This window comes from Scomber japonicus, chromosome 9 (genome assembly GCF_027409825.1).
Source record: "Scomber japonicus isolate fScoJap1 chromosome 9, fScoJap1.pri, whole genome shotgun sequence".
NCBI lineage: Eukaryota > Metazoa > Chordata > Actinopteri > Scombriformes > Scombridae > Scomber > Scomber japonicus.
In genome coordinates this window covers 29921421-30036726 of record NC_070586.1, presented here as the reverse complement: position 1 = coordinate 30036726, position 115306 = coordinate 29921421, and the positions used below count along the sequence as shown (strand labels likewise).

Here is a 115306-nt window from a genome sequence, read left to right as displayed (position 1 = left end):
TTCTTTTCTTTTTCTGATAAACAATTATGCATATCCTCAATAACTCATTGCAATAAGGGTCACTTATTCAGCCGCCTCAGTGTTTTGGTTTTGAACACTTCTTTCATTCCATTGTTGATTGTAATCAAAATGCTGTACACTCACTTCTTCCTTGTTTGTTCTTTATGTGCAAATAAAATTTTAATAAAGCATCTGAGTGAGAATGATGAGTGATTTATTTGCATGGGCGACGGTATATTGTGAAAACTCTCCACACACTGTCACTCTCATAATAAGTATTTAGGGACTCATTTCCACTCAGTGTGCCTTATCTGATGGTAAGCAATCAAACATGAGAAATATTTCAAACAGCAGTCTAAAATACCATATAAAGTATACCTACCATGACATGAGAGAACTATTTTTAATTGTTTCTTCCCCCCTTATGACATTATTTAATGGGATTATTTAAGCACTGAACCACCATTCAATGGTTTGGTACTCCAAAACAACACCTTAAAGTTTGTTATTCTTCGGTTGCTGAATGGTAAAAGTTTTGTATATTAATGTTAACCATCCATCTCAAAACAAAGGCCAGTGACTTTTATCAAGGGCTTACCTCCCAGCGTAGACATTTCAAACATGAAAGGCCACTTCGAGAATATAAGCATGGATGATGATCAGCTGCAAACAACAGTGATTTCAGTTGGGTGGTATGCATACACAGGTTTTTTTAAATCTGCATTTTTGAGGAAACAGGGCTCACTGAGAGGAGTAAAAGGTCAGTGAAGATGACTGAGTGATTGAATAAAACTGTCGATCCATATGTCTGTTGCCCTAAACTAGTGAACATGCATTTATTCAAAATTCAACTTTTCTAGGAACATCTACATAAGGGTGGATTCACCTCCTTGTCTCTCTGGGTTGGTTTGAAACACATTAATTGTGCTACCTATCAAAAAATATATGTTATCCATTTCTTTGCTCTCTGTGTCCTAATCATTGACATTTATAGATAGTAGTTGTCAACTGTCTGAAGGTGATCTCATTGTCAAATCCCAAGATGTTGCTGGTGTGCACATAGTTCATTTTTGATGGTTTCAGAGAAAAGACAAGATAAGGCTGATAAACAGATCATGGAGCTGACACATTGTCACTGGCAGTCAATGTAGCACATCCTCCCTCACTAAATACAGTTTAATACTGACAAAATGTTCCTCTGCCCAAACGTCTGCAAAGCAACCTCTTCTTACACCGTCAACATCAAGCAGCACATTTCCATTTCCCCACACTTCTTTAGCTGCACAATTCTTAACTGACATGTGAATCCCACCGATGGCACGTGTGAGGCGGCATCCCCTTTGAGGAGCAGCTTATGTTTGACATTCACTTGCAAAAATGTGCTACTATAAGTCTGGAAGGTATTATCTTAGCAGAATGGCTCGTTTTCACACCTCTCAGAGTCACCCCTGCTGTGGTGTTGATGGAGCAGATTTCATAAATGTACTTCTTCCTAATACAATCCACAGGCATCAGAGGAAATCTTGTTTGACCAAGAATATTACCTCACTCCTAGCCAAATATTAATAGGAATTCACTGGTTCAGTTCCCCTGACTAAAAGTGATTTGGATGCTGATTTCTCCTGATGTCATGTAATTATAGATCACTGTCAATAGCTCTTCATGCAGGACATTTCTCTCTGTGTGCACAAGGGGTTGCTGTTACCACGCATTACAACTCAGACACTGCTGTGCACTCAAAATAGTGTTTTCCAGACTGTTGAATTCAATATGATGAATGTCTGTTCAGAGCAGAAACAGCAAGTATATGAAAAACAAGATATTACAGGTTTCCTTAGCTCCTGGTGATTCAAACATGCTTTTAATCTTCTTCCTCTGCAGTCAGTTGACTGCCCACTTCATAAGGTCCATTAATTTGAATAGCAATAATCTGAGTGTTGCTACCTCCTCAATAGCATCTCCAGATACTGAGAGGTGTTAAATGTTTATCTGCATAAACTCCCCCCACTGTCTGGCAGTGTGGATGTGATGCTGCATTTCAACATCACACTTAAGCTGTTGCTATAATTATCTTTTCAATGAGCGAGTGAGATGAGGAACACAGTCCTGGTTACCCAGTTCCAGGTCATTCCCTGTCCATTTTAAATTAATGATTGAAGAATCATATAATTAACAACCTCCTGAGTATGATCTTGCTCTCTCTTAAATATTCTGAACAAGAAAATTATATTTTAGTTGGCATGACTCTCTATCATCATCATGGTCAGCACTGTGTGTCACTTAGTTGTTAATAACCACCTGATCCTCACATTCCTTTCAGCAAATTCTGGATGGAAAGTAAATAAGTTAAAATATGATGAAAGTCTCATTTTAAGTGAGAGCCTACACCTCATCTCAGAATATATCAAACTTTATGAATTTCTGTCACTAAAATAAATTAATTTTTAGACAGGAGGAAGCCTCCTGTTGAGCAAGATAAACATACCTGAACTTACATTTTATCACAATTGTACAGGCCTGTATAATTAATTCACATAAAACATGACATAACTTATTAACAATTAATACATTAAAACCTTGGGCGAATGCAATTAATTAATTAAATAATAGCTGAATTTACAGCTTATCGGGGCTATGTGAGTGCTTAAAGACGCCCACGCGCCCCTGAGAAAGAGAGAGATGAGGAGAGAGAGAGATGAGGAGAGAGCGAGAGGGGGAGAGAGAGAGGGAGGGAGAGAGAGAGAGAGAGAGAGAGAGAGAGAGAGAGAGATATGTAGAAAGAGGAGTGGGGTGGGTGGGGGGACTGCATGGAGTGGAGGATTGGGCATCAGTCTACTGGCGCTCAAATGGGTTATTGCGCACACAGCAGGCTGAACCAGCAGCGGCTCCAACTATGAACCAAGTGTGAAGGCGTCCTAATTCTGAGCGTCGGACGGAGATCAGGGGTCTGGACCGCTGCGGAAACTTGCCTCTATTTGATTTTCTCCACCAGCCTAAGTGATGCTCAGTATGCGGATCGACTCTGAGGCTGCATGAACTGCGAATTTTCACATCTAGGGCAGTTTAATGTGCTCTTCATCCATTCATTTCAGAAGATTACTCCTTCTCTCACTGGCGATGGGTAAGTCATTATGTTCCTCAAAATATAGTGACACGGTTTCTCTCCCTTTTCAGGCTATTGAGTTGAGAATACAGCTCTCATCAGTTTTTACAGACATATGCTCATTAAACTGGATTTTATTCTTGCACATAACAAAGAGGGCTGCTTTAAAAAAATATATAATAACCATAACAATAACAACTTTACTTGTATAGCACTTTTCAAAACAATATAAAGTGCATTGGAGCAGAATAAAAGCAAAGCAAACAAACAAAACCACTCAAAATCCACCCATAATGACTATAAAATAGGCTTACAGCAGAGTATATATTGAGAACAGGAAAAAGCCTGTCTGTAAGGATGCTGTTAAGGAAGGACGTGAAGGTTGAAACTGATGTAGTGAGTCTAAGTTCCTCTGGTGAGGCGTTCCTTGACTGCAAATGCTCTGTCACCTATAACCTTGATCTAGGAACAGCCAATAGATCCCTGCCAGAGGAGCTCAAACTGCAATTTGGTTCATAAGGGGTGAGGAGTTCAGAGATGTGTTTTTGGAGCAAGACCCCATTTAGCATTGAGAGTAATTTAAATGTAAAAAAAATGAACAGGTTGCCAGAAAAGAGAGGCCAACAGAGGGTCGATGTGATCACATTTAAATGAATTAGTTAAAATCCTCACTGCTGCATTCTGGACCAGCTGCAGAGAGGGAAAAGAACTTTGGCTCCAGCAGAATTACAGTAGTCAAACCCAGACAAGATAAAAGCATGGATAATATTCATATGTTTTAATTAGTGTGTAATCACCTGATAATAAGAATCATTGTGTTTTTGTCACTTAAATTTAACGCTAAAATTAGCCCTTTATAGGGAGCAGATTGTCTTCTATCGAGCCCACCATGTTGCACTGCCATATACAGTACAGTAGCCCAAAATGGACAAACCAAACACTGCATCTAGAGAGGTATTTTCATGTTTTTCGTGAGTTTTGCAGCCGCTACACACTTAAAAGGTGGTGGCACTGCTGGATGCCACTAAATCCTTCAAGATCCTTTAAAATGTAGCATCAGACTCCTATAATAAATTCTTCATGAGACAGGTCTGGTGTTTCACTCATCAGACAATAAGTTGCTCCTCATTACATGACTGAGTGTTTGAAGACAGAAGTTCTCACCTTTACTTATTTAAACTATGTTTGAGCACACATTCTTCTACAACCAGCCATCCTTTTGATTGCCTCTGCCCCACTCTACCCCCAACAGGTTCTGTGATGTTGGACTGGAGGTTATCATGTCTTCTTCTGCATGCAGCTGTTTTGCTGCTGCTCAGCAAGGGGGAGAGGATGTGCCCTGCAAGTTGTCGCTGTGAAGGAAAGATTGTTTATTGCGAATCTGGCATCTTCCAAGACATCCCAGAAAACATCACCACAGGATGCCAAGGTCTGTCCCTGCGTTATAACAACCTGCTGGTTCTGTTGCCATACCAGTTTGCTCATCTAAATCAGCTCATCTGGCTTTACTTGGACCACAATTCAATCAATTCTATAGATGCTCTAGCCTTCCATGGTGTTCGCAGGCTTAAAGAACTGATTCTCAGTTCCAACAAAATAACCTATCTGCACAATAACACATTCAGTGCCATACCAAACCTGCGAAATCTGGACTTATCCTATAATCAGCTGCAATCTCTGCAGCCTGGACATTTTTATGGCCTACGTAAGCTACAAAATCTCCATCTTCGATCTAATGGACTAAAACAGATCCTAGTTCGCACATTTCTGGAATGCCGTAGCCTGGAGTTTCTAGACTTGGGTTATAATCGCCTGCGGAGCCTCACACGCACAACATTTTTAGGGCTGTTCAAGTTGAAAGAGCTTCATTTAGAGCACAATCAATTTTCTAGGATTAATTTCTTCATTTTCCCACGCCTTACCAATCTGCAGGCTCTTTATTTGCAGTGGAACCGCATACGATCCATCAATCAAGGCATGCCCTGGACCTGGCACAAACTACAGAGATTGGACCTTTCGGGGAATGAAATCCAAATGTTGGACCCAGCTGTTTTTCAGTGTATGCCAAACTTACAAATTCTCAACCTTGAATCAAACAAACTCAGTAGTGTGCCTGTGGAAGCTGTGGCAGCCTGGACTTCACTGACAATTATCAGCCTGGCTGGTAATGCCTGGGACTGCAGCCCTAGCATCTGTCCACTCATGGGATGGCTCCAAACCATCAGAGACTCCAAAGACATCAGCATGATATGCAGCAGTCCCAAGTCTGTGCAGGGTGAAAGGGTCGTGGATATAGTGAGGAACCAGTCAACATGTGTGGATGTGGGAAATCCATTCTCAACCACTGCTTTCATTATTCTGACTAAAACCCCAGTTGTGAACATCACAACTCACCCCTCTCCACGTGGCGTTACGGAGCTGGCTCGTACTGAGTCACCTGTACAGAGATTAACGCCCTCACCTGTCCGCCCTAGCTGGAAAGAGAGAAAGACAACAGAGTCCACTACCCTGAGCACCACATCACCCATCTCCCCAGAAGCCCCTACATCGTTTATCCCAGAGATACCGTTTGAACATATGGCTTTCCATAAAATCATTGCAGGCAGCGTAGCCCTGTTTCTGTCAGTGTCATTGATCCTCTTGGTTATTTATGTCTCATGGAGACGCTACCCCAACACCATGAGGCAGCTGCAGCAGCACTCAGTCAACCATAAGCGCAGGAAAAAGGCTCGGAAGCAGGAGCAGGACCTGAACTCTCAGTTGCAAGAATACTATCTGAGCTACCACTCAAACTCAGAGACAATGGACTCCCTGGTGAATGAGACAAGGCCGTGCACGTGCACCATATCAGGGTCGATAGAATGTGAGGTCTGAGTTGCTCACCCCACCTTAAGAGAATAAAAGTGCAGTCACTGAGCAGAAGTAAATGTTTTTTCCCCCCCATGAGATTAAGAGGTTGTATCTCTAATTTGAGATGATAGATTCTGCAGCACTAAAGAAAATACTTGGGGGCATATTACAATATAATTATGTGCACAGAAGAGAAGACTGGAATGGAGAGATATATTTGGAGAGAGCTAATTATCGCCCTGACTGACAGGAGAACGGTGGCAGGGTCAGACAGGTTAGCTGTATATGATCTAACAAAACCAGTGGACCTCTGCTACAGTAGAAACTCTGCAGAGAGAGAGTGACCTTATTCTTAGTCAGACTATATCGCCATAAGACATATGAACCAACCAAGCCACTTTCTACTTGCTAGTTTGGATTTTTTTTTATTATGTAGCTTGTAAAGCATTTAGGGTGTATGTGAGCATCTTTTTGTGTATGCTTGTGTCTGAGTGTGTATGTGTGTGTGTGTGTGTGTGTGTGTGTGTGAATTGATAGTCCAATTTCCTGGCTTCTGGTTGGAAGAGTTACAGTGTTGCACCTTATTCTCACAGATGCTATTTGTGCAGTTAATACTATTTTGCATTTGGCATACTAGTGCAACAATTAGAGGTAGCATTTCCACATAAAATGGGGGAACAATCATACAGAGAGCATCCTGATATTTTTGCATGATTTCATTGTCCTTACTTGCGATGCTTCTCTCTCTAATCAAATCATCAGTTCTTTGTGATGATTAAGTTGCATTTCAGTTCACTGCAGGCTCAAGCTGTACAAGCTGATGATATTTAAAACTCACAGTTCCAATCTCAGGACTGATATTTTTGAGCTGTAAAAAAAAAAAAACAGTCAGGTCTGATGGAGGCCTTGATGTGTCAAAGTAACCATGTTGATTTTCATAACAAATTTTGTATTGACTATTCCTATCATTATGATCATGCATTGTTTGTGTAAAGACGTAACAATATGGGTACTAGGCATTCTATGTGATAATTACTATAATTAAAAGAAACACTGACAATTGATGAAAAATTGTGTGCCGATGAGAGTATTGATGAGTTATCTGGCACAACGTGGAGAAAAAAAAAATCTTCTCTCAAAAATCCATTCATTCATTGTGCGGTCTCATACATTTGAGTCGATCTGCTGCTGCACGCAAGAGGAGCTGACATACTTTCCATCATGTGTCTTATTTTCTTTCTTCTATCATCTCCTGACACTACAGTATTGACATCTGTATTGATTGTATCTGGGTTACACTTCTCAAACTCAGGGTCTCAGAGACCATGTCAGTCCCTGGCACATTACTGAGCCAGTGTAGAAATAAGCTGTTCTAGACTCTCAGTTTCTCTCATAAACAGGTTTGCTTTTAGTCTAAGTGGAGCCCAAATAGGCAATGGCATTGTTGGCTCGTCTGTGAGACAAAAAGACATTCCAGTCCCTGAAACCAAAAACAGATTAAGGATCTCTGGTTTATATAACCACCTTTGTCAGTTTGGAAATATTGCTATTGCTGTGTGCTGTGAAAGGAAAGCGAGAATAGAGGCAGGCTTCTGAGGGACAGTGGGTGTTACGGGTCAAGGCAGTTATGCTTTTAAGACGATATCACCCACCTTGATCTGTCTTCTTCACATCTCCACTCCTTCCTCTCCTTCCTCCCCTCCCTCCCTCCATCGTTTTTCTTTTTTTTCCTTTTTTTCCATCTGCTTGCTCACTCTGAGAAGAGAAAATTAACCTGCACCGCGGGGATATACAGTATGTGTGTGTGTTAAGCCAGACAGGATTAGGTAGCGATGGTGCTAACATGTAAGAGGTGTCTTTTCCTGTGTGAGACTCAACTGAAAAACAATAATCCGCTATTTAATTCAATACAGTCCCTCCCCCACCCCCCCAGACATTTATACCACAGCTGTTAATCGTCTTATCAGGCCTCTTGTAAATAGACGTTTGATTCCTTCTCCAGTTAACAGTCATTAGCATGTTCACACATCTTCATGTTAAGTGTGTATAAAGTTTCTGGTCGGTCAAAGGTTGTTTTGATAAGGATTTATGATCCTCCATAATTCACTTTCTAAACATGACTCAGGGTTTCTTTACCCTCCATGCAGGCAAGGAGGCACGCTGCCATCAGAATTTATATCCATGTATTTAGTTTCCAGCACTTGCATACATGATGAATTTCTTTTCGAGGGCCAATGGGAAAATCAGCAAGGCCATACAAAAAATGTAATATGAACAGTAGAAATGATTTGTTGATCCAATTCTGGCAGATATTGTAATTAGTGTTTGATTTGTCATATTTTGACTGATGAAAAACTATTCCCCCGCATTTTCAAATCTTTTGGTTGTGTGTAGCTAATAAAAGAATGCTGATTAGAGAGCTGTGGTCTGCATCTTGCAGATCATTATTGGGGATATTTGTTTGGATGAAAAATTGTGGGAGTGCAAAGTATTGACTGAGTACAACAATGCACACACAAATAGAAGCGCTCTCTACTGGAAAAAATATAGCCTGTACGCTCAACGATTCCAGAAATGAAAAAAAAAAAAAAATCTCTTTGAGTTTCATTGAGGCACCTTTTGCCAGAACGTTCTCCAGGTAGATGAGTGAGGTCAGAAACTGTTCAAAACATGCCTGTAAACATCCATAAATATGGTATGTTTTCTCTGTGCTTTCTGTAAACACTCAGTGTGAGGGGTAACTTGCTCAGCCCTCACTGGCAGGCATGAAATTGTGATTTACATCTCACATTGGGGATCTTTTCAAAGTTAACATGTGTGCAATGTTGTGTTCATCCTTGCCAAAGGTTATAAAGCAATGATTTTAAAATGTGGGCACATTAAATCCAAAGCAGCACTCTTCATATTTAATAACTACTGCTTTGGATTTTATTGTCAATACCTCAAATGCATGTTTTCTTATCCGACGGCCTGATTTCTATTTATGAGCTAAAAAAAAACTAGTTTGACATTTGGGGAAGAACCCTTGTTTTCTTTTTTGCTGTGCGTTGCTATGGGAAGATAAATCCCACTTCAGTGTTTGTATGGTAAATATAAGGCCATATAGCTAGCAGCTGGTTAGCTTAGCTTAGCATAAAGACTGTAAAAAACAATGCAAACAGGTAGCCTGACTCTGTCCTAAGGTAACACCCACCAACACCTCTAAAGCTCACTAATTAAAACATTATATGATTTGTTTAATCTGCACAGAAATATGTACAAAACTGTAAAAAAAGAAAAAAAAAAAGAAAAAAAAAAGATAATTTTGCCGGAGGTTATGTGTCAAACTATTTCTCAGTAAAATGCTCACTGCTTTCTTGAGCATACTGAATTATTGCACCCACTACTGCTCCAACCTACCATCCACTGGAAGGGATTTCTTCAAGGATGATTGAGCCAGAGAAGTCCTAAATTGGACAAAATGAGCTCACTAGACAGACGAGTGTGCCTATTTCTTCTTTCTTTCTTTCCTTCCTTTTTTCTGTCTTTCTGTCTTTCTTTCTTTCTTTCTTTCTTTCTTTCTTTCTTCTAGTGGCACCACATCCACTCATATGAATTAAAAGAGTCAAACATGTACTACCTTTAAGCTACCTAGTCAAAATAATGAGTTCCAGGCTGTTAAATTCAAATGATTAATGTCAGCTGAAAATAGAATCAGCGAAGTATGAAAGTATTCAAAGACAGTGTTGTCACAATTTGGGAGAAAAACTTTCCCTGTCTCCTGCACTCCAAAACAGTTTTTCTTTTGTTACTTCATCTTTTGTGAACTGCATGTCACCTGTAAAATTCATTTGAATACTAATGCTTTGCAGCTTTTGTTGCATGTCCCAGTTGACCCCCAGAGGAGGAAAGGTTTTTGCTAATTTCCTCTTTATTGTTCATGTCAAAGTGGTGTCAGTTAGAAAGACTTCTAGGCAAATGCCATTGTTCTAACAGGATGACATTAGAGTGTCACCACAAAGAATGCTGAAAGGAGATGAGTTTGTGACATAAAATATTCTCTCACTTTCATCTCCCTAATTCATAACTCACTTCAATTTTTTAACTGTGTGCTTAATGAGAAAGCAAGAATTTACATTGTCTCCGCAAAAGGTGGGAGGTAGACATTTCTGTCAATATACTCATTGTGTCTGGTCAGTCTGTGTATCATCTTTACGTCAGTGATTTGAGTTCCTGTAAAGAATCCTTATTCAAGTTTGTCACAATAAAATATCTTTCTGTTAAGATCCTTTCTGCAGTGCTGTTTGATATTCCAGGAGCCAGAACTGGAAGGCTGCTCCAAAACGTCTAGTATAATATACTGTATTACAATTTATGAGTTACTGTCTCATCCATAATAAGTGATCCCAGAGCAGCATGGGTTTACTTAATATCAGGAAATCATTTGCAGCAGAAACCCAGTTAACAGCTTGACCTTTTCAGCTGAAATTGTGTTTTCTTGTGACAAAGTGTCTCTTGCATATTTAGAGCTGAAAGCAACATTTCATATCTTGTAATTATCGAGTCTCAAACACATGCTGGACATGCAGACTACATGATGTAACCATAACACAGTACTTTCTTTTGAGATGTTACCTCATAGTTTCATAGTTTCTTTGATTTATTTCCCCCGATTCCTCAACAGCTCCGCTTTCCACACCTGGGAAATCAACCAAAAGCCAACAACAATTAAATGTATAAGATTCATATTGTTGCTCCCAAGTAATAAAACATCACTATGGTACCTATAATAAAGACACTGTGACAATGTCCACGGAGAATCCACTTTAGAGGTAGGAAAGGAAAATGATTCAGTCGTGCGAAAGAAAGAAACTTCATCTCCGTGGTAACTTCGCACACATACACCGCACCCACAACCCAAACTCTGCTTCAAAAGACAATCTTCAGAGCTGACAGCTGCCTGTGTGACCGGCAGATAAGCTGACTTGACAAAACTAGAGCAAAAAAAAGGAGAAAAAAACAATCTTAAATAAAATATGTCAAAAAAGGTACACATCCTGTCCATCTTTCCATTGTCATCTCTGTTATTTTAAATCAAAGTGAATTTAAACAAACTGCATTCTAATTAATTGCTAATTATTGATTAGGGATTGCATATTCAGATTATGGTAAAAACACAATAATCTTACTTCCAAATATTTTTTATTTAAATTTACTGCAACCAACAACAGAACCATAAACACTGCCATTGTAAATTACTGTAAAATATTGCTACTATTAAGTTTTCTCTGCATTGGGACTCCTTTTGACAGAAGTCCCTCAGGCTCATTGCTGTGAGCGTCTCTGCTACCGCATGAATGATGGCAGCATTAGAGCAGCAGAGGCAAACAGGGCCGCAGTGCTCTGAAACATCCTAATAAAGATAAAAAGTGCCAAACCCATGTTTATTACCACTGAGACTCTGCAGTGAAGGTTGTTAAAGGGCAGAAAAAACAAGTTTCATAGAATGAACGGTGTGGGGGATCACTGCTGGATTACAGAGGTTTGACTGCCTTTAACAAATTGAACCTTATGGCAGTTTGGATTTCCTCAGGCCTCCCTCTGACTCCTGTGCAGCAAATTCTTCTTCAGTTTGTAAAGCGGTATAAAAGAATCTATCGAAGTCTGCTGGCAACCACGAGACTGTGACAACAGCAGCATCATCTGGCACAGACAGCATTGTGGTATAAGTAATAAAACCACATTAACAGCAGCGCTTCTTTGCTAATTAGAGCAAATGGAAAGTAATGCCATTGTAATGCTGTTTTATCATTTGACATATTTTTGGCTTGAACATTAAAGTATACAAAATTGCATTTAATTTAAGCATAGTATACTCCCATGTCCGTTCATGATTAATGCACTTAAAGTGTGCTAATTTCTACTATGAACCTAATGCTTTAATTATATATAATTAGAAATGATATATTATTAAAATATATTAAAATACACTTCAGTGCACTTGACTGTGTTACTTTGAGACAATTTGTAATGAAGCGTGCTTACATCTTTTTGTTCTGATGCTGTGCGTACTGTGTATAGACTTAAAGTGATGGTTCGGCGTAATTTCGATCTAGTGTCATATGCACCATGAGGTCTATCTAATCACCACCTCAGCCGTTCATTTTCATTTGGTCGGAAAATAGTGGAGTTAGAGCCATCTGCCTGGATTGTTATCAAACTTCTACAGTTGTACAAATAGGGTCTTTACTCCTAAATTGATGCATTGGAAAGTTTATAAGTACACCAGGAGTTTATTAAAATAAACACTTACCTGATGGCTTTTACTCTGCTGTTACTGCTAAAGCTGGAAACATCATCAAAATATCGCACAATCACACACAGATCTTTATATGTGCTGTGCGGGGGTGTCTCGCGAGATCACACGGTATTTCAGTGATGGCGTGATATTTTGACAATGCATTATTAGTGGGGTCATTTACAAGATACACTGGTGGTCCCGTTAGCACCTGTACTAAGCCATTCAGCTGATGGCTCTAACTCCACTATTTTCCGACCAAATGAAAATAAACAGCTGAAGTGCTGATTAGATAGACCTCATGGTGCATATGACACTAGGTCGAAATTACGCCGAACCATCACTTTAAAGTACATTTTCTTTCACTTTGACTAAAAATGTGCAATTAATATATAAGAAATATTTATTATATAATTCAAATCAGAAATGTATCCTGAGAACTTAAGTGTAGTGTAGTATATTCTAAATTGGACTGCTCTTATATCATTAATATAGTAAGTAATAGTCAAAAATAGCACCATGTAAGTACAGTACAGAAATCATACCACATTTTTTGATTACAATCTTTTTTACATACTTTGGATATTTTAATAACACGACTGAAAAAGTGTTTTATGTAGATTTAAGTTTTATTTCCAGTATTTGTAAAGTAAGTACAACAAAGTGCATTTAAAAACACTTAATTACTTCTAATGGTGTCTCAGTTTATCACTGCTAAGTCCACTCTTGTATACCTTAGGTTGTTTTTAATAAATAGCATTAATTAACTAAGTAATGGTATATTTTAAGAATATACCATCACATTCAACATGTATTTTTGTACTAATTCAAAGTATATTTCAAGTGTGTCTAAAGTGTTTTACATACTTTGTTTTAATGATCAGATAATAAAATAAAACACTTTTATCAACATGAATTAACAGTCAAACAATCCTTACCATGCTATGAGCGTAAAGCTTTTCAAAAAAAGAAACCCTACTGATGTCTATGAGAACTTTCCTTTAATTGTATATTCCTTTGAGATAGTCAGTGCAAGCTTTTTACTCCATCTCTAATCTCATGAAGTATAAAGTGCCCCTTCCGTAAAAACCACCAGAAGTGTCCTTGGACACGAAGTACAATTTGTAAGCTAACATCTACTCCATTAAGAGCTTCCTCCTCAACCCAACTTGTGTGCACTATTCATCGAACAGACTCAAATCCCTGATATACTGTTACAATATGCCATTTGTGTGAATAGTTTTTCATATTGGACAATAAAGTATGGACATTTCTCAGAATTTTGAAGCTACAATTGAAGACACTAAATTTTAAAAACAATTGAAAACAATGTGATGTCCGAGGCTGAATTCCAGTACAACTTAATAATGTGCTCTCAGTGTTTCTGTCTTGAATTTGTCTATCACACTAAGCATTCCTATGAAGCTGGATTGATTTAGCAGTCATGACTCCATCCTCCACTGCTGAACAGATGAAATAGGAATCACAGTGTGATGTAGGCTTCAGTGGTACTGATCAAATATATTGCACATTTTGGGCCACGGGACAGTAAAAATCTCATTTGTTGACAAATCATTTGAGTTGACAAACAGTGCAATCTCATATTTATACGACTGAAGTCCTTTAGGTGTGACGGTCCGCAGACTCCCAATCATCATGAATCACAACAATTGTTGTTACAGACCCGCCTCCTCATGGCTGGAATAAATAGCCAGTTCTTGTTGCTTTTAGGCTTTGTCTGTAGGAGCGGGACGTGCTTCAAATATCTATCTTTTTAAAAGCCTCATATGAGGATGGATATTTTATTGAGAGTGTCTGTTGTGGTTTGATAACAGTGATTATTTCCTGTATGTTTCAAAACATCAAGTCACAAAGAGGAATGCTGCTCGTACTTTATGTCATCCACAAAATATTTTCTCCACAATTCAATACTATATTCTCATCCACTTCAGTAACACATTAATCAGCTGGAGTAACGATTGCTCTGTATTTCCACAGCCTAATCTATAACTCACATTCATTTATGAATAAGGGTTTGACTATAAAATGTATTTGGTATTGTGCTTCCCCAAGACAGAAGTAAGCTTCTGCAGATCATCATGAGTGTGGTGATTACTGTGGCTATAAATAGTGAATTAATTAATTAGCAGCTAGCTGATGAGAATTTCTCTTTATCGACTTCACTGCCCTGATTGCTCTTGAAATACCATTCATTACTGTTGGGTATCTGTTGAATCATTTTATTTGGCTACAATTTGCATGATCTCCATTTTAATATCTTATGCAATATGTAAATATTTCTATTAAAATACGCTGTAATATTCATGCACTCCATTCTTACTGTGGTCATCACTGTAATGTTATGATAATTTGTGTAGTCATGTGCAAATTGTTATGCCTGTTTGGACAAAATAAAAAAAGACATTTAAATATTTTAAACAGGTTTTACTTATTTATTGGTGCTTCTCTCTGTTTGTATGTTTAAATCAATGAATGCAAGCATCAAAAATGTAAGCATGCGTGCCAGCCTTAAAAAAAAAAAAAAGCAATGTCAGTTAAAAAAAGTGTATATGGGCCTTGTTGTCCTGGTTGAAATATATATGTTCGACATGTCTGTGCCACTAAAGTCTGTACAACTACTTAGGAGTTGCTGGAAGTTGTAGAAAATGTCACACTAACTTGTTAACATGCTGTTGTCTGCACATGACATCCAGGATGTGCATTTGAATTGCAAAACCAGCATACAAGAAAATAAAACATGCTCATATGACAGATTCATATATTAGCAACTGCACTGATTTACATATTTATATTTATATTTATTATACAGTATAAAGTCCCTGTTGGTTATAAGGCATCAACAAATCCACACAAATACCAAATCCACAAATGCATTAGTCCTTCTCTTAATTTTGTCTGACTTCCCTAGCCAGAAGTAAATCTAATAAAGTAGTCTTTCTTTAAAACAGCACTACAGTTGTCATCAAACATTTCTTAAACTGGAGAAAGAGCATATTTGTTGGGAACTTTTTTCCACAGCAGGTGATCTAGTGACTATTTCTGGCTGCAAGGTGATATTGACTCAAAATAATCAAAGTAAATGAAGGAATGCAGTGCAACAGTGTGACTCATTGATGTGTTTTGGAACTATGAACAATAGACATCAATGACACACAGGTATAATCTATATGACGTTTCGATCACACAGACAGTAGGATGTAGGATGTTGGGAATAAAAAACAGTGAACATCAACACTTTTCCTTTAAACCTTGCATTTATACAAGTCTCAATATGCACAAAAAATAAAGCTTAAAACATAAGTTTTCATACTAAATGATATAAATGACACCCATGTATTATTTCCACAAATTATGAAATTTTGCCTAGCAGACTAATGTTTACTGCACCCTAACAAAACATCCATATTAGAAAACCCTATGCAAAGATTTATCATTAAGATAGCTCGTGTAATACTAGGCACATTCAAACAATTCAACCAGACAACTCTATACGTCTATAACCTTATCAAATCCCCTCTGCTTGTTTGCGCGGTGAGTCATTAAAACACTCATTAAAACGTCTTGATGAGGACTGACCCATTCAACTGCTCAAGCATGCAGTACCTTATCACACTTCCACCCTCTGGATATTGAACTACTAGCAACATTTCAGCTGGAATATAACAAATAAGACCATATGCTCTTCCATTTATCTTAACTCATGACCAAAATCCAAGACACAGAAAGTATTTTAAACTGGCCAGAAAGAGTATTAGCTCTGAATGAAGATTTTTTTTCTATTTTTAGTATTTGAATGTAAAAAGCTGTAAATGTATAAATTCATGCACTGTTTTAAGAAAGATGGTTGTTTTCACTTTTTTTGTGACTGCAATTTATCTTTATACATCATGGTACTATTTTGTTAATGGTATGAGGAGTTTTGAGAATAGAGAAGAAGCACATTTGAGTGTGCACTTGCAAAGTAACACACAGTTAGGTTGTTTGTCTCCTACTCTCAAAGCCTGCATCAGTGTTCCCGACAATTTATCTGGAAAAATGGAGAGAAACTGCACAGACTGTCTGGTACTGCCCACCTAATCCTTATTGAACTGTGTGATTTCCGGGCATTTGTGTGTTTTAAGTGGAGTAAAGGAGGGAGCGTCTGTGGCAAGAGTTCACAGTTCAGTAAAACCACAAATGAGAAGAGTATTAGAGTATTTCTGTCAAAACTCTTTTTTTCTTGCAAGTTCAAATGGGCAGCTCAATTCACAGCGAGCAATCAGCCCACACCACCCATTCATCTCTATAGACGTGTGGGTGTGTGGGGGAGAGAGCTAAAGAGAGAGAGATCGTTTTAGACCTTCACTGTATTATGTGAGGTCATTCTCTAATGTCTTCTGGCCTGTTCTTGCTTCCTAATGGGCTGGTTTATGATTTGTTCTTTGATTTAAAGTTAGGTTTAGTTTAAGGTTTAGGTTAATAACAAGTTAAAGCCGCTGTAATCAAAGTATTAATATCAACAATGGATCAAATGAGTGTGTAATGTGAAAGGTGTTGCTCATAATGAGAACCCCACAGGGAGTTATTATCTGACTCTGCAGCCTTTCTGCTCTCAATGTTTTGCTTTTACAACCAGCAATTTTACAGCTCTGACTACTCACTGCTCTCATCATGCTACACCACCTGCGCGGCACCAAACAGCTTATAGAAGTTATGGGGACTGCCCATTGGTCCGAAGGCCCATTATTTCGAAACCCCGATAGTTTGAAAAATGTCCCATTGGACCGAAAGCCCATTAGTACGACAGCCCGTTATCCCGCCCATTGCTTTGAAGGCCCATTGCTCCGAAAATACACACTCTGGAGTTTTTGGAGTTCAGTGACTGCCAGCCCTGTCCATGTATTATTTATGGTTAGGCATTCTGATTAAGCTACCTCTGTTGTCTTTTGGGTACCCTAACCCAAAAGAGTTGGTATGCACTAAATGCACTAAAAAGCAAGCATTTTGTAAACGGTATTTTCTCGTTTGCGCATCAAAATACACTAAAATATTAAATGTAAAAGAAAACTCCAGGGAGAGTGTGTATTTTCAGAGCAATGGGTGCTCGGAGAAGTGGGGTTTTGTTTTTGGGATAACAGGCGGGCAAACTAATGGGCTCTCGGTCCCACGTTTTTCAAACTATTGTGATATTGGAATAATCAGCCGTCTGACACGAAAGTTAGCAAAGAGTCAGTTGACACAGCGGAGGTTGAGCCACTAGAGTTGATAACCAAAATAGAGCTAGAGGTGCCAGGAAGACACAAACAACTTCAAATTAATGCTAATGTTTTTACAAGCCTATGTTGGAAGGAACAGTTTGGCATTTTTTGAAGTATGATTAAGAGAGTTACATGAAACAGTCACTCTGATGTCTGTTTGCTGCTAGACTAAAGCTAGTGGCCAGTTAACCTAGCTTAGCATAACAACTAGAAACAGCTAGGCTAGCCCTGACTAAAGGAAACTAAATCCACCTGCCAGGAGCTCACTAATTTACACATTATATCTTGTTTGTATAGTCCATACAAAAAACTAAATGTAAAAATGAGAAGTTGTGGTTTTACGAGAATTTGTGTGCCAAAATATTTCTTGGATGGGTACAGTAACTTCCTGGAGATGTTATCATCATGAGATTGCTAGCTGAGACTCCAGGTCAGTGCACCTGGTAAAGAAAAGTCCTGCACATAACCCCCCATAAAACCACAAATGGTTATTGTGAAAGAGAATCTGTGTCTTTCCCAAAATGTTGAGCTCTTCCTTTAAATGCACAATATGTCATTTCTGGTGCTGGGAGTTTCTCAATCGAAACAAAAACAAAAGACAGAGTTTGATGACATTATGAAGTAGCATGGGATCATGGGAGTTGTTGGCATCATTGTTAAACAACCAGCTTCTCCCAGCTAGGATTTCTTCAGCACTCATTGTTCAGGAGGCATTTCCAGGGAGCTGAATTATCCACAGTGGTATCCTCCTCTCCAAACAAACAGACCTGCTGAAACCAGTAAAAGAGTGAATAGTTAAACTAAGTTAAGTTAAGTTAATGTTTCATGTTAAAAATCTGTGTTTCTCCAACAATGTTCAGAGGAAACAAGACGTAAGGAGGGGCTACAGGCAGGCTGCTAATGTATAATCAGCTTGTTTCTTTGATAACTTAAGATCCGGATATTGAGGAGGTTTTAACTGGGAGCTGAATTATCCACAGAGGTCTCCTACTGTCTAAAGAAACAGATCTGCTGATTAAAACCACTACAAATACTGAAGTAGTTTCATGTAAAATAATCAGTGTTTGTCCAAGTCTTCTTCAGTGACGTGTGCTCAGCTTGTTTCTCACATAACTCAAGATCCAGATGTCCAATGACTAATATCCTTCTTTAGTTTAAAACATACACTTGAAAATGACCAAGATCTAAAATGTCTATATTAAAAATGTGGCTTGAACTGAATAAGAGTCTATTCATGACAGTTTCTGGTGGACAATCACAATCCCAACATATTATCTTTGGTAGACGCCATTGTGGCGGACAACCACAACCCCAGGGCATGCTTGGTAGAGGGGGCTTGACAGAGGACCAAATGAAATGGACCATTACCTGATTAAAATGATGGATATCTCTGGGTTTTGAAAATTGCTGGAAACACTTGTAATAATGTAAGTACACAACGCAACAAAATATCTAACATAGGTCTAGTTGTTCTGTGGCCTTTTTAATGCGGAATAGTCATATAGATATTTTAGCTTTGGGGCTCAGGTTCACATTTAAAGTTATGGCCAGGATTACTTTTACTTTAGGGCTACTTTAGGGCTACGTGATAAGAGATGGTTAAGTTGGAAAGCAGCAGTCGGGGAATAACAAAAGTGGATGGAGTGTCCTCTCAAAGTGCTTGTGTAATTGCTTTGTGAGAGTGTTATGCTTTTATTACTGCCCCGCATTGACCAAGTTCACCAATTTGCAGCTCTGACAGAGAACAAGGACAAACAACATCAAAAGTATGCAAATTCTTCTCTACAAACTATTTTTGTTGTTTTGATGAAAATTGCCATTACTCTATGAATTATTATGTGGCTTTCAAGCAGAGCCAAGCATGTGTGTGAATCCATTCAACTGGGCATCAATTCTGCAGAAATAATTTCCTTTCCCAATGAATGTGTGCTCCTTTTTATTGACTGAGGATACAACAGACAATAAAGCATAACATCATGCTCATTTTCATCAGGCAAGAATAGTTCCCTTGATTTGTAATTGTAGTCAGCGTTAAATTACATTATTATATCACAATTCCCCAATGTGTGTGGGAAATATTAGCCATCGTAGTAGAAGAGAGGAGTAGAGAGATCTGAAGTTCTTTATCAGAGAATACAGTTTCCATCCCACTCCTGCAAGCGAGGCTTAGGGGACGGTACTCCATGGACTCTCTCTGTGTGCCAGACTTCACTGGGTTTAGTACAAGAAGCACAACTTATTGGATTATGGGGTCCAGCGTCTATGCTCATATTGCTGGAGGCTGTGTGTGTGCATGTGTGCGTGTATGTGTGTGTGTGTGTGTGTGTGTGTGTGTGTGTGTGTGTGTGTGTGTGTGTGTGTGTGTGTGTGTGTGTGTGTGTGTATGTGTGTGTATGTGTGTGTATGTGTGTGTGTGTGTGTGCAAGAGAGAGGATATGTGTGGGTTTTGTCCTGCTGTGTCCAGCATCATTCAAGCATGCTTTCATGGTAGATGGGCTCTTTCCTTAGTGGGTTACTTACTGAGATAAAGAATCGCAGAAGCTGTTAGGAATCCTTGCATTTGCCTCTTTATTATTTATTCTGCAGCATGGCACATGTACAGTAAAGCATGCGGGCAGGAGCTGCCCAAACTGTGCTCTGCTTGGAGACAAGAAGTAATCCTACCGGTTTCACTGTACAACAAGACAACAGAATTCAATGATGACTGGCAACACTTAGGCCGATGCTACTTCTGCGCTCATTATTGCACGCTCTAACTAACACCACCCAGGCAGTGCAGTACATCATTACCATGGACAGGACATTGGTGAATAATGACTGATTGTTGTAAAGGAGACAAAAAAATCAATTTTACTGTCAGAGTAGACGTTTAATAATTGCAGAGATTCAGGGGTTCATGGATATACTGTGTGGTCTGGAGTGTGTTGGCTGTATTTTGATCACGTTTCTCTTTGAGGGTCTGAGTGACTGCCTCCCTCTGGCAGAAGCGCCATCCTTGTCCCAGTGGCGTTCCACCTTAAAAAGACGAATATATGTGCCTAACTGGCTCACTGACATTGACACACCGTGACTCACGCTGTTGTGCTATTTCAGTAAGGCTGCTGGCAAACCCTACCTTTCTGTAGCCTCTCCCCTCCCTGCTTTGGTCATTTGTTTGCCTCCCCTGCTAGGCTGTTTACTTGTAATTTGGACATCTGTCAAGGTGGTTTGTTTGCTACCCTGTGGTGTGATTAGGCTACCTTTGCCAAATCTGGTAGGATAGATGTTGGATATCACAAGTTTATAGCCAAGACAAGACAAATCTGGATTTTGGCCACCTCTCATCTACCAAGTTTAGTAAGATAATTAGGAAATCATTGGGTGAAATAAAGGGTGTGTGCAACAAGTTCAGCAGATTGAGGTCAGTGATCACAAATGTGTTCATCATGCTTGTTCACACTCTCTTTCCTGCAGAGGTGGTCTTGTGCAGTGTCCCAATACTGTCTTTTTGGACCCGCCTTGTCCTATCACACAGTCTGTTCGGTGCAGCGCTCCGGTGCCAAAACCTCCTCTTACACCACAGGGAGGGAGCCGGGCAATTAACCACCTGCTGGTAAAGCAGCCGTACCACACAACCTCACACGCGCCCTGACATTTGCAGGATCACTCCAGAACACACTCACATACAGATTTATTGATGCGGTGTCACTCATTCACCCTGCATGAAGCGCAGGTATACAGCTTGCACACACACAGCATGCAAAAACAAGAAAAGGGAGTAGTTCTGGTTTCAAATTTGCTCTCTGATCATGTTTCAGACTGAGCGTTACTAATTTGTTCATCTGCTTAATGAACATTAATGGCAGGATCGCATTAACCCAGCACTTAAGTTTCCTAATGGCTAACGTCATGCTCCGCGCTCACATCACATAGCCTACTGTACACACTCACACAATCGATACTGAATAATTTCACCACCCCATCCAACTTCAATGAAAATGTCATTCATTTTTGGATCATCGGCCACAGTGAGCTTTGGTACTTTAAAACAGATTATATAAATTACAACAACCACTCATCTGGAGCTGTTTATCTGCAAATCAAAATTCTCCAGTTTTAGTAAATCATTCATAGCTGATGAGAAGTGGTGCCATTGTTAGCAGGTTCACATAACTCAGACAATTTGTGCTTCCACTGATTAGTTTAATCATCTAATAAAAGCTTTATTTACAACGTGAGCACTGCAGCAGTTGCACTGCAGTTTGCATCTTTGTCACTCTTTGTCACTGAGGCACAAATCAACATACCTTTCATTGAGCACTGCCTGTATGTAACCAACGACAATGACAGGTGTGTCAGGAGGGTGTGACAGGGAAGGGCTGAGATAAATTTAACAAACCACACTTACATCATTGTTTAGTTATTCTGAAGATTACATACTACATACAAAATCTCAGTATTTCAAAAAAAAGAAATCTTACATGTACAACTGCTGTCTAGCAAACAAGAAGCCATTATGTTTTGGCACAATTCCACACAGGAGGTAATGATTAACAAATTATTATCATAGGAAAAAAAATTGGCAGCTGCTAGATATGTTGACCAGCATGTTTACCAGTGCAGCAACATAGTGGTTGAACCTGAAGCGGCAGGTAATCATTAATCTCTGTCAGCAGCCACTGTACATTATTTGACAACAAATACTGACAGAAAGACTGACAAAACTCTTTTTCTGATTTCTGGATCTTATTGTGAACATATTAAACAATTTAACACATTTCCAATTTAAAAAAAAATGTTTCCAAAACTAAAACTTTTCACTTGATATTGAACGTTACCAAATAGGAGTAATAGGAGTGGCCAACGTATGAACAGAGAGGGTGTGGCCACAGTTACTGCTGCTGAGTTTCACCTGAGAACAAAATAAGTTTACCAGTACTGACACACAGCCAGACCTTCAGGACATACTTTTCCTTTGGATTACTTCTTCACTTTCAGGTATGTTAGAGCTATTACTTTTTCCCTTTTATGCCTTTCAACAGCACTTCCTTTCATTTTCTTAGTGGTGTGTACTTAAGAAAGAAACAGTTTTTCTTTCTTGTGGTTGATTTCAATTGATATTCACATTCAGTCTGGCCCTTAACTGTTGTTAAAAGAGGCACATTTTTAAGAGCAGACCAGGCAGTAATTATAATACTTCCAATAAAAGGCGCATGTTACATTTGAGACAGCTGTGTCATTGGTGAGGCAGATGACAGCCTCACCAGTGCAGAGATGTTTTTACTTCCATGAAATTAAATTAGTGAGACAAAATACAAATACTTTCAAATATGCAAGAATGTCAGTGCAAACACATTCTCAGAATAATTTCTTCACTTTGTGCTGCTTTCAGGTTTTTAATGGAGCCTGTATTCATAAGCATGGGGCTAAAGTTGCTTGTGCTGTTTCTGGTAACATTTCAGCTGAAGACAGGTGAGTCTGACTTATTTTCCTTTTTAGACTCCTGAGGGCACTTCAGTTTTCTTTCATACAACGCTTTCAGTTAGGCATGACTATTTAGACAATGAATGGAAACTACAGAACATGTATCCACAAACATAACAGGTGTTGACATCCACCCATATACATTTTGATCATTCCATTTTTTTGACTGTACTGGTCTGATCTGTGATCCATGCATACCAGCCAGCCTCACATACTCTAGATGATCTACCAGTCATACCACTGTGTGGATTGCATTGTAGATGTTCACTGAACCATGTGTATACTGTGTAATGCGGGTGTCAGATAAGTACCCTGCATTCTCCCGGCACCAAGGGTCAAACTGCTATTTACATTTGTAAAGTAAGACTCTAAGAGATTTTATTGTCCCCAGTGGAGAAATTAGTCTCAGGCCTCCAAGTTGTCTTTTTTAATATATGAACAACATAAAAACAGGGGTGAAATTAAAGGCATACGAGCAGCCAAGTGGAAGTAAACAGCATACATACAGAACGTATGCAAAACTCTTATCACGGTTCACAAAAACCTCCCGAGACTTCAGATCTTAATGTTGCACCACCTCATTAGACCAATAGTTTATTGCTCGGTGTTAAGATGTTTGATTCTTTAAGTTCAAGATTCCCAGTGGTAAACTGAGAAGAAAGTGTTATAAGGCCAATGAGTAGGTGCACAGGATTTGAATATTTGCAGCTCTTTGTAACAAGCTTAGTGACTGTGTTCACTGGCAACTTAGCCGCCTCTCCACATGAAAAACACGTCTTCTTTAGATCACAGCATTTTGCCCAAGGGGGTTTTCACAGTGTAAACATTTGACTGACTAATTTGGCCTTTTTTTCCCCCGACTCCCTTTATCCCATCTGCCATTAACACGCTTTTATAAATACATCTGACATACTTCATTTCGTTGTGATAGCATTGAAATCTTTTCAGAGTGTTCAAGTGAATTTAATGGTGAGTGGTATCAAAAGTGAGGCTGATTTGATTTATCAACATGGTCCATTAAGATGCTTAGTTTAGGTTAACCATCTAGATGGGGAAAATAATGAAAAGAAGCTGAGTGACATGACTAAAACAAATAACTTGGACCTGTTGAAATGTGTTGCCACACAATGATGATAAGCACTGAGTTCTCTCTATAAACGTCAAGCTATCAGCAATAATTGAAATCCATGGCCATAAACAGTGAGTCAGCAGGGTGAATGTGTCCGTTTGAACACAACTCAGCTTTTAACTGCACCATGTCAACTTCATTGGTTCATTGCGCATTTAGTTTTGATCGTTTACCAAAAATGTTTTTAACAGTTAATGAGCTGAGAGAGTTTTAAATTAATGTTATTCATTTTCAACAGAAATACTGCGTTTTAATTTTATTACAACTGCCAACCGTCAAATCCTCAGTTAGACTTAAGAGACAGTTAGTTTCACATCAGCACTCTTCCTCTGCTCTGTTTAGGAGCGCAGGCCCAGAGCTTGAATGCCATTAAGTGGAGAAAATATTAATGCATTTGAGAGGGAAATTCTTTTTATTTTTTATTTGTCCTTCGGCAACACTAGATGATTATGAAAACTAGAGGGAGGAGGAGCTGTATATTATGAGACTAACATTTCTTTGACATATCACATGTGACAGAGGCGATGCAGGTGACATCCGCGGGGCCACAGACCATCCAGATGGCCCAGGGCGATACAGTAACGCTAGGATGCACCTATACTCCCAGTCCCCAAGACACCGGAGAACTGGACATTGAATGGTCTAACGTCAGCCCGGACATGACACAGAAAGATAAACTGGTGGGTTAATGTTTGGAGGAGGAAGTTGTAAAAAAAAAAAAAACTCTGGGAGGTTGGAGTAAAGACACGGCACACATTCTGCTGCCTGGATCTTTTACCTATAGGCTATGTCAGTGGAAAAACCTGCTTGAGGTGGTGTCGTCACTCAACACAATGTTTGCATCTCAGATCTTATCATATACAGGGGGCCAGATACACTACTACGGTGACTCCAGCTTATCCAAAAGGCTCAAGTTTGTAGCAGACCCCAAGCTGGGAGACGCTTCCATCTCTCTCTCTGATGTGAAACTCTCAGACACAGCCACCTACCAGTGCAAAGTCAAGAAGGCGCCAGGTGTCGACATGCGAAAAGTGACACTTGTAGTGATGGGTAAGGATGAATTCCCTTCAACTGGTTTTACCTGTTCATTTCCTTCTCTGTCCAGTTCTTCCTTAAAATGTTGCTGTAACTCACTTGGAATTCATCAAGTCCCTTTTCTTGTTTCCCTTCCTCTCAGTCAGCGATGACGCCTTTCTTTGTATTCGTACTTCACACCTTTAACCCTTCTGTGATGAATCAAAGCATTGAAGCATTACTCTGATAACATTTTTCATGCCTGGTGTTTATTTATATTTATATTCATTTATCAGTGCCCCCATCGGTGCCAAAGTGTTGGGTGGAAGGCGCAGAGGAGAGAGGCGGCACCGTCTCACTCCGCTGCAAATCCTCTCAGGGATCCACTCCTCTTAGTTATATGTGGAGAAAAGAAAGCGGAGGTTCAATGCCGTCCACTGCAACCCAAGGTAAAGCAGACAAAAGGGCCTTTCTATATTCAGACATACACAGTGAGCATAGTGTATTTTCACAATATGCACATTCTGAATGTTCTTTTCTTTCTTTAAGACCAACAAACTGGGGAGCTTTTGATCAAGAACCATACAGACAGCTATGTTGGAAGTTACTTGTGTGAGGTAAAAAATGCTGTCGGCAAAGCACAGTGTAAATATGCACTGCATGCATACAACCGTAAGTCTATGATATAATCTTTTCTAAATTTACTCTTAAGCACATAACACTGTGTATCCTAAAGGAACATGTTTATTTTTCTGTTCCACTTTGTAATGCCAAAATCATGTGTAAACCTCTTGTTACAGGTATTTAGTTCTTTAAAGAAGGAGAGCTCTACTTGTTTGATCTATAAGCAGCATGTCCTCTCTTCCAGCTACCAATAAAGTGGGTGTCATAGTTGGGGCGGTGATAGGTGCTCTGCTGCTGCTGCTGCTCCTCCTGCTACTCATTTGGCTCCTGATCTGCTGCTGTCACAAGCGGCGCTATGAGAAGGAGGTTGCAAATGAAATAAGGTACTGTGTCAGAGCTGGGAAGCATTTTAAACATTCATGAAATATTCTAAGGATTAACTGACTGAAACCAGCGTGACCTGTTTCCTCAGGGAGGATGTGCCGGCCCCTGAGAGCCGACCCTCCAGCAGAAACTCCAGCTTCCGCTCAGTGCTAGGCTACCGCACCCACCCCGGGGTGGAATACAGCTCAGTGAAGAAGCATCTGCCCAGCATCAGTGAATCTGGCCACGGAGTCATCTACACAGGCGGGAACAACATAGGAACCACTGCAGGGGACCAACCTCCACTCCAATATGACCACCGATATGGATACCCTGTGTAAATAATACTCAGACTCCTCATAGACTGTTTACTTCAAGTACAAAACTCTAAAGAAGGAACATTTTTATTAACTTTCAGTATAAAACATATTGTAAAGAATACTATCTGCACAGTATCTATGTGACAAACTGTGCACAGGTGCATTGTAATGTATTTAACTGGAGAATAATGGCATGTTAATAGCACATTGCTGGTATAAGACTACTGGAGACTCATAAAATCTTACCTCAGTCCTTCAGCAAACATAAAATGTACAGCTGGCTGACTTTCATGATACACTGTGGCATAATGTATCATTGCTATGGTATGAAAAACAATGGTTCTCATAATCTAAGCCATTAGTGCTAATCAGTATAACTAAAACTGTATGTAAAATGTATATAGCAGATGGCTTGTATTTTTATTTTTGGTGCTTTCTTTTCTATGATGCATAAGTAGCTCAATCAGTTTATCACTTTTTAAAATATGTGCAATAAATCTCTTTTTTTAAAAACTGGAAAATCAATGAGAAGAGTAGCATTGAATCTTATTTATGGTTTATATTTTTGTGTCAGGGTTCCATAATTTACTGCATGATGATATCTGGTTTCACAATAGTAAATAGAATAACATTTGAAACAGAGGATGCAGAGTGTAACAATGCTTATCTGACTGGAAAAGATCTAATTTAGTTTAATTCTGGAACCATCGTAATGGAATCAGACGTTGTGTTTTGACATGCAAAATCAGCTACAATAAAAACCCAGACAGGCAGAGTAAACTACTGTATCTTTACAGACAGATATCCAAATGCAACTCATTTAGAAAAGATGATTTATGTTTAAGGGTTAGGAGTCTGCATTAAAAATGAAGACGATGCAAAACAAGTCACTCTGGTGTAGCTTAATCAAAATCTAAAATTCTGATGGAAGCGCATAAACACTGTCAGACAAGCCGTCTCTGATCCTCTTCTGTGTGTATTCCTTCTGGCCAATTTCATTTGCAAAACAAAGTGGTGCAAAATTGTCTTGTTTTTGTTGTGTGTTTCTCCAGTTTTTTTTGCATAGCAACCAGTAAACTAGTTATTAGTGTAATGGCTAATATTTGAAGCACTAACCCACAGTTGCCACTTTCAGTAGGCAGTCAGCACTCTGCTCCACCTCTCTCCAGGCCCTCTATCAGTCTGATCCCATATTTGAACAGTATTGAATTAATGACAGCTGTAGGAAGTAGTGAGTGTTGGTGGGCCCTAAGCAATAAATTGTACCCAGGACCCCCTAAGGCTTGTAAAAAGGCTTGAAACAGTGTTTCAAATAATCATTAAAAAAAACAAAAACAACCAAAAAACCCAAATTAGACTTTCAGTTTTTTGACATACTTCCCTTTTAGGTTTTCTTGAAAATGTAGCCAGCAGCCCCTCCCTCACTTGTACACACACACACACATGCACGCACACGCGCACACACACACGCACACGCACACACACACACACACACACACACACACACACACACATATATCATAAAAACATGTTTACTCTTTACCACTGCACTGTTTGATTTAGTGACTTTGTGACTCCCACTGCAGGGTGTACTTTCACGTCAAGATTCAACCTCATTTGCATAAAAAGAGCATTTTATTTTACTGTGCAAAATGGCAGAATCTGCTATTTTTCAGGATTGTCTGGTATGTGATTAGCCATTCGGTTATGTAATATATTTAACTAAGGTACTATTCATAAGGAAAAATGTGGATGAGGAGAATAACTGCATATGTAACAGGATCTAGATTCTTCTGACTCAGTGTAAAACAAGCAACAAGAAATCTAAATGAAATATAGACTGAAATATCATTTAACTGAACATCTTGTTGAAAGTCTTTCTACAAAGTCAGTGTCCCCCCTACAGCACAAACTTCAGCGATAAGATATTGCATTAACAAGGCTGCTCCTGAAGGTGACCCAAAGGTTATTTGCTTTTCTTATCAGGTAAATAGGTGTGTGTGTGTGTGTGTGTGTATGTGTGTGTATGCCTATGGTTTGGTGTTTGTAAATATGTGGCTGAACTACATGAATAACCATTTGCATGCAGAGTCCGGTTAAGTGAGGATTTGGCGGATCTGCCATGGTGCACTGATCAACATACAGTAAAGTCCTAGGATATTCATGATGAGCACATATCCTGCCCACCCCATATGTCAATGCAAATACAGCGCGACCACTACCTGTGGTCTTAGCTGATGCAAATCATTTCTAATTCCTATATATAATCCCATACAAGGAACACTTAAATCCAAGGACTTCACCTTGCTGTGTGTGTCCTGCAGACAACTCCTGGCAAGGATTAACACTTGGATAAATAAAACAAAACAAATAATTCTTCAGTTGTAGCTGCAAAAATATTAAACCAGACAACATCTTGTGTCTACCTGCAAGCATGTATGAAGGAATTTAAGGAACCTTGAGGATTCAGACTGATACAAAGTCTCATCATCTCTAAGGAACCTTTATCGGAGGTAAAAAAAAAGAGGATTTTTTTAACCTAATTGCTCTAACACTCTTGTCTCAGCTGCACTTTACTTCTTTATGCATATGACCAGCTAAATTCAGATTTCACATGTATTTTAACCTGTATAGAGGATTTTAATTGAGCTTGTTTGAATTCACTTTATGTATTCCAAAAGCTAAATGTGAGTCTTTTCCCTATAGGCCCAGTGACAAACTGTGACTGATTCCATTCTGTGGAAGAAATGAAGGCTCGTCTGGCTTGGAGTATGTGTGCATAATTCTTGCTGACTTGTCATCTCTTTGAACACAGCAAAAACAAAACACTTAAGAATCCCCACACAGACTGCTGAGTGGTACACAGAGGTATAAGGATTAAGTTATTCTCATAAAGGTTTACACTGCAGATGTGTTTGGGGTAAATATGTTAGGGGCAAATAAAGTGGCCATCTGGGTAATGACAGGTCTGTTGTCTGTCACGTCCGTGTTCTTCAACCTCTACATCTTCTTGATGAGTCTGCGGAACTACAGGGAGAAAAAACAGTGGAGCACCTCTGAAACCATCATCGTGGCTCTGTCGGCGGCGAACATATTTCACCACGTGGTCTGTTATTTCTGGATGACCATGGATGAGATAGACAAAGGGTGTCACATTGCTCATTTGCAGTACACTCTCATGTTACTGGTGGTCTTCAGCCTCAAGTTCACCATCATGTGGGACACCACCTTTCTCACCTTCTACTACAGCACCAAGCTGGTGAGCACATCCAATCATTGCTGCACACAGATCCAAAGTACCATCCTCAAGCATGTGACCTTAGTTGTTTTTGTCATCCCTCTTTGTGGTTTGAGCACCTGTATGCCAATGCTTGCAGTGTTCCACGAAGACACTAACACGAGCTACACCCAAGAGAACCAAGACTGTGGGGTTTTAATACCCGACACTTACTCTGGAATGATTTATGAGGTCATCTATCTGCTCCTCTCTGATGTACTGCCAGGTTTGATCACGACAAAATGCTGCGTCTCCATCTCCATCCACCTTGCCAACCATCTCCGCAACATGAAAGCCAGTACCAACGGTGCCCACTGCCCAAAGCTGGGCAATCAGCTGAGGGTGATCCGGATGGCTCTGTCTCTGGTGGTCATCTTCCTGATCTTCCTCATGGTCGACCTGTACGTTAACTATCAGATATCGGTGAACCACGAGAACGCCATCGTGCTCACGTTCTTGTTCATATCCATCTATACCACTGTAACCGCCATGGTGTTGATCTATGGGAAAAAGACTCTCTGGAAAACTCTGCTCCACGACTATAACGTCTGCATGGATGAATATGCGTGTTTGTCTTTTCTGAAGGTGCCCGAACAAAAGACCAAACACAGCATTGCTCCTGCAAAAGTTAAAAACTGAAAAGCCAATTTACTTTGTGCTGTGGGTATTTGTGCTGAAATCAATTGTCTGAATTTATGAAAAAGAAAAAAGCCTTCAATCTTTTCTTCTGTGCAGTTTTGTGCAGTTTCAGTAATGACTATTATCCCACCGTATCATGATTTCATTATATTTTCTTATATCAATAAAGGTATTTTAACTGTATTAGCCAGTTAAAGCAGGGGAGGTAGAGCTGCACAGATCTGAGCATTGAGGTATCCAACTTACCATCCAAATCACCTTTGAATATGAATAATTCATTAGAACAAATAATAGTTGGGCTTGTAAAATAGATGCACAAGGTTGGTTGCCTGGTCATGATGTAAGTCCATCCCCATCTAAAAATGCTGAAAAATACATGTGACTGTGGTGAGAGTACAGACCTTATTAATAAAACACCAAAGTACGCACAACCTGAACTCCTTTTTTGTGTTCTTTATCACAGAGGTTTTAAGAGTATTTTTCCTCTCTCAGGTTGCAGATGGTATCAGTAACTGGACGACTGCCAGTCTAAACTACCTGCACCATTTGGGAAAAAAAATAAACCCAATGGGGGGAGGGGGGAGGAAGGACAGCGCATCTAATTGCCACCTTTTCTTGTGAAACTGTTGGTTGGTCCTCAGCAGAAACTTGTGCACTCCACTGCTCCCAGGTGTGACTGTTTGTAACTGTGTATGTGGGCGTGAAACTGGGCGTTCCTGGAAAGTGCACTCATGCCCTGCAAACCTACCCTGAGTAAATAGAAGGAAGGAGGAAGAAAAAAAAAAAAAGGTTTAAAAAAAAAAATGTAGCAGACCTCTTTGCAATGCTCCATTAGATCAGACCCTCTGGCACCACCTAGTGAGGTTCAAAGTACAGATACAATAGCTGGCTAATCCCACTCCACACAGACGCCCCAAATCCCTCCAGCAGCTAAAAGGACAAAGTAAGAAGGGGCATATTTGCCTTTGATGCAGGGGAGTTAAGTCGTACCAAGGCCTTGGCTGCCATCCTTCCTGTCTTTCTCACTCTCTCTGTTGGAGGGAGATGAGTTTAGCGTGACAGAGGCAAAAACAGCTCAATATGATCAAATACTGGCCAACATGGAGCCAATACTTAATATGGAAGATTATTCTCTTTTTTTCAAAGGTCTTTGATTAGGATTTAAATTTAAGAGTTTGAGACCATCTGTGTAGTTTTCTTCCAACTGCTTTCCTCTAAGAGCTGTCTCAAGGTAATGTGTGTGTGTGTGTGTGTGTGTGTGTGTGTGTGTGTGTGTGTGTTCCCTCAGACTCTGCTTAACAACTAAAAGTTAGGCAAAGATGTACCATTAGCTCATTGTCGGCTGAAAGGAGACTGGAATGACATCTGCAACATACATAAAAGGAACGAGACTCTTATGATTGATGTCCTCACATTCTTTACAGCGTAATGTTGTAAACATGTCTATAGTATGGAGATTGTTTCCATGGTGACGCTCCTGAGCATCCAGAAAAACCTGGCAGTTGCAACACTGCTCTCCTTGCATGGATGAACATCACTTCAAGTAGTTATTACTCAGGAGACTTGCTGGGAAGAGTGATATCCTGTACCCCTCTATCTGACAGGAAGGAACAGACCATTAGCAATCCAGATTAGCAAGACCAGCACCCATCGCACAACTCCTATAAACATCTCAAAAACTCCTCCCTGCAGACGGCCTCCCCAGATAATGCCTTTAGCTCGTGCTGTTGATATGGCTATGTGATACTAATGTGAGTCAAAGAGGCAACGTTTTCCTACACATACCCTAATTGTATTTGAACTACATAAATCACCAGTTTCATGCCAGTTTGTTAGATGTTTTGAGCTTGAACGGGTAATTTTTCACGCTACTGGCAGCATCCAAATGAATGTGTGTGCCAGCACAGAGTTTCCAGCAGTGAGGGCACAGTATGTCTGTATTCAGTAAATTGAGAGATGGAGAATATGTCAGTGTCACCCAAAAAAAACAAAAACACGGGGAGTTGGTGTTTCAACATGTCTTTATTTTTGTTCAGTCAACAGCTTGTTCATAATAAAAATCATATATCTTTCGAGGCAAAGTATAAAATGTCTTTGATACTTGTTAGGAAATGTGTAAGGTAGAAAAAGTTAATCCCTTGTAAAACAATTTCAATCTAAAAATAAAACTAAAAATACTGACAATTTAATTCAATTTGATCATTTGTAAAAGAGCTAGAGCGCTTGCATGCATAGATTTATCACTCTGAAGGCACACACATTGAAACAGTGCACAGTAATAAGGCACAATGTTGAAATTAGACTCCATTTATGCTGCATAAAAATAAACCATCTCTGTACACACTTGGGTGTGCAAAAAAAGTGGAAATATTAAAAAAATTCGATGAATAGCAATAATTTAATTTTAAATCATGAACTGATAAAAAGAAAGTCTACCAACACCTGAAATATAAAACTTAAATGAACTTCAAAGGCATTTATTCTTGTACCATACAGCGTTTAGAGTTCTTTCAAGGAATAGTTCAACATTTTTTTATCCCACTCCCGTAAGAAAGTGTGTTGTCATTTAACATTTGGCAAGAAGGCAAATAAGCATATGTGGAACTATTCCTTTAAGCAACAACTTCTACTAAACACTAACATCAACATGATGCAGCTTGGAAGCATCATTTACAGTATTCATCATAAAACATCAAAAAAATTGCATAAACTGCACATTCATTAATGCCATCCAGTGTTTTGGAAACATTGTGGTTTCGAGAAATTGGGTTTGATCATAATATTACTGAAGACCACCATCGGACACAAAATAACTACATTAAAATAAAAATAAAAATCAGTTACAGTACATTCTGTACATTATATTCCCTGCTCTTGATCAATGTGAAGTTTGACAAGTATCTAATGCAGCTTTTTCCTGTTCAAATATGGAATGCTGGTGAACAGCTTAGGGGGGAAAAAATCAGTCATCCAGTGTCATTCCAACACATAAAAACTAAATATTACATTGCAGCATTGGTCATTCCTTTTCCCTGCGAGTGATAAAGAAATTTCACTGTACACTATTAGTGACTTTTCTTTAGAAATAAAAGCATCTTATCACTATTTCATTTAAAAAAATACAAGTAGCAACTGAATCAAAGGCTTCTGGTGACCTTATGTACCTAAAATCATATATCCATTTTTGTACCATAATACCCTCTTATGACAACAACACCACACATATCCTTTCTTGAGGCTTCAAAACAAAAACAGCAGCAACTCTACACCGAGGGACTGCTTGGAATTATTAGTGACTTGCATCAGACGGACATTTTGAACTGCTGAAAATCCTGCATACACCCCACGTAGACGGTTCTGCATCTGAGCCCGACTGTGGCACTCCACAATACCACATATGAAGCTGCGTTCTCATCAAAGCCAAATCAGAGAATTAGTGAAACTTTAAAGCCTGTGCGTGGGTGTAGCCTTACTGGGGGCCGTGCTCGTAAGAGGGGAACATCGACTTCCGTGTTTTCGGAGGTGGCGGAGGAGGCTTGCTCTCAATTTTCATCGGTAGCGGGGGAGTGAACTGTGGGGGAAAGAGAGAGGGGAGTCCATGTTAATACTTCAAATGGAAATAAAAACAGAATATTTTACGTTTACATGCCATTAAATATGCATTAGGAAGGGGCGTGCTGTTTTCTCTGAGCAACTGTACCTCTGAAGAGAACCCAAAGTTGTCAATCTCATGCGGGTGTTTCTTTGGAGGCATGGGTGGGGGTGTCCCTGGTGTGTCAATGGTATTGGCATCATTGTCACTGAGAAGCGATGAATAACCTATCACAGAAAAGAGGAAATAAAAGCTTTTTTAGACCACATGGATCTGTGAATATGCTTGTGTTTGTGTGCGTGTGTGTGTGAGAGCGTGTGTGTGACCTGATTTGGGCTTTAAACCAGAATGTGCTTACACAGAGTTAGTAGGCATGATATTCCTCCTGTTCTGTGTGCAGGGCATATTTTTTTAAGAGAAAATAAATTGATGACATGCAGTTTGCTATAATACATACTGAAGCTGCGTGGTGTGTGAGGTGTGTGTGGAGAGGCAGGTGGCAGCTGGGATGAAACACCCTGGAACAGGGAGAGGGGAATCCGCCGATCTCCTATTTGCAAACTCTTGGGCCTCTGCTGCTTCTCCGGAAGAGTCTGAAATGAAGCCGGGAAAAAAACAAAGATATAGGCATCCGTGTAAAAGAAGAGAAGCAAAATGGAGCTGCTCCCAATTCACAACTGAATAACAGAAACTTAATATCAGGATGATATGGTGTCCAAGACTTGTAAACAGCTTTTACAATAACCCGAGACAAAGTATGTTGGGCATGGAAATGAAAATAGCAGACCATATATACAAAAATAGCTCCTGGACATAAGCCTCACCTCATCTGCATCTGACTGCCTCTCCAGTAGGACCTGGGATTTGCTCACGCTCCACTCTTTCCTGTTCTTTCTAGCAATCCTGTTGTCCTCCTCGGAACGGGACAAGACCGAGGTCCTGCGATCGCTGGGACGGGACAACAAGGAACTGCTTTTGAATATCAGAGGATGACAGAGAAAGAGACACACAAAGATGTACAATCAGACCAAAAAAACAAAACAAAAAAACAGTGCTTTTGATTTAAGACAAAATCTGTGTTTGAAGAAAGCAGGGCTTGTAGTGATGCCAATGCAGGAACACAAACTCAAAACCAGACAAAATGGGGGGGTAGACAAAAAAAAGCAGGGAGAGGGTGCAGGGACTGACTCTTGGGAGGAAATGCAGGAGGGTCCATCTGAGGAGGCGGAACCGCTGGAGAGGCCTGAAGAGGCGTTGGAGAGGGTTGAGACAGTAGACATGCGACGCAGGGTGGAGGACATGATGTAGGGCATCACCACGGAGCCCACACGACTCTTCTTCCTCTCAGTTAGAGAGCAGGGCTGGGACACACAAATGGGATTAAGCATCATCGGGGAATCTTGGCAGGGGAGGAGCACAATGACAGGCAAAACACGGGTCGCAATGGACTGGCAAAAGGAAGATTTATGGTCCTGCACTAATATAATGTACACTCTGCTTTGAATGAGAAGCGTTTGATAGGAAGGCAAGAGGGCCAATAGCTTAAGTTGGCACCCTCTTACATTAAATTGAGTTTGTGGTTGGCAACGCACCAAGGTTATGACGCCATAATGCTTCTCCACTTTCTCCCGAAGGTCTTGGAAGCAAGTAACCAGACGGTTGTGTAAGGGCTTCAGCTGCTCTGTCGTCTTCTCCCCGTGAATGCGAATCCCATCTGCTAAGAGAGGGATCTGGAGGGGAAGATAGTCACTTGAGCATTACAACATATATTCTGCTTCAGGCCAGTCTCAATGACAATGACGGCAGAAGGATTTACCTGCAGGGCGATGAGGTGTTTAAGGACCTCGATGCGCTCATGGTCCTCCGGGTGCTCTTGGATATAGGTGTCTGTGAAGAAGGCCTACAGAGGATGAAAACAGGATGAAAAGTGGGCAACATTTGAAAATGTAGCTGCGAGCCAAAAGGAACAGGTTTCCACAGCGTGTCAAAGAGGCCACAGCGACTCCCTTATGAATAAAACCAAGTAGCTCATAACATGCTTGAGGCCAGCCAGAGCTCATGTTAATGAAAAAATCATTTCCAAATGTTTGAAGTTCTGTGATTTCTTAGTAGTGTAGTTAGGCAATTTGTCATAGTAGTAAATTATTTTCCAAATCAATTATTTTAGAGCCAAAAGTGCACAAGCCTTGAGCCTGATTTAGCAAATAGTGAAATCTAACAAACACAGTAAGCTCTGTAAGCAGTGGGCGAGTGACACGAATCCTCATAGTAAAAAAAATAAAAGAGTCAAACCTTTTCATAGTTGGAGAAACCACCCATGACAGCAGGGTCAACAATGCCACTGAGCATCATGGACAGAGGGTTGATGGACAGTGAGCGATCACAAGCTTGCTGCTGCACAAGGTTACTCAGCTTCTCATTGGCCATCTCCATGGTTTCTATGGCGTTCTCCAAAGGACTTATTTCCTCCTGCCCATCAGGAACATCACATGATAAACAATGCGAATTAGAGGAATATTCAAAGTGGAGGAAACTGCAAACTGTCTTTCGAGAGTGCTTCTTACCACTGAGACAGATTTGACTTCAAACCATTTCAGAATCCCTGGGAAGCGATAGGCGGTAATATACGTCGTTCTCTCGATCCACATGGTCTGCAGAGCGGCATTCACAGCGATTAAATATTAAAAGGTGACATTTTTATGTCCTTATTAGTTTTCAGAGTGACTCGTGCAAACACAAGGCTGTTTATACATGTTGGGGGGGATTTATGTACGTGTGATCACACATAAATAGTTGCTGCTTTAAAGTAAAATTAAAAAGTACTCACTGCAAATTCATTGTCTGGGTCCTTTGCACCTTTCCTGAAGGGCCTGGAATACTGGAACTGGTCCACTTCATTTGTTCTGTAGTAGCTGCAAGAGAACAGGAAAGGACAGTGATGAGTTAGTGTTTTGACCAGAGAATTATAAATCCCAGGGCATTCAAGACTAAATAAATCAACCATTAAGTGTTCTGCTACACACTTTAATATCTGTTCAGGAACCCCCTTGTCTTTAAACTGTTTTGGTACAGTGAGGACTGGCTTGACAGTGAAGCATTGGATGTCTGTGAAGTTCAGTTAAGGATAAGGCTAAAAAGTAGAAGAGCAGACAAAGACAAGATGTGATCAAGAAGAAGATCAAAAGTTCCTCTTTTTTTTTTTTTTTTTTAAATCTGCAATCATCATTAAAAAAAAATAATGAAAGGATACACTGTCCAGGGGAGTTGCTGATGTTGTCTCCAGGGGGTGCTGTGCTGGTCATCCGAGCCGCATTTGGGAACTGAGAGAGCAGCTTTAAGCTGAAATCTTCGAGCCACTCGTACTCTTTGCCTCGGTAGATGAACATCTTGTTCTGCGGCAGAAAATTTCAGTGGGTTACACAAACACTAAAACCCAATAATAATAAATAAAAAAAGGCTAACATTTGAATTACAATTAAACTTATTTTCCATAATATATGAAAGGTGTGCCTGTGCAACACCCTGACAGGACTGCGTTCATTCTGACATTCTCTTGTGTCATCAAAAAGCCAGTAACCTTTACAGGCATTATTGCACGTTGCCCCGAGAAATGTCTTAAAAAGCCAGCTCATTGCACAATCACGGATGCATGTGGGTTTCAGTAAGTCTTTATTTATTGAAATAGGTAATCATTTTCTTACCCTGAGGAAAGAAGGGAATCCAAGGCCATAATATCCTACAGCAAAGTATTCTGGCTGCGGCCGCATCGCATGCATTATGTTTTCATAGAACTCTGCTTGTTTTTTCTGAAACGGAGGACAGAGGATGATGGAGACGATGCAGCAGATACTGTACAGTAGAGTGTGTCAGCATTCATAATGAATTAACACCATTAACGTTTTCAAAATGGAGAATGTGCTTACTCTTGCTTTCTTTTATGCAACTATGACAAAAGCTTACTGGAGCACAATCATACTAAACTCATAACTCTATAAATAGAATCTTCATAATACATTCAAACTCCAGGGCATCAGTAGACACTACCTGGATGGAAATGAGAGTTGGGTAAACAGGTTAACACACACTTATTTCTTCTCCACTTCCTCAAGCAGCATCGGTTGCTTTCAGCCGTGGACAAGTGGCAAAATGTGCATCATGCATATTTAAAGAGAATCAATGAGGCACTAACAATTAAATCACCTACATGCATACCTATGTTTCCTTTCTTTCAGAGGTATTTTAAATTTGTTCAAGGAGTGAATGAATTATAATAAACAAGCCTTCTTACCAGCAGCTGGCTGAGCTCCATGAAGTCAAACATGTGGCTCTCGTGCATCTTTGCTAGCTGCTTGCCAAGCTCAATGGCCTTCTCCCACATCTGAGAAGACATGTGCATCAGTCAGTTAAAAAAGGGGACATGAACACATGAAGATAAAAACAAAAGGAGCGTGAGCTAGACTTTGCCATCTGGCTCCCTAACCCTGCCCTCAGCAAAATCCACCACCCCCTCTCCACCCCCCGTGAGACATCTGAACACTGACACAACAAAAGAAACCTGCAGCTAGAGTGAGAGCTTAAGTAACTTCCTCGGTTTCGCAATGCTCGGAGGACAAGTTTCAAACACACTTATGAGTAATTAATGCATGCTGCAAAAACAAAAAAAGGCTATTTGATCTTTTGACATCAGCTCGTATGCATGAGAAGTGCTCACCTTGCCCTTGTCCAAGTAGCATATGATCTCCTGGATGAGCCGCTCTTTCAGCTCCTGTTGGGTCCACACATGCTGCCCATCTCGAGGAATCAGATGAGGTGCACAGGGTTTGTCAGACCACTAGGGGAGCAAATGATCATAAATCAACAGCTCGAACATAATATTTAAAATCTCAATTAAACTGCAAAAAAAAAGGAGACCTCTAGTAATTCAGCATGTAGCAGCAAAGTGTAGGATGCCTCTGTGTAGTTCTCACAGTCAAGGTGCAAATCTCGCAGCTTGTACAAGTACCTGGTTACAAAAACACATCAGTTAAATATTGTAAACACTTTGGTCCACAATTCAGGTGCTTTATGTCTTAATCTGACTCACCGGATGTAAATGTCTTCCCTTTTCTTCTCTTTGTAGAAATTCTAAAAGAAAAAAAAAACTGTCTTTAATGCTGAAAATTTTTATCTCAAGCTATTTTTGTAGAGGTAACTGCTTTATGTACATGCACAAACAGTGTTAAGTCTTTGGTAAACAAAGGCACAGGGCGTACCAGCACATTGACAGTGCAGCTCATGCGGTGTTCGGGACTTTCATCATGTGTGATGGTGCGGTACGCCAAGAGATTCTCCAGCAGGCTGCTCAGCAGCAGGGCCAGCTCCTCTCCAGACTGAGACAGGTATCTGTGCCGTCTGCAGTGCTCCAGTAACCTGCATATACAAGCAATCGTTCACTCTGTAAAGCTCTACTTGTGGTCTCTTTGCCAAAGCCTGCCTTTCCTTCTGACGAGCACATACAAATGAGCATTTGCAACTGTTTCGGATCATACATTACGTCCCTGAGGGGTTTCCAATGATTAGAGGTTCCTTATAATTCTAACAGACCGTGTTGTCCTTCTGGCTCCTTGAGGATTTTTTCAAAAACGCAAACTGAAAGGCCTTTGTTGTATTTTAGAACTAACCCAATGTGAATTCACTGTTATACAGGATTGAAGGATTTCTGATTGGTGTGTACTTCTAAAACAATTTCCAGTATAAAGAAATATTTTGTGTTTGATCTGCTCCTCTGCCTTACGTTTTCTCCAGCAGGACTTTGTACTGCTCATCCCCACGGCCTCCTTCTACCTCTTGATCCAATTTTGTTATCAGTTCGTTCTCAAACTGGAAAGATAAGAAGGAAATTAAAAGACACACCATCATACACATCATAAATGTCATAATTAGCCAGGAGCGCCTTCAGTCACATTTAAACAAAGAACACAAAAGGCGCTGAACTTCTGAGACAGCGTTTTACCGTTTCAAACGTGCGGCCGGGGCTAAAGTTGTGTTCACACTGCATCATATCAAAGAAGATAGGAATAGTAGCTTTCCTCAGCTCGGGCTCTGGCACCAGTGTGACCTCCAGAATGGGCCCCACCATGGCTGGGATGAACTTCATTTTGTGGGGGCCTGAGGGACAACAAAACATTATCACGCAGAAATATCACAGTGATTTGCGAAGGCAATAAGCTGCGTCTTCATTTCTCAACAAACAGAGGACAAATCTAATAATGTGGCAAACAAAACAACAACACATTGTGAAACTGGACAATATAAAATATTGTCTTGTTATTCCCTCTGCATTACTGGCAGGCACTGAATAAACAATTCCACAAAACTCTATGATAATAGCAGCATTATCAGATGGTTACTCACCAAGATTGTACCACATATCCCTGATCTTAAAGCCAATAGTCTTCCTCATATCCCCATACCTGTGGCAGATTGAGATCAAAGGTTATTTAAATGAAGTTTTCTTGATTTAATAATTGTTTTGATAAATGCAAATAATTATTTGTTTCATACTTACTTGTTCAGTATCTTATTTCGTTTCTCTTGAGAGAAGGATTCCAGTTGCAGTGTCTTGTGTGTGAGGAACGCCACGGTCAAATGAAAGTAGTTATTCCACAGCTGCGAGGGGTGCAGGGTTTTCAAATATTAATACCATAATTACCTTCTCATAACACTCGCTTTTGATTTTCTGTTGAATATTAAATGCAGCCTCGACAAAGACGGGGGGAGGACAAAGACGCACCTGTAGTTCAAAATGCGCCTGGTCTAAGAAATACATGTTGAGGACGTCAGAGTACTGGTTGATAGCTCTCAGAAAGACCCGCATCTGTACCAGGTTCATGATCATCCAGTCGGCAGGGAAAACATTGCCCATGAGGTCCTTAAACATGATGAATGTCTCCATGAGGAAATCCTGTGTCGGTTTAGAAAAACACCATAAGTCTCATCCCAAAAGTGACACACACACAATTAAATCAAGCTACACAGCGCCACCGCAGTGCTGCTACATGTCAGGCACACATTAAGCTCTCATGGCTAAATGGAGGCCCACTGTCATCCTCATCATGTCACTCCAATCCATTTAATGAAATGCCTATAATCAATATTCTCTTAAGGAGCAGTAAGTGGCCTGGGTGGTTTAATGCCTGTTATTGATGAGATGTTTCTAGACAAGATGTAGCCAGCAGGGGAGGAATCGAGACACTTACAATGATATCCTGTCTCGTCTTGAAGGTGCTGATGTAGTGGGCGTAATGCATGTCATCCATTTGCTTCAGGATAGCCGTCATGCAGGCTAGATAGTGGCCCTGTCGCAGAGAAGTCCACTATTACTCGCATGATTTCACAGTAAAATATCCCTCCAAAAACCCCCCTCCAAAAAACAGTTTTCACAGCACTTACTGTTTGTTGTATGTTGTTGGCAAATGTAAAGGTAGAGTATGTGTTTTATCTATACTGTTCCCTGGCAGCACTTACAAGATCACTATACTACTATATTTAGCTACTGTTGATGTCAGTCAATGCTAAAGATATAGCTGCCAAGGACATATTTCAGCTTTAATATCATGCTGTGTCTTACAATGAGAGGAGATGATCTGTACATGCTGATGACAGTGCGATTAACCCTTCGAAGCAGCCGTTCCATTATGAGCTGAACGTGCCCTCTGGTTGGACCCTGCAGAGACAGAACAGCCTCAGGTGAATATACCAGCTGAAACACAGACATGCTACAGACTGGAGTGCTGTCAGTATTTAAGGGTCGGTTCACCAAATGGATCTAAACCCTATTTTCTCGCATTTTTGGGATTTGGGATTATTTCTTAGTAGAAAGTACTATAGTTCAAATAACAACTGCTTACAGAGAGTTCCGTGTTTATGTAACTGGGAGACTGTTTCAGGTCATTTTTCTATTAGGTGAGCACAACTAACAAAGTTGCCAGTACATCTCTATTATCTTGGATTGGTGACAGGAATCTCAGATACATACATCTCAAAACCAGGGCAAATAAAACCTTTACCATATGCATGACTAGGTGTTGCATCCATCCATCAATTTAAACTGCTCATCCAGGTTCAGCTTGCTGTGGCTGCACACTCTGGTCCAGATGTTACTGTCCCTAGCTACAACCTACAGCTTCTCCAGGGAGACCTCAACATGCACCAGATGGGTCATCTACAGTAATCCCTCCAGCTCCCTCTGGGTCCGCCCCAGGGCTTCTTCCCAGTTGGATATGGAAAAATAAAGAGAGGTGTCCAGGGTGCATCTTCATCAGATACCCTAAACACCTAAAGCGGCACATTTCAATATGAAGGAGCAGTGATTTTGCTCTGGGCTCTCCTTAGATGTCTGAACTCCTCACCTTATCTCTAAGGGCCACCTTGTAAAGGAAACACATTTTGTCCATTTGCACAATCTAATTCTGACTAGCAGTCTCTTTCAGTAATTCGATATACCAACCCTTTACACTTCTAATCTCAGTTTGTGTGTCTGAAGATGAATTCTGACTCCTCACCACATCCTTGCGATCAAGGTTGTCCAACACAGTGCTGAGTAGTTGGACGCAAGCCTCGTGGTCAGGTTTACTGGAGTGATCGTCCAGCTGCCCACTCAGCTGGTCAGTGACAAGAGGCAGAAGCACATCTCGACAATCTGTGGCAACAGAGCAGAGAAATGTTGTGCTTCATTGTATCACACAATATGTTTCCTGTTAATGGCACTGACCTGACAAAGTTGTACGTAGGTGTAAGGCAAAGCAGAAGTTTTTTTTTTTTTTTCCTTTAATCTTTTGCTTCCTTTCATCAATGTCATTATGTGGTTTTGAACCTCAAGGACTTGTACCTGGCTGTCTGAAAAGGTCACTCTCCACCATTTTACACATGCAGCCGAGCTTCTGACGCACGAGCTGAGAGTCAGGAATGCTCTCAATGAACTTCGTTAGGAGCACGCTAGAAAATGAAAGAAAAAGAGCCAAAGGAGCAGCTGTGACAATTTTAATGCTATTCACATTTCACACCTAGTAATTATTGTCACAGAGGACTAATGAGCAGCCCATATGACGGGTTGATTTTATAGCAGTAAGAATTGAGAATAACGCCTCCTTTACTCAGAAGTAAATATGATAATTTGCACTGAGACAGGCAATCATCATTTCCTGCAGTGCAAACCCTCTGGAGAGTTACCTGAGCTCCACGGGATCAAACACAGTCTGGATGTCATTAATGATGCTGGGTAGGTATTTCAATATTGCCCCCTGAAAAAGAAAAAATAATGAAGTCTCATGAAGCTGAAGGATATTGATAGTAAAACAAGCTTTTTTACCAGAGCTTTTGCTCACCTTGCTGAGACTGCCAACAGGGAACAAACATTATTTTGCAGTTAATCTGCTAAATTTTTCATTTCATTCTTTTTTTCATTTCTTTTTTTAAAGCGACGACTCCAAATGAAAGTAACATCTTTATAGTCTGACTTGCTGCAATATTATTATGGTATTATGAGTCAACTGAATGAAAGCAATTTTCCACACTTTTCAAGAATTTTTATGACTGCAGGAAACTTGTCCAAAGAGAGAAGAAACTCTGCAAGCTGTAGCTCCCTTTTTAGATGCAGTTTTAATGGGACATCCACAAGTGAGGGCTACATGCTACATGCTACATGCTCTTCTTCAGACTAAAATAAAATATACAGTGGCCATCTTAAATAGATCAAGGCTCTGGTCACATGACAGTCACACAATATGTGTCAAACCCAGTGCCAACATATTTGGCCTGATACATTTCTATTGTGCTCTATATATACACATCTCAGAGTATTATATGTGTTTGTTGATTGTCTTCTTTTCGCATTCATGTTGTCACTTGTATGGGTTTGACATATCATATGACTGTCAAGCAAGTAGAGCCTTCATCTATTTAAAATGGTCACCATATATTTAGTTTTAGTCTTAAGAAATGTCACTCACTTGTAGATATCCCATTAAAACTGCATTTAAACAGGGAGCAACTATGCAGACTTTCTTCTCTCTTTTGTACATTGTTTCTTTAGTCCAGCACCTGGTTTAAAGTTTTTTTCTAGGATGTGTGTTCCCTTGTAGGAACCCTGTCCCAAGCTCATGTGAACCAACATTACATATACCTTTATCTTCACTCCCTCATCCAGTGGTCTGTCCATCAAAGTGTTGAAAGAGAGGAAAAGGGTCCGAATGGAGTTAAAGAAAGCATCCCCATCTTCACTGTTTCCATAGAACCTGAGAAAAAAGGTTGGACACTGCTTCACAACAAGCTTTTCCTAGAATATGACAAGTAGATTTTTGTGTGGCAGCGACTTTAGTACCTTAGATAGAGGACCCGGGACTGTACAATAAACCTGAATAGGTACTTGAGAGCTTTGAGTGCTGCATACAGCCTCTCGGCAAGGGAAGGTTCCTCAGCATGGCCCACGTAGTAGTTCAGCACCCTGGTTAGTTTCCTGAGAAAGTGAATATATGAGACATCAGGGTTTGCTGGTAATTTGGGTGTAGGTGGAGAAGAGTAGCAGAAGGAGTGCTAAAAATAAACAGGTTGAAGGGGTGTAAGCCATCAAAGGTGGGAAATTCAGAAGAAAGACTCACATGTAAGCCAAAGTGGCGCTGAAGTGCTTGTTGATGTAGGTTTCCAGGACTGGGTTGAAGTGCTGGAATTTGATGTCGCCAATAAGGGTAATTATAAATACCTGGTTATAAATAAGAGGAGGAAACAAGATCACAGCCTTGTAAAAGCTGAAATTATGTACATAATACTTTGTATAAATGAAATCCTGAGAGAGACACTGCAAAGTAAAAGTTATCACCCGTTGACACTTTGACTTCACAAAAACTAACCAAGGCATTAAACACCAGGGTGTCATAGGTGTCCTTTTCTGAGGTCTCCATCATGATGTTGAAAAGGGCGTCAAGAGTGTCCTGGAGAAACTGTGCATGAAAAAGGAACCTATTATAAAAGTGTCATTAAAAAGTACATTATACAACATCTATAAAATATAGCAGCACATTACATATTTAGTGCTGCATTTTGTCGCATAGGACTCACTTTGACTATCTCCCCTCCTTCGACCTCCATCAGCCTCTGCAGGATCTGCTCCAGATCCTCAGGGTTAGACCTCCAGTTCAACAAGCCGAGCAAATCCACTGAAAAAAAACACAACATCCACACATTAGAATACATGCAGTAGTAGCAACACCTCCTCCGTTACAACACCAGTACATGTAATTGTGTTAAAAGCATGAAATTTCAATATAAACTTAATTAGATCTGCATCAATCAGCATCAACACATCAGCGAAATATTAGCGACACAGATCAGCTTAATTAATTTCAAGGCAATCTGAGAGAGGAGAGGATGATGGCACCGCATCACAAGAGCGGATTGGACCCTGTTTCACTTCTTACAGATGATTTGTGACAAGACATCTTTTAATTATCACAGTCGGAGATCAGATGATTAGGAGGGGGGGTGGGACATAAAATAGTGCCCCGAGGTACCGTTCTGAGTGAGTTTAGTGGAGCAGGTGAGCGTGCCGATCTGGAAGCTGTCTTTAGTCACAGGAATCACTCCTGAGTGGTGGAACTTCCCCGTTTGCTTCTCCTTCTCCTCCACTTCAGCCCAGGTCGCTGGCAAGGTCAGGTAAACCTTTGCATCTTCCGCCTTCTTCACGTCAACCTAAGAAATTCATAAGATGGGGAATGAATCATGAAGCATATTGATCGATGGAGATCTAATTTCATATGTATTGATTGGGGAGAGTTTCATGCATAATCCATCTACCCACTGTCAGCCTTTCGAGACAACCGATTTTTGTATAATTAGATAAAAACAATAAACAATCTCCTCCTTATTTTAATGATAAGCTCACTGAATTTAATTTCATACAAAATAAAATAAAATACAAAAACATAATCCTGCAAGATTACCTTATAGACGATAAGTTCATGCCTGCCATCTTTCAGTGTGGTCCCATCCACCTTCATGAGCCGGACGAAGGCCATGCCGAAGGGCTTCTCCGATTTGTCCCTAGCTGAAGGACACAGAAACACAAGACTCTTATAGCATTGACTGTGGCTGCATAACAACATTCAAGCGTTTGTCAGAAAAATAAGACACAGTCACTCACAATCCTGGGAGGATCTGTGTCGAAACATCACTCGCAGGTGACAGCGGCACACATCTTCAATGGGAATTGTCACCTTGAAAGGAGGAGAGAAAACTATTAGAGAAGTGTGTATGAAATAAGTGTGAATACAGGATTATACATATGGAAGAGATGTTGTAGGGAGATTTGAGATTTGTATGAGTGGCACATCCCAGAAGATTATTTAATCATATTGAGCTACAGCTAAAACCAACTAATTAGAGCACATGAGATGTCGAGCTTGAAGCCCACGTGGGTCCTTGACATAAGCTTACCTTCACTGTTTCATTCCAACAAGGCTGCTTCACCTGGTAGTAAATGACAGACTTGTACTCTGTGATGCCATCATAACCAGCCCCAGGAAATATTGCTTTCTAGAAGACAGAAAGACGTCTATATTAGTATATTATTATATTAGTTTACAAGACAGGAAAAATATCAATTTGCTTTCACCAAATAAGACTTGCTAACATGCTCGCAATGACAATGCTAACATGCAGATGGTGATTAATGAAACATTAAGGGATCACCAAAGTAATTACAGTTCATCTTGGGGAGACATGAATGAATGTGCCAAATCATATGTTGTACATCCAATATTGACTAGAAAAGTAAAGAAACTAAACCCAGCAAAAAAAAAAAAAAAAAGTTAAGCTATTATACATATTTTAATAATAAAAGTGGATAAAATTAAGTAAAACTAAACTGCAAACGTGGCTTTTTTCACACTGGTTCATCATCTCATCTATAACTTCCTCTAACATACTGTATGAGAATACTAAGAAATACTGCTGACTCTCTTATAAGAAAGAGGACTACTAAAGTCCTGTCCAAAAGGTCTGTCATAAAGGTCACCAGATCTAGTGAGAAAGTCACTAAGTTGGCAACATTGGTTGAGACATTTCACTACCATTTCCTACATGAAAAATGGAAAGCTAAGGGATCCCCAAAGGTGATAAAATTCATCTTGAGGAGGACCAAAGTTTATGCCAGTCCATCTAATGTTTGACAGAACATTTCACCACAAATATCAACCTCATGGTGGTGGTAGTGGAACATTAGAGGATGACCAAAGCCATCCTAGGATAGGATTCACCCTCTTGGGACCGTGAATGTCTATACAAAAGCGCATGTATCTCCATCCTATAATTGTTGGGATATTTGAGTCTGGGGCAAAGTGGTGGAGTGACCGATATTGCCCTCCATATAAAAAAAAAGGTACAGTTGTAACACAGGACGGTTGTAACACCTCAAATTGCTCCAATAAGAAACAAGCTAGAGTGATAACACTCACTGTACACATGCTCAGTTAGACTGTCTTCTTGCCCTCAAAAAAGGAGACAAATCTGCAACACTCTGGAGAATTTATCTACAAAAGTGTGTTTTTGAGGTATAAATTTAGATTTTTCTATCAGATGTATTTTTTGAATACTGAGATCAAATATCTAAGAATTCAAACAGTTATTACTGAATTCACTGTTGTGTAAGCTAAACATAGAAATGGTTAACGTGTCTAGTCAGCAGTCAAGCTCTATAACATGAGGGAGAAACATGACTGGTGACACAGGGACAGTTGTAACGTAACGCCTTGTTACAACTGTCCCTGTGTCATACAGTGTTCTCACTTTATGATGCACAAAAGCTAACCTTAGCTAGCATAACATCAGCTAACTAAATAACATCACCACAGCTAGCCAAACGGGAATGGTGAAATGTGATTGGTTGATGCTTCACTGTGTCTTAATACTTATTATTACTAGCTTAGGCTGGCTTATTTGTACACACGCAGCGTCAGGTGTCAGGCGTCAGAAGCATAGCTCCATGTTGCTGGCTTCCATTCACAGTGAATTGGAGGCTGTCACCTTGCAGCCGGTAGTGTGAATGCCTTCACAAGCCATGTTTGAAATGTCAAACATTTCTTTTAGTTTAATGTATATCTTTAAAAACGAGGAAGACAGGCAGACCACAAAGTCCCCCCACCCATGTTCCGTTGCTTGGTTAACATTTTTTGAGGACATGTTCTGTTCATGTTTGTCACACACAAAGAATGCGTAGTGAAATGCAAATGGTCTAATATGGACTACCAAGCCCCCCACCCCAATCCTCCTTACTCTTTTGTTGTTTGTTGTATTTCAGCCATGCCGTGTGCTGTCACAGGTATTCTGTTCTAATTATATATTATGTTTGTGCTCCATTAGCCGTTATCTATGTGATCTTGTTCTGAGTCATGTTAAATGAAATGAAAAGGAATGATCACCCCTTGCATGTTTGAACTTTTTTGAGAAAGCATGTTATATGAAATATAGACATTTCTTGCTTTACAGTTTGACTGAGTTTTTTTAAATGTAATATGAAAGAGGTAACCATTATCTTAATTTTAACTAATTAAGAATACCAATAACATAAATGCTAATATTATATAATATTTACCCTTTTGGATATTGAATGGACTGTACTTATATAGCGCCTTTCTAGTCTGTGCGACCACTCTTTACATGCACTTTACATGACATGTCATATTACCCTTTCACACACATTCATACACTGATGGCAGGGGCTACCACGCAGGGTGCCAACCTGCTCATCAGAGGGATCTAACCATTTATTCACATTCACACACCGTTGGCACAGCAATGGGAGCAATTTGGGGTTAAGTGTCTTGCCCAAGGACACATCGACACGTGGACTGGAGGAGCCGGGAATCAAACCACCAATCTTCCAATTGGAGGACGACCGCTTTGGCATGTGTTACAACTGTCCCTGTACACTGGGACGGTTGGAACATTGGAGTCACTGTCCTTAGATGCATTTTGCAACCTGAATATATTTCTTAAAAGCACTTTCATACATTGTTTCTGTAGTTGACACATTAAAGTTTTTAATATAGCAAATTAGCTGTACCTGGTCTCCCTACTAAAAAGTAAATGTAAACACTATCATAGTAAATATTTAAGAAGATGCTATTACAGTCAAATAAAGTTTAATTAAAAATATTAAGAATTTGCTGCATTCGCTGGTCTGTTTTACCTCCATAGGATTGCCTTCTTCATCGTGCACACTCAGTATGACCTCCACATTTTTGGGGGTCTTCTTTTTACCACGGTCAAACTCTCCCTGCAGCAAGGTTACGTAAATATCATTCCTCACATTTCCTGGAGGAGAGACAACAGATGATCAGGTGTGTGAGGTGCGTGCGCCAAGAATTTATGTATTCTGCTCACAGTTTTGTAGGTAATTAAAATCAACATGACTACGGTGTATGTAGAACAGTGCCCAGCAATAAAAGACTTCTAGCCACCTGGGAGGATGATCTCTGGAAAGCCCATTTTCCTGACGATGGCTGTACTGCGGTCCACAAAATGGGAGTAGTCCTTTCTGACCTGTGCAAGATCTCCTGGGAGCAGCTTCAGGGTCACAAACAGTCCTGCCAACAAACATGTAAAGAAATCCAATGAGGCAGACATGGTAAAAGATACACCCTGTAGACCCCTCACACATCATTTATTTCATTCAAAACATAAAAGGTCAATTTGGAGCGACCCTCTGAAATCATGGGGGACATGCTGTGAGCACTTCATTTTACCCTGGCCTTTGTGATTGACCTCCCGTGTGGCAATGACTTTGTTGAAGACAGCAGTGAGCGGTTCATTCTCTCCTATGACTCGAGACGGGATGAGCGGTGACATGATGAGCTGCCTCTGACGGATGTAGGTTTCCATAGCTATCCTGGGAGAGAGACATTGGGATGAGAACAAAGAAAAAAAATCAGCTGCCAAGATCTTTGACAGGTGACAAACAAATGGACAGAAATGGTGCAAAGGCAGAGGAAGGCTCTTCAAAAGATGCACCATTATGTCGTCACATACCTCACTTACTTCAAGTGACTACTGTGGAGCAATGCAGCAGAGTAGTAATACTGAGCTGAACTTGTATTTTAAAATATATAAAATACTAAAATAAATTAGTTGCAGTTGAAATCGATCAAAAAGTTTTTTGTTTTTTAAAGTTGATTTGGCTTAAAAGTTGAAGAAAATCGTGATTCTCAAAGCATTTTGTGTAATTCCCAAATCCATCTGGTATTATATGCATGTAGTTTTGCTCTCAAGCAGAATTCAAATGTTCAAGTACAAAAAAAAATCCAAATTTCATGTTTTCAGTACATTATTACAAGAAATCATTAAGTTCAATTAGCAACATACTCATCTTCAAATTTCTTGTGCAACTCATCACATGCTGTCACATTTACTTTACAGGTGAAACTCATGCATCATTAAACACATTTACACTGCGGTGGAGGGGGGGGGGGGGGGGGTCTGAGTCTGTTGCATCACAGTTACCGAATATGGACGAGATATTAGAAAGGCACTAAAGCCTGTTTTTACTGAGGGGAAAATGCCTGTGCATGTGTTGTTGTGGTTTGGTCAGAAGGAGAGGTGAACACAGAGGAAGAGACAGAAAGAGGACAGAGAACTGCAGAGTTCACGTAGGCGAGGGAAGGTTTTGGTGCAAGAGCAAATATCAGATGTGATTTAGATGAAATGCTGTGGTCAAATGAGTGTTGCTACAATCGCTCCTAATTTGCATTAATCAAATTCATATATTTGTATTTTATATTAACGTTACACTATGGCAGTTTCTGTCGATCAGAATACAAGGTGAAGACTTACTGTGAGAAATCTGATATTGACTTCAGTATTGGCCTCCTGTTTATAAGTCTAAATGAGAAATAAACTGACTGTTTGCTCATGAGTTTTGAGTGAATGACAGCTTCTTGCAGGACAAATGAAGTGTTGTGCTGCTCAGCATACAGTAAATTGACATGCTGATTGCACTTTGTTTTGAGAACTGCAACACTGTGTTTAACTGTATGAGAAAATATCAGTACATTAATGTTATTTCAATCTTACAAATATGCTTTCTTTCTCCATTGTTCACTTGAAAATTCATTTTGTGCGAACTTTTCATTATTCATTTGCAATTATCCATATCATGATTACCAGTGGCACACAAGTCTATCAGCGTTAATGAAATATAAATGCGTTTGGTGAGGCTTAACGAGTTATTCTGTGTTACAGCCTGTGGGTTTAAAGACACTCTGACCGCTGGTATTTGTGGAAGGGCAGGAAGCTGCATATCCAGGAAACTTTTATTCATGTTTTCCTCGAGAAACATGATTGTGAAAACAGACATAAAAGATTAAACCTGAATAAGAATGTAACTCTGATGGAAAAATGTCAAAAATCTACATTTCATAGTTACAATAATCACTCAAACATTCTATGAATTTTTCAACTGAACTTGAACTACTTCTTGTGACAGAAATATGTGTTTTGTGTGTGTGTAATTCTTCACTGTGCCACTGTCAGAGGAAACAAATAGAGGTTAAATCATGGGGAAAAAATTTGATTTGGATGTCAAGAATCAGTCAAGCTATTTTTGGGGTGTTCTTGCATCAAGGATCCCTGTGAATGTATTATTGTCCTCATCCACCCACTGCGCCGGTACTGTGAAAACATGGCCTTGAAGTCTGTCTTTGAGGGGTAACACTAACACTCAGGGTTTCGAAGTTGGTTATATTTGTCCTTGAAAAGCAACAGGAAAAAAGTTAAATTGCAACCTTGAAAAAAATAAAATAAAATTGGAACACAGTAAGCAAATATAACTCGAAAAACCTATTCCAGATCTTTTCCATTATTCATACGCGATTGTATTACACTGCAAAACAAGGCTGAGCCCGTTACCGCTATAAGAGGTGTGACAACATCAAAAGACTCACTGCTGAAAAGGGATGAAATGCTGTTTGTCCTCATCATCTGTTTTGCCATGGGCGATGTCTGTTATGTCCATCACTGCAATGACAAACACATTGGGAGCCTCACAGAAAGAAAGCATACTGTCAAGGATGAGATAATTCAACAGATGTGACGCTGTTGTTAGGTTACTGCCAAAACAGCGACAAAATAGGAGTTTCCATGATTTAATAGCACAGATTTAATTTACTCAATGTAACTCTGGAAACTGTGTGTTCTATTTCTGAAACAGAAGCTGAGACATGTGGTGTTGGATCTTATTCACCTGTTGCCTGGTAATGCAGACAGCCGGCGTAGTAAGACAGATTGAGGGTTCTTGCTCTCCAGCTTGCAAATGGGTGATGTTTCTAAATTGTGCATTCCACCCAGCTCCTTTTCCTAAAATGTGTTTCTTTTTTTTCCTGGCTAAGAATAATGTGTCTTCTGAGTTAAACGTTCCTTCTGACTCTGGTTTCAGTCCATTTGCTGGAACACCATTTCTCATCAAATCCACCAATCATCTGGCCAAAAAACAAAACGTCGGTTGCTAAACCAATTTCCACCGACTCCTTTGCCAAGGCAGAGCGGAGGCATTTTCTAGGTCAGAAAGCAGGTGTTCCCATTTCATTCGGCACACACGGATCATTCATTTTTACACCTCAACAGAACTATTGGTGCAACTACAGCACATAAAAGAGTGCCATTCTTTGTTAACAAATATTAGAACATTTGAAAAAAGGTGCTCACCAGCCACACCAAACGGTCTCCTAAGTCCGCCTGTGTGTTTCTTGCCCTCCTTCAGCTCCATGCTGCCAACTCTGATGATCTGGCAAACCAGGAAGAGTCGCTGCCTCATCAAGTCGCTGCTGCTCAGGTCCTGGACACAAAGGACAATGGCAAGGATGATTTATTATGGCATATTAAGTGATGAAATGCAATGCATACAAAAGGCATCGGCTGAATGTGTCACAGGCCTGTCATTATGAGCATTTATATAGCTGGAGCTAAAGACCAGATAGGAAATATTACAAAATAAAACTATGCAATAAAACTCTCAAACTTATCATCTTTCCAACATCTGTATGTGTTTATTTTTCTTGGATGTTTTTTGAAGTTACGGGAGTCTCGTCTTGTGTGCTTTGAGCAAGTACATTTGACACCAATTTCTCAGCGCTTTGCCCTGATGAATGTGATTTTATTGCATTGGGAACCACCAATTCCTGGTGGCACACGCGCAGGGTGACACAATGGCTTATTTGCTGGGAACTGCTGACTGTGTCATTAACATAAACAGAAGGCGACATAATAATGTATTCAAATTCTAAAAGATGTGCCATGAATGTGGCCTATTCAGTGAAACTTTCAGTAAATTAGAAGCTATCCAGGAGCAAATTGTCTTCTTTGTCACAGATTTCAGGCAGCACTGGATTGTTTAAATCCAAAGCAGAGGGAATACAGTCAGTGAGTTGGGATTCAGTTACCGTGAATAGTGCTGGCAGGTTGTTGAGCTTTTCAATTTCTTTAGGCATTCCCATACTGTCCCACCGCACCAGGAAGTTCTCACTGTATGGATTTCAACAAGAATCACAATTTGATATCACATAAGACACTTAGACACTTGGCAAAATATAAAAATATAAAAACACAAAAATAACTAATGCAAAAACTCTCTCTCTTCTTTATTTCATTCATTTTATTCAATAGGATCTAAAATGTCATGGAAATTTTAATATGCTTTCATATTTTCAATACCAATAAATTGACAACAAGTTTATTGTTCCCTGCAGACATTTTGACTTGCCAAACACAGCTGATGGTTGCATTTCATTTAGGTGTGGAGTGCCAGAGAGAACTGACTGGCACACTTTAGTGGAAAAGATCTGTGATGGTGATGACCTGCTATAAAAAATGTTTAAATGTCATAGTGAGAAAGTTGTTTTTACTCTTAGAGACATCAGAGTTCTGTGTCAGCTGAAGAACAGCCAGTGTTTTTACAGTTTATAGCTGTTTTACATTAGCGACATCGATAACCATGTACATGATTTGACTCGATTAGATTTTCTTATATTTTAGAGGTTGTTTCAATCATTTTTATTATTTATGCTGGCCCCATTTTTTTTTACCAAGCTCAGAATAGAGACATTACTTTTCTACTCCAGCAGGCAGGAGAAGCAGCAACTGCATAATGCTTGAAACGAGTAGCCTTCCAGCTTTGAGCATTAATTTAAAACAGTGTTGAAGCCGCTACATCAGTGCTGTGCAGAACTATGTGACAACCTCCAGCCATAATTATTATTCTCCATGAGTATGGTATAACTTATTATAATTAATCCTTCACTTTACAACTTTTGTCATAAGTGGTGTTTACATATTATCTTAATATTACTAGTAGCAGCAGTAGCAACGCAAGCCAAGAACGGCCTTGCTTGCAATTCTTTTAGTAAATGACATTATCACAAAATCACAAGATAATCTATCTTGTTATAAAGAGAAAAACAAAAGGCCAATTTCTCTAGATAACAAGATAATTTATGATAAGATTTATCTGGGAGGATTTCATTCTCATTTGTTCATTCCTGTCTTCCCTCCATGTCTCCATCACATGGACAGCTCAGCTATTTAGATCAGGCACGAGAAGCCTTCGGGTGGCTCTTAAGGACATGGGTTCAAATTTGTCATGTTGGTTCATTCCCTCTTTCCACCCCACTTTCTTTTCTCTCATTAAGTCTAACAAAATGAAAATGCTTGAAAGATATTGTTTGGTAACATCCCTTCATATTATGATCAGTCCATGAGACAGATAATAAGGAAGTACAGTTTCAGTTGGAATCAGCTGCTACACTTGTCAAGATGTTATCTATGTATGCTTATAACTAATAAGAGGAAACACATATTTCATGGAAACAGGTTGATGATCTTGTTATCTTGAGAGTAGCAGTAATGATAGTAGTACTTCTAAACACTTGTAATCTTTAGGCCTGTTTATATATCAAGTGTGAATTTTTACCATCTATCACGGTGAAACTAATGCTTCTTCTCTGCGCTACGTTACAGAGTGTAAAGACTCAAACACACACGACAAAAGCAATGCTACAAAACCTACAATGTTGATGACTTACACTAACTGCAGGCTGCAAGTAGAATTATCTAACAGCACTTAATGAATCTGAATGAGCAAATAACCTTGGCTTGTTGTTAATCATGAGGTAATAAGTGAGGAGCTAACCTGATGAATTCTGACTGGTCAGGGTCATAGAGAGACATTAGCAGCTCAGCATCTTCTCCAATGTTGCATACAAAGTTTTTCAGGTTCATGAGTAGACTGTAGGTGTGCACCGTGCTGAACAGGGTCTGACGCCTCATTTCCAGGTTTTGCAGCCGCGTCTGCATAAAATCCAGGCAGAAGGCAGTGCACAGATACAGATATTAATTTAAATGGATACCCGCTATGGAGTAAAGCTACTCAAAGTACCAACAAATTAGAATCATGCCTTCTCCTCTTGTATCCTGTCGTCGACACTGCGTGATGCGGTCTCGTGCGCCCGGAACAGACTGACCGTGCTGGTCTGGTCGGGATCCAGTGTGTTTCCTGATTCATCTCGTACCACCAGGTCCAAACCCAGAATCCTGAGCAGCACAGAGGGTCGAACAGCATGACATGGGCTTACACATACAATCCTAGCACCATGACTCAAGCGTATAAAATTTTACAATGCCATTTATGTCAGAAGGCATTTCATCGCAGTACAATAACGCAGCAGGATTCATACCGGTTTCCATAATCAATCTTCGCTGTGACTTTCTTTTTGAGCTCTACAAGGTCATCCTTGGGCAGTGTTCCTGACACTATCTGAGATCGATATTCGATGAGGCTGTAGGCCATCTGCTGAACACTCCTGAACTGGGTGGTCTTGTTCGCCTGTCAGATAAACAGGTATATGAGAATGTAGTCTTCAGAGGAATGAAAAGCAACACTATGTTTTTAACAGAAAAAAAGAAGTGGTGAGACGCTGAGTAGTGTAAGGGACTTCACATTAGAAACAGAGAGGTTGATAACAGAGAGGCAATCTACACTTACCACAAAGAGCTTGTGCCATATCTGTGCCCATTCCCTCAGAGTAGCCCCGAGCTCCTGCACCAGCGGTAGATCTGCTGGAATAATTATTTCCTGCTGGCTACCAGCCACAAGAAGAGAATAATAAGATATTGGAAAAGTGGCTCATCACTCACAAATCACATCATACAATTTGAACGGACACAAGAGCATTTCTTTACATGATAAATAGTTGGATGGTTTTCCTATACCGCCAAGAAAAGCATTACTGAATCCTCACTTATGATAATTACAAGTGCACTGCTATGTTATTGGCAAATGACAAGGCGGGGCGGCAAACCAAAAGTAAAGTGGATTATCATCAAGATGGTATGTTTACTGATCTGTGATCTCACCCTATTCCCTCAACCGTAGCCTCCTTTAAGTGGATGTAGGAAGATGGGAAAATGCCCTATGGAAATGAGTTAATATTAGTATATACATATAAATACATGCATATGTTTATATACAGAAACATCATAGAATTAGATAGAGGACAAGTCCTAATGATGCCCATACCTTATGTGATTTCTTGCGTAACGTGTAGCCCCTATACCAGCCTGAGGAAATATAAATTAATAGAGAAGCATGTTATACTGAGGGAGAGGCAGTCGATAAGTTAGGAGCGATGATAGTCCAGGCTGTCAGGAGGACAATGTGGTGGACTGCAGACTCATTTACATTATTATGCATAGCACACTGAGTGCCAGTTAGTTCAACATCTCTTCAATTCTTGTGTCAGCTTGCTTAGAGAAGTAAAACAGGGATGTGTCGGGGCCTGTTGTGTGTTCAGGCTCACTCACCTTCCAATTTCTCAAGTATGTGCACCGTGTCCCCCACCTGTAGACACAGCTCCTGCTCACCATGGGGATCATAATTGTAGATTGCTGAAGGACAGAATAGGACTGTCTCATTATGGAAAATAAAACACACACACACACAACATTCAGTAACTACTGTTAACAAAGAAAGGTTTTGACCAACAATTTGACTGGCAAGTTTCGTTCCTCGTCAAGGTCCACTGGATTACGAAAAAACCCCAAATCCCTTTTCAATAACTCACTTCACAGAGGAGCAAAGACTGTTTTTAAAAAAAGTTCTGGATCAGAGGTTTGCAGTTTCTCCCTGGAAAAGGAAACCAATTCAGCCTGCTTGTCACAGAGCTAGGACTTGCAGGCGTTAAAGGATCCTGATCTTTGCTTTATTCCTCATCTCATTGCTCTTTCTAACAGCATGCTGTTTGTGCAGCAGGCCTGTGTGACTCAAACCTCCAAAGCATTTTTGACGATTCTTAATTGAAACGGATGCCCTGAGGCTGTGTTTAACGTTCCAGTAAATGGACTGTGCTGGAGCAGGTGGCTTCCAGGTCTAATGCAGTGTCAACAGTGAGGAGTAGAGCTTAAACGGCAATGGCATCACATCCTCTATATTTCTGATATCATCATACCACTGTGGACTTTGGTCATTAGTTACACTCTGCAAGTTCTTTTTCTGCCAACTGGCTCACCTGCGAGCCCGCCCTCCCCTACATTCAATTTATAAACCACAGCTTTCCTAGAGGCGACTGCTGTCTTTCCTTTTTAACTCTCTGACCTGGCCTCATATGAGAGAAATCACACAAGAATACGCCTGTACGCGCTTACACACACACACACATTGCAAAAGAGAAACATTGGCAAACAATGCTGCAGCAAAGGTCTTTGTCATAACTTGAGGGAACTGCAATAGTGTGCAGCCACTCATTCTCAAAGTGAGATAGAGGAAGTATGAGCAGAGCTCTGTCCTGACTTGCATGGTGATAATGCTTGTTACTGGAGGCTAGATTTCACAGCGCGCTTCAACTGGCTCAGCTTATCACACCTCAGTCTGAATACCAAAACTTGACAAAACACTCAATGTGACTACCCTTCTCCCTCAGTGACGTCGTCAGTGATTTTTCTGGCTCCCCTAAACACATCTGCACACACAGAGATCCCCATGTAGAATTAGTTTTTGGTCTGAAACTGTGTTTGTGTAGGCAGCCCATGGGCTCTTAAAATATTAGGTTAAACCCATGCCTGCTGTGTTGTTAGGATATCACTTGCACAGGTTCACAACTCACTGTGAGATCCCTCATCCGGTCATCAGAGAGGAGAACAAACACTGAAACCTAGAAGGGGTCAGAAATACCGCAATACCAATGACATTGGTACAGTTTGTTCTTTTCCAAAATAAAAATTTCCTCAAATTGGTGTGGTAGTATCTCTTCTAGCTAGACCAAATCACAACACTATGAACATAAAGGTCAGGCCTTTAAAGCTAACTTACTGACACATTGTTTTATATTTTAAGAGAAGTGACTGACCTACTCTTTTTCCTCTTTTAAAAGAAGAGTGCTTGTTTTCACCAGGAAATCATTTGTGCAGTCAAAACGATACAGAATGAAACATGCACTGAAGAAATTACATCTGCCTCTGGCTATGCCGAGAGTGACAATGGTCCATTCACCAACTTGACACAGTGTCCGGGCCTGGCAAACAGCATGGCAGTATGCCAATGGCAGAAACCCAGTTGAGCTTGTTGTGATGCCACAGTGTCTAAACTAAAGGCAACAGTCTGAGCCTTGGCAGCGCAGCTCATCTGTATAACTCTGAGACACACTGTCTTCCTCTTCAACTTGAAATACTGAGCCTGTCGCCGCTGCTGTAAATTCCAATAAAGCCCCGATCTGCGCAGATTCATGTTAATGTGCATACTAATGTTAAATCAAAGTCAGCCTGATTCACTCTAAATGATTTACCATACAAGTGGATTAGCCAACAATTAAAGAACACCGCAGCTGAACAGTTTGAGCAGCTGTTGGCTGCTTGTCAAAGTTACCACAATTCAATCAGAGTCTATTGTTTCCATAATCGACTGGCAGTGAAAAAATAAACTTGTATTTGCAGTTATGGAAAAAACAAAACAAAAACAACCAAACAAACAAAAAAGAAGCAAAAAACCCTACACACAAAATAATGAGAGACATAGACTAGCAACCAATCCTTTGAAATAATTAACACATGTTGAAAACGTAATTGTCACAATGAAAAAGTATTTTATTTCAAATCAAATGAAATAAAAATTGATTTGTGTTATGAATCAAAAACTGTTTTAATAATCCACTATTCAGTGCTGTCCCATGTATGTCCTGAACTGAGCTGAGTCATTTTTGCCAAAATAGGGAAGGGTGGACTATCTCGACATAAAATCATTAGGTAAAAGCAAGTCTATTAAAGTTTGTTTTAGAGCCAATTCTGCTCAGACAGGACGTTTCAAAACATAATAAGGCCTCAGTAGGAAAAAAGCCTTTTGCCTCCCATCTACTGTCTAGACAGTCAGAAACTATCTCTAGCTCTTAAAACTGTGCTCAAGCTAATAACTCCTTACAGGTTATCCATAAATCAGAGATTTAATTCTTAAGTTCAAAGCTAATAGCGCAAAAAAGGAAAAGAATTACATCAGTGTGGGCTCATCTCTTTGTGCTGGTTGAAAACCCACCTGCAACAATTCACAGGAAGGAAATTACAGTCACCTTATCTCAATGCCTTTCTCCAAGTTGCTCAAGAATCAGAAGAATCACTGTGAAATGATGTGTAAGTTGTAAAAGTCATTACTGACCAGGCATCTGGTCAGGCATCTGGTCAGTCCATCAAAACTGACATCAAGGTTAACACTTATCTCTAAATCATTGTCTGCAATCAGGTTTGACATTGCATGATGACACACAAGGATGAAATGATTGTGATCTTTTCAGTCTGCAAATCTCAACATCTTTAGATTTGTTTTGCTAATAAGATGCCCACACAGCATGGAAACAACTTGAAACTGTTTAAGGAAACTTATTTCCTATCAATTGCATAACAGCACAAGGTGAAAGTAGTACTACAGAAGAAGAGTACTACAGCAGAAACGCTGGTTTATACAACTGAAGCCAGTACAAGTATACATCATGTCTTTATGACTGCAATAGCATGAACTGTAGTTCCCTAAAGAGAACTCAAGGTAATTATAGGAGGTGTTTGCTGGTGCTGCTCGTAAGCAACCGAAGAGCATTATAATCACTATGACAACTTTATTATACAATATATATCAGAACCCACAATATGTAAACTCCAGGGGTTTGCTGCTTCAAATCTTATTAATTATAACAATTATACATTATCCACTCAAAGAGGCGTTTAGTGTATTCACTTAGATGTTTGGCCTTCCCTGTACAGAGTTTGATATCGGGTTTTTTTTTTGCATTCACCTGCTCAGGGGGGTTTAAATATGTTTATATAAAAGCAAGATTTATGATATCACAAATTGGTTTGCAAGCAGATAATAGTTCCATGTTGACTTTTTTGTGTTTCTGACATATCACTACAAAAAAATTGTTTATATATTATTGGGCAGGATCTTTAACTCTCTTCATCCTCTCTGTGAATAGATAGGAAGTTCCTGGAGGACTTGAGGGCATCACTGGAGCGTAAATGTGTAATTTTGTTCACATAAGCTCATAATAAAAATGGCCAGCTCTATATTGGTTCAGCTCAAATTCATGTAAGCATTTATATGACCGCTCATTAGGGAGACCTTGCTCTGGAGTCAACTAAAGCCATGGGATGCCATTATGGATATGAATAATGTAAATAGAGATGCAGTAAATTAAACTAAGCAGAGAGCATCTGTGGTCTTCACCTGCTGATTCAGTCTCTACTGCAGTGCTTGTTTTTTTGGGTGTGTTGGAATCTGTCCTATTATGATGGTGTTACAAATTTACTGTTAAAGATTGTGGTATCTTAATCCCCATATTATCCATATTCTCCTGTTAGCTAGCACGATATAACTGATGTTATCAGAAACCATGCAATCCTGTCTTTCATCCAAAATGTAGTTCCTTGTGTTTGGGCACTGCTTGGGGTTGACTAATCGGATTAAAAACATAAGACCTTGTAAAGGGTCCGATGGCATTTTTAGGATTAAGTACAGTGTTGGTGACTCCTACCCTGTTTCTAAGGTGAATGGCAAGAACATGGCACAAGCTAAAGAATCAAGCAGAGCAACAGTTTTGAATGTCATACTGGGATCTAAAAGGATTAACTCGAAAAAATTCCTCAACATCAGCTGCTAGAACAAGGTCATACATGACCAAGAGGGGGAGTGTTTATGTTGCATGGTGCTCCATACCCACATTAAATTGAGGGTTAAAATGTGTTTTTTTCCCCCGGCTACAACAGCTGCAAAGCACATACCACTTTCTTTAAAACCTAAGATATAGTCAGTGAAGGGATCCAGGTTAGAGGAGTCAAGCTATTTCAGTGTTGGGCTCTGATTCACGCTTACTCCTGAAGGACTATATGCTCAGTATATTCTCTACATCCACAGTTTACCTCATGTGTAAGACATCTGCTGCACACCAGGAAACACTGTCTGCTAAAGTGTCTGTAGCTTTAAGCACTTTTAGTGGTGAGTCAGTAGAGTAACCAATGACCAGCCAACCTGTGCTGGCTGTAAAGTCATTACACTGAACCAGAAAGGGATTTTTCAAAGAGACAGCAGTTACACAGATTTGCCTTGAGGGTGTGGAAGACTACCTGATAGCACGAAACCACACATACACACACACACACACACACACACACACACACACAGGTGAGGAGGCCACACCTTTTTTTAAATTAAAAACCACTGCAGTCCAAATACAAAAATGCAAAAACATAGTGGCAAACACCATACAACTGGTGATGAAAGCTACTTATTAAACAGATGCAATAAAGCAATACCTTATATTGACACTACCTCATGTCTATGCAAATTGTCCTCTCTTATCTCTCACATGCATACAGTAGTCGCAGTGGCTTCCATGTGGGGCCCTACAGGAGTCCTGCAGGGGGCTTCAAGGGACCTTCCAATGAACTGGGGATTCATTTAAGGCACACAACAAGTATTTAAACTCGGTGAGATTAAGCACAAGAAGAATGACTGGTATGCTCATTGAACTTTTGGCTCCTTTCCCTTATTCCTCGCCTCATAAAATGGACAGTAATAAAAGTTATTTCTTTCTACGACCTACACTCCCCTTAAACAACAAGGAGAGGTAAAAGCTCAGCGGTGTCCTTGGAATTAAAGAAAAAAAAAATAAAGTTTGAGAAACACAGCTGGATAACTATCCGCCTTGTATCAACAACAACAACAAAAGTCCCCAATAGTGTTTCCCAGTTTCTCTGAGCCCACTTTCCCTTGAAGTTGGTGGAGTTGGGAGTTCACTCGGCAGTTGCAAAACACACGCAGCTCATTTTTAACGAAACTTACCGACTCCGTACTTCTCTTTTTTCGTGGGTATCCAGCGGGTCATGGCGTGGGGGGGTTTGGGGAGTGTGAAGCTTCTCTGAATAAATAAATAACTATATACAACTGCCTATAAAGGACGGGCGGTGCACTCCTGCTCGTCCCGAAATCTACAGTTCCGCCATCATGACTTGTAAACGGGGAGGGGAGACCAGAGCAGGGGATAGGCGTGAACCATGAGCTTTCCCAAACTACCCCCACAACAACAACACACAGTCCCACATTACACAACCGACACTCTCTAGGAACCCGATAGGTATAAAAAAAAAAAAAAAAAAAAGTAAACCTCCACATGGATTACAATTGAATTCAGGGGACTTTAGTATTGCTGGTTTGGCTTCAAGGACTTCTGATGGCGTGATCATTTCACAGCTACTGGCGCACAATTTGACAATCTAGAGCAGAATAATTAATTGAAACCCCAGATATAAATCACCGAGGTGTCATAAATAAATGATCAGCAGGTTATTGTTTTTAATTTAGAATGAAATTGACTTGCAAGCCTCATGCTGCTGCTCACATCGACTGATTTCAAGCAGATCTATTCTGAGTGAGCCTGAATATGTCCCAGACTCATTCACATATACTCACTTACCCTATAGCAAACCTATGTTTAAGTAATTGCAGACTGTTTCAATGCAACACAGTTAACTTTTCAATATAACATGGTGAAGTATGGCCTAAGTAATGCTGACCATTGATAGACCACTTGTCCATCAGTGAGGCTATTTGCTGTTATTTCAATGTCATTTCAACATGGCCAGTATATCACAAATAACACTTAGCCTCCTCCTTCCCTGAGCAGTGAAGTAATTTACAGCTGTTGGCTGAGATCTGGTGGCCCACTTAGCCTTTTGTTTGCCCATCATGTGTGTGGAGGTTTTTTTTTTTTTCTGCTGCCATTGGCCAGCCAAATGGTGCTGTCAATAATGTTCAGCCACCCAACGCTTTTGTTGTTCTCTCTGACAGGGCGATATCATTTTTCCCCCATCTATTGTGATGTGGTTGCTTTAGAACACAGCTAGTGGTGGTGGAGGTGGGGGGGGGGGGGGATTAGTCAACACAACAAAACAACAAACTGATTGAAAGCTATTATTGCATCTTATTTATTATTATTTACAAAGGACAGAGCTATTTAACATGTGGCAACTGTGAAATAGCATGGCAAGAGGGTGTTAAATCTATCATCAAGAAACCAGACATTTTTGAAAATTCAAAAATTGTTGCCTTTTCCACTGCATAATACTGAAGTGAAGTTACACTAAAGCATTTGTAAATGTTGTTGTAATCGATGTAGTACTTTCTGCTGTATGCTTAATAACTCCACCAACCTTCATACACAGGAAAGGGCTTCAAACATATTGACCAAGTTCATCCTAAAAAAAAAGGTCCCACAGATGTATTTTGCTGCTATATGTTGAATTTCCAAGGTTATGACTCGAGCTGTTACACATGAGCTGTTAAATCTTTTTGGCTGCCGCTGTAAGTGCTTGCTGAGTGTGTGAATTTATTGTAAAGGAGCTTCAAATCTGCCCATACCTTTTTTCCTCTCTGAATCTTTCTTAGTCCTTTGGTGATGTTCCTGACACCATGTATCAAATGTGAAAAGTTGCTATTGAGCCATCAAAAGTTAAAAACAATCAAATCTACAAAAAGGAATACAATATTGCCATCACCTGACTGCTTTGTGCTATTGCATACAGTGGACTGTCCCTGACAAAAAAATTGTGATAAATTGTGTTTGTTGTGAAATGGTGATATTCTTAATATCTGCAGTGTAACTCTTGTTGAACTCGGCTTCTTGCAGAGTTCTTAAAGAGAAATGATCTGATTCAGACAGTGGTGCAAGAGTTCACATGCATGTCTTGTGTTAGAGTGTGTGACATTTTTACAAGAAGAGTTCAACTCTAGAGTTCATCTGGAGTTGAACACTAAATACGCAATAGGAGTGGACAGGCCAGGTCTTCATAGGAAATCCCCACTCCCTTCATCTTATCATTCACATCAGGTTATATCACAGACATCACTTTAATAAAATACTCTGATAAGGTGAAGAGTTTTAGTAATTGTGATTTAAAGAAAGGAAAAAATAAATCCACTCTGTAACCATTTGCAGATGTGTGACGTCAGTGGAAACATGTGTAACATAAACTGATTTGTCTCACTGTAGCTGAGGGTGTGCTGTATTATTGTAGCTAAAAACAGATGAAGCTTTGTCCTGAAAAAAAGGGTATCTGTCTGTTTATTTCGCCTAAGGGCTTCTGAGTGAGTTGCCAGGCAGACACACTACAAATGAACATTTAGGATGACAGACACTTCAAGTAACAATAAATATGCTCACTATCTACCATCCACCTTCCTATACTCTAGAGCATTTGATTGATGTTTGTGTGTATACATGCTTGGGTGCAAGTACACACACACTCATGTATGTGTGTTTGGTTTTTATGGGAAGCAGAAAGATGAAGCACATTGAGCATCCATATGCATGAAATGTACCATATAAATAAAGCTTGACCTGACTTGACTCCACCGTTATTCAATGGCTGACATTACTAAACTCAGTGAACTGCGACTCCCATGATGCTAGAAAGTACAATGCTTCAGAGACTTCTGAGTGGTGCGGCTCTAAACACTGGTCATAGCCCCTACAGAGGTGTTCAATTCCTGAGACAAAAGCAGAGAAAAGGCCTAATGGATTTATGGGTCCACTGCCAGGACTGCATGACGCCAGAAGCAAATTGGACCTCAGCATCCACCTGGCTGTCTGGCAGCAGAATCAGGTACTGTAATAGCTCGGCCCTGCAATGCTGTGCAGATAGGTCAATGCACTATCTGTGCACAAGGACTCAACATCCTGGGGCAGAAGTTGATTGCAGCTGACTTTTGGTGGAGGCATACCTAAACTTTTAAACTAAAATATGTCTCTTTTGCTTGTATGTGCATGTGTGAGATTGCATGTCACCATGTTCACTGTGCAATTTTGCAAGATGTCAATGTTTCTATGCAATAATAATAGTATCTACACAAATACTTGTAGGCTACTTGTGAAATCCAGACAGTGTTTTACCTGCAGCCCAGTCTGAAGACATACAGACAGTCTGGACTGTGAATGCATGTGAGCACAGAATCTTCTGCAGTAAAAGTTAAGGTTAGTACATTTATATCCACAAGTCTAACACTTCATTTCCAGGTTGTGATGCATGGGAAAGGATGTGCCCTGCAGGCTGCCCCATTTGTCTCCATCGCACTCAGTGAAGCATCCTTTGTGCCCTGGTGGGTACACAAGGCCATCTGAAAACTGTAGCTAAATGTACCCCAGAAGAAGCAACTATCTATTTTTAGAGTGAAAGTGCCACATCTTTAAATGAAATAGTCTCTGTCTGCAGTCTTCCAGGCCAATGCAAAGACTCGTTTGACAGAACCTTTTAATTAGCTGACACTGCGAGATCAGCAGAGGGAGCCACAACTCTTATCTAAGACTTCCTTTTCTTTGTGGAAACAAAGCGTGGCTGTATTGGAGAGGGGGGGGGGGGCAGACTGCAGCGTGACCACCCTCACTGTCTGGACTGAGGCTGGCTGAAGCAGTGTGTCTCTGTAATGATTGGACACACCCACTGACAATTCAGAGGACATAATCAAGAGGGGGTTTCTCTCAAGGTGAAAATGTTTTTTTCAGAAGATATGGGAGGATTAACTCACAATATTAATTAGAAGATTGAATGTAATTGTATTTTTCCTATTGCATGTACAATACAGTACTTTTGAGTGCACTGGAGTTCACCTTCAGGTTCACCTTTGTATCAACTTTGTTATAAATTCAAAGGTTATCATGTGGGCCCAAGTATAAAACCAAATAACAGCCAGTGTAGCTAGTACACTTGTTTACAGATTTGATTTCAATCATTGAGTCCAAAACAATGTATCACTGTATACTGCATCCTTTTGAAATGTAATATCCACTGTAATAGAAAGCTGATATTCTGTTAATTGTGTAGACAATGTTTCATGGCTCAGATCAAGCCAGGTTTTGCTCAAAGTGCTTAAGATAGCTGAGAAGTCTTTTTTTAAAACTCTGACAATATTACAAACAGTTATAAAATCATTTATTTGTTTATTTTATGAAGACATAAAGTAGAATTTGTTATCCTCATAAATATAACATTCAAACAAACTTTTCAGCTGCACACAATCACATTACTTGTATTTATTTTTAATATAACTGTACAACACTGATGCTTGTTTGTCTTACCCTTTTATAGGAAACAATGATGTCTCCTGCTGCACCTACAGCCCTTTTTGTTTTTCATCAAGAGTTTGTGTGTTTGGGAGGTCTCACTGCACCTCAGTGATGGGCCTCCGTCTCACATAACATATGCCCACATGAGGGAGAGAGCCTTATAAGATTTATATACCAGTCTGTTCACAGCCCAAATGTGACAGATGAAATAGGGGATGAAACTCAATATCTGAAAGATGAAATGTGATAAAAATAATACAACCTTGCTTTGATATGCTACTTTTACAAGGAATCTGTGTCCCGCAGTGCCCTAAGACACACCAACATACACATACACCCACACATACACACAGCCCTGCAAGCCTCCCTCAGCCGCATGCAACACAAGTGATATGAGCACCTGAGGGAGTATCCGTATATCCTGCTGGTGGTTTACTGTATTTATTGCAAAGATCTCTAAAACTACTTCAGCATTTTGTCTGCAAAGTGGTTTCTGTATTAAAAAACCCAGCCAATAATATGTCATTAGTGTACTTTAGGATTTTAATCAATAAGAAAACATTTACCATATTGCTATCACTTAGAGCGGTGAAAGGTGTGTGTAAGCAGAGCCAAATTCATTGCAAAGTAGTATTCCTAATGATTAAATTGAGTGCTTCTTTGGACCGGCTCGAGCCTTACTGTAGCAACTGAGAACAACAGAAGGAGGGGGATAATGTAGTCTGGCTCAATGCGGGGTAAACTGAGGACAAGGAGGATGGAGAGGCAGAGGAGGAACAAGAAGTTCAGGGCATTGCCTTGACACAGTCTGTGTGTGCATATGTTACGGTTATGAAATGATGCAATGTTTCAAGTATACAGCAAACACATCAAACACAAGCTCCCATTTCACATCTACCCATCTGCTTGAATCTGTGTGCAAGAAGAGAATACAGGATGTGTGTGTATGAGGGTGGGGTGGGGTTGGATTGGATTGAGTTCATTTGTGTGAAAGGTATTGCATCTCTGCAGATGCCTTAAGGAAATCCCTGGTCCCTCCACCTCTTTGCTGGGGAAAAAAACAGTCTGTCCTCTATCAAGGTTTAGTGCAGTGAGCTAATTCTTTACTCCTCCTCTCTCTCCTCAATTACTTCTCAATCTTTCTCCCTCTCTTCCTAATGAAATAATGAAATTGCTCTCCCTCTCTTGGTGTCCTACTGGAGTTGACACTTGGCCAGATTCTTTGGTGCAGCAGACTAGCTGAGTCATAAAGGTTTCAATGCGCCCCGATTTATGGACAGTGATGTGGATGAGGGTGCGGCAGCAGGAAAAACACTGGTGTCAGCTCACTGATCAAACAGAGACTGTAGGCATATCAGGACAGAGGCGACCTGCTGAATCGAGATAAAGACAAAAACGTAGTTGTAACTCATCTCTTTTACAGTAGAATTTGGTTTAGCCAAGTCAAGAGAAATCCAAAAGGGCTTTACTTGCAGTTCATGTTTAAAAAAAGTCAAACGTAATATTTAAAACCAATCCAAACTTTGGCTGATGGCTTGGTTTGGCTGATCTGCTGAGCCCTCCCTTCTTGTTATTTGTGGAGTGATTTGCCAAAATGAAGGGGAAGCAATGTCTCTTTGGCTGTCATCTGTGTACTTTTTCTTTTAACCTCCATTAACATTGTGGTGAGAAAGGAACATTTTGTTTAAAGCCCCGCAAGAAAAAGAGCCCTTGCCTAATTAGCAAGTAAAATGTCTATCCTTGCTTGTGAACATGAGTCACAGCGCTTGGATATTGAATGTAATTTTCTGCTAATGTGTTTATTTTTTGCAAGATGTCATTTGACTTGACGCATAATTGCAACTGTTTGTGTTTATAAGCAGAAATGAAAATCTTTGAGCTAGCTCTAGGTTAACAAGGCTTCAAGGCTTTATTTGAATTCAATGCAGCATATCATGGAAAGCACTCAGTGAGGACTTGAGGTAAGGCATTTCAGACTGAGTATTGCACATTCAGACAGTCTTACAGGCATTTTTTGGTGACAGTAAAGCACACAGGTGTTCGCAAACAAATCTCCACAAAGCAGAATATCTACTTTTTGACACTTGTCACATTCTGTCTGGATCAATTAAATAATTAGCTTTGCTGTTGTTTAGTTTCTTTGCTCGTACAGTGTGCACGCGTGCGTACATGCTGTGAGTCACTGAAGTTAATTGTACAGAGGATTTTTGTTGATCAACATATTGTCAAGAGATTCTCATTTAGTTTGAATTACAGAAATATCTGTATATATATATAGAGAGAGAGAAAGAGCACCACAGGAGAATACATCCTTCAGTTACAGGCTAGCAGGTGTTAAAGCATGTAAATTTAAGCAGTGGTTTTCCCATTTTTCTCATCAGCCTCTTCTTTTTCACTTTCTTCTTTCTCCTTTTCGCCATCTGCATCACCCTCTTCCTCTTTCTGCTCAGCGTCATCCTCCCCTTGTTGGCTCTCCTCTCCTCCTTCCTCCTCATCTTCCTTTGCGCCATCTGCTGCCTCGCCTTCTTCATTTCCATAATTGTGAGAGAAAAGTTAGAATTCATTTACCAAAACACACGTACACGTATCAATTAAACATACATTAAACACACAAACCTTCATCTGCTTCTTCCACTCCCTCTTCTTGTTTGTCCTCCACACCCTCCTCCTGCTCTTCCTCCTTTGCTTCTGCCTCCTCCTCCTCCTCTTCTCCCTCCTCTCCCTGCTCTTCCTCTGCTTCCTCCTCTTGCTCGTCTCCCTGCTCCTCTTCTACTTCCTCCTTCTCTTCCTCTTCCGCCTGCTCTTCCTCCTCTTCTTGAGGAGGGCTGGCCTCTGCCTGCTGTGCTTGACTTGCAGATATTGTTTCCTCTGTGGAGAACGATGAACTATACAAGCGAGAGCTCAGTAGGTACGGAGCCGCAGAGCTCAGCTGAGACTGCATGGAATAAAGTGATCTTCCATAAGATGGAGCAGCGTACATGGCTTGGGAGTAAACGCTGACAGATCCTGGTCCAGCCACACTCAAGCGGTTCTCCTCTCCTTCAAGCAGCTTCCTAAGACACACACACACACACAAAGAACATTAGATTTTTAATTACTGCTGTTAATAGAATTCATTTAAATCTCACAACTGAAAACACAAAACTGACCTATAGGCTGCAATTTCTATATCCAAGGCCATCTTCACATTCAAGAGATCCTGATAGTCTTTCAAGTAGCGAGCCATGTCATTCTTGTTTGTCCTCAACTCATCCTCCAGTTGACTGATTGTATCCTACAGAGAAAAGATAAAGTGACATGTTAGTGGCACATTATGGTATGCAGAATATCATTGGCATGCTCAAAGTGCTACATTAGAAGTTTGACTCATTTCAGTTGCTATAAAGTGTAGAAATTAATTAATAACACTTTATAGTGAGTTGGAAATGATTTTGCAGCCCTTTTCCTTTATTTCAGTGTCACTCAGTTCCTCACCTGCAGTGCAGAGATCTCAGCACTCTGTTTCTCCTCCACATCCTGTAGTTGGTTTTCCAGGGCTTGGTTCATCTGACGGCAGGCATCAATCTCCAATGTTCTCTCTTTGAGCAGCCGGCGGTATTCTCCCACCTCGTCTTTGGCATTACGTGCACTCTCTGTGTTGCGAGTGGTGCCTACTGTCATCACGTTCATCTTGTCGCAGAACCATTCTTCAGCTGATTGAAGGTTGCGTTGCGCCAGCTTCTCATACTGGACTCGAATGTCACGGAGAGCAGCAGATAGGTCAGGTTTAGCTACTTCCATCTCCACTGACACATCTGCGCTGTACTGGATTTGGGCCTGTAGCTCTGCAATCTCACTCTCATGGAGGCGCTTCAGGAAGGCCAGCTCATCCAACAGGGTTTCAACTCTTTTCTCAAACTCAGCACGACCCAGTGTAGCATCATCTACCTCCTTCCTGGCATCCATGAGCCTTCCCTCTGCTTCCGCCCTGCCAAGAACTTCATCTTCATACCGTTTCTGCAGGTTCCTCAGCACATCCTCCATCTCATCCCTGTGGTCTTGGGCGGCTTGTTTCTCATGGCGGGCCTCGTCAACAGCTGCGTGAAGCTGGCGGATCTCATGCTCATACAGGGCCCGAATGTTGGATGGCGCTGTCTGCTTCTGCCTGAGCAGCAGGAGTTCAGTCTCCAGCAACTTGTTCTGCTGCTCCAGTTCATGGACCCTCTCAATGAAGCTTGCAAAGCGGTCATTCAGGTCTTGCAGCTCAGCCTTCTCCTGGGTCCGTATTGTTTTGAACTCAGAGCTGACCTGGGCGGCTTGGTCAAGGCGTAGCTCAGTGGCAGCTGCAGACACTGGAGCAGAAAAAAGCATAGAAGAGTAGCCGGAAGTAGCTCGGCTGTGTATTGGATAACTTCTGCGTGAAGATGCATAGGAAGTTATTGGGGCAGAGTGGCTGGAGTAGGCAGACCTAGACCCTATTCCTCCACCAGCTCCATATCCTGCACTGCGCACAACCACTCTCCTCTTGTAAGTGGGAGGGAAATAATGGTCAAAACCAGTGGACGCCATGACAAGAGAAGCAGGCTGCTCTATGTCTAGGAATGTAGCTGGGCTGACTGCACAGTGAATCTGCATTACCCTGGCTTTTATAGAACCTGTAATGACCGTGACGTAAGCTATTTTTTGCAGGCATGCTGACAGAAGGAATTGATAATGGTGCCAGCCAGCCAGTCTCAGGCAAGGGGAGAGATGGGGTGGGGTGAGGATGACTGGGGTAGGGTGGAGGAGGCAGGGATAAGCAGTAGAGCAAAAAGGGACTGCAACAGACAGGGTCACTGAGGACAAAACAGTATACTGTTACTCCTAAAAACTGCATAAGTTGTTACAATTTGCCATCATAAATCCTGACACAGACATAATGTATCAGTCATGTTACTGTATAAACTCTCAAATTGCTGCCTGGTGGTGGTGGAGGAGAAAAAACACTTTTTGTCATAGAAGACACTTCTTTGCACCATTTTGCATCATCTGTCTCAAATATCATTAAAACTATTAGATAAAATATTAACAGCAATATTGTTGTGATGTAAATCTCTCAATTAAGTGTTGCAATAAAACAGCATAAAGCAAATCTGCAGATGATCAATTTGAATTTTCAGGATACATTTTAAAAGGATTATAATAAAAGTTTGCCCTCTAGTGGTTGTCTGTTTGCCATGCAGGGTGGTTATACACATTACAAATGCTGACAAATGAATCAGAAACATTTCAGACACTATAGGCTATAGGCACGGATTTGCAGTAAGTAAAACAATGATATTTGTTTAGGGTTGCAGAATATAGCAGTTTTTTGAATATGCAATAATAATCTTTTTTTTCTTTTTTAAAAATAAATCTTGGCTACAAGCTGCTAATTTGATCATCTTTATACTCTTATAACATTAGATTTAGATGGTGTTTTTAAATGTTGCATCCTCAAGACTTTGGTAATAACTATATTGTGTTGTGTGTATGTTTTAATAGAAAATCGACAGGCTTGAAAACCATTTCATAAATTAGGAATGACACTAAATGTATTACTTTTTGGTATATCTTTATTGCAGGTAATGAATAAGGAGCACTTATCTGGTTGAATGGCACATCAGCACGTACAGTGTGCATAGTATGGTTTTACCAATATTCTAATACCTGATTGGTCACATGAATACACCCACAGCGGAGACGACCAATGAGGGACGATTTTACTAATTGGCGGGTAGCAACTGTCATGTGGTGACGCAAACGGTCCCAACATTATTAACAACAACAAAGGATGATGAATATTTGAAGTTTCAAACTTACTTTGTGCTTCATGTTCACACTCGACGGCAGTATTTTCCGTCTCTGCTGCCTCGGTATGGTCATAGCAACGTTACAAATGCAGTTAAAATGGGAATGAACGGTGAGTCGTTCAGCTTTGTGTCTGCTATTGTCAGCTAACGTAGCCTGGGTGATAACGCGAACTGTTAGCTAGTTGAATTTGCTGGCCCGTTATGAAAATGTATTATTGTACCGGAATCGGAGTTCAGGTTGTGTGATTCACAAGTGAAGCTATTTGTTGTGGAGAACTGCCCACAGTGTCCCCAATACAGAGCTAAGCTAACCAGGCTTTTGAATGACATCTAGAGTGAGGTTAGCTAGTCGGTCCTTAACCCTGTGCTAAGTGATAATAGTTGATTACACCCGGTTATTTTGCTTCTTCATCGTTTACTTAGAGTTTATTTAGCCCGAAAAGCTCTCACATACTCCTGTCATCACACAAAGTGGAAGACTAGAAAGGCAGTTGACTGGCATTGGTATATAAGACTCTGCAGAAACCATGACGAGTCGTAGGCGATTGTTTAGTGGTGGGTCATAAAACATGGTGTACTATGTATAATGTTACATTGCTCTCGTTGAACTGTTGTCTTTACTGCCTTTCTCTCTCCCTTTATTCAAATTCCGCCCCTCGATAGAGCCAGCCAAAAGCTGCTAAACGTGAAGGTGGAGGGTCTGCCTTCTTGATATTAAAATGGTAAGAATTTCTATTGATCTGCTGCATCCTTTGTCTGTATTGATTACATTTGGGGATTTTCCAGACCATTCTGTTGTCTGCTGTAGATATTGTCTTTATTAGCTCCATGATCCTGAGTTATGCATCCGTTTATTTATAGATGTCCTCTTTTGTGTTTTTTCCCCCTACAGATTCGCATTGCAGCATTGAATGCTGCTGCAACAGCGGCAGATGAGTCCCAAGACCCCTTGAGAAGTAACAAAAGTCAGACAAAAGAGGCTCAGGTACAGGCAGTAGACGGTAGACAGATGAATTAGCAATATTAAGCATGTGTTCTTCTGTAGACATTTCCTTCTGTGAAGTTTCTGAGTTTTCAGTTTGTGAGTTTTCTGATTTTTCTGCAGGAAGCAGAGGCGTTCGCTTTATACCACAAAGCCTTAGATCTTCAAAAACATGACAAGTTTGAGGAGTCTGCCAAGGCTTACCATGAGCTTCTCAAAACTCCACTGCTCAAAGAGGTAAAATATCACACAGCATACTTTTTGATCCTGTCAAGGTTGTCAAAAAATCTTTGCTGATTGTGATTGCACAGGACACTGTAAATACTTTGTACCTGGGATGTCATTTAGACCGGCTTAATGCTCTCACAAAATCACAGCAATTAATTCAATTTAATCAACAAGGAGGATCGGTTGTTTAGGTGGTGATTTAATTCTATATGAGATCCAGACATGTCTTGGTATACTGATGTGAAATAATCGAGTAACATAATTCACATTTGCAACATTTTGCAGAAAAGTCTTATACAGATATATTAAAATACTGTTTAGAATACATGATTAACACATTGCAGTTTGTAGATCTTCGAGTATAAATTCAAGCACCGATGCTGCAGTAGTATTTGTGAAATTGCTCGTTTTATTCTTGTTGAGACTATCAGAGGTTTTCATTCATCTGTTTACTCTATCCTCTGATATTTTAGGCCATGCCCTCAGAGGATCAGAGAGTGGGTCTCAAACATCCCGGGCTGATGTTGAAGTATTCTACATTTAAAAACTTGGCCACTATGGCAGCATTACGGGAAGACCTGGAGACAGCTATGGAGTTTTACTTGGAGGTAAAACAAGTATATCCTGGCATTGGACAATTGTATGCGGCTAAATTGGTAAAAGTGAATAACACTGCTCTGTTCTTTTCTTAGGCAGTTATGTTGGATTCCACAGATGTGAACATGTGGTACAAAATTGGCCAGGTGGCTGTAAGACTGGTGCGCATTCCTCTGGCTCGACATGCCTTTGAGGAGGGATTGCACTGTAACTCGGACCACTGGCCTTGCCTGGACAACCTCATAACTATTCTCTACACGCTCAGTGACTACACCTGTATGTCATAGATCATCATAAGAGCTTTGCTCTGTATCCTCTCACATTATTTTGGGGAAAGTTTAAGTATGGAAAGGAAAGTAATTGTCATCTGTATAAATGTTTCCAGGCTGTTTGTACTTCATCAGCAAAGCCCTCGAGAAGGATCATTGCTACACTAAAGGTCTGGTGTTGAAGGAGAAAATCTTTGAGGAGCAGCCCTGTCTGAAGAGGGACACAATGCAGATGTTCATGAAATGGTGACACATACTTTCTCCGCATTTCTAATTTTCATCTGTTTAGACTGAGCTTTTGCTAGAGCCCCACACTTTTAGTCACATCACATACAAACCTTTGTGTTGTGGTTTTATTTACAGCGATATGTCTATTCACTATGTGGAAGTGGAGGAAGAGGAACGCAAATCCATTGTGGAAGAGGCACTGGATATACGGAAACGCAGACAGGCTCTCTCTTATTGTGAGCCAAAACCTGACCTTGTCCTGATTCAGCCCATCCGCTGCCTCTCGTGAGTAATTTGCTGCTGTGTTTGAGTTTGAGAATTGTTTTGCTTTTCCTGTTTTTCTTTTTCTTATTTTAAAATTTTGGGTTGTTGTCTGATTTGAGGAAATGTTAGTCATCTTCCTAAGTATAAGACCAATATATACTATTAATGTTTGTAGAGCTAGAAAATGCAGTAATATGAAATTCGTGGTTTAGCTCACATTTGATTGTTTAACCTTTTACTATTGTTGTTAATCTCAGGTGGAAGCATGTGGGTGAAAGTCTCAATGCAATGTACAAACATCAGACCACATGTGAGCCACCGCGGCCGAGCCTTGGTCGCAGGATTGACTTATCGGAGTACCGTGACCCCAACTGCCTTCAAAACTTGCCCCAACCCAGCAGCCCCGTCAGTACAGTCCAGACCACCGTGCTAAGCAGCAGCCCCAGCTCATCCCTGCCGCCAACTGCCCTTACTGAGCCAACAGTGCTGCCTCAGCCCAGCACACAACCTCAGGTGACCACCAGCCAGACCACTGTGGAAGTCACCACATCTGCTCACCCTGTTGGTTAGTGTTAAGAAAATTTCTCCCTACCCCAACTTTTTATATGCTTTTTAACAACTAATATGCTGTAAGATTTCATGTTTTCATACTTGCCTATTATCAGCTACAGCCATGGAAGTTTCACTGACGGACAAAGTGAAGAAAGCTCCAAAAAGGAAACGTGCAATTGAAGATAGCGGGGAGACAGCCAAGCGACGCTCTGCTCGTGTTCGAAACACTAAATGCAAGAAAGAAGAGAAGATTGATTTTCAGGAACTGCTTTATAAATATCTACCTTCCAGGTAGCTACCATCGCCGTCACCAAACCTCCACTGAAAAACAAATATTGTTATAGTTCTGTTTGTATTAAGTAGTTTTCTGGTTTGTTACAGGCTAAAGAAGTTTGATCCTGATAATGATGATGAGAGTCTGAGTAATCTTGAAACACAGTGTAATGGGAAGGAAGACAAACAGCCACTACATGGGAATTGTTTACCTGTTGACGCAGTTGAATACATGGAGTCTGGTATGTAGTACGTCATAGATGTTTGTTTATGATTAACTGTTTGTTGAAACTTCTATCATATTAACAAATTGTGTATTCTCTTCTGTAGAACAACAGGATGTTCATAACTTCTTGCTCAATAATATGAGCAATGGTGGTATACTGGACCTGATGATGCGCTATCTGAAGGCAGTGGGTCAAAAATTCATGGAAGACTGGCCTCGAGGGCTCACGGCTGTGGTAATGGAGCTCTATCAGAACTGGAGGAAGCACAGCAGTGGTCTTCCTAACCCTTTGCTTCGGGACTGCAGCAACCAGCACATACGGGTAAATGACAATAAATTATTCAAGTGATGAAGAAATAAAGGAAATGATGGTCGTTAAAGGCATTCAGATCTCCTGTAAATTAAACCACCAACGGATAGGAAAATATGTGCACTATGACATTATTACTCTGTAATCACTTAGGTTGAACTATTGTTCTCCACCATTTGGCCACATTGACCTCTAATAAGGGGTATATCTTCACTATGTACAGGGCATGTTGACAATGAGCTTGGCCTGTATGGAGTTGCAGTTGGAGCAGTGGTTGCACAACAAAGGGAAGACTGGTGAGTACTAACTCTCACTTGAGCTTGCAACATTTTGAATTAACTAAGGGCCTTACCACTATGGACCTGGGTCATAGCTGATTGTATTTTAACAGTTATATTATGTAGCCCACAGCAGTGCTACAATAACCTTGTGTTATATGCTATATATAAAGTACTACTGACAAGATTTTGGAGTTAGGTGAATGTCACTGTTGTATTTTATCGTTTTTAAATTGGTCCAAATGGACTTCTGCAATTGCAATTTCAAACATGATGACATACAAGATTCATTAACTCATGGAAAGTCATTTGTGGGGAACATGTTTTCAACTGGTTTGTTAAAATATTTTATTATATTTCCATTTTCTAGTGTCTCCAAGAAGAAGCAGCATTTGTCCTGCCAGTGACGCAGCTGACTCAGAATTCCCCGGGCAGCATTTTCAGAGTGATTTGTTGCTCCTCGCCTTAGGTTCATCCCAAAAAGACCTGTTTGAGGATGACTGGCTGGATGTTATGGTGCGTGTCTACTGGCTAAAGGCACGATTCTTGGCCCTGCAGGTATGGTTAATATTTTGTCTTTTTGTTTATACTTGACTATGAGTTCTTACTACTCGGCTCAGCCAGATGTGACAAGTACGATTGTCTCTCTTCTCTCTTGACAGGGAGACATGGAGTTGGCCCTGGAGAGCTATGATGTTTGCACAGGCCTGTTGCAGAGCAAACCAAAGGACCCCGAAGGGAAATATTACACCATCAATCTGCCTAACTTACGTGTAGATTCAGCCATCTCTGTGGAGGAGGTCTGTTTTTCTGTTTTCAATCTAATTCTCATTTCCAGATTATCATTATAACTACTGCAATATCACAAAATGTCACATCCATAACATTTTTGTTTTGTTTTTGAAAATAAAAAATCAGTCTTTACTTTGAGATACCTTTTTTAAAGAATGTGTTAGTAATATAATTCAATTTTTTTAGAGCATACAAGTAAATATTAAAAAAAAAACACAATTAGCATTTCCTCCCAAGTCTAGCCGTTTTGGCTGCGGGTTTCATCTTGGTTTTATCTATCCCCATGGACAGGTTGACAAAAGGCTGAAGTCTCTGGAGCGTTGTCAGTCTTTGGAAGAGATCCAGCGTCTCTTTGAGTCTGCAGACTTTGAGTCTGTTGTGCGCTTGCTGCAGCCCACTCTTAATTACGGCAGCAGGAGTAAACCTCTGGAGTTTGTGAGCTCAGCACCAGAGCGGCCTGCTCAGCTGATGCTACTGCAGGTTAGATACAGCATGCTGCTAGTTGTTATTCAATATCATCGATTTCATCTCCTTCCTCCGGAAATGCATGATACTGAAATATTTGATGGTTGACTCTTCTCATTCTCTCTTTTCACACTGTGGCAAAGAATTCACTCTTGAAGCTAGAGGACTACCAGCAGTGTCTGGAGTACAGCGAGCTGGCTCTAAATGAAGCCCTGCAGCAGCTCAACTCTGCTCCAACCAGCTCTCCCCCTGCAAAGGAAGAGTGGGTCAGCACCATTGGAAAGCTGTTGGATGGCATTGAGGTCTGCTTCACCAAAGACTTGGAGCTTCTAAGCAATGTCCCCCACTTCTCTAGTATGGCTCGACTGGCTAACAACCTAATTCAGGTCAGAAAAGAGCTAAAGGCAACACTGTTTTCCTAAAGAAACAGTATTGCACAAACACATATTATATTAAGAAGGATTAGTCTGTCTGGGATGTAAATTGATGGTCTGCTTGCTGTTGTGGTTTCAGCTGATCGATCTTAGTATGAACATTTCCGACGATCCCAAGGAGCCTTATTTTTTCTCTGTGCTGCCTTGGATTATCCTGTATCGCATTATCAAGCATGAAGAAGCTGCTTTTAACTGTATGCTGCGGCAGCATATATCTATAGGGGACGATGAAGGTTTGTTGAATCCTTGTTTTCATGCCTTTAGTTTTCTGTCGGTGTTCCTGACATGATAGATGTTGCACTCAGTGACCCTGTCTGTTCCAATTTTTTTCAGATGACTCAGACACTCCTATGCTGCCCTCCTCCCTGATGCTTCTGAACACAGCCCATGAGTATCTTGGCCGGCGCTCCTTGTGCTGCAATTCAGACGGCGCACTCCTCAAGTTTTATGTAAATTAGAGTTTAGACTTCTCTCAGCAAATTTGCCTGAAGTGATATGTGAATGTACAGCTTGAATATATGCATTTCATTTTAAAACAAAATGGAAAGATTTGACTATTTACTGTATCTGCTATGCATTCATGCACTTAAATATTTACATACATAGATGTACACTTAACTTACATTATATTTATGTTGGTGTGATTAATTCAGTTTAACAGAGCTTTATTCTTATGTCTGGTAAAGGTTCGAGTTTTAGAAAAAGAGCTTGCAGCCTCTTCCAACAATGACTGTCATCCCTACAAAGAGGAGCTGGAGATGGCCTTGGAGCAGTGCCTTTTCTGCTTATATGCCTATCCCAGTAAGAAGAGCAAGGCCCGCTTCCTCGAGGATCACTCATCCCCACAGGTCAAACACTCACACAGTCATGCTTTCAATTTAGTACATTATCATTTATTATGAAACACCTTCAAGGAAAATGCATATAGATTCTGTTTGGACTGTAAGTGACCCAGCCAAGCAGAAGTTAATCAGTTCAGTTACGCAGTACCAAAGGCAATCTCGGATAAGCATACATGACTTATTAAATGGTTCAAAGTTTTGATTGATTGGTATGATTTCTCACCTGTATTTCAAGCCTGCTTAAATAGGGTGTTTGAACAAGAGCTGACTGCCACTTACATAAACAAAGCCTGTTACTCACATTAATGGATAAATTAATGTTTGTTTTGTTGGCTTGCAAGGTGCACACGTCTGATGTTATTGAAATAAATCGAGACCTTGAAATGGTATTAATGGAATAATGGCATTAAATGAGAAATATGAACATATTTAAATCGACCTCAACCTGACCTGCTTACTCTGATTTGAAGCATTATATTCACTCGCTGATTTTTTTTTTTTTGTAGGTGATTCAGTCGGGTTTTTTTCTCCTCTGCTAAACTCTTTTTTCTTGTTTATCTTCAGAACGAATTCGAGTGACAGCAGATATGTTGTGGATAGCTACATTTGATCAAATTAAAAAAAAAATATATATATATATATATATATATATATATATATATATATATATATATATATATATCCTAGACAATGAAATGACTTAACAATATTGTGAGAATTTAACCACTAGGGTGAGTCACAGCACCTTGAAGCTATTTTGGCTTGTGGTATTTGTATTTTTGTAATGCACGTGTCGAGCCACCAGGTGGGTGTCATTCCCACAATCAGTGCACCTGGATGACTGCTGTTCTGACTGAAATTAAGTAATGCCACAGAGCATGAGCAGAGTCCCCAGGACACCCTGTTGTACTCTCTAATACAAGTAGACACTAACATTTCCTGTGGATTAATCTTATGTTTAACAGGTGGCGCTTCTGTGGAGTGATGCCCTTTTCATGTTTCAGTACTTCAAACCAAAGTCATTGCCTGAGTTTGACAGTTATAAGACGAGCACAGTGTCTGCGGACTTGGCCAATCTGCTGAGGAGGTTTGCTGGCATCGCACCCTCAAGTGACACACCCACCCTCAGCATGGATGAAGTGGCAGCCTACATCGAGAGCATGACAACAAAGGTCAGTCAGTGGGCCCACACTGAATGTGAAGATCACCAATGACCCAAAAAATGCTAAACAGTATCCCTCCACTATTTAAAATTTTGTTTTGTATATCTCCATCTAATTATCATTTGTAGTGCAGTTTAAACCTCTATTTGTCACACAGAATCACAATCATTGAAGATATCTTGACTTTTGATTTCCTTAAGGCGCCATGCCTTCCTGAAGGTAGTGCTCCTGCACCTCCAATCATTAATGAGATCTACTATCTGCTGGCTGATTACCACTTCAAGAACAAGGAACAGTCCAAAGCCATCAAGTTTTATATGCACGACATCTGTGTGTGTCCCAACAGGTACTTCATTTCTCTACTCTTGTGGAAATGAATAAACATACTTTAATTTTCTAAAATTATTCTTTTCATGTATTTAACATAGGCAAATTAATGTGCATGTGTAGGGTTCCATCATTTGTGTTTTTATTGTAATTTTACTGGAAATATTTCTGTTGGCACTGATAAAGAGACGATATATTTCTTTCCTCAGGTTTGATTCCTGGGCTGGTATGGCTTTAGCTAGGGCCAGCAGAATCCAGGAGAAGCTCAACTCCAATGAGCTGAAAAGTGATGTACCCATATGGAAGCACTCCCAGGCAGTGCTTAACTGCTTTAAGAGGGCCCTGGAGATAGATGCCTCTAACCTGTCTCTGTGGATCGAGTATGGTACCATATCATATGCTCTTCACTCGTTTGCTTCACGGCAGCTAAAGCAGTGGCGCAATGAACTCCCCCCAGAGGTGGTTAAACAGGTGAGGCACATGTTTACACATTGACATCAGCGGAGTTCTCCTGTTGCTCATCTGTATCTCCTGTCAGTTTAAGTTGTGTCCTATTTAATGTCACATTTTCTGCGCCTGAGCTAAACAGATGTCACATCCTGTCACTTTTGTTTGTTCCACATGTGAATTCCTTGCAGAGTAAATTGATCTGGCGCCTCGAGCTAAATTACTCATGAAGGCTCCGCTGTGTATATGTGTGTGTGTGTGTGTGTGTGTGTGTGTGTGTCTTCAGATGGAGGAAAGGAGAGACACCATGTTAGAGACAGCATCCCAGTGTTTCCAGGGGGCTTCCCGTTGTGAGGGTGACAGTGATGAAGAAGAGTGGCTCATTCACTATATGTTGGGCAAAATAGCAGAGAAACGCAAACAGCCTCCAGTGGAATATCTGCAGCTTTACAAAAAGGTAAACAACCGCAGAGACTTCAGGGTCCACACATGTGACTTATACTGCTGTTATCTAAGAACATCAGTCAAAATGTTCTTTTTTTTTTTAGGATGAACTTTGATGTTGAGATGTAATTTTACTTCAGCATCAGATAAAACTTTGAAAATGGACAAATGGACAAAAAGATTATACCATGTTTACTTGAACCTGAGTTAAAGCACATCTTCAGTTTTCTCAACGCTGGCTTTAATGTTGTTGATTTCATCCTCCTGTTGATTAATTATGGTTAAGATTGTAGGTGAAGTGCTGCTTCAGCCTTACAAAGTAATTTGCAACACATCAACACTAAATCGACACAAAACCTGCAGACCTGGTCCCCTTAGATCTTGGTAAAACGAGGAGCTCACATACTTTCTGTACTCTAAATTTCAGTTGCCTGAATTATATTACCTCCCTACCTAAAATAGACAGACTTATCTTAGTACTTCTGTGAATCTTCGTACTGTACAGAACCTTCTGTACTGTGCAGCTCTGAGTAAATTAGGTAAGCCAAATCTGTTTTAACATAATTGTCATGTTGGCAATAGCGTATAATCTTTGGTACTAAATTGATTGCAGCCATTTTTCTTGCTCTCCCTGCGAGTGGTTTCATAATCCTCCTACAGAAACAAAGAGCACTGTCCTTCCACCCTCGCAAGATGTTTTTTTTCCCCCCAAGAGACAACGATGTATGGAGTTAGTCATAGCTCTGTTGTTCTGATTAGATCAGTGGAGGCAGATGTGATGGAGGTCAGCACAGGATGAGAGGGGTTGTGTGAAGGCAGTGAACCTTGACGTCAGCAAACGTGGCTGTTTTCTACTCCATCCATTTTTTGTACTTATTTAAGAGTTTATTTACGCTGCCAGAAGAGCGTGCTGCGTTGTTAACTCTCTTCTCTTTTGTATTTATAGGCAGCACACTATCTGCATGAAGAAGCTGCCAGGTACCCCCGGAAAATCCATTACCATAATCCTCCTGACCTGGCTATGGAGGCCCTGGAGGTAAATCATCTGTGGCTTGTAGCTCATATAGTCGCCATTTGTGTCACAATGATGCAGCGTTATGTAAGATAACTGTCTGAAAGCATTCACCTTTTAAAATGATCTATATACCTGCAAACCATTTGATTTCCCCTTTCTAACTTTCTCCCTTCTAGTTGCATTTCCGTCTCAGTGCCACCATCCTAAAACTGCTAGAGGCTAATGTACCTGATCTGGAACACGAGCCGTTGTTCAGTATGCTAGTTGAGGCTGCTACAGGGCCTTTCGCTCGAGGGGAAGAGAAGAGCATGCCGAGCATTCCCAGGTCTCATGAAAAGTAAGCTACAAGTGAGCACCAGGAAATAAATATTCCATTTTTTGATCAAACTTTCCTCCTCAACATTATCCTCGATTCATTACAGGGAGAAACCCACCTCCATGATGGACGAAGACTTTAACTGCTCGTCGGTTTGCATAGGGAACGTCCACAGCTCCTCTCTCCCGTCAGTCGCCACCCCAGGTCTGACATCACCTCCTTACGTGGCCACGCCGTTTGACCACGATTACGCCAAACGCAAAACACTCCGACGGCAGCAGTGGCAGCAGCAGCGGCATGAGGAGCAGCAGGCTGATGGTACAGTCCCAGTCCTAGACACTGTCTCTGGGGTTGGGCCCTTTTTGCCCTTTCTGCACTGGGACAGGAAGCCCACTGGGGAGTGCTCAGATTTGCTAATCACCATGCTTAATGGCTTTGGTTTCAGTGACAATGATCCCCGTGCACTGGGTTGATTGGGATGTGGTGAAATGGGCAATATGGCTACTGATTATTTGAATACTTTGCTATGCCTGAGCAGCAGCACTGGAGCAAATGGATATGAAGATTGAGTTTTGCAGAGAGCATTAAGACCTGTGTGTGTGTGTGTGTGTGTATGTGTGTGCTGGTGTATTAGTCGCTGCTTTATTGCTGGTCCTATTTTCTTTCTTTACCAGTCATCTTTCCTCTCCTAATATTTTACAGTTGTTGTTTTGTTGTAATTTCTTTAAGCCTTCAACATCACAGGTCAAGTGCATCATCCTAGAATAACATTGCTATGCACTAATGCAGGCAGGTATGATGATTTTGTTTTGTTTTCTTGTGTTTCTTTTTTTAAGCTTCAATCTGCTGTCAATTAGCACCACACCTTTAATTTAGCTCACTCGTTGGTGTTTTTTTAGACATCTTTTTTTGTCAATTAGAGACAGAGGAGTTCATCTTATGTTTACCTTTTGAGTAACAACATTTGTTCGAGGTTTCATTTCACAGCCAAGGATACAAGTTTCATGCATTCGGAGCAGTTGAGGTACTCTTCATGACAGATCTGATAAGCAGGAATGTTTTCAATATAATATAACCCTCAAAGAAATGTTTATATTTCTTATGAAGCTGAATGTGAAAACAGAAAAGTACTGCTTTGGACAAAACAGACTTGATAGTTGCATGCAATAATGTACCAGTACAGTGTGTGCAATGAACATTTATAACTCACCTCAAGTCATGCACATTAACGATTTTTGCAGTGTTGGGATCATAACTGTCTTTGTTTGAATTACATATAAGACATTTTAAGTGAAGTGGGATTCCATTGTGTCACCAAGACCTCAGAATTTACAGAAAACAGTTTTTTCATACTTCTACGTTCAGTAAATGGCAGAATTACAGAAGCCAATTTGAGGAATTTTAAGTCAATATTTGTATTAGTTTTAAGTCTGTGTAAGGATATTATAAAACACAGAGGAAACCAGCTGTGGCCCATGTGTCCCATAAAATGAAAGCGGTGACATCCTTCCACCCACCCCATGTGTCATTTTAAGCTTGAATGTGCAAATAATGCAGCCATATTGCCCATGTTGCCAGTTTTGTCTCCCTTTCCAGATTCCTTCCTACCTACCTACCTACCTGCCTGCTACCTCTTTTGCCTGCTTGCTTTTACCACCTGCTTTGCCATTGATATGCATGTAGTTCTAATGGGGGTGAATGTCTTCACTACTGGATAAGTCCTTTATCACAAATGTCTGGTGTTTTTCATGTGGTCACACTTTATTTGAGTTTGGTGTGGGCTTGATTTGCAACTCCCTGGAGATATTTTCCGAAATCATGTGTTGGCGTTTTCACAATAATTGGTCATAATTGCATATTATGTCTAATTATTGGAAAATAGCAAAGTCACAAAGAATGTGGCTCACCTATTATCATTATTATTATTATTGGCACACAACTGAGACTAAAGTCAGAAGAGACGCCACTATACACATGTTTGCCTGTAGGTGTCCAATCTGTTTGGCTTGAGTCCTGCTTAAAGCACATCAGGGTGATGAGAATGTAGGAGCTAATTCAGACACGTATTTCTTACATCATTATCAGGCTAAGTGCTCTTTTGTGATCTCTTGTTCATTTTCCACAACTGAATTAGTTCCTTCTGGATTTCTACCATGATTTGGACTCTTCAGAGCTAAAAACAAAACCAGGGTGTTATTTACATCTGCTGCTCTGTTGACAGTAAAGTAGGAGATCTATAGGACACGATAGCCTGGGTGACTTTCCAGGAACTTGAGCACAGCTTTAAAGTGTCTCTGTCATATTGCTGAATAAGCAGCCCTTGGCTTTATCCATTGATCATATCTTAGATTATGCCCTTATTGTTTCAGTTTTCAGAAATGAGCTGTGTTAGACCATCCAGATAATATCAACATACGCGTTGTGTAAGAAACTTGTGTCTGAATTGGGTTCTACATTTCTAAGGGGAGTGGCATTGAAACTGTACTCAATTGTCATGTGATTTCTTTTTTTAAGGAAAATGTGCTAATTGCATTTTTTTAAAGTAAATTCAGCAGTATAGTTTTTCTTGATTATATTGTAAAACCAGCTCCCCATATCTTCAACAGCCTCACCCGAGTTTGACCATGATTACTGCCTGCCCAGGTCTCCAATGTGGCTGGCTTCCCTGAATGGTACTGCTCTCCAAACCCACCAAACTCTTTTTAAGAGGCTATGTTTTCAGTCAGAAAACAGTTCTATAAGACTAATAATGCAGTTCATTCTTGCAGGAAGCACTCATTACACAGTTGTCTGTTTACACAAATCTACAGTGCCATAGTAACTTTGCTGTTAACTCATGACTGTGAATCTTTTTGAAAAGTCCCTTGTGTGCATTATTCTCTGAAAACAGCAAGCTTGTTGCCATTGTGATTCTGTTATTTACAATTCCCTTCCAAGATTTTTTTATTTTTATTTTTTTTTGCTGAGCCTGCACAACACCGCAATTAAGAGGAATGCCCGCATTTTGGTTTTGGACCATTTACAAAAACAAACCATCGCCCTTTTATAACAACTGCGTGTGTCATTATTGATGCACTAATAAGGATTTGTAGCTCATGACCTATTTTTGTTTCATAATTATATTTTTCTAGGAATGTTTGCATGTAAAAATGAGTCACGAACAGCTTGAAAAAAAGGCTTACACAGCATGCTGCCAAAGTATGCAATTGCACATCTTGGATAATTTGTTGAAATACAGACGATACAGTAATCTCCATCCAACACCACAACATATACTGAAAGATCTAGTCTCCAAACTAAAATATAAGTAAAATAATTTAAAAAAATAACAGACAGAAGCAACTTCACACTTTTCATAATTTCCCAAAAACTGATTGGTCTTGATCTGCAGCCATTCAACTACTGTTTTTTTTTTTGTTTGTTTGTTTTGGCAGAGCGCAGTCAGGACAGTGAGGTGGTGATGCTCTCTGACTCCAACTCCACACAGGATGCCTTCACAGATCCCACCAGCTCACAAGACAGCAGCCACAAACCTGCCTCTGGTAAAGCCAGTTCATCATCATCAGAAAGCACAACACCTGTGAAGGAAGGGCAGCCAGCATCTGAGGACACAGGTATACCAAAACTGCAATAACCCATTTCCTGGAGCTACTTGAAGCATTTTGTTTTATTTACCAGTTTGAGGGTTAGGGTTGACAATGTGCAGTTAAAGTATTTAAATGTGCACATTACATGCTCCACATTAGGCATTGAGAAAAGCTTATCTAACATGCAACACACTGAATCCACTGCTCAGGTTTGATTTATAAAGGTTACAATGGATTCCAATGGCAACTCACTTTATTGGCTTCTAAAAAAAAATCTAAACATCTGTAAAAACTTCTCAGACCATTCCAACTGCACTGTTTACTTCTGTTTTGTTCTTTTTATATTTCCACAAAAATGTAGCTTAATGTTCTACTTCTATTTCAGTCCTCTCACACAACCCTTCTGATTATTTAAATGTTTTTGGTAATACTTAAATCAGTTTTTTGCCTTTTTTTCTAAGTCCTGAATCTTTGGTTTGAATCCTATTTAGCATCACATGGAGAACATACTGGCATCCAGACAGAAGAGAAGATTATCCATGAAGTAGTAGACACCGTGGTGGTGACACTCCCCGAGACTTCAGCCCCCAAAGTCTCTGCAGATCCCTGTCCTCACCCTCTGTCCGTCCCAGCCACCCCTCCAAAGCAAGCCTCCTCTCAACACGCCACTCCTCAAACCCCAGTCACTGAAGGCAAGAGGAAGCCAGAACCCCCCCTTGAGGTGATCGAGGTGCCCAAGGCCCTGCCTGCAGAACATGCTGACCAGAGGCGAATGCTGGTGGAAATGTGCAGGAGCGCTCTCTTCCTCTGCCTCAGCCGTTTCCCTCAGCACTACAAGAGTCTTTACCGCCTGGCCTTCTTCTACACCAATAGCAAGACCCATCAGGTCAGTCCATCCCTGGTAACTGATGTCACAAGTCCATTGTCATCGAATTTCACAGGCCAAGTCATCCATTAAACCTAAGCCATACACCTATAATCAGTACCCCCTGCCATTAATGGTGGTATTTACAGAAAATGAGTCTTAAGAATTCCTATAATTTCCTCAAATGTCACATGGACCTTTTGAATTGATCGTCTCAGAGACAAGTATATTAGAGCTGCAAGGGCTATTTAATGAGTTCTTTCTCGGCTTTCCTTGTGGGACTGTGAGTTCTGCAGTGATGCACGAGTTGCTGAAACAGCCTGCGTTGGCTATAAGGCTCTGTGGGCAGAGGTGTGTGTGGGTGGTAGCGCAGTGCTCTCAGCCAGTTTGGCACAGGGAAGTTGTGTTGAGCTTCACTGTGGTGGCATCCTTCTGTCAGTGCTGTGTTTGTCAAACCATTTTAATGCAATCTTTGTCCCTACTCAATAAGGGTGAATTAGGAGGGTAAAGATCTTTTTGTATTTTATTTTGTAATATGTTCATTTGACCTCGGAGTGCTCCTGTGTGCAGCGTCATACGCTTCCTTGCTCCGAGCTGCAGCGTCTTCATAATTTGCGAAAAGACTAATCTTTAATCTTTTTTATTTTTCATTGTTCTTGTAGTCACAGTCAGGAGCAAAAAAATAATAAGTTCAATAAAGATCATTTCTTTGAGGCTCAATTCTTTTGATTGAGGCTTACAAAGCTGGTACGGTTTCCCTCAGATTTTGCCTCCAGTAGAGTTTTCAGCAGCTTGGATGAAAGCAGAGGCACTCTGGCAGTGACTTGATGACACACTCACTTGATGTGAGGCTGTTGACACAGGTTACTTAACCCCACACACACACACACACACACACACACAACCCAACACTTCCAGTGTTAAAAGCCTCTGTGTCCCTTTTGTTGTCAGGAAAACTGCCTCACTCACTTTGACCAGGAGGCCTGTAATTTCATGCTATAGGCTACTGAGTTGGTGATAGATAACATGAAGTGTCAGTAGCTTGCTATCTTTTCAAACATGGCACGGGTATAGACACTGATTTGTGAGTCATCGTGCTGTGAAAAGAGGTTTGCATTATCCTGTTTGCAAATGGGCATAATTTTCTTTTTTTCCCCTTTTTAGCACTTTTTAAATACTGCATATTAATATACACCTCTTTATCACTCTATTCTGTGATATAGTCTATTCTGATGAAGGACAGCTTACCCCCACGGATTTCTTATGTGTTATATATGTTCAAATATACATAGAAATGTATGTGGGTTTTCCCATTTAATTATTTATTTCCCTCCACAGAACCTACAGTGGGCCCGAGATGTGTTGCTAGGAAGCAGTGTCCCATGGCAACAGCTGAAGCACATGCCAGCCCAAGGACTTTTCTGTGAAAGAAACAAGACGAACCTGTTCAATGTAAGTCAGAGTTCACCATACCTGCATGTTTTTTTCCCCGCCTCTCCACGTGTCATTATGTCACCTTACATGAGTCATTACATTTTAGAGACACCGGTCATCACTGGATTTTTTGGCATTCCATTAGAGTAATACCTACGATTGTTCAAATTTCAATAACCATTAAAAGAAACCAGAGTAATAGATAACATTTAATTGACTTCCAAGGCTGTGTTGAAAGAGTTGGCTTGGTGGTGATGCAGGCATGCCTGGAAGACTGTAGTGGACTAATCTAAGATACAAGCAGGAAGGCCTTTTAAAACACTCAAAATTGTAATTGCCTCTCCGGGTCATGGAATTGTCTAAATTTGGTATGACTGGAAAGCCAACATTCTTGTGGATCCAATGAGCCTAATTTTATTTATGTGTGATGATGTTCGTCCCCACAAAAGCATTTCATTGTGGTGGGATCATTTTTTGAAACTTGATCTCACTGTATAAAATGAGCTGTTTTTGACCTTTTAGGATAATCACAGGCTCATGAAACTTTACAACCACAATGTAAAAACAGTTATGTATATTAACAGTACATTTTATTTCTGAGCAATTTCCAGAACGGAAATGCTTGCCATCCAAAAATGCAATTCTTACAGAAATTTTTTTTGATACCAAATCACAGCATGAATATTTCTGTGGTGTTTGAATATGGTATTTAGGACCATTTTTATTACTTCTTGAGTCGTCAAAAATGGTTACATTTCGCACGTAATCTGTTTAACAAAAACTGCTGCACTAATTGAGCATGGGAGTGACTATCACATTCTTCCATCATAATGTTCAAAGCCCTTTATACATTCTTAACTTTTAAAATGTGAACAGGCACTCAATCAAAACATGTCTGTTACATCTATTATTTTTTGAAAAACTTGACACACAGTGCTGAGCTGCATCTCTAATTAATCTTCAGGTTACCAGCTTATAGGTGATTTATACAATTTCTGTGTGACGTATATATCGTTGAGCTGCTATTTTGCCCTATAAATCCCCACTCCTTCCCCCTAAAAAAGACAAAAACTGGGTGTATGGTAGGGAGGAGGGGAGTGGAAGAGGTTAACATTCTATATCATCATCATACATAACTGTGTGGGCGCAGTACCTGTGGGGCGCTGAGGTATGTCGTTACTTTTGTGACTAATGATCTGTTTGTTTGCTGTGAGTGATTGACTGGCACACTACAGTTAGGTTTACCCTTTTCACACATATTACTCACATAATTCAATTTGATGCACAAATAATTCTGCCCTAAATCTGGATCACTAGATGCAAGTGCTGCTATAAATGGAATCATCCAGTGGGAGATTGTTGAATTCTTCCTCTTGAAATTACAAGGCCTGTGTTGGGTTCCAGTGGAGGAGATTACTGTCTGGATGCGACATCTGTTTTGCATGTCAGTTTATTTACCTTTTCTGACTTGAAGTGGTTATTACTGTATGTCTTTTTCGGCATGTGCGATAATTGGCTTACTTTTTTGACTAGTTTCTTGTGGGATTTGTCAAAGCCTAAACGCTCCGACTTTTGTCACAGGGGCAGATAATACAAGCAGAACGTCACTTCAAATCAGTGCCTCCATTTCATTCAGTTGTCAGGGCTTATTTTGGCAATGCACATTATTTTGGACATGGCTGTGTAGGCTGCGGAGAGCAACACTGACTCCAGAAGGGTTCTGGTAACAGACTGTAGAAGTGATGTGGGCCAGGTCTGAGCTGAGGGAGAGCTCTGCAGCGCTCTGGCTCCCACCGGGTTCTCACAGAGCCCCTTCTGGAAGCAAACCTGCCACCCTGGCATACCAACTGTTGGAGCTTTACTGTTCCCTTCAAACCAAGTCCCTCTCTCTCTACTGGAGGACAATGGAAACCTTTTTCTAAAGATTAATCAAACATGCCTGTTTGCCTTGAGCCTGTGCGTCCATGGCAGTTATTACATTAACAATGAAGTGACTGAAACACTTTGTGTAGACTGCATTTTCAAGCTTCCATTTTATCAGCTTCAGGAGACCTCAGGGGATACGATCTTTTTAAAAGTAGATTTTACGACTATGTTAATAGTTTTTTCCAGGCAGGAGTGGGTTTGAACTGAAACTGTGGAGAAGCTAGCTTACCTGACTAGTATTCTTTAGTCAAGTCAATCTCAGCTGACAGCATTTGAGCCTGATTAGTCACTCGCCGCCACTGCTAAATATATTGTATGTATTCGAGTAAGACTGAGTGAGTGCACGAGAGCTGCCTCAAATTCACACACTGTGATCACATCAGACATATGGCGTGACGCATGGCACCTGGATGTCAAGGAGACTTGAATGTCCACTGAGTTCACACCACATTGAGCCTGTTGGCGAACACAGATTCCCCTCATGTAGGTCATGATGCCCCACTTTTCCCTTTTTGCCCCGGCTGGGTTACATGAACTGAGCCTGCATAAAGTAACCCATATACTGTGGTTTAGAAATGATCCCAATGAGGTTTTTGAATAATTTATTAGTGTGGTTGTCAACATGAATGATTTTAGGAAGGCCGGCACACTCTTACATCAGTAATGAAGTAATAGTAGTGGAGATATTTAAATTAGAAATCACGACGACTGAGTAAGTCTATCTTAACATTTCCTGAGTCACAGGAAATCATTTAAATCGCATTACATCATACATAAAATCTATGATTTGTTATTGATGACATCAGTATTGTGAAACTAAGGGAGTTTCCTCCTTTTACTGCAGACGTTTGAACTCTGAACTGTTCTGCTTTGCTTATGTATGACTGATGTTTAATTTATTGTGCGTGTCTTCATGTTTCTGTGTGCATGTTAAGATGGCTCAGACTCTCTTCTTTGTAATAAAGCTCTACCTTCTATAAATCTGGCATATATATCTGTTTTTTAGGGGTATTTCTTCATTTTAAAGGTATAATATGTAACTTTTCTGTATTGAAATGACTAAAGACAACTAGACCTATATATAATTGTTTGCAAAAATTTACAAGTGCAGAGAAACCTGGGAACACATAATTGACTGTATATAAATATGGACGTCATGACAACTCCCCAAAAGTGAATCCAAAACATGTTGATCACCCCCTGGTGGCTGTCTGCAGTGTCGATCATGAATCCCGTCCCCTCCATGCTAGCAGACGGGACATGAACCAAACTGAAAAAAATCAAAGTAAACGTCAAATAAGATGTTCCCAAATATTGATTCTGTCATTTTAGGTTGTTCTTAAAATGCGGATGTTGTCCAAATGGTCATTTTCCTGCTATGTTTGTTTAATGAACTTATTTGACAATATAAAGAGAAGGCCCGACTTTACTGCGCAAACTCTGACTCTGGCCACCACTGCAAAACCATAGTGGACACTATCAATGGGGTAATTGTCCATTATGGTAGTGAGAATGTTAACATTACCTAAGCTTGTAACTAAACTTTAAACTAACATAAGAAAAGACAGTAATAAACATAAACCCAGCACTGTGCCAATATCTTAAAGAGAAACTACAGAAGCTGACTACACAGAGCACCATCTGTTTGAGAGAAACTGTGTAGCAATGATGGTTTAACAATTAAGACAACAACTCCCATGATCCCACGCTACTTTACATTGTCATCCAACTCCATCTTTTGTTACTGTTTTTATTGAGAAACCTCTAATGGCAGAACATTGCATATTGCGCATTTACAGATATTGAAATTTACCACAACCATCTGTCTTGCAAACTCTTGAAAATTTCAGAATGACTTTGTGTTGTAATCATTGTGGGCAAATAATTATAATGGCATTATTGTCATTTTTATTATTCCCAGCCTTTGTAACAGGAGAGAACAAGGCTGAAGCTAATGATATCGGTCACAGTGCTGCTGAAATGCCAGACCCTCTGGCTGCTGAAGACTACTGTTTAGTGATTGTGAGGAGTCCCGGTGTGCTCGCAGTCGCACAGGCACAGAGTTACCTCCACCCTCCTCTCCCCCTCACTCAACGCACCACACACTTGCTTACATATTCTTCCACCCACTCACACGCTCACTCTCTACAAAGCTCCAGAGAAAATGGATGTCCTTGTTGCTACATTATCAGACAAATCCATCCTCGTCTTGAACTGATTCGGTGTCTTTTTAAAACAAGCTCTCCTGTTAGAAAGGAACTTTGCTTATAGATAGGCCTCAGTGTCCCGTTACATTAGGTTAGGTTAGTCTTCTCGGGAACACTTACACTTGCATTGCTCGCCTCAGTTTGATGTATGAGTCAAACATTTGTGTGTTCAGCTGCGTAATGTGCTGTAGGTGGAGCTCCACTCAGGAGAACCTTGTTTTGTTTTTTTATCTCAGGGGAGGAGTGTTAGCCCAATGAATACATTTGTAGAAGTTGATATTTTGATTTGCATGTCAGAGAGTGAACTCTGGCTGCCAGTATGTTTTCCATCGCACTTCCCTGGCTCTGTGACCGGTCGAGCTCGCCTTTTTTTCAAGCTTTTTTTCCCCCTCACTCACACAACAGGAAGCAGGAAAAACAAGGTGTGTTTTGCGTAGTGTGTTGACGGGCTGGAGAGACACGACCAGAGTTTAAAGAGAGGAAAGGAGGAAGGTGAGGGCTGCTGGTACTGAGTGTGTATGCAACACAGTCTTGCTTCAGCCTGTCTTCTCTGTGGTTAATGGGGAGGCTTACATACAAACCTCTTCTTTTTTTTTTTTTAGTGTTATTCTTCTCTTTCGGTGTGCCATCATCTTGATGCACCCCACTACACTGATGTGGTAGCACATTTTTTCAGCCAGTTTACGTTCTCTTGTTCTTTTTCCTGTTGCTCTGTCTTCAGGGTGATCACACTCTACCCCTCCCCCTGGCTCTTATTCGCTCTACTCATCTCCTCTCTCTGTTGCACTCGTTTTGTTTCCTCATTACTCTGTCTCTCTCTCTCTCTCTCTTGCTCTCACTCCTCTGTTTGTGTGTTTATTGTGTGGGTGTGCACTAATGGGCGGGAGTTTCTCTACTCGCCTATGATTGGCTGATAAAGACCTACAAGGATTGGCTGTATGCAGTGTATAGTGCGAGAGAGAGGAGGAGGAGGAGGAGGAGGAGGAGGAGGAGGGGGGGAGAACTCCAGCAGGCTGGGGTCAGGGGAGAGCGGAGATAGAGTGCGTGGGTGTTTTTGTTTTGAGATGGCAGGGTTTGAAAGCAGGAGAGGAACAAGTCAGCTTGTCTGTCAGTGGCATATTGAGCTTATAGGCCCTGACTCCAGCGCTGTTTCTCCTCTTACCAAGGCAGCTGCCATTCTCTCCTTCTCCTCCTTCTTCTATTCCTGTTCTGCTGTGTGCAGCTGTGCTTCCCTCTTTTCCTCTTCTGCAGCTCTCGCTGCCCTAGCACCCAAATGCAGCCCACCCCTTGCTCTCTGAGCGTGAGCCTCTTTCAGGGTGGATGCGCTGCCAGGCTGCTGGTGCTGCTACCGCCAGCAGGAAACTGTCCAAAAGAATACTAACACAGGCACCGTGGAGTAGCTTTCTTTGGTGATGGTGAGTCGCTTTCTCTCTTTCCATCAGACTTTTTACAAAAATCGAGCACAAGTTCTTCTCAATGTTTATATAAGTTCTCGTGTTATTTTGTGAGAGTTGGTGCTATACTTGGAGTGAAGTGTGTTGTAGTCAGAGGTACTCCTGTTGAATGGTAAAGAATTGCAAGAAAAACTGCTTTTAAATAGTCATCCTAAGCATTCTTCACTTCTGATTTCTGAATGTTTGACTGATGTAGAGAAAAATGTAGAAAGACATTAAAAGATACCGCCCGCCTGACAAAGGCTGGTTGCAGTGTCAGGTGAACCAGCCATCTTGGATTTGTTCATATCTGTCATTCTAAAGTTGCACTTTGTTCTCTTAATTGTGATGTTGTAATGACTGGTAAACTGCAGTAATGACTGCTACAAGACACATTAATGCTGACTTGGCTCAACTTTCCCACACTTACTAAGTTTCACTGTGGATGATATTTTAGGCCTGTGCCTTTCCTGTCATTGATGGCATGTTGAGACATGTTGATAACACAACACGTATAAGACTTCCCGCTAAAATGTGTTTCAGACAGCCAGCATTTTGTTTTGGCAGGCTTTCACACAGCGATGTAGAGGGACAATCACACTGTAGTCCCTGCTCTTCATCCTCTATTTTTGTCCATTTTTGTCACGCCGCAACAGTTAACCCTTTAAGTTGCTGTTTTTTAATACTTTAGAATGTGACGTGTCCACTAATTGCACTCTTCACCCTCAATCAAAACAAACCATTTGAACCTGAAAATAGAAGAACGAGCAGAATCCATTTGTTCCAAAGGCTCTTGTCAGATATTTATCTCTTGTTCATCCCTTGTTTGCTGTGCATCTTAATCTCCGTCAGATTCTTGCGTGATGTTTGGCCACATCTGTGCCAAAGCTGTCGCTCCAGATATCAAGCAGTGGTCATATTTTCTCTCAGGAAAAAAAAAGATGCTTAAAATCATTTCAGTTAAAGTCTTACCAATCTGCTTTAGCTGTTGTGCTACAGCATAATCTGTGTAAAGCCATGGCTCTGCTTTCCCTAAACAGATTTGCTGTGGTTGGATGGGTCTCTGATGAAGAACAACTCTCTTCCATTAGAGATGTTTTTTCTAAGTGAGCAGTGCCCCCCCCCCCCCCCCATCATACTTGTCCCACTCCTGTTGGAGGCTTTTGGTAATCTGTGCATTGAAAGGTTAAAACCTTCCCGAGCTCTCAATTACGTCATATGATAATAAATCTTCTCATTTTCACGCAGGCATTGGAGCAATATGATTTGATATTTAGAATGTTTTATTGACCACTGGCTCTAAATTTGGGTTATTACACCAGTTGGAGTTAGATTCTGTAACATCATCATTGAATTGATTAATAAACATTGTGAACACCATAGATTTAAGCCTAAATTAGTAAGAAATGTGACAGAAACATGAGATGAATACATTAAAATCATCAGGTTTTGAATTACAGATGAGATGGTTTTGGTTTTCTAGGTTTAAGCGTATATCAAATTTTTGATGGCCAAATTTGACACTTTCTCAATAGTCCATCCTCGGGGATGTAATATAATTTGATTGGTTTATTTTGCCTTTCTTTCCTGCTTTGTTCCTCTCCAAAGGCTCGGAAAATGTCATCTGACAATTTGGAGCTGTCTATTAGGAGGAGCATCAGACTCCCCAGTGCCTTCAGTAGCTGATGGAGCCATTTCATTTGTTTTGTTCCATACTGATATGGTCATCTTTGTTTTGTCTCGCACACATTTTCAGAGGCCAGAAGCACAGCACTCTGTGCCATGTGCCTTCTGCCTGTACGCAGCCTAGGCCACCATCTGCACTCGCATCGATAGCTTCGGAGTGCAGAAACCTCGCGTGCTCCACCTGCGGAGAGGACATGTGCTCGCCTGAAAAGGTGGAATCGTCCATCAAAAAAATCACCTCATCATGCCTTCTGTAAAAGGAAGCCTGTGTTTGTTGGCAGCCAGTCTACTGGTCTGTTGCATTGCTTGGACAGAACCGAGCACTAATGAGGCTGCCTATCATGTGCGCCCAGAGACTAAGCTCCCAATCCCTCCCTCCACTGCTCCAGCGTGGCCAGCCAGTCTGCAACAACTCTCCTGCAGCCGTTCCATCCCCTCATTAGGGCCTTTTTTTTCTCTGAATGCCATGTTTTTAACTCACATTAATTTTTCTCTTGCTATCTCCTCTGCTTTCTTTCCTTTGAGTTTTTCCATGTCTCCCTGTTAATTGTTTCCTTGTGCCATGTACCCTATAAGCTGTAGAAAACCAGGAGTAGCAGCTGAGAGCAGCATATAAAAATATAAACTTCCAGAAATTCACAATTTAGCCTGTTTAGGCTTGTTGATGTCAAGCAACACAGCCAGTTAGGTGTGGGCAGCTCCTCATAGAAACAATTTGGCCTTCTTGCTGAGCCTTGAGTAATGTTTTGAAATCCTGCTGAACTAAAACGCAATGCCACACCAACAGTTTCCATGCCATTTTATAAACACTAGTATTTAGTTGATTATTTGTAGCACAGTCATGATTAACTACTGATTTTGCTTCATGTTTTCCTCTCCTCTCCGCCTCCAGGGCATCTGGCGTATTCCAGTAGATGAGATTGATCGCCCAGGAAGTTTTGCATCTCATATGAACCGATCCATTGTACTCTTGCTGGAGGTGCTGTCTCAGCTTAAGGATCACGATACTCTGCTGAAAGTCTCTTTCATGCTACAGAGAACCCCTGACCAGGGAAAGTAAGTACCGACTTCCTACTGTACGGCTGTTTTTGTTTCGCATTATGCATTTGTTCCATGACACATCTCCTCCTCTCTCTCTCTCTCCTCCTCTCTCTCTTCCCTCTAGGAAGTATTTACGGGATGTTGATCGCCAGGTTTTGGCCAAGAGAGCATTTTTCCTAAATGTAAAAGTCCTGGAGGACAATCTGAACAGTCTCACGGGGGTAAGGAAGCACAACTCACTGCACACACACACCGAGAGCTGAAAGCCACTCAGCATTTTAGACATCTGGCATGCACCCACTTCATGCTTTGACAGGTTCTGGTCTCTTTCAGGTGTCTGAGCAGCTTCCCAAAGCGCCTGCGCCCTCCATGGGGGAGATGACCACAACAGACGCATCCAACAGGCCCAGTTCAGAGGACAGTAAACATGCGCTGCCTAAGAAGCCTGAGCTCACAGAGGGAGCGTGTGCAACCGACACAGGGCCCAGGGAAGCCTCACAGGCTCAGCTCTCCCAGCCTCCACCATCTACAGATAAAGGTAGTAAGACTCTAGAGAGCTACCCTGGGAAGGTAGAGGCTACTGGGAGCGAGGGGCACAGGACAGGGCCAGAGGAGCCCATGGAGCTGGACACCGGCCACTGGAGGAGGCCCTCTACGACCACAGATTCTCAGGGCAACCAAACAGAAACTGAGACCTCCCTGAGTATCGTGGAGCCCCAGCAGAAAGTGACTGACATCAGCCGGACCCCAGAGCTGTCTTTGGAGGAGCTAAGTATTAGTTCCAGGCAGCAGCAGCTCCAAGCCTCAGCGACTAAGGTCACTGTAGCAACCAGCGGGACTGATCAGGGCTTACTACGAAGGCCCAATAGAAAAAGGAAGCTTCTAGAAGATGTGGAGTCTGGAAAAACCCTACTGCTTGATGCGTACAGAGTGTGGCAGCAAGGCCAAAAAGTGATGACCTACGACCTGGGCCGCATTGAGAAGATCATGTCAGAAACATATATGCTCATAAAACAGGTAAATGTCACAATGTTCCACACAAGGTGTTCTCTGCTGTGCACAAACAGCAGAATAGTGGACTCAGCTTGAATAAAATTCATGTTGAGCGTGTCATTCTGCAAAGTCATGCATGCTTCATATCAGCCCTCCTAAAATAAATTGAACTTGGGAAACCCCTTTTCTAACTGAATTAGTAACAAAACACCCACTGTAGAAAAAGGGACTTTCCCTGTCTCTGTTTTCAAATATAGCGACAAACCCGACTCAGAAAATGCAGTCGTGTTTACCCAAATTCACCCTCTGTGACTTTGGTCTCATTGCCTCTGTTCTTCCTGGAACTAGCTGCCGACTGTTTCAAGTCCCTGACCCTGTTTGGGTATTTTAAAGAAGAATTTGGGATTTTTTTTATTTTCGCATGACATAAAGAGGAGGTGGGGAACTACTATAGCTCACTCTTTGCAGCTTTTTTTTTTTTTTTTAATTTGTTAAAATGTTGCCTCTCATCATCGCATTCCTGCAGTTTAAAAATGACAGTGGCATCTAAAAGTGGCTCAGAGGTTGCATTTTGCAGGCGGGTGCTAAATCTAGTGTCCAAGTCAGCCAGCATACAAATCCTATTGAATAGTGAAACACTAATGTAATGGCTGTGGAGGTGATGCCAAAAAATGAAAATTCACTGTGGTGAAGTGCTGTCACTGAGGCAAAAGTCCATCTGAAATCCTGATAAATTAATTGAAAAATTTCAGGATTCTGGTCTAGTGTGTAGATATGTAGTTTGAATATATATATATTAATTTTGACTGCCCGTTTTTCACAGTAGAAGCGGGTAAAGTCTTGCCGTCTGTGTAATGATGCATATTATGTTACATTTTTAATGATTTTTAAGTTTCTCCTCTAAGGATGTCTAAAAGAGAGAGATGTGTCTCTATTTCGCCACAGCAGACGTGTTTGAGAGTTAGTCCAACTTTAGTGCTTTCTCAGGCATTAATGGTGTCATTGCATAGCAGCCCACATCAGCTTATACAGCCGTATTGAGCTGCAGATCAATGTTGGCACCAAAAGAAGTTGCCATGTCATTGGCTGTGTAATGCCAGAGCGCACTAGCTGGAGTGGGAGGGCAGTAGAGGAGGGAAAAAGAAGAAATTGGAGGAGAAAGGCCAACTTCAGCAGCCTTTGTTCTCTTTTTGTTTGTTTAGGCACTAGGTTACAGCTGTGTTCTTTAAGAGATAGCAAAGAGAGAGTTTTTCTTAGACACACCCATAAGAGAGAATAGCCAGAACCAGTAGCGACATGTTTCCTGTCACCAAATGAGTTATATGATTAATATGTTTGGACATATTCCAGAAACATCTTCTGATTGTGCACCTACTTGCACAAACTGCAGATGCTTTGTGGTTTTATGGTCTGCGTAGCTGCACGTCATCGTACTGTAAATCTCTACCTTGCACATCTCTTTCTTTCTTTATATTTCGTCAGTACACATCGCACGTTTCAGGCTTGCTCTTTTGGTGGTAAAAATTCAAAGATCCACTAAATTGTACGTTCTAAACAGACGGCGCATTTCCTGTCATGGGAAGTATTTTCAACTTGACAAGTGATGCATAAAAGATTGTTTGGTTTTGCCTATATAAAAAGCCTCGGCTATGCATCATCGTGCCATCAGTCCTTCCACATTTCACGGCTCCGAGCGTTGCCTCAGAATGTGTTGAAATGACAGCTCTCGGGCTGCTGTCAAACACTGTCTGTTAATGACAGTGTAGCAGTTCTTCCATCTCTGAAAAGTCATGTTGGTCCTCGAAAACCCTCCCTAAGGCTTCCCCATCTGAGGACTGATACAACCAGCACCAATTATTTTTGCGATAGGGAAAATCAATCTATATGAAAAGGTTATTTAAGTCCAAAATACAAAGGTACAGTTGAATATAGAGTATGTACTGTCACAGTGAGTGTTTCAGTATAGAGAAATGTGATAGAGATGTCATGTTTATTCAAATAGTAATCATGATGTGATGCTGTTAGTGCTGAACATCAGTACTCAACAATTGAAAAACCCAGCCCCAAGTAGGATCAAAAATTCTCCAGTCAAATGATTGATCCCTTTTTGTACTTTTTTGATTTAGTGCAACATGTGATTGGCCTGCAGCAGTCTGTGGTGATAATACTTCATTGGACACTTTTAAACATGTATCTGTATAAAAATAGTAGAGGAGTTGTGTGTAATGTCATGCTTTCATTCACATGATAAGTAAGTACAAAGTATCACTTTAAGGATACTAGTATTTAAACTGGTATTGTAACATTTTTTACCCAGCCCTACTGTTACTGTGATACTCATCACTGGTTTGCAGCAAGCCAGACATGAAGTGAAAGTGGAGGGCCATCCTCTGTGATCCAGTGAAGCTTGACTCAGTCCATTTAACAATTGACACAATTTCGAAAGTAGAATAAGGCTGCTGTAAAAAAACAAAACCAAAAAAAAATCCTTCCCTTTGGGGGTCTCTGAACTGCTGCATACAACAGGCTGCTGGTGGGAACATAACAGCTGTGTGAACAAGATTACCGCTAAGTGTACGATGTTGTGCTGTAGCTAAGCTCGCCGACTCCCACACACCACACCACACATACACACCACACATCCTCTAGCAGTACCGGGCCTTAATATGAGCCTCTCTTTACTGGTACTCAGCCATATAGAGATTCTCATAAGAAATCCTGCTGGCTCTGAACCAGAATCACAAATTCAACAACTGGACCACTCAAACTGTACAGATGAACATTACAGATGAATAGAAAGAGATGTGCACAGTTCTGCCACTGTGGAATATGAACAGTACATTGCTCTGCCCTAATGTCCTCATTCTCCTTGTTCTCTTGTCTCAGGTTGATGAGGATGTAGCTCTGGACCAAGCTGTGAAGTTCTGCCAGATACAGTTGGCCACTTCTGCCGCAAGACAGGTAAAACAAGAGTAACTCTGCATGTTCACCTGCCATCTGACTGCTGCCTCGACAATTTCCCTCCCTCTGTGCGGTGTAGCTCATACTGAAGCCTACATTCATACAGACAGCTAAACGCATGTTCTGCCTGTTCCACTTTTGCTCAAGTTCATAACAAAAGCATCATATCTCCCTTCAGCTAACTACAGTGCTATTAGATTGTAATGCTTCCAATGAGTTAAGGCTTAATTAAAAGATGTACATGACAGAGCAGCCACATAAAACTTATTTTAAACAAACATGCAGAAAATATAGACATGAAATTAACACACCGACAAAATATTTTTGATTCCTGTAGGTTACTACCTTGGCACTAAATTGACACCCTCAGGATTAAAGTCTGCTCTCTTAAATGGCAATTTACTAGCCAAGCTAAAATTATCCACCCACCCTCCGGTCCAAGTAGGTTAAATGCTCATTTTTATGTGTCATCTGTTGTATACGTGGAGAATTAACATCCAGCATCTGTAGTAAAAATATGACAAATAATTGAGTAACTTGGAAATTCCCAGACTTATTCAGCTCTGTCCTGCTACAGCCTGCCAGTACTAAATATAGCTCAGAGCGTAGTGTGAATGCTCCCTGCTGTCCCTTCAGCCTCACTCAGCAGTCGTCATACCTGTCACCGGTTTCAGCTGAGCGTTGGTATGTGTTGCTTATTTGCACGTGCATATTTTGTGTGTGTGTGTCTGTGTCTGTGTGTGTGTGTGTGTGTGATTTAACAGAAAAGTACATATGCTGAATTAACTCAACATGTATGTATAGTTGTATTATTAAAAGCTAAATTGCTCTAAACTAAATGTTCATTTCTAGTTTCCTGAAGGATCTAGAGATCAGCAGCTTTGTCCTCAGTGCTCATATTCCTCATCGAATCATTAGTAGCTTTGCCACATTCAGTGCCGGTAACTCCCCTTCCTCTCATCCCTCCTCCTGCCCACACAGTCATCAAGGGTCTCTCTGCCCACATCCTGTTGTCACGGTGATGTTCCCCAAACCTCACGCTCATGAAAAGTAGCTGCGGGCAAAATAAATGTGTTTTCCTAGTTCAGCGATTATCTATCATTTCATTCTCTGAATGAGTCTTTTATTGTCTTTTTGTGTATTTATTCATTTGTCTAATTTTTCAAACATAAAAACACAACACAGAGATAAAGGTGGAGACGAGGCAGAAGAATATACTTACACATAGCTATAATCAATGTGTGAAAACCTGGATTGGAGCATGATTTTAATCAACCAGCCTCATGGGCACTGTTGATTACAAGTATTTTGCAATCCTTGTGTGTACTTTTATAGAAAGGTAAATATTTTAATACATTCGACATTCTTTTAGCCTGTGTTCTTCAATTTGGTGTAGCTTCAATTAAACTGCTATTAATTTACATGCAATTATAATTGACCTTAAAATAAAATAAGCTTCAAGCAGATTTACTTGTGCTTGAGGGTCTCCATAACAGAGCAGGGGCAAAAAGCTGGCACCAATCTAAATGAATAATCTGCAGTGAAGTGAAATTTCTAGAAAAAAGAAAAAGAAATTCAAATCAAAGGAGTTTCAATTGCAAAAACCTATTTAGATTTGAATAGCTTATGATCATTTGTTAAATTAGTTTCTTAATTGTTGGCTAATAGATTTTTTTTTTTTTTAATGGCACATTTAGAGCAGTCTACTGTCAGAGATACACGATTGCTATTATTACGCTCAGGTAGACACACCATGATTGTTGGCTTGTGAGATATTATGATAATTAACCTCTATGTGGTGACCCTCTGTGTTCTCGCATGTATGATACTGATACTAAGAGTTTGCTGCTGCCGTCTAACAGCTGGTCATGTGTAATTACCGTGCCACTTGTTCATGTGGCGGGTGACGTTTAGTTGTACTCGTATGTAGTGGGAAATGTGAGTGGGAACCTCTGAGTTCTCGGCTCAAAGACATGAAGAATTCTTGCCTGCTTCTTATACACTCTACTTTCTTTCAAGCCTCTGCAAGTGCAGTGTGAGATTTGCCCCTTTAGTACTGAACTGAAAAAATGGTCTGTGTTATGCTCTGGGTCGTGTTTGTTCCCTCCAGTTTGAGGCCATATCAGGAAAGCGTGTCATGGTTGAATGATCCGCGCTCCTTACGGCTGTCACGAAATCAATGTTTGATGTATTTTAATAATCTTGCTGCTTTCTGCTTTCTCTCCACTACTTGTGTTAGACGATGCAGGTTTTTTGGTGAGACTTGATGGAGCTACTTCATTTTTATTACTCCGGTGTCACTCCCTGTATATCAGCAGGCTTTGAAGAGTATTGAGGCTTCACTTATCAAACAATATGGACATCTGCTTCATAAAGGAGCTGCGGTGTCGGTCCTATTTTGGCAGGCAATTTAATTAAAATGTTCGGTTGGCCGGCCTTTTCAATTGTGTTTGAAAGACGACCAAACCTGTACACGACATCTAATCTGATTTAAAGCCCAATCTCGATAATTGCAAAGAACCATCTTTCAATTCAGATTGTCGGACCTCAGTTTGGCTGCCAGCAAGCTCGCATTGAACACCCCAACCAACCTGCAGGCTGGCTCGCATATTCTGTGCTGCAATTTTCTCAGGTACTGTGCTTTTTCTCCTGATGCGCAGGGCTCAGCTGACTTATTGGTGACTTTTCTCAGCAATGTTTAATTCATGAGATATGAATCATCAAAAGCTGGCTTCGGCGCTGGTGAGTGCACGAAGCTGCTGTGCTGGTGTGTTGGGCTTGAAGGATCTGTTGCTGTCTAAGGTTTTTTGGAAGGCTACTCTGTTTGTTTGATTCGTCTGCTGCTCTGCCGTGTGAATCCCACGGGGAGCTTGATCATACGCAGCTCTGATTCAGAGCACAATTTGACTTCAACTCCCAGCATAGAGCCTGAGAAAATAGTACGAGAGCTCCACGATGGCCAAATTATCTTGTGCTAACATAATGTTTCTGTCAGAGCCCTCTCGTTATGACAGCAGAGGGCCTCCATTTTTCCTCAAGGCTTTGAAAGCTTGAGAAAAAAATGAACTAAATGATCAGATGTGGCTCTTACATAAAAGCACTCTGTGTGGCAAATATGGAGCCAGATCTACGGTTTTGTGTCCATATAATAAAAGCTGTATAACACAGTAACACAGTGTAGACACTCACTAGATATAGAATTCATAATTTCTCCAGCTTGAGGATTTTTGGTACAGTTCATACATATAAGCGAATAAGTGAAGCAGTGGATATACAGGCTTAGAAAAGCTGGTTTTTCCTCTAACTTTTCGTCCATTTTCAAATGAAAACTAGAGAAGGTGTATTCATTTCTCTTAACTGCTCCTCTGTGTTGCCATGACAGCGGCTGTGGGAGCAGGGTGGCTGTTGTCACGGGTTGTTTGTGCAGCTCTTGTTTGTAAGTGGTCCTCAAAAGGACACCCAGGAAAGTGGCACAGAGGGATGGAGTGCGGTGTGTAGAGCTGTGCTCCTCGCCAGCACCCAACACAGAGTCCAGCACACGAGTTAGTCTCTAAACCCGAGGGGACGCCACCACAACTCTGTGAGGGATATTATTACGTGTTACGTGAAAGAGCCGAGGCTAATAATGCTGATGTCTGTTTTGAAAAGTGCAGCGGTATCATCTGTGGCTCATTCCGTGTGTTCGACATTGAGTTTTGTCTCCAGGGGAGGAGAGGGAGGTTCAAGTCTCAGCAGTCTACTTGAGCGAAGGGGAGGGTTAGCGGTGCATGCTGGATCCCCCAAGGTCAGCAACACCTCCTCACGACTTCTGCTCTCCGTCTGTCTCCCACAGTCTGCCGGCGATGCCCCGACCACGCCCAAGTACTCCAAGGATCACCGAGACATCTTCTTCCCCGGCTCCCTGCCCACTCCGGTCCTGCTCAGCCACACCGCCTGCCACCCGCTGTCCACCCAGGACGGCCAAGCCAAAGTGGTGTACGAACCCCTGAGCAAGCTGTCCAGACCTCAAGCCTCGGGCTTCCACGATCAGCCACAACACAGAAGAACAGCTAGCCACCCTGCCACAGCGATGCCCTTCCTACCACACACAGGTACAGTGGCCTCCGCCCCAAACTTATCTGACCCCTACACAGCAAATTTTTGGTGTTTGTCACTATGTAACAAAAAATAAATAAAAGTTGTCGCACGCTCTGAAAAGCATGTGACTGCTGGAAAAACTTTAAAGGTAAGTGGCTCCTTTTTGTTGAAATTGAGTTATGTAAAGCTGTTATCAGTTTGTAAACATCCTGCCTTGGTTTAGTTCTAGTGACCAGCAGGGGGCGCCTGTGGACTTCCACAGATCTGTTACATAACAGCAGACACTGGCCTGGTTATGTTTTTGCCTTTTGGGGTTTGTCAGTTCCCCAAACAAGAGTTTTTTAGAAATTAGTGTCCTCCAGATTGTGACTTTATTTTCTGCCTACATGAGTTTCTGGAGGGGTTTGGCATAATCATCGCTGCTCCTCATGATGAATATTCCAGTGGATAAATTAGCTGTTTATGTCATGTTGAAAATTGAAAAATGAAATTCCTCCACAATGTTTTCCACCCTCATATTCAAGCTGGTCTGAATCATTTACAGAGTGGGGAGAGAAATTAACAATTCAATTCATGAGCTTGAATCTATTTGCAGTGCTTAATATTTTAACCCTTTTAACTGTTTTCTTACTACATTTACTACATATTACTCCTATAATGTTTCTGTAATCAAGGCCATTAGAGGGCAGTAAACAGCATCTGGACACTACAGCGCCTCTTATAGGTTTGAGGGGATCCATTGACAGAAATAGAATATAATATTCATAAATATGTTTGAATTATTGTATAATCAGCTGAAAATAAGAATTGTTGTGTCTTTGTTACCTTACAATGTCTACAAAGGGAGCATCTCCTCTTCCATGAAACCCGCTATGTACTGTTCGACATTTTATTTCTACAGTAGCCCAGAAAGGACAAACCAAACACAGACTTTATAGAGGGCTTTTGTGTTTTTTTTATGACTTTCACAGTCATCATACATGCTCCTATACATTTGGCAGGGGAGGTGGAGGGGTATGCTGATATTCAGTTGCAATCTTCAACCTCACTGCTAGATGCCACTAAATCTCACACACTGGTCCTTTAAATGGAGCTCCTGGATAAGAGTCAGCTTTCAGTAACTGGGTAACTGGAGCTGTTGGATTTGGCTCTCCTGCAGATGGCTCAACTGTTTTTACTCATTTTCAGCTAAATCAGGTCATCATTATTTTACTGCTAAGACCTCAGTTTTAAATCTTTGATTTCTGGACAGATGTTGGATTTGAGATCTATGACCCCCAGCATGATTATACCACTCTGGACTTTTTCAATCTGCTTTGTCAAGTTTGAACCATCTTACCACCTTACATTTGTTTCAGGAGATAATACCATGCAAAAGAAAGAAAGTGTTGTTTTTGACACATCCATGATTAGTGGAATGACACAGCACAGTATTAAAAGGGTCAAATGAAGCACACACACATTTAAGAAATATATTCACATACATAACTAAAGAGTTAATATGAAGCACATATATTAACAGTTTTTATGCTTCCCATCTGTTCATCCAGTAAATAATATTAAAGCATATTTGTTGTTATCCACTGTTTGTCTCTGTATTTAAAGAGCTGGCCCTCATTTAGTAAATGATGGCAGGTAACAAACTTGTGTCTGGAGTTGTGTTAATGGATTAGACTTTCTCTTTTTTTAACTCTTAATGAATTATGTCTTTGAGAAAATCACTTCAAATACATCTGCGCTCTGCAAACATAACCCAACCTAACAAAACAAAAGCACGAGCCTGTAGTTAATTGGCTGTCAGGCGGCGATTTCTCTGAACTCAGCAGAGTTCATCTGGTTTTTCTCATTAATTGGAAACTCAGAATTCTGCCTCACAGCAGACCTGACGGAGCTCTATTTCACTCCAACTTATCACCTCTCACATCAACACAGTGGTGAGTTGAGCTGGACTTATTAAAGGTCATGTGATGTGTTAAAACCTGTTGGCCTTGTCATCAAAAAAACTAAACAAAAGAAGTTGCAAGCATTTTTTCATCTGCAGTCACAGATTACATCTATAAATTGAGTTCAGTAAAAATCTGTATTGACCCTTTATTTGAGTCATGTGATGGCTGATGTCTCTTTATTGAGACATCTTAAAGCTTGGATGACCTTTAAAGACTCTGCAGCAGCTACATGCAAAAGCATGTTTGCATACACATACATTTGCATGCACACGCACACAGGTTTGAATCAGGCAACACTGCACCAATGTGTATTATGTAATGGTTTCCTAGGAAACATTACAGGAGAAGCCACAAAGATTAGATCATTTTTGTTTTCATTTGAGTCTGTCTGAGCTGCGGGCGAAATGTTTTGTTAGTTCACATGTAATCAGTAGAAATAATCATCTAATGAAAGAGTCTGAAAAGGTCCCATCAAATGGAAAAGTGTAAATCAACTTGTCAGTTAAGTCTCCGACATCACAGAATGTGTATTTTTACATTAAATACTGTCATTTATACTCTGTCATTAGTTATTATTCATGTCACAGTGCATTCATTAGCTCCAGTCAATAAAGCAATCAGGTCGCTCTCATTGTTAGTGATCCTGACATTAAGGAAGTCAGATGTTGTGTAAATGCTGCTTTAGTTGGGCCAACAATACTCTGAATCACACTCTGATTTCTTCTTATTCCTGATGTCTTTATGACAGCCATTACCAGAGCCATAATGTTTTTGGGCTGTCCCATTCTCATGAATGTGATATCTCAAAATGCCTTCAGGGAATTTCTTCAAATTTGGTACAAATGTCCACTTTGACTCAGGCAGACTGCCTGGACAGACATGGATTTAAAGTGTACACTTTAGTAGTTAATTGAGGAATACAACTGTCAGGCAGTATTTCTAGTTCATTAAGAAATAATGCTAAATGATAAATGTTGAACCATTTTTGTCATTTTGTTTCACTTAAAAAGCTAAAGAAAATCAACTGCTACAATTATCTTTGTTGACAAGGAATCTGGTTGTATTGTTAATTCAGTTATTTGTAAAGAATTACAACATTGTGAAATATTAGGAGGGTCAGCTGGTTGTACAGGGGTAACATGTATTTTGTGTATTTTTGCCCACAGAGGAGCGGGAAGAGCCTTCAGAGGGACTCTTGTACAGACAGCAGGAGTCACACCTTTGTCAACAGATGAAACACGCAACAGTGTCCCAAGGGCAAGAACCCGCAGCAGGCTGGTTCCAGGAGGAAACCGCCACATGTAGCACCGCACAACCATGCCCAGGTCAGAACCTTTCCAATCAGAGATGGGACAGGAAAAGGTCACTGATTCAAAAAATGATGTTCCAGCAGAAGTTTGGTTTTAATGTTTGAAAATGTCCCCTTATTTTTCTCTCTCAGACCAGCAGCAGTATGCCAGCAATGAGCAGTCAAAGCTTCCAGACCCCAACCGAATCCGCTCCCGTGTGCCCCCCAACATGCCAAAGCTTTTCATCCCTTCCACCGTTACGAAGTTCCCGCCAGAAATCACAGTAACACCTCCGACACCCACACTCCTCTCCCCCAAAGGCAGCATCTCAGAGGAAACCAAACAAAGACTTAAGGTATGAATTTACATCTCAGTATGAACGCGTGTGAATTCCTCTGTGACTGTTCAGCACATGACCACACGCTGAACTGTAGATCTAAATCTAACACCCAACAGTGACCCCTTCTGTCTGCTCCTGTACAGAACGTCATCCTGTCGTCTCAGTCTGCAGCCACAGTCAAAAAGGACACTCTGAGCCAGCCGGCCCTCGAGGTGCAGGAGACATCCAGCCAAGAGTCGTCTCTGGAGAGCGAGTCGGACGAGGAGGACGATTACATGGACATCTGAGCCCCAAGGCTTTCATGTTGCACGCTGAAACCGAACAAGACTAGGCCTTTTGACTCTGCCAAAACCCTGTACCCAGGTCTTTAAAAAAAAAAAAAAAGGAATGGTACACGTTACTGCAGCTGTCTTTCTTGATGCTCTTGTTTCCTATTGTGCATTACAAATTGTCTTTTTTTTTCCTTTTTTTTATTTTAAAAAAGCACTCCTAAACTGAAAAAAAAATGCAGTATTTTCATCAGCTGTCATGTCACTGTGTCGCTCTGGCTGTCAGCAGTGACGGGTGTATATGACAGACGATGGCTTTTGTTTCACAGCATGCCTGTAATGTGCCATTTATGCATATCCAACATCAGCTTTCGGAGCTCTCCTGCACCAAACTGTACACTGGATCTGGCGAGAAAGGATTGTAGCCTTTAAAGCCAACCAGTCCCGTGTTTATGCATCTTTTTTTTTCCTTCTTTTTTTTTAATGTTATGTATCTCCAAGATGCAGCTTATTCCTTGTTTTGAGAACTTTGCTAATCTAAGGTGCTTCAGTCAGATGCTCATCAGCATGTACCTGCTGTCCTCCACTTCGACCATGTACTCTGGCATGAGAATTTCATCTCCAGTACACGTGCATTGGTACATGATATATTTTAATGAACACAAAGGTAAAAATAAGGACAATCCGCTGCATCCAAGGTTTATCTGTGGAGATAACAGCCTCATAACCTGTAGCAGATTGGAAATGTTTACACTTAACATTTGGGATGTTAATTCAGTTAGCACATGACTTTGTGCTAATTTTTGTACTCACTGTATTTCTTGTAAAATTTTGTCCTATATATATTTTTTTTCTTTTGTGTGCATTTGTAGCTAAGAGGAACAGTTCTTACAGGAAGACGCCCTGTCACCAGCACTGATTTGAACGATGTGGAAAGGGTTTTTTTGGGGTTCTTTTCGTTATTAGGAATTAGCTTTTGTACATATCATAATCCAAATATCTTTCCAATACGTTTGGCTTTAATGGTTTGAGTATTAAGCTGGAGGGGTGTGTGCATGGGTCAGAGTGTAAACATTCAAAATTTGAGGCTCACTTCAATTCCAAGCCGCTCAGGAAAAAACAACAGACGGTCACCGGATGGCATATTTCCTGGATTCAGTGGAATTGAAATGCACGCAGGGGAAATCTTTATTGTCAATGCCTTTCCATTGAAACCACTTTGGTAAATTTGTCACAATTCTAGCTTAACTCAGAGGAAGACAACCGAATGTTTTTTTTACAGATTGTTTTCTATAAACAGAAAGATATTTACTGATTATGTTTCTTGAAAGCTGTCTGAAAATAATTTTTAAAAAGGAAACAGATGATTAATTGTAAATGATCACCCTTGATAACAAAAAATACTGTTTTGTATTTTATTTCATTATGTTTGTTTATTTTTTTTGGTGTAAAATAGTTTTCTATTGTTCTGCTGAGCTTCTGGGAATGTATCGTGGTTAAGAGTTGAGTGGGTTGAAGGCTTTTGCTGGACCCTGCCCCCCCCCCCCCCCCCCCCCCCTCAGCTCAGGCTGCTGGAGTAGAACTGTTCTCTATGTATGGACTGAATGCATTATAGATGTCAAACCAAAAATATATTTGAGAAACACATACAGTATCTGTTCTGTGTGCTATTTAAAATATAAAACATATGTGCATAAAACTTTCCCCCCACAGGGGTCTTTGCATCTGATAGAACGGTGGTTTTGTTTGTAGTCTGTGGGCTCCTCCTGGGATTTCTGTGAAAAACCTGATGCTATCTGAGGTGCCAGTTTGGTAACAACACCCTCAGCTGCTAATATTTTAGTGCATTATAAGTCTTATGGAAATACAATGCATGCCGATGCATGAAATCAAACTTCACAATAATTGTCTGTAGATATGAAACACAAGTAACACTACAAGCATCCTACAACATTTTTAAGTTTTACTGTTCAATCACTTTGCCAACACCTGTCTTCTGGTCTTTATGACTTTACTTCTATACATTATCACTTGCCTCTATGAATACAATAATAATCATCATTCTTTAATCATTTAACTCATAATCATACCTGAAATAAGATGCTTCATAATCCATGTTAGACAGTTGACCAAATGCTACTTTTCATCCATTCATAAGAAAGTACAGATGTTAAATGTATGTTTTAGGAAAGCAGATCTAATGAATTAAGCAGACACCAAATATTTTTCTATGACAGTCGAGTCACTGCTAGTCTGACTCCGTGTATCACAACTTCTCAGCAAGACAAAAACTAACAGTAGCAGAAAAATGATGCCTTTACTCACACAACTTGATTTAGTTTATTAGGTTTGGGCGTATTATGGAGCAGGAAGATAAATGCAAGTCAGCAAAACAAAATAAATTGAAATGAATTACGCAGTTTTTCTTCTCTCATAATTTGCCAGCAGCATTTCCCCTTTTATTTCACTGATTTAATACTTAAGGGCAACAATACTCCTGTCTCACCACAATATGTATTTTACATACAATACATACAATACATTTTATTTTCAGCAAGCTAGAACAGCTGTCACACACTATAAAAGACACATACACACTTCACTTTTCATATTTGTAAATCTACAGGGGTAAAATCAGGCTGATGAAGATTGGAACATGAATGTCTCTGTGTTTTATTATTCTTTAAGACATGAATACACATGTGCATTGTCAACAAGTTGGGATGTGTGTGTGCTTCAAGTGTTGTGCATAGAAGAAGGTGATGGTTCCTCAGTTAAACACACCACAGTAGTTTCTGTCACCAGTCATGGACACAAAACATTTGAGTATTGACAATCAAGTTTATGTTGTGTGTGTATGTGTGTGTGTATGTCTGTGTGAGTGTGTGTGTGGCCTATAAGACTGAAATCCTGTTATTTACATTTCATCAGTAACACACCGCTCACTAGGTAGTTAATATTTAATTCTTACTTCTTTTTATCTGTCAATAAAACCAACAAAAAATAATGTTCTGCTGTGCTTTAGTAAAATGATGAAATCCCAGCGGCTTATTTAAAAAAAAAAACTCAAGAACATTTGATTACAGGGTTTGGCGCTTGTGTAATCTACCTTTCTTCTCAATAACTGAAATCTGGAGTAAACATAAGGGAAAAAAGGCCTCTTCTTCTTCTTCTTCTGGAACGGTGGAGCTTCTTCTGCAGTCAGTGGACCACCCTGCTGACCACATTGACTTTGTGGTCAAAGAGCTTGTACACGCTGGTGTGAAGTCTCCGACACGAGGGAAGTCATTAGTCTTCATTAGCAACTTCCAGGAGTTTCTTATGAAGTGCTGTGAAGTTGTCATTTGCCCCTTTGCCAGGCAAGCTAGATTTGAGGTTTGTTTTCTTATGTGGTGGACCAAATGTGAGCTCACCCGGCCCCTAGCTGGTGCATGTGAGATCATGGTCACTCCTGATTTAGGACAGGGGTGTTTAAACGCTCCTTTTTAAAATATTTTGACCACAATATAGAAGTTTATTTTTCATAAGCACTGAAAATGCTAAAAAAAAACAAAAAACGGATTAATTGGGCTATAACTAATACAATATTGTGTGTTATGTCTTAAAATGCAATATACACTATGTCTGATTGTTGTATGCAGACCTTTAGATTCAAATTCTCAACTGTACCATCAGTTAGACTTGATCTTTTGTATCCTTTCTAATCACATCACAAAGCATATGAAATCGTCAGGTAAAGGCATTTCTCCTGCCGTGTAAAAAAAAAAAAAAAAAAGATGATTTGGTCTCCTGTGACATCATGTTGTTTCCAGCCACAGGGCTGCTATCTCTCAAAGTGGCCAATTAAGCATCAAAAGGGCATGCTGCATGGCTAATGTGAGCGAAAGGTGTGAGATTTCTCGTCAGTCCACTCCAGGGGCTCTTTATTGGGCTGCTAGAGAGCCGTCTGATCCTTGGGCCCTGGCTGTATATTGGCAGCTGTTAACTGTTGAGCACAAGGGGGATCTGTGCAGTTAAAGCAAATGGCCAAAGACTGACACCTGGGAGGTGGAACATCACTGCTGAAGGTGATCTGTGAGGAGACGAAGCAGTTCTCTGGGTATTAGATGGAGGGATTCAATGTGGAAAAAAGCTGTATGACAGAACTGAAGATATCTCTGATCGGTCCTGTTCTACGATTGGATCCCTGGTATCATTTACTTTTGGAAAACATTTGTCAGCGGATGTGTATTTATATAAATGAGGGCTTAAACTGAATCCACCATTTTTTGGGTAGTGCAGTCCCTATCAGTCTTCTCCAGGCAACCACCCTGACGTGTCATCCAGTCCAAATCGCCCCCAGACTGCCAGAGCTCCCTGTCACTGGCTTTTGTCCCCAGGCCATGCACCGAGGCCTTACCAGTCACACCTGTCACCTCCAGACCTCAGGGCATAATGGGATTGACACTGCCGCTGCTGAAATGTACACCTCAGTTCTAACACAGACACACACTCGCTTCTTTCAGAGCTGGACGAGGGGTCCGCCAAGAATTCATCGCTAAAATCTCTTGATTTCTCTCTTGCGGCATCTTTATTCTTAAATACTCAAAAGATCTGTGTGACCTCTCTGCTCCTGAGGCATTTTCAGGGGATTCCCATGCAGGCCCCCGAGGAGCTGAATAAGTGCTAAGTGAGGAGAGCCACACTGTACCTGTGATTAATAACTCCTCGACAACACTTGGTTTCACATAAGGGGGATAAAAACACATTGCACTTCCTCAAGGCCAATGTTGTGCCACAGAGGGGGTGGTGGGGTGGGGTTGTTGGGGGGGGAGTTGGAGAGCCCTACATCAAGGCATTTAATGTCAAATAGGTGTAAAATGATTGCACAGAGCTCTCTGCATCTTTAAGTGCATCATTACCAGCTGAGTTACTATCCTTTTTATTCTGCATCGACTCAGCACAGGAGCTGAAACAAGGTGGTCAATATTTTCACAGGGAATACTTTCTAGCAGTAAACATCTCTTATGCACTCTTAACTGCTGATTGTACAGAGTGGCACGCTGTCCTGTAAAGCGTGGGGACCCTCTCTAAGCTGCACCCACTGGTTTTCAAATTCCACGTTATATATAATATATGTGGGCTGTTATCCGTGCTTTTACCAAAGCAGCAAATGATTCTTTTGTGCATGGGTGTTGTAGAGCTGAGCTTACAGAAGGCATTGTATGCAGCACGCAGACATGAGAATACAATGAGAAATCTACGTGGAAGTGGTGTGACTTTGCTAGAAAAGAGGCTGAATGAGACGTGAAAATCACCTCAATTTAAATTTTGATGCCAGTGGAAGCAAGAAGGGGAACTGCGCTTACACTATGCTAATGCCCTGCAGTGTTTAGCATTTGTTTTGGCTGTGGTAACATGGTATGATACAGGCGGAGACAAGCCTATTAATGACACCCGTGGATATGCCTGGATGTGGATGGTGGGAGGACAACTGGGTTGTTGTGGCAGGTCTTTATTCTCCGTCCCTCCTATCCCATTCAGGGCTGACTTGGGCTTGTGGTGCTAACTGGCTGTTAACTGCCAGCCTATACACAGGCATCCTCCACATGTAGAAACTAGCCTCTTCAAGGGAAACTGGCCTAATGAGATTAGCTATCAGAGCATGGGCCTGTCTAGACACCCCAATACACAACCCCCCGCTGCTGCTGGCAGTCCTGCAGGCATCAGAGGATGCCCTCCAGGTAAAAGTTACCTGCAGAAAGAGTGCATGTTATCATCACACCATTATGGGTTTACACAGAGTTTCCCACCCACTGCATCATTTCTCTGATGGAGAAAGCTAAGAATGTAGAAAAGTGTAGAGACAGTCATATTTTTGACATTTGAAATGCTTTGTTTTATGTTATTTACAATCAGTACAGTGCATATGTGTAATGGTAAGTGTTGCTTCTATTGTATTCTATTCCTATTTTATCAAAACCCTTATAAATGCTGCTTTTTTAAAGGAAAGCCCTCCTTTATAGACACAAAACACTAGATTATCTCATTTAAATGTGCCTTTCACTGTTTTTCTGTCAGTTTTGTTAAATTGATTTTAACTGGTCATTTACCACATTGCACAAACACACTAAATGGTATTCTTGTGTGTGCTTCTATCTGTGTGAATGATATTTACACAGGTTCTGGTGCCGCTGCGAGCCCTGATCTGCAGCAGGGAAGTCCGTCCATATTTGTTTTAGAGTCTCTTAGCAGTTAATAAAGATGCATTTCCTCCGTCCCCCTTCCTGTGGGGACGGTATCAAGGCTCTGTTAAGTCTCTTTGATTTCTAGCTCCCTCCAATCACGGTGGGACACTGACTCATCATTGTGCCACTTCAAAGCCTGGGAATGGCTCTCTTGACCCCACCCACTCCAGGGATCACCTTAAAAGTCA

The 115306-nt window shown here is 40.7% G+C and overlaps 6 protein-coding genes across 9 annotated transcripts; 4 read left to right on the top strand and 2 right to left on the bottom strand.

The window, feature by feature from the left end:
• The first annotated feature begins 3117 nt into the window (after positions 1-3117).
• On the top strand, positions 3118-5977 carry lrrtm4l2 (leucine rich repeat transmembrane neuronal 4 like 2). The gene is made up of 3 exons (XM_053325578.1): positions 3118-3121; positions 4356-5425; positions 5522-5977. Exons 1-3 carry the CDS (start codon positions 3118-3120, stop codon positions 5975-5977), a joined length of 1530 nt encoding a protein of 509 aa, XP_053181553.1.
• Positions 5978-22373: 16396 nt separating this feature from the next.
• On the top strand, positions 22374-26856 carry vsig8b (V-set and immunoglobulin domain containing 8b). The gene is made up of 8 exons (XM_053325651.1): positions 22374-22465; positions 22860-22939; positions 24600-24760; positions 24929-25130; positions 25391-25543; positions 25644-25766; positions 25963-26101; positions 26191-26856. The coding sequence occupies exons 2-8, from the start codon at positions 22867-22869 to the stop codon at positions 26420-26422; spliced, it is 1083 nt and encodes a 360-aa protein (XP_053181626.1). The 5' UTR covers positions 22374-22465; positions 22860-22866; the 3' UTR covers positions 26423-26856.
• A 2471-nt stretch (positions 26857-29327) lies between these two features.
• LOC128364961 (uncharacterized) lies at positions 29328-30317 on the top strand. Its single transcript, XM_053325577.1, has one exon. The coding sequence runs from the start codon at positions 29328-29330 to the stop codon at positions 30315-30317; it is 990 nt and encodes a 329-aa protein (XP_053181552.1).
• Positions 30318-32315: 1998 nt separating this feature from the next.
• On the bottom strand, positions 32316-62358 carry dock5 (dedicator of cytokinesis 5). 3 transcript variants are annotated; one of them, XM_053325009.1, is made up of 51 exons: positions 62300-62358; positions 56788-56871; positions 56504-56544; positions 56341-56396; positions 55970-56066; positions 55662-55810; positions 55383-55518; positions 55118-55275; positions 53373-53454; positions 52639-52768; positions 51879-51951; positions 49686-49828; positions 49401-49526; positions 49130-49254; positions 46378-46476; positions 46085-46157; positions 45885-45988; positions 45456-45633; positions 45004-45101; positions 44796-44885; positions 44547-44647; positions 44270-44404; positions 44072-44183; positions 43120-43190; positions 42779-42885; positions 42453-42589; positions 41519-41614; positions 41148-41246; positions 40682-40852; positions 40457-40557; positions 40303-40361; positions 39902-40056; positions 39683-39768; positions 39162-39318; positions 38993-39033; positions 38821-38911; positions 38621-38740; positions 38198-38287; positions 37611-37715; positions 37160-37301; positions 36933-37014; positions 36737-36821; positions 36474-36560; positions 36202-36378; positions 35726-35809; positions 35502-35639; positions 35098-35270; positions 34734-34881; positions 34367-34502; positions 34018-34136; positions 32316-33888 (listed from the first exon to the last, which is right to left on the bottom strand). In XM_053325009.1, exons 1-51 carry the CDS (start codon positions 62340-62342, stop codon positions 33787-33789), a joined length of 5592 nt encoding a protein of 1863 aa, XP_053180984.1. In that variant the 5' UTR covers positions 62343-62358; the 3' UTR covers positions 32316-33786. The 3 variants fall into 3 exon arrangements, with proteins under 3 accessions (XP_053180984.1, XP_053180985.1, XP_053180986.1); XM_053325010.1 differs by having other exon boundaries at positions 34734-34878; XM_053325011.1 differs by having other exon boundaries at positions 34734-34857.
• A 6566-nt stretch (positions 62359-68924) lies between these two features.
• On the bottom strand, positions 68925-71123 carry neflb (neurofilament light chain b). Its single transcript, XM_053325576.1, has 5 exons — positions 70967-71123; positions 70050-70906; positions 69725-69849; positions 69192-69628; positions 68925-69100 (listed from the first exon to the last, which is right to left on the bottom strand). The coding sequence occupies exons 1-5, from the start codon at positions 71121-71123 to the stop codon at positions 68925-68927; spliced, it is 1752 nt and encodes a 583-aa protein (XP_053181551.1).
• Positions 71124-72340: 1217 nt separating this feature from the next.
• Positions 72341-109102, top strand: cabin1 (calcineurin binding protein 1). 2 transcript variants are annotated; one of them, XM_053325697.1, is made up of 39 exons: positions 72341-72495; positions 73049-73107; positions 73278-73370; positions 73491-73604; positions 74069-74203; positions 74288-74468; positions 74578-74707; positions 74825-74974; positions 75211-75518; positions 75619-75796; positions 75887-76020; positions 76109-76326; positions 76538-76610; positions 76963-77150; positions 77255-77392; positions 77676-77864; positions 77993-78235; positions 78363-78516; positions 78617-78732; positions 78970-79131; positions 80091-80297; positions 80489-80634; positions 80825-81086; positions 81349-81519; positions 82453-82542; positions 82698-82858; positions 82944-83155; positions 85444-85509; positions 86272-86451; positions 86916-87310; positions 88628-88741; positions 96868-97031; positions 97141-97237; positions 97350-98033; positions 100896-100970; positions 104803-105061; positions 108160-108318; positions 108435-108637; positions 108766-109102. In XM_053325697.1, exons 2-39 carry the CDS (start codon positions 73105-73107, stop codon positions 108907-108909), a joined length of 6696 nt encoding a protein of 2231 aa, XP_053181672.1. In that variant the 5' UTR covers positions 72341-72495; positions 73049-73104; the 3' UTR covers positions 108910-109102. The 2 variants fall into 2 exon arrangements, with proteins under 2 accessions (XP_053181672.1, XP_053181673.1); XM_053325698.1 differs by lacking the exon at positions 85444-85509.
• The last annotated feature ends 6204 nt before the right edge of the window (positions 109103-115306 follow it).

Coding starts and splice junctions, on each gene's coding strand:
- dock5 (XM_053325009.1), bottom strand. CDS start 62,342: ATGACCCGCTGGATACCCACGAAAAAAGAGAAGTACGGAGTCG. Junction 39,034..39,161: donor GCTGCACTGTCAATGTGCTG/GTACGCCCTGTG, acceptor TTTTTCTTTTAG/AATTTCTACAAAGAGAAGAA. Junction 34,137..34,366: donor TCACACACCACGCAGCTTCA/GTATGTATTATA, acceptor TTTCTGTGATAG/GTTATTCATCGCTTCTCAGT.
- lrrtm4l2 (XM_053325578.1), top strand. Junction 5,426..5,521: donor ACCAGTCAACATGTGTGGAT/GTGGGAAATCCA, acceptor GGCGTTACGGAG/CTGGCTCGTACTGAGTCACC.
- vsig8b (XM_053325651.1), top strand. CDS start 22,867: ATGGAGCCTGTATTCATAAGCATGGGGCTAAAGTTGCTTGTGCTGTTT. Junction 22,940..24,599: donor AACATTTCAGCTGAAGACAG/GTGAGTCTGACT, acceptor CACATGTGACAG/AGGCGATGCAGGTGACATCC. Junction 25,544..25,643: donor GCCGTCCACTGCAACCCAAG/GTAAAGCAGACA, acceptor TCTTTCTTTAAG/ACCAACAAACTGGGGAGCTT.
- cabin1 (XM_053325697.1), top strand. Junction 78,517..78,616: donor ATCTATAGGGGACGATGAAG/GTTTGTTGAATC, acceptor AATTTTTTTCAG/ATGACTCAGACACTCCTATG. Junction 81,520..82,452: donor ATCTGCAGCTTTACAAAAAG/GTAAACAACCGC, acceptor TTGTATTTATAG/GCAGCACACTATCTGCATGA.
- neflb (XM_053325576.1), bottom strand. CDS start 71,123: ATGGCGTCCACTGGTTTTGACCATTATTTCCCTCCCACTTACAAGAGG. Junction 69,850..70,049: donor CTGAGATCTCTGCACTGCAG/GTGAGGAACTGA, acceptor TTTTCTCTGTAG/GATACAATCAGTCAACTGGA. Junction 69,101..69,191: donor AGTGGAAGAAGCAGATGAAG/GTTTGTGTGTTT, acceptor ATGGAAATGAAG/AAGGCGAGGCAGCAGATGGC.
- LOC128364961 (XM_053325577.1), top strand. CDS start 29,328: ATGTTAGGGGCAAATAAAGTGGCCATCTGGGTAATGACAGGTCTGTTG.